At 48.2% G+C, this 137,969-nt stretch overlaps 10 protein-coding genes and 1 pseudogene across 19 annotated transcripts in view; 6 read left to right on the top strand and 5 right to left on the bottom strand.

Moving 5' to 3' along the window:
* LOC130857625 (probable G-protein coupled receptor 160) overlaps positions 1-1,626 on the top strand; it is a 9,585-nt pseudogene extending 7,959 nt beyond the window's left edge.
* A 15,177-nt stretch (positions 1,627-16,803) lies between these two features.
* On the top strand, positions 16,804-24,923 carry SFTPB (surfactant protein B). Its single transcript, XM_057741972.1, has 11 exons — positions 16,804-16,864; positions 17,209-17,339; positions 17,829-17,900; positions 18,251-18,376; positions 18,964-19,101; positions 19,269-19,358; positions 22,667-22,838; positions 22,995-23,155; positions 23,978-24,058; positions 24,612-24,696; positions 24,823-24,923. Exons 1-10 carry the CDS (start codon positions 16,804-16,806, stop codon positions 24,672-24,674), a joined length of 1,095 nt encoding a protein of 364 aa, XP_057597955.1. The 3' UTR covers positions 24,675-24,696; positions 24,823-24,923.
* Positions 24,924-35,745: 10,822 nt separating this feature from the next.
* On the bottom strand, positions 35,746-65,496 carry USP39 (ubiquitin specific peptidase 39). 3 transcript variants are annotated; one of them, XM_057742129.1, is made up of 13 exons: positions 65,177-65,494; positions 62,206-62,275; positions 60,698-60,792; positions 59,415-59,551; positions 58,042-58,194; positions 53,574-53,799; positions 51,927-52,004; positions 50,625-50,692; positions 49,717-49,905; positions 43,669-43,811; positions 38,982-39,117; positions 37,159-37,245; positions 35,746-36,254 (listed from the first exon to the last, which is right to left on the bottom strand). In XM_057742129.1, exons 1-13 carry the CDS (start codon positions 65,448-65,450, stop codon positions 36,207-36,209), a joined length of 1,704 nt encoding a protein of 567 aa, XP_057598112.1. In that variant the 5' UTR covers positions 65,451-65,494; the 3' UTR covers positions 35,746-36,206. The 3 variants fall into 3 exon arrangements, with proteins under 3 accessions (XP_057598112.1, XP_057598113.1, XP_057598114.1); XM_057742130.1 differs by lacking the exon at positions 59,415-59,551 and having other exon boundaries at positions 65,184-65,496; XM_057742131.1 differs by lacking the exons at positions 58,042-58,194; positions 59,415-59,551 and having other exon boundaries at positions 65,184-65,496.
* A 1,589-nt stretch (positions 65,497-67,085) lies between these two features.
* C7H2orf68 (chromosome 7 C2orf68 homolog) lies at positions 67,086-72,664 on the top strand. The gene is made up of 4 exons (XM_057743036.1): positions 67,086-67,313; positions 67,402-67,520; positions 68,437-68,588; positions 68,955-72,664. The coding sequence occupies exons 1-4, from the start codon at positions 67,207-67,209 to the stop codon at positions 69,075-69,077; spliced, it is 501 nt and encodes a 166-aa protein (XP_057599019.1). The 5' UTR covers positions 67,086-67,206; the 3' UTR covers positions 69,078-72,664.
* Positions 72,665-74,827: 2,163 nt separating this feature from the next.
* TMEM150A (transmembrane protein 150A) lies at positions 74,828-79,203 on the top strand. Of its 2 annotated transcripts, none has more exons than XM_057743104.1 (8): positions 74,828-75,123; positions 75,617-75,798; positions 76,249-76,296; positions 76,642-76,728; positions 77,480-77,595; positions 77,730-77,857; positions 78,033-78,210; positions 78,445-79,203. In XM_057743104.1, the coding sequence occupies exons 2-8, from the start codon at positions 75,734-75,736 to the stop codon at positions 78,684-78,686; spliced, it is 864 nt and encodes a 287-aa protein (XP_057599087.1). In that variant the 5' UTR covers positions 74,828-75,123; positions 75,617-75,733; the 3' UTR covers positions 78,687-79,203. The 2 variants fall into 2 exon arrangements, with proteins under 2 accessions (XP_057599087.1, XP_057599088.1); XM_057743105.1 differs by lacking the exon at positions 77,480-77,595 and adding an exon at positions 77,345-77,412 and having other exon boundaries at positions 74,835-75,123.
* Positions 79,204-79,873: 670 nt separating this feature from the next.
* RNF181 (ring finger protein 181) lies at positions 79,874-82,171 on the bottom strand. Of its 2 annotated transcripts, XM_057743106.1 has the most exons (5): positions 81,575-82,163; positions 80,826-80,956; positions 80,528-80,637; positions 80,270-80,344; positions 79,874-80,009 (listed from the first exon to the last, which is right to left on the bottom strand). In XM_057743106.1, the coding sequence occupies exons 1-5, from the start codon at positions 81,826-81,828 to the stop codon at positions 79,950-79,952; spliced, it is 630 nt and encodes a 209-aa protein (XP_057599089.1). In that variant the 5' UTR covers positions 81,829-82,163; the 3' UTR covers positions 79,874-79,949. The 2 variants fall into 2 exon arrangements, with proteins under 2 accessions (XP_057599089.1, XP_057599090.1); XM_057743107.1 differs by lacking the exon at positions 80,270-80,344 and having other exon boundaries at positions 81,575-82,171.
* Positions 82,172-83,668: 1,497 nt separating this feature from the next.
* Positions 83,669-91,496, bottom strand: VAMP5 (vesicle associated membrane protein 5). 2 transcript variants are annotated; one of them, XM_057743609.1, is made up of 3 exons: positions 91,278-91,496; positions 84,569-84,706; positions 83,669-84,106 (listed from the first exon to the last, which is right to left on the bottom strand). In XM_057743609.1, the coding sequence occupies exons 1-3, from the start codon at positions 91,278-91,280 to the stop codon at positions 83,897-83,899; spliced, it is 351 nt and encodes a 116-aa protein (XP_057599592.1). In that variant the 5' UTR covers positions 91,281-91,496; the 3' UTR covers positions 83,669-83,896. The 2 variants fall into 2 exon arrangements, with proteins under 2 accessions (XP_057599592.1, XP_057599593.1); XM_057743610.1 differs by lacking the exon at positions 91,278-91,496 and adding an exon at positions 84,934-85,219.
* A 1,963-nt stretch (positions 91,497-93,459) lies between these two features.
* Positions 93,460-96,939, bottom strand: VAMP8 (vesicle associated membrane protein 8). The gene is made up of 3 exons (XM_057743209.1): positions 96,659-96,939; positions 95,182-95,334; positions 93,460-93,903 (listed from the first exon to the last, which is right to left on the bottom strand). Exons 1-3 carry the CDS (start codon positions 96,659-96,661, stop codon positions 93,760-93,762), a joined length of 300 nt encoding a protein of 99 aa, XP_057599192.1. The 5' UTR covers positions 96,662-96,939; the 3' UTR covers positions 93,460-93,759.
* An 8,721-nt stretch (positions 96,940-105,660) lies between these two features.
* GGCX (gamma-glutamyl carboxylase) lies at positions 105,661-116,876 on the top strand. Of its 4 annotated transcripts, none has more exons than XM_057741052.1 (15): positions 105,678-105,853; positions 106,248-106,418; positions 107,558-107,716; positions 108,493-108,658; positions 110,425-110,503; positions 110,956-111,062; positions 111,917-112,080; positions 112,432-112,697; positions 112,845-112,976; positions 113,350-113,501; positions 113,940-114,109; positions 114,325-114,455; positions 114,754-114,901; positions 115,073-115,268; positions 115,669-116,876. In XM_057741052.1, exons 1-15 carry the CDS (start codon positions 105,811-105,813, stop codon positions 115,865-115,867), a joined length of 2,283 nt encoding a protein of 760 aa, XP_057597035.1. In that variant the 5' UTR covers positions 105,678-105,810; the 3' UTR covers positions 115,868-116,876. The 4 variants fall into 4 exon arrangements, 3 of the variants coding, with proteins under 3 accessions (XP_057597037.1, XP_057597035.1, XP_057597036.1); XM_057741053.1 differs by lacking the exon at positions 105,678-105,853 and adding an exon at positions 106,064-106,138; XR_009054622.1 differs by lacking the exons at positions 108,493-108,658; positions 111,917-112,080; positions 112,432-112,697; ... (5 more) ...; positions 115,073-115,268; positions 115,669-116,876 and having other exon boundaries at positions 105,661-105,853; positions 110,956-111,056.
* Positions 116,877-119,248: 2,372 nt separating this feature from the next.
* Positions 119,249-126,004, bottom strand: MAT2A (methionine adenosyltransferase 2A). Of its 2 annotated transcripts, XM_057741055.1 has the most exons (10): positions 125,797-126,002; positions 123,482-123,559; positions 123,265-123,387; positions 122,885-122,997; positions 122,654-122,797; positions 122,258-122,476; positions 121,849-122,031; positions 121,564-121,697; positions 120,829-120,884; positions 119,249-119,788 (listed from the first exon to the last, which is right to left on the bottom strand). In XM_057741055.1, the coding sequence occupies exons 1-10, from the start codon at positions 125,885-125,887 to the stop codon at positions 119,688-119,690; spliced, it is 1,242 nt and encodes a 413-aa protein (XP_057597038.1). In that variant the 5' UTR covers positions 125,888-126,002; the 3' UTR covers positions 119,249-119,687. The 2 variants fall into 2 exon arrangements, with proteins under 2 accessions (XP_057597038.1, XP_057597039.1); XM_057741056.1 differs by having other exon boundaries at positions 119,249-120,884; positions 125,797-126,004.
* An 11,486-nt stretch (positions 126,005-137,490) lies between these two features.
* LOC130856957 (oxysterol-binding protein-related protein 9-like) overlaps positions 137,491-137,969 on the top strand; it is a 2,000-nt gene continuing 1,521 nt past the window's right edge. Inside the window, exon 1 of the mRNA XM_057742071.1 lies at positions 137,491-137,969. This exon is cut by the window's right edge and continues 1,521 nt beyond it. Coding sequence (XP_057598054.1) covers positions 137,610-137,969 — 360 coding nt within the window. The 5' untranslated portion in view covers positions 137,491-137,609.

The following is a 137,969-nucleotide window of genomic DNA, read 5'->3' as shown; positions in this document are numbered from 1 at the left end:
ATAACTTATTTTCCTAAAGTACACTTTGCATACTAAAGATAGCACCTTAGAAATTATTTTGACTAATAAAATATCGCAATGTCATTCTCATTTTAAATTTCGTCAGAACTAAAAACTAATATGTAAAAAAATTCATCTCTTTATATAGTCACTTTTCCCACCACGAGCATAGCGTGACTTCCTGTTTTTCCGAGTCTTCTTTTACACCGCTTAAAAAAGTTTTAGGAAGAACTCAGGCGCGGGGGGGTGGACACCGAGCTCGAGCGGGTGGCCTGGGGAGGTGGCGGCAGAGCACGACCCCTGCATCCCCGCGGCCACCGCAGGGACTGACCGCCTGCAGAAGAAGGTGCAGCTGCAAGGAACCCCGCGCTCCGCTCGCTCTTCCCCCTACCCGCACACGTGACTGGGGACTTACGGGGCATTTTTGTATAACAAAATGAAATGCTGGGAACTGAAAGAAAGATCGTTAAAGGCACTAAAACTGAAATAAATAAGAAGATTATCAGTCAAGGAAGACCCAGAGAAAGCAGAGGGTGGAAAATGGCGTGAAACAGAGTTTTATTGTGATGTGTTTCAGGAAGCCACCTGAAACTTAACTAAAAAGTGACTGCTCTACAAAACAGAAACAAACAAGAAAAAACTGCTCTTTCTTTAGAGCGCTGCTCTATTCAGCTCCAGTTACATGAAACAAATCAGCTCCTCAACATTAACTGTCTGCTATTCTTGATTATACTTGAGAAAATATTATTAAATTAGCCTCACACTTAGAATAAGAAAGTACCCACCAAAACTGTATGGAGTCTTTTGCATTTCACTAGCCTTCATAGATCTTTTCCTTTGTGAGCATTTCCACTGTATCCTATTGCAGGGATTGTGTGCTTTTCCGCATTAAGTTTACTAACTCCTACATCTGCTTGTTTACTCAAGTTGTTTCCTTGATTTACAGCTTTTTGCAGTATCCAGTCTTCCTGATAGATCGCAGAAATTATTACTTGAGTTTCTCTAAAATGACCAAGTTTCCATTTATGTGTCAAAACATTTTTATTTCTTTACAGCATCTTAATTTGGATTTCAGTCCTTGCTTATGTTTTGGGAGATCCAACTATCTACTAAAACCTGAAGACACAGCATATTTACTCTTATCACTGTCCTTTCTAGGTCAGCATTCAGGGCTACTGCCTGTCATTTTCCAGGGTGATGATTTTATTTATGGCTTATAAGCTCTGGTCAGAAGTTATGACCCTTGTACAGGCTATTGAGGATAACTTCCTGTATGAGTGAGACTATACTCTATTTTCCCTTTTTATCCCCTTCTAAATATAATGTGAGCTCTAAAAATTACTATTGCCCAAGCTCATTATCTGTTTTCTTGGTACCTAGTTACCATCTGTGCTACTTCAAGTAATCATCCTTTTCCTTAAAGTACAGACTCCAGCATATTTGAAAAGGAACATTCCTTGGTTGTACTTTGTCAATAGTTTTCTTGCTGCTACAGTTGATTGGTTTAACTGTCACAAGCTTAATTTGAGACATTGCATTACTAGTGGTTCCATTTGTCGACTCGAAATGCTGCTTTGTCCACTTAAAATTCATAATCTTGAGCAAATTGAAAAGCCTACGTCAATAATAATTTTTTTGATATTTTAACAACTTAGTTTTAATATTAAAACTAATCCAAACTTAGAACTACAATAAGAATCATAGTTTTTAAATAATAATGATGACTCAGGGCATATAAAATGAACTGAGCTGAAGCTTTCCTTCCTAACTTTCATACCTTTCATAACGTATCTTTTGGGGCTATGATACTATTCATTATATAGTGTTTTCCTTTGGAAACAAAATAATTCCAAGAAAGTGTTTACACCTGTTCAGGAACATTGTATATTACAAATGTTCATTTGCTGTTAACACAAAAGTTAAATGAGTTAACTTTTGGCTATACTGATGCTTCCATTACCCAAAAAACTACTGGATGCAAACTGTTATGTAAATGTGAGATTCACTGCAAACTTAGGATGCGAACTTAAACATTTTAATCAAAAATTTTATCAGGGACCTACTGTACAGCACAAGGAACTATATTCAATATCTCATAATAACCTGTTATAGAAAAGAATCTGAAAAAGAATAGATATCTATGTATATGTATAACTGAATCACTTTGCTGTACACCCGAAATGTTGTAAATCAACTATACTTCAATTTTCTTAAGAAAATCTTTTTTAAACCTGTCAGCAGCAGCTTACCATTCAAAATATAAATGTGAGAGAGTAAAACAAGAGCCACCTTTGGGTAGTTATTGTGGTTAGACTCTCTCACCCTCTCTTTTTCCTTCCTTTTATCTGGAGAGATTGGAAAGTTACACCAATACTTCCCAGAATTCATTGCAGCTTGGGTCTGGATGTGAAACCATGTTTACAGTTAGATGCACTGCTATGGGATTTGGGAGGCTGACCCCAAGACCATCTTCTATTCCCTTCTGACTGTTTTGGCTGGCAAACAAGGTTATGAGAATATGAAATTTTGGGGCAGAAGTATTTCCAGTATCAAAAGTCTTCTTAAATTTGGCTTTCCAATCCCTGGAAAGCACCTCAGATGTGTGTTCTTGAACTCTGAACTTTAGAACTACCTTGAAGGACTTAACCCTGGTGGTGCAGTGGTTAAGAATCCGCCTGCCAATGAAGGGGACACCGGTTCGATTCCTGGTCTGGGAAGATCCCACCTGCCATGGAGCAACTAAGCCCGTGCACCACAACTACTGAGCCTGTGCTCTAGAGCCCACGAGCCACAACTACTGAGCCCACAAGCCACAACTACTGAGGCTGCATGTCGCAACTACTGAAGCCTCCGCGCCTAGAGCCCGTGCTGCGCAGCAGAGAACAAGAGAAGCCACCTCAAAGAGAAGCCACCTCAAAGAGAAGCCACCTCAAAGAGAAGCCACCTCAAAGAGAAGCCCGCGCACTGCAATGAAGAGTAGCTCCTGCTCTCCACAACTAGAGAAAGTCTGCTCACAGCAATGAAGACCCAACGCAGCCAAAAATAAACTAATTTATTCATTTATTTATTTATTAAAGAAGAAAAAAAGAACCACCTTGATATTGTCTTCAGAAACAACTATTGAGGGCAAGTTCTTCATTGTTCTAGGAGTATTCCTTGAGACCCAATTCAGAACCAGCTTCTTCAGTCCTACATACAGTTTTTTTTTTATATATTAGTTTTTTTTATTTTTATATCATCCATCTTATACTTTCATCTAAGTTCCATTGGCTCCTCTTTATATAATTTTTTTTTTCTACATACAGTTTTTAAGGACCAAATTCCCTGTTTTAAGTCCCCTCCCCTCAGAATACCTAGGATTTTCCTCTTTCCTGCATTGAACGCTGACTGAGCCAGCTCTCATAACCTCAGTAGTCCTCCCAGAAAAGAAAAGTGCATTGGATAGAATTGAATGGTGGTGGCTGATAGGAATAGGGTGTCCTCTATCACTTATCTTTGTCTCTGACTCTTTTTCTCTTTTTCTCTGTCATAAGACTGGTGTGACAGGGCCACCTATATTTTTTTTTCTCAACTTTTTTTCTTTTTATAAATGTGTAGGTGCATGTCTTGGGGATTTAAAAATTTCAAGGCTGTACTCATGCAAAGCATGCCTACATCTGGAATACTTGGGGATAGAAAGCGACTCCATGTTATCCAAATTCCTCAAGGGACAGAAAAAAATTGGAGACTGTTGAAATGCAGATTTGAAGTAATTTTTTTAAATATTATTTTGGGTTCTGGGATATTATTGTGAAAAATTAAAGCTGTGCAATGCTTAATTCAGGCAGGTACCACACATTAAGGGTAGACTGACACTGGGGGGTGGGTTCTAGGCATCCTGCTTTGTCAGCATACTCTTGAGCTTTTAGGTCTACTATGTCAGAAGTGTGGTTTCTTGTTTATCCTTTTTTTCCTTAGTTGGACTGTAATGTATGGTCTGTGAACCTGTGAATCTTTAAAGTATGATTCAGGTATTGTTGTACTCTTCACTGTGTAATAAAAAAGTTAAAAAAAAATGAAAGGAGAAGTGGGTGGGGGTCTAATTTACTCTGCCAAAGATGGGCTTCTCTGAACCTGCACTGTGTCCTCTGTATCTTCAGGGGACCCTTGAGAATGTGATACATACACACACACACACACACACACATGCACACACACACGCAAACATGGTTTTGTTCTCTTAACCCCGAGGTTTAAACTGTCAGGTCTGTGGTCAACAAGGATGTGGCTGAAGCTTTGAAGAGTAGGTCAGTGTCAGAGGTGGTAAGTTTTCTTAGGGGGACAAATTCTGATCCTTCCCACCACTTCCACTATCCAGCTGGAGCAGGCTGGGTGGATACTGCAGCCTCTCAGTGCCCTTTATTAATTTCTCTCCCTTTGGCTCCCAGAAGCCCCTGACCCATGGAGCATTTTCTTCAAGGACCCCCTTATACAGTAGGCTAAGAAATCACTTCTATTGTCCATGTCAGCCTGTGGCTATATTAGTTTTCTCTTGTTGCTGTAACAATCACCACAAACACAGTGGCTTCAACCAACACCCATTTAAACCCTTTGGGGAGCTCGGGGCTTTTTAGGGCATGAGCCACCCATTTCCTTGCATGGCCCTGCAATAAAATTTCTCTGCTCCAAACTCCGAAAACCAAACCAAACAAACAAAACAAAAAACACCCATTTAATTGTCTGACAGCTCTGTAGGTCAGAAGTCTGGGTGGGCTGAACTGGTCCTCTGCTGTGGTTTTCATGAGGTCAAAATCAAGGTGTTGGCTGGGTGGATTCTTATCTGGGAAGAATCCACTTCCGAGGTCACTCAACTCAAAGGTCATTCAGATCGTTGGCAGAATTCAGTTCCCCACGGTTGTAGGACTGAAGTTTCCTTTTCCTTGCTGGCTATCATCTGAGGGTCATTCTCAGCTTCTAGAGGCTGCTGGCCCTCCCTGGCTCTCTCCATCTTCAAAGCCAGCAGTAGCAGAATAAGCCTTTCTCATGCTTTGAGTCTGAAGCTCCCTCTGCCTCATCTTCCTATCTCTCACTCCACACACACACGCACATATATACACAGGTCATCCTGCCTGTTCTTTCTTCTTCTCTGCTTGGGTCCCCATTTCAGCAACTGCAGCTGGACAGCCCCTCCTTGCTTTATCATCCATGTGCTTATGATTACTTTTTTGAATTTTATTTATGAATTACATGAGGAAATTCTTCAGATCTTTTTAGTTATGAAATGTATCAGTATAAAGAAAACAAACATAAGCTTCCACTTTCCCACTATTCTATAGTCTCTCTCCTCAGAGGAAACTACTGTTAAAACTTTCTTGGACTTCCCTGGTGGTGCAGTGGTTAAGAATCTGCCTGCCAATGCAGGGAACATGGGTTTGAGCTCTGGTCTGGGAGAATCCCACATGCACGGAGCAACTAAGCCCGTGCACACAACTACTGAGCCTGCGCTCTGAGTCCATGTGCCACAAATACTGAAGCCTGCACCTAGAAGCCTATGCTCCACAACAAGAGAAGCCACTGCAACGAGAAGCCTGTGCACCGCAGTGAAGACCCAATGCAGCCAATAAATAAATTAATAAATGAATTTATTTTTAAAAAGAAGAAGAAGAATCCACCTGCCAGTGCAAGGGACATGGGTTCAATCCCTGGTCCAAGAAGATCCCACGTGCTGCAGAACAGCTAAGCCTGTGAGTCACAATTACTCAAGCCCATGTGCCCTAGAGCCCGCACGCCACACCTACTGAAGCCTGCAAGCTCTAGGGCCCCCATGCTGCAACTACTGAGCCCACGTGCTGCAACCACTGAAGCCCACTCGCCTAGAGCCTGTGCTCTGCAACAAGAGAAGCCATCGCAATGAGAAGCCTGAGCACCACAATGGAGAGTAGCCCCCACTCTCCACAACTAGAGAAAGCCTGTGCACAGCAACAAAGACCCAATGTAGCCAACAAATAAAAAATAATAAAAAATAAAATTTTTTTTCTTTTTCCATACAAGCATAATACTTACACATTTCTCCATTCTTAGTTATGAAATATAAAGCATATTCACAGATATGCACAAAACAAAATGGACAATTGTTTGTTAGGAAGCAAACGTGTGTCACCACCACCCAGGCCAAGAACTCTGCCAGCGCCTCAGAAGCATCCTTATTTCCAGCCCTCTCCCTGCAAAGTAATACCACCCTGACCTCAATGAAAATCATATCCTTGCCTTTCTCTATAGTTTTACCATCTGAGCACATACTCTTTAAACACTATAGCTCTGTTTTCTCTAGTTTTGAAATGCGTATAAACAGAATCACAGTGAATGGATTCTCTTGTGTCTGACTTCTTTTGATGAGCATTAAGGTGTGTGAGATTTACGCGTGCTGTTGTGTGTGTGAGGAGTTTGTTCCTTTCCATTGTTGAGCACTATTGCCTCGTGCGAATATTCCACACTTCACCCATTCTCTGTTGATGGGTGCATGAGTTGTTATCAGTTTTGATCTACAGATACACATTGATTTCCTTCCTTTTTCCCAACTTTATTGAGATTTAATTAAAGTACACTCGCCTGCATACATCTGAAGTATACACCTTTTATCAATTTTGACACGTATAACAAGTGAAACCATCACCACAGTTGAGAAAGTGAACATTTCCATCACCAACTTGTGTCCTTTTGGGTGGATGGATGGATGGATGGATGGATGGATGGATGGATGAATAGATGGACAGATGGACGGATGGATGGACGGACGGACGGATGGATGGACGGATGGATGGATGAATGGCAGGCAGGCAGACTGGAAGGAGCCTCACATGGCATAGTTTCCTCTCACCATCTTAGATGTACTTCCCTGAATATCTTCTAAAATGTTACAGCAACAGTTCATGCATAAGCTGACTCGAAGGGCCCATTCTGGTACCTGGGCAGCCTGTTGACACTGGAAGCTTGACTAGCTTGAGAAATTACAAGCCTGCCCTGCTTTGTGTCTTAGACAGAAGCTCCTGAACACACCACTCTGGCCAACTAAAGACAGATAAAATGGAGAGGACTGACTCTTGAACCTCTGCTGATTGTTGTTGATCAGAGCTGAGGACACACTCCTGACCACATGGCTACCACCAGCTGAGTCACACCTCAGAGTGCGATACAAAAGAGAGATTAGTAGTCTCTCAGGGACTCAGCAGACCTCATCTGAATTGCCTATGACCAGTTTCTCAAGTTCCCAGGCCTCAAGGGGGGCCCAGTCTTCACCCAAGCCCCCGCTCTCAGAATTTAATTCTCTTACACTGACATTGCTCCCTCATGTCCACTTTTTACTCACCTTCACATAACTTCTCGTAACCCTCCCATCCCAGCAGCACCCCTACGGGAGTCCCCTCCTTTGAGAAGCTCCCAAGTCACTGGCAACCTCCATCTCTGGCTTCTAAGGTTAAAGGATCCAGAGACCATCAAAATGGGGCTCTCACAGCCCACTCTGAGCCCTCACCTATCCCCCTTCTCCACCCTCACACCTACCAGCTCCATCCCAGAATCACCCAATGACTCTGGCTCCCCCTGCAGCTCACTCAGATGGTGGCTTCTGCCGCTGGGTGTCCTGGTACCTGACCCTCGCCACATCCACTGCCCTGCTACCACATGTGACAGGATTGGGAACACTGCTCTCACCCTTCTGGAATTTTATTCCACAGCCCAACCCTCCATGTTTTGGGATTCAGGCTTCTTACCATTGATTCACACCAGCCCTGCCTCATCACACAACCCCAAAATAGGGCAAAATCTATACTGACTTGAATCGCTTTCTAATAGCTTCTTGTTTGCTAGTATATTTGAGGAGAGAGGGAAGTTTTCCTTTCTTTTTTTTTTCAACGTTTTTTAAGTACAGAGACAATGAGTAATGATAAAACATAATTCTACCAAGAAATAGCATCAACCAATACCATCAACAAGTTGATATACTCCTTGTCTTTAGATTTTTTTTAAAACTATTACTGATTCAAGTTTCCCGAGGCACACTGACCTATAAGTAAATTTGAGAGAGTGAGTCCATCATAGGACTTCATACTTCCTACAAACTGCCCTCCAACTATCTCTGCAACTCAGTCACTTACTAGTCAGGCCAGCTGCAGTGTGGCCACGCTGGGTACCACCTCTTCCCGAGGGTACTTGGTGATAGGTGCTGTTCTCTCGGCACTGCCACCAGGGCCTGCTGGATGTGGCCATCTCTGCCCGGGGTGCAAAGCTGGGCTATGTCCCCTGGGCCCCCGGAGACCCCAAAGCACCAAGAGTTCTATCCTAAAGTGAGGAGAAGCCCTTGAACCATTCTGGTTTCTCAGTTTGTTAGGCCACGTGAAACAACATGTCTCTTTCAGTGATACTCTTTACTCATGGACATCCTGTCCCTGGGACTTGGACAAGGGTCCCTGGGGGCTGGGCTAGGGGCAGACCTGGCTGTTTTCAGACTTGTCCCAGCCCGGGATGCTGGGGCTCTGGTACAGACTCAAGCTCTGAGCTGCTTCCTTCCTTCCCGAGGAGGTGGACTCTCCCAGCAGATGCTCAAGCAGCCTCTGGACAGCCCCCCAACAAGTCCACAGGACCCACCCTGACCCAGAACCCCTGCCTCAGACCACATCCACTTCTCCAGCAAATACTAATGAAAATTATTTTTTAAAAAATTACTAATGAATGTCTACTCCATTCCAGGTGCCCTGCCAGGCACTAAGAATAGAAATATGAGTAAAATCGAACATGGGCCTGCCCTCATGGAGCTTACCTCCTACTGGGAGAGAAGAAAATATTCACACAACGAAGTGTGGATAGAAAGAAACAATAGTTAAGATGCGGGGAAGCCCAGATATTTGGTGCTGCAAGAAGTAACAGGAGGCTTTTTAAAAACCTGCCTGCCATGACGAAGCACCTTCCTCAATAGACCACAGCAACATCTACAGGTGCCTGGGACCAGGGGTGTGGAGAAACTGAACCCCCAGGGGGCCCACGTTCCGTGCATCAAAGGGGCCAAGGAAGGTGTGGCCTTCCCAGCACAGTGCCACCTCTGCACCTACTCGTCAGTGGTGGGATTGCATGTCCCGGCCACCGTGGGTGTGGATGGGGCCCTGCCAGGTCTGGACGTTGTATCTGAGCAGAGGTCGTGTGTCCCTTTTCAGGCCGGAGCGTTTGTCAGCCGGTAGGAGACCCTCGGGGTTCTCTTTTCCCCTGGCATGGTGAGCGACAATGTTGAAGATGGTGCTGTGTGTCAGCCTGCACCCCAGGGGGCTGTGATCAGCAAGCCCCTGGCTACCCACCTTGCACGTGAACTTGAACACGAAGCAAACCTCTGTGGTCTTAAACCACTAAGCCTTGGGGTTTAGTGGTCAGAATTTCCTGAAAATGAACCTTCTGATGTCTGAAGAAGTACAGTCTTCAATGTTTCCTCCCAGTATCTGCTGCCTTCCTTCTCTGTCAGTACCAAGACTTCGAGGGCCCTGTCCCCTCCTCACTTCAGCCATCTGCAGAAACAGAGCCTGCCTGTTGCCAACCAATCATTGTGTCCCGTTGGCCAGTCGAAGGAAAGAAAGGCTTCTTCTGACTACTACCAGAGCTACCAGAGGAGCCCCACTCTCTGCCTGGACAGTATAAGGTGAAACTGTGATGCCCCAGAAAGCAGAGGACAGGCACAGAGAGAAGCCACATCTTGGTGACATGATTGAGATTGTGGATCAAGCTGCGCCTGCAACGACTTGATTGATTTCTAGACTTCTCAGTTTCATGAACCAAAAATGTCCTTTCACGTATGTCGTTATTTTTAATAAATTTATTTATTTATTGGCTGTTTTGGGTCTTCGTTGCTGCACACGGGCTTTCTCTAGTTGTTGCGAGCCGGGGCTGCTCTTCATTGTGGTGTGCGGGATCCTCATTGTAGTGGCTTCTCTTGTTGCGGAGCACGGGCTCTAGGCATGTGGGCTTCAATAGTTGCGGCTCACGGGCTCTAGAGCACAGGCTCAATAGTTGTGGCGCACAGGCTTCGTTGCTCCGCGGCATGTGGAATCTTCCCAGAGTAGGGCTCAAACCTATGTCTCCTGCATCAGCAGGCAGATTCTTAACCACTGCGCCACCTAGGAAATCCTCATATAAGTCATTTTGAATCAAGTTCTATCTTGTTTGTTACATAAAAATACCTGATATGAGTATTTTCACACTCAGAAATTAATTCATTAACACAAAAGTAACAAAAATGTTCCCCAAAGTAAACCTCTTTTTTTGCTAGCTTTAAGAAAGCCTGTGATTTAGCAGAAATTAACACAAGATTGTGCATTAACTATACTTTGATTTAAAAAAAGGCAAGAAGATGCTAAAAAAAAGAAAAGGAAAACTTTAAAAAAAAAAAAAAAAGCCTGTGATTTTAGTTCCTCCTTTGCCCTCAGGTATTTCTGGCTTCTGGATATAAGAAAAGTGCCTTGTTGGGGGAGGTTCGCGTGTTAAGCTGTTAACTTCCTGAGCAGGATGGATCCATCAGAACCACTCGCTTCAGGAAGCGTGTTTGCGCACCCACTGTGGACAAAGCCACATCATGGGTGCTGTGAGAGCACAGATAGGAATTACATGGGATTCCTGCCCCAGGGCCCATGGTTCAATGAGAGAGACACAGACACCTGACTCCCTAAACAGCACCCACGAGGAGGGAACTCCCTGAAGGCAAGAACATGATTGAGTTTGTTCACTGCTGCATCTCCGGTGCCTAGAAGAGTGCCTGGCATATTGCCAATTACATATTCTTTTTTCTTAATTGAGTGAAATAAATGAATAAATAGAACCATTATTGCAAAGTCATCCCAACACAGGCTTAGAAATGGAATCAATGCCAGAGTAATAACTTGAACTTCCAGGGTCCCACCCTTCCAATTATTACAAGAATCTCATCCCTTACAAACTCCTCCACTCCCTATATCTCCAGGAGTTCCTGGGCTCATCCTGGTGTCCATGAAGGCAGTGAGCACTGTGGTCCCAGCTCCCAGATCATTAACTGTTATCTGCTCAAATGAATGAATGAGTGAAAGTTCTTTCCAAACTCTATAAGTTTTATTGCCCGCCCTCCCTCCTTCTCCCTCAAATAAACTCTTTCTTTTGCAAGAAAGTAAAACGTAAGAAAGGACAGTGCTGGGGAAGGTGGCATTTGCCTTGTCTTCCCCATGGTTTCTACCCCAAATCCAGAAGCTACATTCAAATACAGAGCAGGGGTGGGAGGGGGAAGGAAAGTCACAGGCCCTGATGAGTGGATCCCAGAGCAACATCAGGAAAATGCAGCCCAAAACCACAAAAGGAATTAATAGGAATTCTCCTCTTCACGTTCATCTCTCAAAGGGTGTAAAAGCGATTTTTTTAAATTTATTTATTTATTTATTTTATTTATTTATTGGCTGTGTTGGGTCTTCGTTGCTGCACACGGGCTTTCTCTAGTTGCTGCAAGCGGGGGCTACTCTTCATTGTGGTGCACAGGCTCCTCATTGTAGTGGCTTCTCTTGTTGTGCAGCACGGGCCCTAGGCGCGTGGGCTTCAATAGTTGCGGCACATGGGCTCAGTAGTTGTGGCTCACGGGCTCTAGAGCACACACTCAATAGTTGTGGCGCATGGGCTTAGTTGCTCCGTGGCATGTGGAATCTTCCCAGGGCAGGGCTCGAACCCATGTCCCCTGCATTGGCAGGTGGATTCTTTACCACTGTGCCACCTAGGAAGTCCTAAAAGCGATTTTAATAAGAGGGGTAGGATGGGGAGGGTGGGAGGGAGGCTCAAGAGGGAGGGAATGTGGGAATATATGTAAACATATAGCTGATTCATTTTGTTGTACTGCAGAGACCAACACAATACCACAAAGCAATTATACTGCAATAAAGATGTATTAAAAAAATCAGCATATTTTGTTGTACAGCAAAAACTGGCACAACAGTATAAGGCAATGATATTTCAATAAAGAGCTTAAAAAAATCAATACAAGAGAAAAGATTATTTAACCACACAAAACTGGGTAAAATATATTCAATCAATAAGCAGATACCTATAGTATTAAAATATATATATATATACACTTATATATACGTATATGTATACAACCTGTAAAAACACTTCGCTAATCCCGTTGGATCTCATTCCCCAGTTCTCTCAACTCCCACACTTTGGAGCCTCATGTTTCCCACAATCAAAAGAAAACCAGGGAAGTCCGGTGGTGAAGATTCCGCACTTCCACTACAGGGGGCACAGGTTCAATCCCCGGTTGGGGAACTAAGATCTTGCAGGCTGTGCAACCACACACACACACACAAAGAAAGAAAAACAAACTTTTTCTCACCCCTGGCTTGACTTAATTTCTCTCTCTCTCTTCTCTCCACCCGACCCCACTTCTTGTTAACTGTGGTAAAACATTAAATTTACTGTTTTAACAATCTTAAGTGTATAGTGCAGTGGCATTAAGTACATTCACGATATTGTATAACCATCACCACCATCCACCTCCAGCACTTTTTCATCTTACAAAACTGAAACTGTGTCCCCAGTAAATACTAACTCCCCACTTTTCCTCCCTGCAAGCCCCTGGCAACCACCGTGTTACTTTCTGTCTCTATGAATTTGACTACCCTAGGAACAGCGTATAAATAGAATCACACAGTATTTGTGCTTTTGTGTCTGACATCGCACTGAGCACCATGTTTGTAAGGTTCATCTATGTTGTAGTATATGTCAGGATTTCATTTCTTCTTTTCTTTTCTTTTTTTTTAATATTACCTTCCAGGCACACTTTCTTTCTTTTTTTTTTTTTAGTATTTGATTTGATTTTTTATTTTTGGCTGCATTGGGTCTTCATTGCTGCGCAAGGGCTTTCTCTAGTTGAGGCCAGTGGGGGCTACTCTTTGTTGTGGTGTGTGGACTGCTCATTGCGGTGGCTTCTCTCGTTGTGGAGCACAGACTCTAGGCACATGGGTTTCAGTAGTTGTGGCATGTGAGCTCAGTAGTTGTGGCTCACAGGCTCTAAAGCACAGGCTCAGTAGTTGTGGTGCACAGGCTTAGTTGCTCTGCGGCGTGTGGGATCTTCCTGGACCAGGGATTGAACCCATGTCCCCTGCATTGGCAGTCAGATTCTTAACCACTGTGCCACCAGGGAAGTCCCTAGAATTTCATTCCTTTCTTATGGCCACATAATATTCCACTGTATGGATATAGCACATTTTGTTTACCCATTCATCTGTTGATGGCACTTGGGTTTTTTCCACCTTTTAGCTAGTATGAGTAATGCTGCTATGAACGTGGGTGTTTGAGTATCTTGCAGTACCTGCTTTCTGTTCTCTTGGGCATATACGTAGGCATGGGCTTGCTGGGTCATAAGGTAATTCTATGTTCAACGTTTTGAAGAACGGTTTGCACAAACCACTTTCCACAGCACCTGCACCACTTTACATTGCCATCAGTAATGCACTAGGGTTCTAGTCTCTCTACATCCTCATCAGCTTGTTAGAGTTGACCTTCAGTATCTGCAGGGGATTGGTTCTAGGATCCACCACGGATACCAAAAATCTAAAGATGCTCAAGTCCCATAGCTTGCCCTCCATGTCGTGTAGGATCTGCAGTTGGTTGAATGCGTGGATGAGGATACTGCAGATACAGAGGCCCAGCTGTATTTTCTGTTTTTTAATAATAGCCATCTTCGGGAGTATAAAGTGCTCCAGGCCACTTTGTAGTAAGTAGTCCAAGACCCCCTTTGAAGGCACCATTAATTTGACTTTGGCTCTTCACACATTTGCTTCTTCCTGTCCCACTACCAGCTGACCCACCTCTTATCTCCCAGTTCAAAATCCAGTTGGCTCAGCCAGGCCAATGGATTGATTCAGGGGAAGTGGTCCAAGGGACTTCCCTTTCCAGGAGTGTGGTGAGGGCACTTTCTAGACAGGGCTGCTGGGGACGGGCAAGGGCAGACTGTGCGGTGTAGACTGCGGTGGGCTGTGGGCAGGGTGCTAGGCAGGCAGCATGAATTGTGTAACTTGGTCACAAGGAACTGGCCCTCAGAAATGTCATATTGTCCACACGCCAGGAGGGAAACCACTGCTTATTGACAAACTCAAGTTAATAAACTCCTCAGATCTTGAGGTGACTAATAACAGGATGTTTCTTTTCTTTTTTTTTCCTTCAGGATGATTCTTTTTTTTTAATTAATTAATTAATTTATTTATTTATTTATTGGCTGCATTGGGTCTTCATTGCTGCACACGGGCTTTCTCTAGTTGCGGCGAGCTTCAGTAGTTGCGGCGAGCTTCAGTAGTTGTGGCACATGGGCTCACTTGTGGCTCACAGGCTCCAGAGTGCAGGCTCAATAGTTGTGGCACATGGGCTCAGTTGCTCCACGGCAAGTGGGATCTTCCTGGAGCAGGGATCGAACCCATGTCCCCTGCATTGGCAGGCGGATGCTTAACCACTGAGCCACCTAAGAAGTCCCCAGGAGAATTCTTTATTCATTTACAGTGAGAAATAGATGGGTCAGGAGGACAGCTGGCTGTACAGCAGATCAGTGCAGGCTCTCTCAGTAGCCATGCCCCGTGAGAAGAGCCAAATTTTATTTTCTTTCTTTTCCTTTTTAAAAAAAAGGAAATAAATTTAAAGTTATAAAAATGTATTTATATTTATTCAAATATAATTAAATTAAAATAAAATTTTATCTTTTATTGAAGTATGGTTGATTTACAATGTTGTGTAAATTTCTGCTGTACAGCAAAGTGACTCAGTTATACATATATATATTCTTTTTCATATTCTTTTCCATTATGGTTTATCCCAGGATATTGAATATAGTTCCCTGTGCTATACAGTAGGACTTTGTTGTTTATCCATTCTATAGGTAATAGTTTGCATCTACTAACCCTAAGCTGCCAGTCCGTCCCTCCCCATCCCCCTAAGAAGCCAAATTTTAATCAGAGAATGTGGTGCTAGTGGCATCAGAAGAAAAGGAACCAGGGACCCATCCCAGGGACCATGAGGCGGACACCCTCACCCCTGCCCCAGGCCAGAGCAGCTTGGTCCAGGGCTGGCTTTTTGTGTTATCTTTATTTTATCCTCTTGGATGGCAGCTTTCAAGAGTGTGGCGACACCGACCCCTCTTCGAGGATTTGATGGGAGCCATGGACCCACGATCCAGGAAACCCCACAGAACACACAGTTTTGTGTTCAGTGCAGTGGATCTGAGACAATACCATGTGTCCAACTCCGTGTCCCCTTCCCCTGGGCACATGGGCACATGACGTTCCCCCCGCCTTCCCCGCGGTGAAGTGGGACAGTGTGACAGCATCCTGGCCCATGAACTGGAGGCAGAAATGGAGGCCACTCCCAGGCCTGACCCCCAAGTCCTCCCTCCCTGTCTCCCCCTCTTTCTCTCTGTGCCCTGCTGGCCAGATGCAGGGGAGGACCCCGAGCCCCAGGGGACGGCAGAGCAGGCAGCGGGAGGGGCCCGGGCTCCTGAGTGACCGTGTGGACCAGAGCCTCCCCTCCTGAACCAGCCTGCTCCGGCCTGTGAGAAGGAAGCAGGCGCGTGGGACGCTCCCGTGACAGCACTTAGACGCCCTGATCAACACCCCCAAAGGCAGCCACCCGCAGACCCCGCTCTGCGGGTGTGCCCAGCGTGGCTCCTTGGTTTAACACTCACTAAACTACAAGCACCTCCTGTCCCACCTTCTTGGGTGGAATGCGAGTCACGGGGTCCCCATCTTCGTCACATGTTTATACACGCTCTTGATCGACTCCCATGATGGCAGTTGTTTGTCATAGCAACGAGGGCATGAGGCCAACAGAAACTGCCCGAATCCTTCTGTGACCTTGAGGGAGTCACTGGGCCGTCCCAAGTGCAATGGTACTGATCCCCGTCCCGCCCGTGCTGGGAGGAGTGCCTGTGAGCCTCCACCGGAGAGGGCGCCCCAGGACTCAGCCACACTGGCCACCACAGTGGTGGCCACGAGCCAATGCCCGGCTCCCTGCTCTCGCCCCTCGTGTCTGCCCCTTGTGGGTGGTGAGCTTGTCCTTGGATGTGCGCTGCCCAGGGGGGCCTGACCAGGCAGCTGCAGAGGACAGTTTCTTCGTCTTGAACCACCGGCTGTGCCCCTAGTCTCAGACTTTTGGGGCACTTCGGTTTTTTCTTTGTTTCATGTAAATGTTCTTCTGACCAAGCCAGCCATGTTCTCATAGAGCCAGAGGAGTTTTCTGGAAGAAAGGATAAGGAGGGTGTGGGTGATAGGTGGCCTTGGAGGGTCTCCAGTTTGCCCCCCCAGTGCTTGCCCTGGGTCGAGAGCCAGGCAGGAAGCTCTTAAGAGCGATTGCTCAAGAGCAGAGAAGGCCTGAGAGGCCTGGGGTAGAGATGGGAGTGGAGGTGGGGTCACCCTGGCTGACTTGGTCCTGCCCCACTTACCCTTCCATAACCCAGAGAGATGGGACCAGAAGTGAAGGCTCAAGAGCCTCCTGGTTGGAGGGAGTCCAGGCCCACGGGAGGTTGGATGGGGTGGGGGTTGGGGGGGAAAGGGAGCAGGGAAGGGCATCGGGCAGGAGACGGGGGGTGGGGGGAGCAGGGTGGCGGGGTGGGGGACGCTGGCAGGAGTGTCACTGCTGGGAAGAGGCAGGGATCGAAGCTCCTGGAGGGCCCTCCAGGGCAAAGGCAAACACTGAGGTCACCCCTGCTCCCACAGAGCCCTGCCCCCACACCCCCACCCCCAGCTATAAGGGCCCCCACCCCAAGCAGGGAGTCCAGGCTGTGGAGGTGTCATGGCCAAGTCACACCTGCTGCTGTGGCTGCTGCTGCCCACACTCTGTGGTCCAGGCACCGGTGAGTCTCCCCAGCCTCTCCTCGCCTCCCTCCCACCGGGGGCCAAGTGTGGAGGGGGCATCACGACCTCCTCCACCACTTACTGAGCCCTGGCTCCATCCCAGGCGTCATCCTCAGTCTGTACATTATCCTCATTGTAAAGATGAGGGAGCTTTGACTCAGAGAGACTTCAGGGCTTGTCCAAGGTCGCACAGCTGGCAGGCACTAGAGCAGGTAGAACCCAGAGCTGTCTGACTCCAGCATGTTTAACAGCCATGCGTCCCAGGAAAATTGGGTTTGGGGGTTGGGTGAGGCCAGGGTGCCAGGTGTGGCTTGGATCCCAAGGTTGCTCTGGCCCCAAACAGCGGCTGTCCAGACCACCTCATCCCTGGCCTGTGCCCAGGGCCCCGAGTTCTGGTGCCAAAGCTTGGAGCAAGCATTGCAGTGCAGAGCCCTAGGGCACTGCCTGAAGGAAGTCTGGGGACGTGTGGAAGCTGTGAGTATCACCCAAGGATGAACCAAGACCAAAGGTCTTAGGATAGAGGGTTCAGGGTAGGCTCTGGATGGGCCTGAGGGATTGGAGCCCCTGTAGGGGATAGGATGGGATGGGATGGATGGAATGGGATAGAATGTGATGAATGGAGTGGGATGGGATGGGATGGGATGTGATGGATGGAGTGGGATGGGATGGGATGGGATGGGATGGGATGGGATGGGATGGGATGGGATGGGATGGGATGGATGGAATGGGATAGAATGTGATGGATGGAGTGGGATGGGATGGGATGGGATGGGATGGGATGGGATGGGATGGGATGGGATGGGATGGGATGGGATGCGATGGGATGGATTAGGATGGGGTGGAATGTGATGAGATGGGATTGTGGGCAGTTCCCTGTGTCTTGGAGCACCCTGTCAGCCTCAGCCACCTGAGCTGGGAGCGTGCCCCCCACTCATGTGCCCCACTGTGGGGCCCTCTCCCCAGGATAACCTGTGCCAGGAATGTGAGAACATCACCCGCATCCTCACCAAGATGGCCAAGGAGGCCATTTTCCAGGTAATGAAGCCCACCCCCTGGACGGAAGCTTGCAGATTAAGAGACAGGGAAGAGGTCAGCCCCTTAAAGGAGCCATCTCCAGCTTGGGGGTGATACCTCGGTTTGCCCCGGGGACTCCAGGCGCCTCCTGGCCGGGAGAGGACTCTGGAAGTGAGCTCAGCCAGAGACGGTCTTTCCTGGGGGGAACAGCCCTGGCTGTGCCCAGCTACGTGGCTCCCGCGCCCCCTGCCAGCCCCGGGGCCCGGGGTGAAGGCAGCCCGGCGGCTGGGCGGGGGCCCCGCCCGCAGGGGCTCAGGCAGGGCGGACCTCAGAGAGCCGGGCTGACGGGCCCTCTCCCACCCGCCTCCCAGGACACGACACGGACCCTCCTGGAGCAGGAGTGTGACGTCCTCCCCCTGAAACTGCTGGTGCCCCAGTGCCGCCACGTGCTGGACACCTACTTCCCGCAGGTCATCGACCGCTTGCAGAGCCTGATGGTGAGGCCCGGCCACCTTGCCTCCACCCTGCCTCGCACACAGCCCCCACGCCCGTCCTCACCCAGAATTACCCCCCACGACACCCCAGCCGCCCCCCGACACACACACGCTGCCCGCACCCGGTCCAGGACACTCGGTGCCCCTCAGCGGGCGCCCAGGTCACAGCCCCTCCCACTCGGCTGCACCCAGCGGGCCTGCACACCTGCAAACACCCCCACACACCCTCACACCCTTCATACACACACACTCGGGCACCCGCTCACACCACACGCCGTCTCACGCAAAACCCACACCGTCTACCCTCACACAACAAACACGGCCTCGTGTACGTACCCTCATTCTCACAAACGCCCGCGCTCACAGTCACACACCTTCCCGGACACGTGCCTCAGAGTCCCCACGTGACCCCCTCTCTGCCTTTGGTCTCCCCCCACCCGCACCACAGAGTCCCAAACCCCAGCCCCAAACCGGCCTGCTGCCCCGATTCCAGGCCAAAGACTGGCCGTGCCTGAGGCCTCCGAGCAGACTGAGCAGGAGTGGGGCCCCTCTCCCACCCGCTCACCCGCTCACCCTGCGCGGTGCCCTAGAACCCGAAGGCCGTCTGCGAGCTCGTGGGCCTGTGCAAGCCGGGGCAGGAGCCGGCGCCGCCAGGCCCTCTGCTGGACAAGCTGGCCCTCCCCGGGCTGCCTGGGGCCCCCCCGGTGAGGCCTGGGCCTCAGACACAGGTGAGGTGGAGATCCAGAGAGTGAGGGCCACAGCCAAGGCCTTGGGGCGGGGGGGGGGGCCGGGAAGGGGACCGGCAGCTCCGGGCAGGAGCAGCAGGAAGGCCTAGGGAGGCAGAGCCCGAAGGAGCCCCCCGCGCTGCGAGCGCCAGCGTGATTCTCTCCCCCAGGACCTCTTTGAGCAGCGGTTCCCCATCCCCCTCCCCTTCTGCTGGCTCTGCAGGACTCTGATCCAGCGGATCCAAGCCGTGATTCCCAAGGTGAGGCATCCGGGGCCACGGGGCCCCCCACAGCTCCACTGCCCCCCACCCCTCCTCATCTCCCTGCCGCGTGGTCCCCACCCAAGGGACCCTGGCGCTCAGGCTGGGCCTGGTAGGTACCAGGCTTGGAGCGTATGCGACAACTGTGGGCAATTCCCTGGCGGTCCAGCGGTTTGGACTCGGCGCTTTCACTGCCGAGGCCCAGGTTCAATCCCTGGTCAGGGAACGAAGATCCCGCAAGCCATGGGGAAAAAAACAAAAACACAAACAAAAGCAAAAACCACTGAGAAGCCCCCACTGTGCGCCAGGCACAATGCCAGGTATCACAGTACAGAAAAAAATCTCAGTTGTCTTTGTAGAAAACGTTCTTTCATTTTACAAAAGGAGAATTTCCACAGCTGGACGCTCCATCCCTGCCTGCTCCCAACTTGGGGTCTTCCAGACCTGTAGTGACCATCACCTGATGGCCCTACCCTAAAATGGGGCCCAAGAGGGGAGAGGCCCTGCCTGTCGGCCCTTCCAGATGAGGGCCCACACGGCCGCCTGGTCACTGAGGGGGTCCCACCCTCCTGAGTTTGCATTGTGGTGGAAGATATTTTTTCAGAGAGTGGTTAATTCGGAGCAGAGAATTAAAACAGATGAGTAGAGGGACAGTGACGGGGCGGGGGTATAGGATGGTTGGTCAGGAGGCGTCTCTGAGGAGGTGACACTTAAGCTGAGACCTGGAGGACGACAAGGGCTGATGGGCGAAGGGCCGATGGGCGAAGGGCCGATGGGCGAAGGGCCTCGAGCTTGGGCGGCCGTGTGGCCGCAGTGGGTGGGCCCGGGGAGTCGGGGAGAGAGCAGAGGGTAGCTGGGCGGGCCAGAGAGGAACACGGGAGCCAAGTGAAGGAACGCTGGGCCTTCTGCACACAGTTCACAGCTGTGGGAGGGCTTCAGGCAGGGGGAGGCCATGACCAGGTTTACACTTTAGCAAGATTGCTCTCCTGCTGTTTGCAGGGTGGGTCGGGCAGGTGGGAGAGAAGAATGAGAGCAAGGGGGTACTTAGGAGGTGACTGCAGAAATCACGTGGGGCTGGAGCCCAGGCGGGAGCTGGGGACGTGTCTGGGAGGTGGGCTCCGCAGGACACAGTGATGGGCAGGACCTGGGCAGTGAGGTCGAGAGAGGAATCAGCGATGCCTCTGTGGACTTTGGGCTTGAACAACGGGCTCTCTGGAACGCCCCCCGGCTGAGATGGGTCGATCTGAGAAGAAACAGGCCTGGGCGGAAAAATCAGGAGTTCTCTCCTGGCCGGGTTAAGTTCAAGACTCCTGGGCAACATGCAAGAGGAGGTGACAAGCAGGCAGCTGCCTCCCCAGCCAGGTCCAGAGACGTCAGTCTGAGAGGCGCGGCTACAGGCAAGATGCAAATCCAAGGGAGCAGCTGGGATCTTCCAGGGACGTGGTGCGGACCAGGTGGAGGAAAAGGCCCGGTCCGAGCAAAGCGAAACACCAGCAAAAGAGCGTGAGGAGGGACAGCCATGGAGGTGAGGACACCATGGCGTGAGGCCACGGAGGCTGGCACGAGAAAGCACTTCAGCAAGGAGGGAGCGGGCATCTGGGCCGAAAGCTGCCCAGGAATCGACAGCACGTGGGCGGGTGGGGTGCTGGTGACCTTGAGAACTGCTTTGGAGGAGTTATGGGGACTGAAGTGCAGCATTAAGTATCGACGACTCTTTCATGACGTTTTTGTGGGAAGGGGAAAGGAGATGGGTGAGATTTTTTTTAATATTTTCTTTTTTCTTTTTTTATTTTTTATTTAGCTGTGCTGGGTCTTAGTTATGGCATGTGGGATCTTTCAGTTGCGGCATGCAAACTCTTAGGTGTGGCATGTGGGATCTAGTTCCCTGACCAGGGATCGAACCCAGGCCCCCTGCATTGGGAGGACGGAGCCTTAGCCCCTGGACCACCCGGGAAGTCCCGGGGTGACAGAAGCTGCTTTAGCGTGTTCACATGCGGATAGACCAATGGGCAGGAGGGAATAGCAACGAGGCAGGACAGAGAAGGGGCTGCAGGGGGGAAGCACGTGTGCAGGTGGGGGCAGGATGGACCTCATACACAAGGAGATGGGCCAGGGAGCCCTCATCACAGCAGGAGGGGAGGACGAATGTGGGATCTGATGCAAGCAAACAGGTACATTTGGTGAAATGTGCCATTTGGAAGGTGTCACATCCCAGAGAAGCACTCGTCCCTCTGCCCTACTCCTTCCTCGGCCTTCCTGGTGCTGGGGAACAGCAGTGCTGCAGCAGGAGCAGGGCCCAGGCCAGTCTGTCACATGTAGGTTCTTTTCGGGGGTTTTTTTGGCGTGCGAGGGCTTCTCACTGCAGGGGCTTCTCTTGTTGCAGAGCACAAGCTCTAGGCGCACGGGCTTCAGCAGTTGCAGAACACGGGCTCAGTAGCTGTGGCTTGCAGGCTCTAGAGCACAGGCTCAGCAGTTGTGGCGCACGGGCTTCGTTGCTCCGCGGCATGTGGGATCTTCCCGGACCAGGGATGGAACCCGTGTCCCCTGCATTGGCAGGCAAACTCTTAACCACTGTACCACCAGGGAACTCCCTCTTTTGTTTTTTTAATTGAAGCATAGTTGATGTACAATATTATATGTTATGATATAGTGATTCACAATTTTGAAAGGATGTACTCCATTTATAGTTATTATAAAATATTGGCTATATTCCCTGTGATGTGCAGTATATCCTTGTAGCTTATTTCATGTCTGTAAGTTCTACACGCGAATTGGCTGAATGAATAAAGGAACGGAGGCATGAGCACGCCTGCCGCCTCCCTCCTTGCCCCTCAGCTGGGAGGTTGTGTTTGGAATCGAGGGTGGGGTGGGGGAAATTCCTGGCTTCCCCCAGGGGCTCCTGAAACCAGGGACACCTTGGCTTCGGGAGCCACAGAGAGGAGCTTGTCCACGTGTGGGGAAGCACAGCACACCCTGGGTCAGGAGGGAGAAGACTCGGGTCTGGTTCTGCCTCCACCCCAGGCTGCCATGTAGCCTTGGAGATGCTCACCTCTCTGGGCTAGCTCTGGAATTTCAGCAATTCCAGAGTCTTTGAAGACAGAGGTGGGCCGTGGCCTGGTTCTTGCACCAGCTCAGTAGCTCTGGAAAGTCCCCTGACCTCTCTGATGCTCAGCGTCCTTATCTGTAAATAGCATGATAATTCTCCCAGGGAACAAGGGCAGGTCTCCAAAGTACCTGGCTAGCGCTGGGCAGTGAGTAGGTCTTTCAAGGGAAGGTCCCACTCTGCCCTCTCTCGGCCCCTGCCCCAGGGTGTGCTGGCCAAGACTGTGGCCCAGGTGTGCCACGTGGTACCCCTGGCGGCGGGCGGTATCTGCCAGTGCCTAGCCGAGCGCTACCTCGTCATCCTGCTGGACCGCACGCTGCCCCAGCTGGTCTGCGGCCTCGTCCTCCGGTGCTCCAGCGAGGACGGTGCCGTCCCAGGTGAGCCGCAGCCCCAGCCCCTGCCCATCGCCCGCTCCCATCCCTCCTCCACCGCGGCCCCGCACGACCCTCTGCCTCCCCAGTCCCCTGCACTGTGCCAGCAAAGACAGGAACTGGATCCTCTGCAAGGCAGCCTTGACTGCTTTCTCTCTCCAGCCCTCACCACTCTGGGGTCCCTGCCAGGAGAATGGCTACCGCAAGACTCTGAGTGCCAGCTCTGCCTGTTTGTGGCCACCCAGGCAGGGAAGAGTAGGGAGCAGGCCATGCCACAGGCAATGCGCCAGGCTTGCCTGGGCTCCCGGCTGGACACGGAAAAGGTGAGGGGCACAGGACCCAGGGGCTGGTGGTGGTGGAGGGCTGGGACCAGGAAAGGCTTCCTAGCCCGAGACACATGGAGTGGGGTGCATCCTTGCCCTTAAGGAGCTCAGACGGACAGACGGGATGCGGGCCACACCACGGTGGCACTGTATCTTAAGGCAAAACCTGCTAAGGTCAGGAGTCATCTCTGGACAAAGGGCGTGGGCTCTAGAGGACCAGCAGGCCTCCCTCATGGACCGGGAGACCCGGTCATCTACCAGGAGATGAGTAATGCCAGGGCCGGCTGGTGCAGGAGAGGGCCTGGCCTCCTCTCCAGGGCCCCTGTCCTGTCCTAGCCCCAACCCTCCTCCCAATGTGACTCAGTGGGGACCAACCCACCCGCAGGAGAGGACTAGGCCGGAAGCCCTGGAGTCCCGGTACTCAGAGTGGGTAACTAGCCGCCTGACTCCCGTCCCAGGAGGCCGCTTTCCACGTGGTGCTCCCTACTACTCATCACTTCAGGTCTCCAAGACCAGATGAGCTGTAGGACACATCCCAGAACTGAAATTTAGGGGGAGGGGGAAAAGGGGCTGAGATTCTGTCCCTGTGCCTCCACCTCCGACATCCCTGGCTTTCCCGACAGAAACCCCCATTTCAGCCCACACTGGCTTGTTCAGAGTCTTTCAGCCAGAGCTGCTCAGTGGGGGCGGAAGGCTGGACCTACACTAGGTCCAGGAGGGCCCTGGAGGGATCCGCCTAAGTGGGGAGGCCCGGTCGGCAAAGCAGGAGAGCCCTGCCCCAGGCCTGGGTCCACCCCATCCCGTGTCTGTCTCCTTCCTCAGTGTAAGCAGTTCGTGGAACAGCGTGGGCCCCAGCTGCAGACCCTAGTGTCCGGGGGCGGGGATGCCCACACCGCCTGCCAGGTACGCCCATGCCTCCCAGCGGGTCCCAGGACTTTCCTCAGCTCCCAGAGCCCCCACCCTCTCCGGTCCATGGTCCTCAGAGGCCCCGTTCCCCTGGGTGCAGGGCCACGCCAGGAGCACAGGCCCATAACTGGGAGGTGCCCTCCCGTGTTTTCTTTGACTTCTCTGAGACTGCCTATAGAAAAGGCAGTCTCAGAGAAGTCAAGAAAAAGCCACAAAAGGATGAAAAAGCAGCGTGGGGAGAGAGGGGGTGGCTTTAAGGAGTGGGGTTGGATGTGCATTCTGGGCTGGGGGTTGCTCCTCTGGGCAGTGCGTGCTTGGAGGGGGTTACAAAGTGAGTGTCCTGGGGCCAGCATCCCGCCTCCTCCAGCTCTAAACCCAGAAGACCTGTGGCTCGGGGGGCGGCCCAAGGGGTCCACGAGGTCACACCAAGAGCTCCCACCAGGTGGCAGGTGGACTGAGAGCTGCCCCTTCCAAGAAGAGCTTCCCCGACATCCCCAGAGCTGGGAATGGGGGTGCAAGGCCCCCGGCCCTAATGCTGTCCCTGTGGCAGGCCCTGGGGACGTGTGCGACCCCGTTCAGTCCTCTCCAGTGTGTCCCCAGCCCCGACTTCTGATGAGAACTCAAAGCTGTGCCAGGTGAGTCCAGGCCCCCAGGTGAGGGGAGGAGGGGCAGGTCCCGCTCCCGTCAGGAGGGGAGCCCCTCTGTCCCTAAGCAGGGAAAGATGGCCACTGATTCTGGCTGCTCCAACCTTCTCCTCACAGGCCAAACGCGAGCCTCCTGAGGGCCCCTGGCAGCACCATCACCAGACGACCTCTCTCGAACCCGCTCACCCCTCTGCCCAGAATCTCTGCAGCACTCCGTGCCAGGCCCAGCTCCTGGCTCCCTTGCCCTGTCCCAGCCCTCAGGGGAGCTCCCACGCCTGCCTGAGGCGTCCCCCTCACAGCCCACCCTCTGGACTCACTGTTCGTCAGTAATGGATGTGTGTAGATCAAGGCCAGCCTTTCCTGAACCTCAGGGGAAACCAGACGTTGCTGCCCAGAGGTGCCCCTTAGGCGCCAGGAAGTCCTCCATCCCCTGTCTCCCCACTCCTGAGACACATCCGTCTCTCCCTCCCTGTTATTGGGTCAGAGGTAGCACCTTAGGACGGAGAGGTGGGTCCGATGCAGCCTCAGGTGCCTCCGGGTAGGGAAGTGCCCCTGAGAACAAACCTGGTCAACTTTACAATCCTGCCCAGGACAAGACCCCAACATAAAGGTCACTTCTTCATTTCTTCACTCATGTTTTAAAAATGTAGTGAGTGCCTGTGGCCAGGCCACAATCTAGGGGCCAGGGCTGGAGCTGTGAATACACCAGTGCCCTCCCGGAGCTCACGCCCCAGGGCCCACCTCTTCCAACTGCAGATCGGGGGAAGCCCGGCCTGCTCCCCAAACCTCTAGAATCACAAGCCCCTGTGGGAGGCGGTGAGGAGGAAGCGTCTGCCCCACCTCAGACCTTCTCCACAGGGACTAGTTTAACGTCACCCTTCCCAGCTGGTGGGACCTGGGTGTCAGGGAGCTGCCGGGGCTTTCCATCCCTGTTGAAACAGGAGGAGCAGTGGCTCGCACGGGCCTGGGCTCTGGGCCCCAACCCTGCCATCAGCTGGCCACGGGTCACCAGCCAAGACATGCCACCCCTCTCTGGCCCTCACTAGCCTTGGTTTCAAAGGGCGAGCAGGGTGAGGTGGTCTCCAGGACTCTCCAGCTCTCTATATGAGAGGGCCCCTCCTCCAGCTCCCTGCCCCGCCAACACGGAGAAGACTTCGCTCCCATGATCACCTTCCCCAGCTCCTTTTCTCCAAAGGCCCCGAGGCTGGTGGGCCACACGCCTACGCGCAACCTGTGCCTTCAGTGCTGGGTCAGCCTGGTCTGTCCTATCTCTAACCACAGCCTGAAACCAGAGCCACTTCCGTCCACTCTGGGTGTGAGGTGCGGCCAAGGCTGCATCTTCTGGAGGAGGTCTGCGGAAGGGGCTTCCGGCCTTGGGCCACCTTCACACCCCACACCAGCCAGCCTCGCTCTCACAGCACCCCCAGGGCTGGGCCCAGGGGACCTCGTCGTGGGTCCCCAGTCCCTCTCCAAGTCCTGGCTGCGAGAGGACAGCAGGGGAGAAGCTGGGCCCTGCCTCACTCCACCCTCCATGCTCACAAGATACCAGCTTTTGTAACTATTCTAACACCTTCACAAAAATCAAAATTCAGAAGAATAAAAAATGGGAACATAAAGTACCAGAAAAGATGGACATGAAATCCTTAAACTTTTTTTAAACATTGGGAAATCCCTGGCATGGTCAAAGGTGAGCACAGCAGTGCTCAAGCCTGGTGGAAGGTGACTGGGCACTTTCAATATCTGAACATTTTCGTGCTTAAGAGCTGTTGCTTTTGGTTACGATGTAAAAAGGGGTTTTCTCTTTATCTGTTTGTAAGGTTGAACTCCCAACGTTTGTTTGAAACAACGGGGTGACTCGATTCCAGCTGTGATGTGTCCTCAAAGCTCACGCGGGGCTGGGCACGCTGGGGATCGGTTCCCACGTAACGCAGTACCCGGAACAATGCTAGCCAAGTGCCATTCCCTGTCCTAAAAGGAAAGACACTGTCTTTTAAGATGCTGCAGAAGCCGCAGCCTCACTCTGAAGGCAGCTGGGCTGGGGGCCTGCCTCACTCTTTTTCGTGATGGAGAAATACACACCCCTATCACCTCTCCCTCCTGTAACTGTTTCCAGCCTGGTCCCCAACCTGTTACCCTCCCCCCTTCCAAACAGCCCACCCACTGTGATGAGGTGAGGTTGTTAGGGTACCCCAAACTCAAAATATAGCAAAAAAAAAAAAAAAAAAAAGTCAATTAGTCTTTAGCATTAAAGACCTGAATGCCTGGGAGTATCCCTTCACTTACAAAAGAACTTTATGTTTCCTATTATAAAAGAAATACATGTTTATTGTAGATAATTCAGAAATTGCAGACTAGAAAAGAGTGGAAATCACCCACAACCCTACCAGTCCCAGGAGAGAGCTATAGTGGATGTAGACTTTGACCCTGAACTACAGACTTTGTCAATCCATTTGCCCACACTTGACTCCACCCTGAATGGCTCCACCATTCAAGCACCAGGCAGGGGCTTCCCTGGTGGCTCAGAGGTTAAGATTCCGCCTGCCAGTGCAGGGTACATGGGTTTGATTCCTGGTCCAGGGGGAAGAGCCCACATGCCACAAAGCAACTAAGCCTGTGCACCACAACTACTGAACCTATGTGCCACAACTACTGATCCCATGTGCCACAACTACTGAAGCCCGCACGTCTAGAGCCCATGCTCTGTAACAAGAGAAGCCACCGCACTGAGAAGCCCGCACACCACAATGAAGAGTAGCCCTGCTCTCCACAACTAGAGAAAGCCCGTGCACAGCAATGAAGACCCAACACAGCCAATAAATAAATTAATTAATTAAAAAAAATTGTTCCCCTGGAATTAAAAACAAAAAAAGCACCAGGCAGAGCTTTACCTGATCTTGGGGTAGGGCTGGTCAACACAAACCCTTGGCCTCTGAATTTGAACTTTTAAGTAAATCTTTTTGTAAATCTATAGTAGACTTGAAAGCCATTATTGCCTTGAAAGCCATTATTTCAATTACAAGACCAAGGTCCCTGAGAGCAAAGAGTGTTTTAAATTTTGAAAAAAGCTTGGTTGGGACGCTGAAGAGCGACAGCCTGAAGGAGGGGAGGCGTTAACAGTTCATCCCAACGCAAGCGTGGGAATGAGCTCCTGATAGTGGAAGAGCAGGCTTCACTCAACAGGTCAGAAGTTGATCAGCTGTGGGAGGAGAGAAGTGGCTACAGCTGAGACTCGGGGGGGTGGGGGGCCTGAGACACGCCCAGCACCCTGCACCCCCAGAGGAAGGTGGGAAGGACAAGCCCCAGGAGGGGTCAGTGCCCCAGGGCAGTAGAGGGGCTGCTTCTTCAGTTGCCAGCGTGTGGCCTGAGAAGGACACATCAGAAAGAGTGAAGAGGATGATCCCAGGGAGGGGCCTGGGCAGACAGGCCTGGGGGCTGCCTCAGAGGGAGCCCCCCACATGATGCAGGAGAGCAAGCACACCCCACAGCCCAGAGGCCGTCAGGATGGGCTCTGGACAAGATGGCGGGCCCACGAGAGCCCACGGTTGGCGACAAAGCAGTGCCAGTTTTAAGGACCTTGAGAGGATTTGAAGTCAGACACGTGTGGCCAATACAAGGTAAAGATCAGGCAAGATGAGTGACGCCTGGGTGGAGATCTAAAGGGCCCGGGAGAGCCGTTGCCAACACCTCTCCTCGCGACAGGGTCATGTGTAAATCAGTCCCAGGGGTAAGGGAAGGAGGGTTCAGTGGTTAGTTCCCCAAGACGGGCTGGCTGCATATTAAACAAGAAGGGACTGATTTATTTTCAAATGGAAATATTAAGTATGAGGGGCTTACAAGCCAAAATGAGTCCAGTTATAGAGAAATAGTTATATTTATGTCCCCCAATTAATAAGTTTCAAATTCACAACACAATCATTATAACATTTATAACATATATAACATATTATTCCAAACCTTCCTCTACACATGTACAAAAACAGATATAACAGATTTACAAAAATGGGAATACCCTATACATGCCGCTTTGTAAACTGCTTTGTTCATTTAAAATAATCTTTCCTGGGGCTTCCTAGGTGGCGCAGTGGTTAAGAATCCACCTGCCAATGCAGAGGTCACGGGTTCGATCCCAGCTCCAGGAAGATCCCACATGCTGCGGAGCAACTAAGCCCGTGTGCCAAAAAAAAAAAAAAAAAAGTAAAAAAAAAATAAAATAATCTTTCCTATAAAATAGATAACCAACAAGGACCTACTGTATAGCACAGGGAACTGTACTCAATATCTCATAATAACCTATAATGGAAAAGAATCTAAAAAAGAATATTTATATATACATTAAATATATATATATAACCAAAGCACTTTTCTGTACACCTGAAACTAACACAACATTGTAAATCAACTATACATCAATCAACCAAGCAAGGAAAGTAAAAAATTTTTTAAATTTTTAAAAAAAACTTTCCACATCAATAAATATAGATACCTATCATCACTGCTAATTGCTGCATGCTTTTTTTTCTTGATACAAACTCTTTACTTTTTTTTTAAGATTGATTGATTGACTGATTGATTGATTTTGGCTGCACCTGGTCCTAGTTGCAGCACTCGGGATCTTCGTTGCAGCATGTGGGATCTTTCAGTTGCAGCATGCGGACTTCTTAGTTGCGGCATGCATGCAAAATCTGGTTCCCTGACCAGGGATCAAACCCAGGCCCCCTGCATTGGGAGCACGGAGTCTTACCCACTGACCACCAGGGAAGTCCCCAAACTCTTTACTCTTTAAAACAACTATTATCAACAATGTTGTGAAGATTAAAAATCCTGGCAATAACATCTCTGTTTACTAGTCTGATTATTTCCTTAGAATCAATTCCAAGACATGAAGTTTTGGGGACAAAAACCATGTACATCTTTATTTCTAACACAGTCTGTATTAACCAACTGACCCTCTGCCAGCCACGCCAACTTCTAACTCAATAGTAAACAAGTGCCTCTTTTTCACTCTCACTTACCCTGGATATTAGCAATCTTTCAAATCTTTGCTAAAGTATAAAATGACCTCCGATTATTCTAATTTGCATTTCTTTGTTTACCAAGTAAACTTTTTTAAACATGTTTATTGGCCATTTATATTTCATCTCGTGAAATGTACATCTGGGATTTTTGCCTGATTTTTCCACTGGGGTGTGCTTTTTATTGTCTTACCAGTAAAAATATATCAGGTATATTTATTTATTTACTGGCCTATATGTTGCAAATTTTCTCCAGCATAAGTCTTTCAAATTCAGGATGTGTTTTCCCCGTGTCTATCTTTTCCTTTGTGACATCCAGCTAAGAAAGCATGAATTTCACTTCTTTCCTCTCTGTGATTCAGACTGGCCAGAGCCTGAGGAAGCATATGCTGAACTCACAACTGTAAAGACACGTGGGCCAGGCCCCCAGCTCAAACAGCAGTGGTGGAAGCCAGCCACACGTCACCCACAAAGGACCTCAAACGACTGCACACAGGACATGACAGTCAGCTCTGAGCAGTGGTCCCCAAACTTTCAGGCAACTGCTCTATTGTCAACACCTTGGGAGGGTGTAAAGACAAAATCATCTGCGCAAAAGAAGGATGCAGAGGGACTTTGCTGGTGGCGCAGTGGTTAAGAATCCACCTGCCAATGCAGCGGACACGGGTTCGATCCCTGGTCTGGGAAGATCCTACATGCCACGGAGATACTAAGCCATGCGCCACAACTACTGAGCCTGTGCTCTAGAGCCTGAGAGCCACAACTACTGAAGCCTGCGCCTAGAGCCCGGAATCCACAATAAGAGAAGCCACTGCAATGAGAAGCCCCCACTCACCGTAACTAGGGAAAAGCCCACGTGCAGCAACCAAGACCCAACGCAGCCAATAAATGAAAAAATAAATTTATTTTAAAAATTAAAAAAAAAAGGATATAGAGAACACAGACTCAGCACTATGCCATTTGTTTAACGAACATTATTAGTCACTGACTCAAGTGTCAATCATTTCCCTAGGGCTAGGCACAAAAGAAACAGTCTGCCCTTTTGGAATTTAGTCTAGTTGAGAAGATAGACATTAATCACAAAATCACAGAAAAAACGGCACACTTCAGGTGCGGTAAGTGCCCTCAGTTAGAGCTATGCACGGGACTGACTGAGCAGACATGAGAGTCAGAGAGGTGAAAGGAGAGCGAGGTGAAAGGAAAGGGCACCCCAAGCAGAGGAAGCAGATGGCACAAAGACCTGGTGTCTTGCAGCATATTTGAGCAACAGAGTAAAAGCCAGCGAGTCTGGGAATCAGGATCAGGAGAAACATCCTGAGAGGTGAGACTAGAGAGGCTAAGGATTTCAGTCTTTACTCTAAGAGCCAATGAATGGTCTTAAGTGGGAGACCAGGGTGTGGGGGAGAAATGATATGGTTAGATTCGTGCCTTAAAAGATTACTCTGTCTGTGCCTCATATCACCTAATACACACACACACACACACACGCTGGCAGTACAATGTTTATAGGCTTTTTCGACTTTTGGAGACAACATATATCACATTTCAGAGTGCTACTCTGACCTATCTAGAGTCATTTACAGCTGTATAACTAGTTTCATGGAGACCACAACAAGAGAAGATTCTGCAGGAAGTTTAGGTTGCAGAACAGACGGCTCTACTACTTCAGCCTTATGATCCAGGAAATCCAATATTTCGAAGTGTCCATGGCAAACAGGAACGCTGTATGGAGCCTCCAGCAAGGACCAGTGGGAGAATCACAGTGCAGAACTCCAGGATTTTGGAGCTAGGCTATGCCCTCTTCTGCAAATACCTATTCTCCTTTTGAGAAACAGCTTCTGGCTAGGGCCCATGGCAGACAGAGCACCTAAAAATGGGACACCAGGTGACCATGCAGGCTGACCCTCCCCTCGTAAGCTGGCTGTCGTCTGACACCCTGCCACGCTGGGCACGTACAGTTGCAACCTACCATTAAACGGAACTAGCGTACGAGACCCAGCTCAGGCATCCAAAAGGCACGAGTTAACATGAGCAGATTCCTTTGCCGCAACTCCTGTGACATTGTCTCCTACAGTGTTCCTTCAGACCAGCTGACCAAGAAAGACAAAACTCCAGCTCAGTTTATACGTGGATTTGTGTAACAGGCTGGCACACCCAGCAAGTGGACAGCTGCAGCACCTCATCCCCACTCAGGCTGACACTGAAAGAAGTGAAGGAAAATCCTCTAGAGGCCATAACGTCAAGCAGTCTATTTGGTTGTTCACTGTTTGGAATGTGAGGTGGCCAGAGTACACATCTAGACTAATTCAAGGGCAGTTGCCAGTGATTGGACTGGATGGTCAGGGATTCAGAAGGAACAGGATTGTGACATTGGTGAAAAAGAGGTGTGGGGAAGAGGTATATATACGCGTGGACAACTTGAATAAGACTATACTATGAACATAGTTGTTCCATATGAACTCCCACCCAAGGGCCCCACTGCATTTCAGACCCTAATAGTCAGGGGTACACAAATGACATGCTCTGTGGATGTCCCCCGCACCTGCTCAATGAGCTCACAAGCCATGTGGCAGGGATGGAGGCGATGCACGGGCTCAACAACAGACTTCCCATGACCTGAGCAGCACTGCTGCTGAGTATCTAATTTGCCAATGCAGGGATTGACACTGAGTCCCCAGTGTGCCCACTATTCCTGTGGGGATTGGCCAGCCACCTGGTACCAGGCTGAGTACTATCTTCTATTATGGAAGGAGCAGAGATCCAACCTCAGAGGAATAGAAATGTGTTCTGGACATGGATGTGCCTTCCCTGCCCACGTTTCTCCCAGCACCACCATCCACGGACTCTCAGAATGCCTTATCCACCGTGACATTCCACACAGCATTGCCTCTGATCAAGGAATTCTCCACAGCAAAGCACGTGCAGCAATGGGCTCATGCCCATAGGATTAACTAGACTTACTGCATACACACACCATCACCTGGAAGGGGGTAGCCTAACTGAAAGGTGGAATAGCTTACGGAACCACAGTTACAGGGAACTCTCTGGTGGTGCAGTGGTTAAGACTCAGTGCTTTCACTGCTGAGGGCCTGAGTTCAATCCTTGATCAGAGAACTAAGATCTCGCAAGCTGTGCAGCACAGCCAATAAATAAGTAAATACATCTTCAAACGAACAAGCAGTTACAGTACCATCTGGTACTCTTGTTTCACAGGATATAGCACATTGTATGGAGCTCTCTCCCCTGTAGCCAAAATATATGGGTCTAGAAAACAGGTGGATGTCAGTGACTCCTCTATTACTCCTAATAGACTTCTCGCAGAATTTTTGCTTCCCATCCAAGCAATCTTAAGCCCCACTAGTTTGGAGATCTTAGTTCCCAAAGAAGGAATGCTTCCACCAGAGGACACAACAATGGTTCCACTAAAATGGAAGATGAGAAGACCACCTGGACACCTCGGGCTCCTTATGCTAGTGAACCAACAGGTGGGAGTGGGGGCGGTACAGTGGGGAAGTGTAACCTACTTGTCTGAGTGACTGATGCTGATGACCAAAGGGAAGCTGGGCTGCTTCTACACGATGGAGGAAAGATGGACTATATCCAATAGCACAGGTTAATAAAATACTACCGCAACCAAAAAAGGCTGGTAAGCACGGGATGATCAAGCACCCAGGGCCTCAGAGACTGAGGACTGGGGTCACTGTACCAGGTAATGGATCCTGGACAGCTGTGGTTTGAGCTAAGGGCAGAGTAAACACGGAGGGGCAGTGGAAGAAGCAAGCACAGGTATCAGTCACAGCATGGTGACCAGTCACAGAAATGAGGGCTCAGTAGCTTTGCTCATTTTCGATTTGCTTGTTAAGTGTACGTGATAATATACACAACTATCAGTGGATACCTGACTCTTGGGACTGCATCTCATTTTGAGAAATGTTGAAAACTTGTTCTCTTACAGGAAGGCAGCTATTTTTGTTAGGCATAGAGAGAGCTGTCTTCTCCGTTGTGGTGGTTGTTGCATGGGAGTTCATGTGAGTGCATAAGCAGTGGTCATCAGAGGGGTGCCCCTCAGCTCCAAATTCACCCCTTTTGCTTGCTCTGTGAAGGGACTGGCACCCTTTAGATTCTTCCTGCCAGCTGCCACTGAGGCTCTGTCAGAAGAGGGTGCTAGAGACACACCACAGGAAGACAGGGCTTTGCTTCCCAGTTCCCGTGCGCTCCCTTGAAGGCAACGTGTGCAGCTTCCTCAGCACCAGGCTCTTGCTGTGCTCGAAGGTTCTGCAGTGCCTGGCTCCTGCAGTGCACGGCAGGCAGCAGCTTCCCCAGGCACTTCCCTACTCCCCAGGCAGTTTGGTAGCAGAGTGAGAAGCCCTCCTGTAAACAGCTTTCCTTAGTACAGATTTCTGACAGGTTCCAGCGGGGCAGCTTTTCAGCGAGGTCTCGATTTCAGCCTTGGACACTCTATGTCACCCCTAGGGGTAGGAGCTGTTCCTTCTGCTATTCCTATATTCTCATATTACCAGCCAATTCCTCATTAGTCCAGTCCCATTACAGTTACTCATTCCTGAAGTCAAACTTCCCCTTATCAAATTTTTGTACAGTTTCTCTCTCCTGAATGGACCTGGATTAAGCTGGCACTAGCTTGGACTAGACAGTGGCAGAGAAGGAAAAGAAGTGGGGAGATTCAAGAGACACAAAGTAAAAGGCAGGACTTGGTAACGGGTTAGACAAGGGAAGCAGGGGCGGGGGGAGGATGACTCCTGGAAAACTAGCTTGCACGACTAGATGAATGCGGGAACCCTTCACCTACACAGACACTTCCAGAAAGGGGTAACGACGGAGGAGAAAACTCGCAAGCTCAGTTTTGAACAATGCAGAGCTTGAGTTGACTTTAAGACACCCAAAACGTATCAAGCAGGCAGCTGGCTCTAACATTCAAGAATTTAGAGGCGCCCAGGGTTGAGTGGAGTCATCTCCCTTAAACTGGTAAGTGAAGCCACAGGCATAGCTGAAATGGCGCGGAGAAGGCACACAGCGAGGAGGGTGGGCTGGCACTGGGCCCTGAGGAGTGCCCACTCTTCACGACTGGAGGGAGGAAGCTGAGCCTGCGGAGGAGCGTGGAGGCTGTGAGAGGCGGAGGGCGGCAAGGGCAGCGTCCGCAGGCTCTGTGTCCGCGTATCCAGCCAACCTCGGGTTGAAAATATTGAGGGGAAAAAATTCCAGAAGGTTCCAAAAAGCAAACCTTGAATCTGCCACATGCCTGGCAACTATCTACAGAGCGCTGACACTGTATGAGGCTTTGTAAGTAACCTGGAGGCGATGTAAAGCGTCCTCGAGGACGTGCATAGGTTACACACAAGCACTACGCCATCCTATCTAAGGGACTTGAGCCTCCTCAGAATTTGGTGTCCACGGGGGTCCTGGAACCAACCGCCCGGGGATACCGAGGGGCGACTGTATCGTGCCCCAGAAGCAAAGGGCAGCAGCCAGAGCGGCATGGCTCCTACCTGCCGTTAAGAGAACTTGCTGCAGCTGACTGCCTGCCACCAACGGCTGCAGCTTCAGGTCCCCCACGTCTCCAGGTCTGCCACAGTGCCCAGGCCAAGGCCACACTTCCTCCAGGCAGCTCCTGCTCAGCGAGCTTGCCGAAAACCACTTCTACTTAACGCTTCCGTGCTCCAGGCTCCCCACTGGCCTGGCTGAGACGTTCTCAGAATTGCACTGCCGTCTGATGCTCTTCCTACCTCCTTCCCTCCCTCTTCCCTCACATAGCCGCGCACCGCAGGCTGAAGCCGCCCACCTCCAGACTTCTAGTTAAGCCCAATAATAATTTATCTCTTTTAGTCAGATATTTTGTTACTTCAAGATAAACGCCATCCTAGACCAACACGCCACCCACAGGCCGACAAGAAGAGACACGCGTGAAGTCCATCAGATAGACTAGCGGGTAGACAGTTTGTGACGATTTCTTTTTTTTTAAATCCTCCTCTCAGGCAGTAGCCTGAGGGAAGGATATGAAACAAGAGGCTGGTTTAAAAACAGGAAAACGTTTAATCCATCCCAAAACACACATCAAGAAATGAAGAGAACCACAGGAAAACTATCTACCTATGATGGGAAAAGGGTGTCACTGGCTTCAAGCTCTAATTCCTATGATCCTGAGGCTTTGACGCTTAGAAGAAAACGATCCCGTCCTTCGGCTAACTCCCAGTTATTCAAAAATAAATCACAAACATCTGTAAGAGAGTTCTGGCCTGCTGGGAGGGAGCTGGACAGGAAGGAGGAAGGGGCAGCCATCTACCATAAATTGATCAAAAGCCAGCTGAGGGACAGCACACAGCCATCCTAGGCGGACGGACCCCTGATGCTCTGGCGTGAACCAGAACACATAAAGCCTGGGCTGGCTCAGGAGCTGTGCCGTCAGCCTGCGCTCAGAGTTCTTATTGACGTCTTCAGCCAAAGCCCTTGGGAGCAAAGCTCTGGATGCCTCCTTCAAGCCCCCTGCTGGTTGGTTTCATCATTATCTCGCCTCTTCCAAATCTGTAAGACATGAACACAGCAGATATTTAGGAGCCGGTGTTCAATCCACAAATATCTACCAAGTACCTAAATCTGCACTGGGAAACCGACAAACTATCACCCCACTTGTATATTTGCGAAGTCCCCTGAAACGAACTCACAATCTTTCAGAAAATGCCCTTTCATTCAATTTTCACTTTTCTACCCATCCTTCTCTTCCCATTCCAAACTCCTTTTCTAAAAAAGGACTCACAGTCAGGCCTGTAACTTTAGAGAAAGTCACCAAGGTCACCAAGAAAGAGTTATCTCTGGAATGAGCAGTGTCTCCCGCCTTTTTTACAAAGCTATAGAATCTTCTTGGCTTCAGTCTTCCTTCTTTGCAGGCACTAGGACAGTTAGAAAACGAAGACAGAGATATTCTGTTCCATGAGCTCCCAACCCAGTACGGAGGACAGTTAAATGTGTAAGTACAGCTGGTGCTCCGTAAGGACAGAAGACGGTGCTATGAGGTCACAAAGAGCGCTGACTTTGCCCAGGGCACTGGGGAAAGCTTCAGAGACTACTCCTAGCTGGCAGCCCGCATGACTCCGGGCTCTTCCTCCTTGCAACCAGACCACACACTTGGAAAACTAACCTGGCTCACCGTAAACAGAACCTCCTTGCTCACTCACAACTCTTCCATGCTTCCCTGCCCTTCTCTTCCCTGAAGATCACTCCTGGGCTTTCAGAGCCATAGAATCTGGCCCCACCTCACTCCCCCGTGCCTGTCAAAAGGCACCCAACCTAACTCAACCCCACTCCCCACCTTCCATGTCAAAAGGCACCCAACCTAATTCAACCCCACTCCCCCACCTCGCCCACATCATTCCTCTCACCGACCCCCAACCCGTCTCCTCCCCGCTCATCGAGTCTGCAGCCAACCCACCTGGATGTAAGCCTCCGACAGTGTGATCATCTGGGGAAGGATGTCAGTCACCTGGAGGTCCTGTAATTCATACCACTTGCCTGTCCCCTGCAAAGAGTGCAAAGGGCTGGGTTAGGCTGCTCCCCAAAACCAAAAAGGCATAAGAGGGAAGGGCTCACAGCCAAAAGCTAGAAAAATCAGAACAGCCACTAGATCATCCCCCGCAAGAGCTGCACGTCAGAGGGTGCGTGGCCTCTGCCAGGCATCATCCAATTTAACGAGCTCTTAGGTGTCGATCTTGGCAAAGTCAATTCCTGCTGAGGACTCCTTGAAGCACAACGGTGTCTCAAGCACTGCAGGTCTTTTAAGAAGAATCTAGGACGGCAAAGGGAAAGAAGAGGAAGGCCCCTACTCCTCACCTAAGATGTCTCCCTGCTGCTCAGAAGTGACGGAGCAGACACACTCACGTAGGAGGGGCAGTGTTAACCAAAAGCGGACTTCCCACCCCCCACCTCAGAGGGCACAGCAAGAGTTGCACAAGAAAAAGTGTTCTTGGTGGACACTGTCCATCATACTAGCCTGTTTCCTTTGGCCTAAAACACCAGTGCTGCAAATATAACAAAATCTACCTCACGTCATGCTTCCATAAACAAGGGGGAAAGAAGTTTCTGGGTTAAGGCAGAGGCACCTCTGGAAGCTCACCCGCCTCACCCATCCAAACGTCTAAGAAATGCCAAAGACAGATATATCCCACATACTCTGGACATTCCAGTCGCTCAGAACAGGAAACACAACAAGAGCTCAGGACCACATAATCAAGTCCCTATTCCTGGTGCGGGGACTGGTTAAGAACACAAGGAAACCAAGTATCTAGGTTCAAATGCGAATTCTACTGACTCAGATAAATTACTCAAACTCTGAGCCTAGGTTCCTCACTTGTAAAAAGATAGTGTTAACACCTGTCCTGGAATGTGTTTTAAGGATATAAACAAGGTGAACATACATGAGCACATGGCGTACTGTCTAGCACACGCCAAAGCCCTGATAGACACAAACTAGTTATTATTAAATCCACAGCCCCAGAAGACTAATCAAATTAGAACAATCCGTGCTGGTAATCTGTGTGATACCACATATATCTTAAGCACATGTTCCGCCCATTTTCAGTAAATTCACAAAATTTTTTTAGCTGAAAGGGAACTTCTACACCAGTGCTTTGTAAACTTTAATTTCATACCAATCAGAGGGTCTTATTAACACGCAGACTGTGATTCAGGAGGTTTGGGAGGGGTCTGAGATTCTGCGATTTCTGACGAGTTCTCATATGATGTCAGTGCCACTGGGCCAAGGATTCCCCTTTAGGCAGTAAGGCTCTTGTCTAGGACAGTGCTTCTCGATCTGGGCTGCACACTGGACATCTCCTGGGATCTTTAAAACATCAAGATGCTTGGTTCCCACTTCCAGATAATCTAATGCAGTCTTAACTCTGACATTTTGGGCCAGAAAATTCTTCGTTGTGGGGGCTACCTGTGCACTGTAAGACATGCAGCAGGATCCCTGGCCCCTGCCCCAGCTGAAAACCAAGAGGCACAAACTACGCTATTCTCACGGAACTGGCCTGGGGGGCCCAGGCGTCAGGAGTCTAAAATCCTCCCCGAGGGGAGTCCCACGTGCAGCCAAAATTGAGAACTGTTGCCTTAAACTCACCACTGACAGCTCTATTACTTGCAGCATCCCAAAGTCAAGGACAAGAAAGAGCGAACTGAAAGGAGCCGCCCTCTGAAATGCCAGCGGAGCACCGCCGGCTCCTGCCACTGTGCAGGTGAGGAGTCAGCCCCACTCACGTGATGAAGCACGTGGATCCGGTAGGAGCCCTCCGAGGGCTTGCCGTCGTGTACGATGTTGGCGATGAGGTCGTAGGTGGTATTCTTGTGCACTGCCTGTACTTCTTCAGACAGGTACTCTCTCAGATCCACATTTCTGATGATGATGGAAATAAAGTGAAGATGAGACAAAGGCTACAAGGTTAGTCCTGCAGAGGTTACCTGTCCTACCCAACTGGACCATGAAGCTGTGGAACCCTATTTCAGGACCCTGGATCTAGGTGGGCTTGAAGAGCCATGGGAGCCCAGGTTTGGGGAAATCTACATAATCTGCCATGAAAATGAGTTAACCTAGACAGACTAGCTCTATGGGAAAAGCACATTTTAAAGGCATGCCTAGGGACTTGCCTGGTGGCACAGTGGTTAAGAATCCACCTGCTAATACAGGGGACATGGGTTCATCCAGGAAGATTCCACATTCTACAGAGCAAGCAACCCTTCCGCCACTGTGCTCTAGAGCCCGAGAGTCACAACTACTGAGGCCACATGCCACAACTACTGAAGCCTGTGCACTCTAGGGCCCATGCTCCGCAACAAGAGAAGCCACCGCAATGAGAAGCCCGCACAATGCAACGAAGAGTAGTCCCCGCTCCCTGCAACTAGAGAAAGCCCGCACACGGCAACAAAGACCCAACACAGCCAAAAAATATATATATATTTTTTTAAATAAATAAATAAAAATAATAAAAGCATGCCTAGGGACTTCCCTGGTGGTCCAGTGGGTAAGCCTTCATGTTTCCAATGCAGGGGGCCTGGGTTCGATCCCTGGTGGGGGAACCAGATCCCACATGCATGCTACAACTAAGAAGTCCGCATGCCACAATGAAGATCCCATGTGCTGAAACTAAGACCTGGCTCAGCCAAAATTAATTAATTAATTAATTTAATTAATATTTTTTAAAAACTTAAAAAAAAAAACACCAAAAAGCATGCCCAATAGTCAAAAGTGCAGGGCCTGGAGTCATTCAGATCTGATCTGGAATCGGGGCTCTGCCCTCTCCCAGCTGTGTTTGAGTTTAAGCAGGTGCCGTAACCTAGGGCTCTATATGAGAATAAGAGTCACCTTCTCCTCAGAGATGAGAACATGTGTAACTGCCTCACCGCCTGCCCTATCTGGGAATCACCTCCAGCTGCAGTGTCAAGGGGACACCTGGTCTCTGGCCTTCGGCTCTGGAAGTCTGATCACATGATCCATGTAGGTTGTCACTGTATATAATCACTGTAACAATTTCAACATGGCAAACCAGGCAATCAATCAGATTTTTTTTTTTTTTTTTATTTTCTGGAACCTTGCTTCTTTGATTGGTTTTCTTTTAGTCAAATAATCAGAATGGTTACAAGTAACAGAAATGCACCCTAGGTAGCTTAAGCACAAAGGGGGAATTTATTCAAGGGTTTCAGACTAGGAAATGCAGCCGAAACCAGGCACTGGAGAAGCAGCCAGATCTGAGAGCTGGCGGCCCTCTTCTCCGCTCTGATAACTGCTATACTCTTTTCCCACTCGGCTTCCTCTCCTTTATGGAACCCATGGTGCCTACCCCACAGCTTCCAAATTTCTCGGTTCTGGTTTCCAAAAGAAACTACCGACTAGGTGCCTGCCACTGGGACTTAGAAACATCAAATTTATTTTTAATACCTGAACATTCATTTTTTTAAATATAGGGAAGCCTTCTTGATGTACTTAGAATAAAACCTGCTTTTGTGTTTTATTTGTTGAATTCTGTCAGTTGAAGTATAAATGTGTACCAGTTATTTCAAAGTCAGGAGCTATAATAAATGCTTACTGTGAAGAGTACAATGACACTTACTAAGATCTTTCAAATAGCTAAAGAGGGAAAGAGACAATTAACATGAATATTAAGAGAATGCTAACTATATTATTTTCAGGAAAAATATAACCTTCTGTAGCCTACAAATACTTATAAAATTTTAAATACAAGGTAGAATAAGAGAGATTATATCCTATTTCTAACCTCCGTAGAACTGTCTGATGTGCTACCACTCATAACACAAAACATAGTCATGTCGTCTCTGGAAGGGCTTACAATAAATGCTAATAGCAGTCACATCCAGTGGTCACTTCTAGACACGTGTCTCCAAAAAGTTTTCAATGTAAATGACGTATTAATAATCAGGCAACTCTGCTCTAACTATATCATGTAGCTTTCTATGTGTTAGTGATAGCTATTGATTTCTACAGACTGACAGTGTCCCATACAGATTAAAGTCATTGTTTTTTGATGGGTTTTTTTGTTTTGTTTTGTTTTGTTTTGGGGCCATGCCACGCAGCCTGCGGGATGTTTGTTCCCTGACCAGGGACTGAACCCAGGCCCCCGCAGTGAAAGGACCAAGTCCTAACCACTGGACTGCCAGGGAATTCCCTAAACAGTCATTGTTAAAAGAAAATTTAGATGAGTCCGAGGAAACCCATGTGATCTTTACACAGCCAAAATGCCTGCCGGTTGCCAAGAACTGACTTCTTGTGTTGTCTTCTCCGAACAACAGCTGTTCGGACTTTTCTGAACAAGTCCTAGAGAAACCTTCAGAAGTATTTATAGTCAAGTTTTCATGACCGAACCAAAACTGTGTAAGTGGCGAAAGGGAACGAATACTTGTTAAATCATTTTGTTTTAGAAAACAGTCAATGGAGCAAACCATACTCATCCCCCAATCAGAGCAGTCCAATTTCGAGACCACCCACCTAACTAGCTGGAAGTGAAACTTGAAACCTGTGCTCCAGAAACCCTATCTCCAAATGAGCAGAGGGTCCCTAATCACCGCAAGTCTGATCACTCTCTAGTAAAAAGAAGTGTTATTAATAAAACAGAAGAATTAGGTCTGATAAAGGGACCGTTTCAAGAAGCGGGGACACTGGCTAATCTAGAACCATATTAGTCTAAAAGGAATGACAGTGCATAAAGTAATTCAAGTGCAGGTTTCCAGAATCACTCACACAGTTTAATGTTCTCTAAAAAGTTGACTGGTTGACAAGTAATCTTTCTCAACTTCTCCAAAGCTTTCTGGACAAACTACTGAAGTGACAGTTACCAAAAGTCCAAATGCAACTGGTGGCAAAATAAACATTCCATGCCCAATATAAAAGAAACTGCCGGAGTTAGGAAACTTCTGTGGTGACTGAGCAGGAACTACCATCAACACACAGTCCTTCCTCTGGACCCGCCCTAGAGCCAAGGGCACTCCTTCCTTCCAGGAACAGACTGGTGACTTGTGGCAATTCACAAAAGCCCAGTTCTGAACTAAAACCCTGATACACAGACTCGCAAAGAAAGCACCTCTGTGGTCCTACTCAAGTGAGCAGAGAGCTGGCCTTCATGTCCCCTGATCTCATTCTGTCACAGAAACAAGATACTAGAGAAGAACAGGATGAAAAAGTACGTGAACAGAGAAAAAGTTCTCCTGTAATGCTAACTGCAAAGGTTTTCTCTCCTCATCCCCCACTGTTCTCAGAGTCCTGGGGATGATGGAACCAGAAATAATAAAATGCTACACCTGGAAGGACCCCCAGGGCTCATCTAAACCAAGCCTCTCATTTAATCCAGGAGAGAATATGCAAATGACCTGCCCAAGGCCACACGGCTAGGACAGCACAGAACTCAGACTTCTTTCATCTTAGCTGCTACCCTCCACATGGAATTAAGAAGTGGTTCTATTTTCAAAGGAGAACACTGGCAGTCCTGGTACAGTCTGGGCAACTGGAAAATGCAGGGGACAGAGCAGGGAAAACAAGAGAAGGAGATGACCATTTGCCCATTACAGCCCCCAAACTACTTTCTGAGGTGGAAAAAGACCAACACTCCTGAGCTAAACAGCATGGTAATCCCATCATCCATCCACCCAAATCCTTCTCAGTAAGAAACCACCTTAGGGCTCTGCTCTTACCTTATCTAAACGCCCACACACAGACCCACATTTCTTCCTGCCAACCCTGCCACCAGGCTTCCCCGTGTTCTCAGAGAGATCCGCTTCAGAGTGTGAAAAAACATGTCTCTTGAGAACTGAAAACCAACTGTCTACCCTCAAAAGGGTCCTGCAGGAGCCTTCTGCGACTCCTCCAAGTTTCCCGTGAGAACACTCATAAATGTCTGCAAAAAGACAACTGCATGGTCATTAAAAATAAGACTACACATCAAAATGTATAACTTCCTCATCAATAGGGAGGAACTGAACACATTCCACACTTTATCCTTCAGGGAAGAAATATGATAGTCGGGCCCCAAGGCAGCAAGACAAATCTAGACTCATCCCCATTGTCCATGCTTTCCTAACTACAGCATACAAGCTGCAATGACCAGCAAAGAGATGGACAGACTAACAGATTAACTTCAAAGCCAGGAGAATCCCTACCTGTCCTACCCTACCTTTACCAACTGTTTTTCCCTTTCCTGAAAGACTACAATTCCCAGCAAGCAACAGGAGAGAAGATGAAAGGGGAATTGCCCCCAGGTAAACATCCACCTTTGAGGCCCCTTAAAATATCTGTATCCTTGCAATAAAATCCTTAACTTATATAGTGTAGGTAGGTTCCTTGCAATCTCCAACTAAGTCCAAAATTAAGAGTGGCACAAAGATATAAGAAGAAATTCAAGCTCATGCCCCCTAAGAGGAAGTGAAGGAGGGCAACACTCACGTAATAGGGAAGTTGACAATAGTTGGATTCTTCTCCACAAAGAAATTGTTCTTAGTGAATCTCTTAATACAAAAGATTAGATACGGAGGCAGCTTGGTGAGCTGGAAGCGCTTCAGAAAATTCTCTTTGTAAGTCTTATATTCCTAGAGAGAGAAAAGAAAATTATCAAATTAGAGCGAGGACATGAGTTTTGTTTTGCCTTGGTTTGGGTTTTTTAATATAATTTTGCCTTACCCTTAGAATTCGGAAGACACCTGACCCCAGAAACCACCCACAAGGCTGAGGAACAGCTGTTTGGCTACCGCTAAAAACCTCAACTGTGGGCTGCATTTCAGCCAGCACACGAGCATACTGCTGAACTCTAACCATAGTAACGTGAATATCCGTTTCTATAAGGAAAACGAAAATGTCAAGTGAAAAAGAGGATTTGTTAAAAGCTCAGATTTTAAAAACCATGAAAGTCCCACTTAATTCAAAATAAAGAAGAGCTTCCTGACCATCAGACACATGCATCGTGGAACAGGCACTTGTGAGGCAGCAAGGAGCCCTTCATCACTGAGGGTTTTCCAGCAGAGCTGTCAACTGACATCCCACGTTCCTTCCTCCTCAAAGGCCTCGAGACCCGTGGGTCCTGTGCAATGTGTTGGGCAACACTTCCTGAGGCTCACTCAGCACGTGTGAGGGGATGGCTGCTGGGGACCCAGGACAGCCTTAACAGCTAGTGAATATATATTTACTTTTCCTTAATTCAGACACAATTTAGTACAGTGAAAACCAAGAGACGGGCATGAAAGACGAATCACAATCACAGAGGAAACACCAATGAGACCATCGCCCTCTGGGGCCTCACATCACAAGAAAAGACAACTACAGATCAATATTTCTATGAATATGGGTGCAAAAATCCTCGACAAAATACTAGCAAACCCATTCCAACATAAACATCAACAAAGAATTACACGCCAATTATACATGACCAAGTATGATTTATCCAGGAATACAAAGGTGGTTTAACATCCAAAAATCAGTTACGGTAATATACCACATCATAATAATAATAAAATAATAAATAAGGCAATAAACAGCAATAATCAAAAACCATATAATCATCTCATTAAACACAAAAAAGCATTTCACAAAATCCAACACCCTATGATGAGAAAAACACTCAATAAACTAGAGATAGAAGGGAACTTTCTCAACCTGATAAAGGGTATCTACGAAAAATCCACAGCTAACACCATACTTACTAGTGAAAGCATAGATGCTCTCCCTTACCATCAGATACGACAAGGATGTCTGCATTTGCCACTTCTATTCAGCACTGTCCTAGAGATTCTAGCCAGAGCAATTAGGCAATAAAACTTAAATAAATAAGAAGCATCCTGACTGGAAAGGAAGAAGTAAAACTATCTTTGTTTGCAGATGACATGATCTTGTATATGGAAAATCCTAAGAAATCCACTTAAGTTCGGCAGGGTTGCAGGCTACAAAATCAATATACAAAAAGCAATTGTGGGGGGCGGGGGTGAAGGGGAAATCTGGGATAAAGTGAGAGAATAGCACAGACATATATATACTACCAACTGTAAAATAGATAGCCAGTGGGAAGTTGCTGTATAACAAAGGGAGATCAACTCGATGATGGGTGACGCTTTAGAGGGCCGGGACAGGGAGGGTGGGGGGGGGAGTCGAGGAGGGAGGGAATATGGGGATATGTGTATAAATACAGCTGATTGACTTTGGTGTACCTCAAAAACTGGTATAAGAGTGTAAAGCAATTATATTCCAATAAAAAAATTAAAAAAAAAAAGATTTATCTCAGAACCTTCTTTAATTATCGGGTCCAGGTTAGATGACCTTCTTATATTACTTTATCTGGGTACTTATCTCATAGATCAGTATTGTGTCTTCCACTAGAATATTAGCTCATGGGAAAAAAAATCTATCCTCCATACTTAGACATTCATAAAAAAATAAAAATCAATTGTATTTCTATACACATGCAATTAACAATCCAAAACTAAAGAGAACAACTCCATTTACAATAGCATCAAAAAGAATAAAATATTTAGGAATAAACTTTAAAGAAGTTCAAAACTATAAAACACTGTTGAAAGAAATTAAAGATAAATAGAAAAACATTCCATGTTTATGAATCAGAACACTTCTATTATTAAGAAGGCAGTAATTCCCAAACTAATTTACAGGTTCAACACAATCCCTGTCAGAATACCAGCTAGCTTCTTTGCAGAAATCCACAAGTTGATCCTCAAATTTGTATTTGTAAGGAATTTGTAAGAAACCCAAAATAGCCAGAACAATCCTGAAAAAGAACAAAGTTGGAGGATTCACAGTTTTTGATTACAAAAGTTAACTACAAAGCAATAATAACCAAAACTGTGGTCTTGACATATACATCAATGGAACAGAATTAAGAGTCCAGAAATAAATGCATACGTCTATGGTCAAATGATTTTTCAACAAGGTGCTAACACCATACAGTGAGAAAAGAACAGTCTTTTCAACAAACAGTGCTAGGACAACCAGACAGTCATAAACAAAAGAATAAAGCTGGATCTTGTACTTTACACCACATCCTAAAATTTACCTAAAATGAATTAAAGACCTGAAATGTTTCACTTTTGCAAAACTACAAAAGTCTTAGAAGAAAATACAGGAGAAAATCCTCATGACCTGGGATTTAACAATGGATTCTTAACATGTGACAACAAAAGCATACATTATAAAAGAAAAACTAGACAGTATTTCATCAAAATTAAAACTTCAGGCTTCCTAGGTGGCGCAGTGGTTAATAATCTGCCTGCCAATGCAGAGGACAGGGGTTCGATCCCTGCTCCAGGAAGATCCCACATGCCGCAGAGCAACTAAGCCCGTGAACCACAACTATTGAGCCTGTGCTTTAGAGCCCGTGAGCCACACTGCTGAGCCCATGTGCTGCAACTACTGAAGCCCACGCGCCTAGAGCCCGTGCCCCGCAACAAGAGAAGCCATGGCAATGAGGAGCCCGCGCACCACAACGAAGAGTAGCCCCCACTCACCACAACTAAAGAAAGCCTGTGCACAGCAAAAAAGATCCAACAAAACCAATAAAATAAATAAATAAATTTTTTAAAAAATTAAAACTTCTATGCCTCAAATGATACTATCAAGAGGGTGAAAATGCAGTCCACAGAATGGGAGAAAATATTTGCAAATCATACATTTGATAAGGGACTGGTATCTAAATTATATACAGAACTCTTACAACTCAATAATAATAGATAAATAACCTCATTTTTAAAATGCACAAAGGATCTAACTAAACATTAAGTAAACATTTCTCCAAAGATGATATACAAATGCCCAATGAGCACATGAAAAAATGTTTAACATCATTAGTCACCAGGGAAATAAAAATCAAAACCATAATGAGATACCACTTCACACCTACTAGATGCCTATAATACAGGTGAACAATAACAAACGCTGGTGAAGATGTAGAGAAACTGGAACACTCACTCACTGGTGGTGGGAAGAGAACAGAGTGCAGCCACTTTGGAAAACAGCCTGGCAGTTCTTCAAATGGCTAAACCTAAGAGTTACTATATGACTCAGCAATTCCACTCCCCAATATCCACCCAAGAGAAATGAACACATCCACACAAAAACTTGTAGACTAGTATTTATAGCAGCATTATTCATAACAGCCGAAAGGTGAAAACAACTCTAAGTGTCCATCAACTGATGAATGAGTAAACAAAATGTGGTGTATTCATACAATGGGATATTATTTAGCTGCAAAAAGGAAGGAAGTACTGATACATGCTACAACACGGATGAACCCTGAAAGCACTACACTAAGCGAGAGAAGCAAATCACAAAAGACCACATGTTTATGAAACATTCAGAACAGGCAAATCTGTAGAGGCAGAAAGTAGATTAGTAGTTATCTAGGGTTGGGGGAGAGACAAGAGGCTTGGAATGATAAGTAAAGGGCAATAAAAAAACATCGATGATGAAAATGTTCTAAAGCTGACTCTGGTGGTGGTTGCAAAGATCTATGTAGATAGTAAAAAACCACTGAATTCTAAACTTTAAATAGGTTAATTGTATAGTACTGTGAGCTACATCTCAATAAAACTGTTACTTTTATTTTGTGTGTGGTGTGTTTGTAATTCATTCTTTGTACCATTCTTTTTTTTTAATTTTTATTTATGTATTTATTCATTTATTTATTGGCTACGTTAGGTCTTCATTGTGGCACGCGGACTTTAGCTGCGGAGAGTGGGGGCTACTCTTTGTGATAGTGTCTGGGCTTCTCATTGCAGTGGCTTCTCTTGCTACGGAGCATGGGCTCTAGGTGCAGGGACCTCAGTAGCTGTGGCTCGACGTCTCTAGAGTGCAGGCTCAGTAGTCGTGACACACAGGCTCAGTTGCTCCGAGGCATGTGGGATCTTCGCAGCATGTGGGATCTTCCCGGCCCAGGGCTCGAACCAGTGTCCCCTGCACTGGCAGGCGGGTTCTTAACCACTGCACCACCAGGGAAGCCCCAAAACTGTTACTTTTAAAAAACTAAGTTCCCTTGCCACATGATGAGTAACCCAAGAGCATTGAAGAAATAAAAACTTTCCACCCTTCCAGGTAAATTTCTGATCATCTAAGGGTGTAAGTAATATTGAAAAAAATGTCTTTTTGGTAATATGAAGTAAGTCATCTCTGTGTGATTTGAAATAAGATACCGTTAACACAGCAAAAAAAAATTTTTTTTAATCAAGTAAGTGCCAAGAGATTTCACTGCCCACATCTGTGTCTATGAACAAGTTAACATCAAAAAGCACTATTTTTAATTATCTCAGAGTAGTGAAGGATGGACAGGTTTAACACCTAAATGATGTCACAGCCTAACTTGAAAAGGTTTCTCTAGAATGTATGAGAAAACACGGGGTGGGGAGGGGATTTCACCCTGGACATCAGTACCACATTAGCACAGCAAGGTTTTAGCTAAATTGACATTACAATAGCACTATTAACCAATTTCATTGGTTTTGAAGTTTTTTTTGTATAAAAGTTTGTTATAATTTAATACTTGCTTAAAAGCTATAGGTATAAAAAAGCTTATAACAACATTGATGTTTATACTAACTTAAGTAATATCAACAATAAATTTAAATCAATACTGAGGGTTCACAGGAATCTTAATATTACTTAAATTTGAACAAACAGTAATAATAGGGGCCATGTGGCATAGCTGAAAAAGTCAGACAAAAAAAATCTAAGTTTAGATCCCCACCTCTATCATTTAAAACTAATATAAAATAAAACCAAATAAACTAAACTGATCTAGAGGAGCCCTAAGGTCTCTGGCCTTCCCAAAATGAAATGAGCCTAAGAAACAGGCTAGACGTTTTAGGTTACCTATCTGTGTGTGTGTGCATGTGTGAGTGTGTGCGTGTATGAGAGACAGAGAGAGAAGGGAATAGGACTGGGGGGCAGAAATAGGCATTTACTATCTGAAAACCAAAGAACATTAGCTAAAAAAGAGAGCAGAAAGGGTTTGGAATTAGGCATCAAGTTTAAAAAAAAACAAACACAAAGTTAAAAAGTTTAAAAGAACCAGAAAGGATTAAATTTGTTCAGGATGAAGAAGGGAATTAACCCAAAAAACAGTTAACTCAGCAGATAAAAAGAAACTTTTAACTTGATGAAGAGCAATGGTAGAGTAAGAATGAATGTTTTCATTTTATGTGTATTTTAGTTCTGTTTTTTTCCCACTTTAATACTGATGTCATGTTTTTTAAAAGATGGGAGTTTTTGTGCCTTTGTGAGTTTCTACTATTCTAAACATCCCCTCCTTTCTCCATACCACCCAGAGGCACTGTAACTCAAGAGTTGGGGGTGAAACAGCAGGAAGTCTGGGAGGCTCAATAAACACAATACACTTTAAAATAAATGCATTACACACACGTGGCGATTTCCAAGTATAAAAAGAAAAATGTCAAAGAGAGAGAAAGGGGTATCAGCAGGGCAGGTGTGCAAATGGGCTACCTTCTCAGTGATGCCGTTGAACTTGGCCAGGATGTTGAAGAGTGGCACCTGGGGGATAATGAGCTGCTCCTTCTCGTCCTTGTAGAGGGGGGCGGTAGGAAGGTCCAGCGTCAGGTACATAAACGTGGACTCCACCATCGTCTCTTGGTACTCGTCATTATGGAGCAGCTGCTCTTTTTCTTCTGCTGGCTAGAAATGAGGGAGAAGGAAAGGGAGGAAAGGAGTGTGAGCAGAGTGGAGAACACCCCAGCTGGAAAGAAACAATGTTTCTGTTACATTTTCTTCATTTAATACTGAAGTGAACCAAGAGGGTGCCCAAGAGACTTGCACAACCTGTTCAGATTAACACCAAAACCCGGCTTCCATCTTCAGAGAGAATTTATTTAAATGCCAGACTATTTTAAAAGCTTTTCCATGATCTAGAAAGCTTATCTGAGCTTTCTGAAAAAAACACGCTAGCACCACCCAGTGGTCAGAACACTGAAATCAGTCATTCCTCGTCATCTATACTTGGTTCCACCACCCGCCCTGGATACCAAAACCCACGGATGCTTAAATCCCATAGTCTGCCCTCCACAACCACGGATGCCACAACCAACTGCTAAACCTAAATGTAGTAGTTTTATGTATTGAACAAAATCCACGTATAAGTGAACCAGTGCAGTTCAAACCATGTTAAAAGGTCAACTAAAAGACAGCAGTTCTTCATATTTTTATGAATTTCCAACACTACCTCCTGAACTTCAGCACACTGGTGTAACTGGAACCTAAGGGAAGTGCCACTTGGCAGGTGTACTGTAGAACCTCTTCCTGGAGCAAAAGACTGCACCAGTTATTTAAGCAACTCTTTGTAACCCTAAATTCCCTCAGGCAATATAAATCAGTCCAAGGCTCTTTAAGCCACTCACCAAATCAGGATGAGGAAGCTTTTTAGTGAAGATCCTCATGGAGCCCTGGAAAACATCCGTCACAATAGCTGTACAAACAGAAACCAAAATGCAAATTCCGTCAGTTTGGAAAGCATTTCCAAAATACAGTCCTAACTCCTAAATTTCTGAAATAAACCAGCATCTTCCAGCATAAGACCTAAAGCTCTCACTAAACACAGAAGAACCTTTGCAACATATACCACCAAATTATACTTTCATAAATATTTGTGTCTATCTTCTCCCCAAGACAGATGGGGTGCACAGGCTGAAGATAACTGAAGAGGTGTTCGGGCTATCTGATGGGAAAAGCACCAGGCCACAATCCCACATCAAGAAACCAACACCAACAGAACACAGAAAGAAAACTGCATTAGGTCTCCAAAATTACTCACCTGGTTCAGCAGTCTCTAAGCTAAGAGTTAGCAATATTTTAGGCATTCATGAAAAATGTCAAACTTCTGCTAAGCCAACCTGGAATGCTAAGAGACACAGGGACTCAGGGTCTGAGAATCTCTAGGGGGGCCAGGCTCATCTCTCCAAGTACAGGCTCAGAACGAGGAACTAGCTTTTAGTTTGTTCTAAGGCAGGCAATCCACCCACGAAGTCCTCACTCTGGCACCACTACCATGTCTACAACATGCTGCCCAGCCTCTCAGTTTGAAACAGTCGGGATATCTAGAGCACAATTATACCCATCACCACTTATTAAAGATGCCACTACATGCAACCATATTCTAATAAAGAACAATGGAGAGGAAACCATTCAGGAACAAGATTTAGCCCATGTAGTACGGAGACGCTACCCTAACGCAAAAACATACACAGGTAAGAAGAAAAGAATACGGGGACTTCCCTGGTGGCGCAGTCGTTAAGAATCCGCCTGCCAATGCAAGGGACATGGGTTCAGGCCCTGGTCCAGGAAGATCCCACATGCTGTGGAGCAACCAAGCCCATGAGCCACAACTACTGAGCTCACGTGCCACAACTACTGAGCCCACGCACCACAACTACTGAAGCCTGTGCGCCTAGGGCCCGTGCTCCACAACAAAAGAAGCCACTGCAATGAGAACCCTGCACATTACAAAGAAGAGTAGCCCCCACTCACCACAACTAGAGAAAGCCCACATGCAACAACAAAGCCCCAATGCAGCCTTGCCAAAGAAATAAAAAAATTTTAAAATAATTTTTTAAAAAAGGAAAGAAAACGATGGGAAGTTGCAAAGTATTTTTAAAAGGAAACAAACAAAAAAGTGCTCCCTTTAACAAAATAATATGACTTACTCTTTTTTTTCTTCTTTGTGCCCCCCAGAGCTGAGTGTAGAGCATTCAAAAACCAGGACAGAAAGTCAACTCCATCCCCTGGAAAAGAAGGAAAGCTGGGATGTCAAAGCAGGGAGACAGAGGACTTCCCTGGTGGCGCAGTGGATAGGACTCTGCACTCCCAATGCAGGGGGCCTGGGTTCAATCCCTGGTCAGGGAACTAGATCCCACACTTATGCCACAACTAAGGAGCCAGTGAGCCTCAACTAAGGACCCCACCTGCCACAACTAAGACCCAGTACAACCAATAAATAAATAAATATTTTTTAAAAAAGGCTGGGACACAGTACAATAGTCCAAACCACAGTCTGGTTGGCATGATTCCACATTCCAGGTTTTCCTCCTTCTTCTCCGGCCAGGCCATCCCGTCCCCTGGGCATCCTCCTCTACCTGGCCACTACACACGGGCTCTCCTGAAGGACAAGCTCTTCGTCTTCTGATCTGTACTCTCCCCCTAGGTTCTCTGGTTCAACCAGAACCTTCAGTTATCATCGCTATGCCAAACCTGAGTCTCATCACCCATCAAAAGCCATTACTGGGAGTTCCCTGCTGGTCTAGTGGTTGGGATTGCAGGCTTCCACGGCCATGGCCCGGGTTCAATCCCTGGTCGGGTAACTGAGATTCCACAAGTCATGTGGCACAGCCAAAATATTTAAAAAATAATAAATAAAAATTAAAAAACAAAAAAGCCATTACTAAACTTTCCTTCTAAGTCACTCCTCAGCCAGAATGTTTTTAAAACAAAAATGTGACACCATACCTTTACTTAAAAGCCTCCGCTGACTCCCCACCATTACACGGATATAATCCAGGCTCCTTACAGTGACACATAACCCAACAACACAGCCCACCTCGGCAACGCATCGCTGGATCCAAGGGGCCAGCCACGTGCAGTCCTCTCTCTGTGCCAGGCACCGCCACGCTCCTGGCCAGTGTCCTTTCTGCCTGGAATGCCCACCCTCACCCTGTCTCCCTGCTGCCTAAAATTCAGGTGCCCCTTCCTTCACTCTGACCCCCGGCCCACCTCCCCTGTATCTGACAGAGGTCCTTGCTCTGTGCTCCCTCCCACAGCCTGCTGTGCTTCTATCCCAGCACTTAACACCCTCTAATCATCTTTCTACATAATTATCTTCCCCACTAAAATAGGAACCCCTGGAAGAAAAAAACTGTGTTTCTTATCCCTGAAGCATTAAAACCTACTACTGGATGCTAGAGAATATCACATCAGATCCAGACACTAAGAGCTACTCATGAGGCAATAACGAACTGAGTTTGACGGGATAAAAATAGAATATTCTAGTCTGCAACATGACAAAATGAGAAGCAAAAGTGGCAGGCGCTTAATACAGATTGGTGCCTTTCCCAGCCTCCTGATTTTCCCGAGTCGTACAGTTTAGTTCACCAAATCAGACGGACTTTCTATCCAGATGAAATCACCTGGGACCCTGGGCAGGGCAGGCTGACGAAGGACGAATGAGGACATGACCGTGCTATGCACTGGACACTTGCTCCGGCTACTGTGAGTTCCCTGCAGGGTGGAAGTAAATGTGCTCATCGAACTAGTTGTGTTGCCCTGAAGTCAGAAAACATGAATTACTCCTTCCTTACCTTGCTTGGTGATCTGAAAAGTCTTCTTGCTACAAAGGACAACAGCCTGAAGCATCTCATGGGGAGAGACATGCGCCTTGAAATTTCGAGGGTTCCAGAGCTTTCTCATCAGCTCTCCGAAACGCTGGACCAACAAGAACATGATATCCCCAGGAGGACGCTTGATGTTCTTATAATTGTCTTCTTCCAGGAAGTAGTTCCGGAGAGGAGGTACGTTAGAAAGAGCCTGGAAAACAAACACTCCAATTAACCCACAGCCCTTCTGCAGGACCCCTGGGAACCCGGCTCATTCACCTAAAGTTCTTCTAATAGAACTGTGCCTGTGATGTCTTAAAGAATCAGAAGTAAATGGACTCCTAGAGAATCCCCCCAGAGTTCACATTAGAGAAACATCCTTTATAGTGAATTTCATAGAAAATCCAGTTCTGCAGACACTCCGCTGACATGGATATGACAAAGGATTTTTAAAATAAAGGTATTGGGGGCTTCCTAGGTGGCGCAGTGGTTAAGAATCTGCCTGACAATGCAGAGGTCACGGGTTTGATCCCAGCTCCAGGAAGATCCCACATGCCATGGAGCAACTAAGCCCGTGTGCCAAAAATAAATAAATAAATAAATAAAATAAAATAAAATAAAATAAAGGTATTCAAACCCCTATCTTCTGACCAACTTATTTAATAATTCCATTGTTTAAGTAGCCTGTGACTGTTTGGATTCACAAGGAATTGAAGGCTAGAAACCCAAATACTTTTTCTCCACCACGCATTTGGCAGCAGCAGAGATGACTATCTGGAAATAACTATCTGGAGACCATAGTTCTCCCATCTCTCAACTGGACATTAAAACAATATGAAAGTCACCTTAGTAAAATCTGGTGTCTTCCCCAAATGTGGTACTGAGACGGTGGGGATAAAACGATACAATTGTATAAAAATGAATATACTCTGTTATAATGGAAAATAGGCAAAAGGTTTAAGAGAACAAAAATTAATTTTACCTCATTAAGCAAAAAGATAAAGACTAGCTATGGGGGCTTCCCTGGTGGCGCGGTGGTTAACAATCCACCTGCCAATCCAGGGAACACAGATTTGAGCCCTGGTCCGGGAAGATTCCACATGCCGCGAGCAACTGAGCCCGTGTGCCACAACTACTGAGCCTGCGCTCTAGAGCCCAAAAGCCACAACTACTGAAGCTCATGTGCCTAAAGCCCATGCTCTGCAACAAGAGAAGCCACCGCAATGAGAAGCCTTCGCACCACAACAAAGAGTAGCCCCTACTCTCTGCAACTAAAGAAAGCCCACATGCAGCAATGAAGACCCAACACAACCAATAAATAAATAAATAAAAAATATTAAAAAAAAAAAAAAAGACCAGCCATGTTAGTTCAGGAAGAAACACATGCTTATTAGTGTGAGTTATAACACTAGGAATGAGACCACAGAACAGACCCTAAATAAATGCATAGTCTCCCCACAGGTCCTTCCTGATGGGTTCATGAATCCTCATCCGCGCTGCACTTACCATAAGCACAACCTTCTTTGACAAGGCAATCCCTTTAGCACGGAGGCTAGAAGGATGCTGCTAAACACAATAAACCCAGGCGTCTCTGGGGAAGACAACTCAGGATGCAACTCAGGATAATGACAGAGGTGGTAAGGAAAGCCCCCAAAGCCCGGCTCAGCTGAAGAAACATGGATTTCTTGCTTAGAGTTCCTCTCAAAGGGGAAGCGTGTGGATAGTTTATCCTAATTCTCAGTTATCCATGCCGTGGAGAGAGGTTACCCTCTGGCTTCAGCAACAATACAAATAGTAGGTGCCCGCAGAGAGAAGTTATTCAACCTCCAGATGGAATACTTGGTCCACTCAATCCCATTTTAATGGAAACGTCACAAAGCATTTGCTCATCTGCTTATTTGTATAAACGTACGTCCATGTGCTATCCACTGCGCTACAGAGCTGAGTGATCTACTTATTTGTATAAATAAAGAGAACTTCCTATAGGAAGTAAAACCCATCACAAAGCCAAAACTAACAGCCCTGACCCATATTCCAATCCTATCTGTCCATCCTGTAACAGTCTTCATAAAACCACAAGAAGCTGTAAGAGGAAGTCGGCAAAGTCTCTTTCCACCTAAGAATTTGACCTTTCCAGGGACCAGGCATGACACCAATGGCAAACACCAAAACTCACATATATACTTTTATAATTTTTTACCCAATTCTTTACGCAAAAATACCATAAACAAAGTTCAAAGACTTAAAGACTAAAGAAGAACTAGAACGAAATATGTGCAACATATGCAACAGAAAAAGACTAACATATATAGATATACATATTATTATGTATCTATAGATATACATATATATATATGTATATACACACACACACATACATACACATACTTTTAATGCTCAATAAAATGGACCACTAATAGAAAAATGAGCACAAGGCCCAAATCATGAAAAAAGAAATTAACTTTAAAAGTGAATTTTTTAAAAGTAAGTTAAAATGGAGATACCTATCAAAATGGAAAGTTTTTGTCAATGGTAATAGTGACAATGCAAGATGAAGAATACCCTTTTGGGAACCCTCTTACAATGTTGGTAGGAATGTAAATTGGTGTGCCACTATGAAGAACAGTATGCAGGTTCCTTAAGAAACTAAAAACAGTGACTACCATGTGACCCAGCAATCCCACTCCTGGGCATATATCCAGAGATAAATATAATTCGAAAAGATACATGCACCCCAATATTCATAGAAGCACTATTTACAATAGCCAAGACATGGAAACAACCAAAATGTCGACTGACAGACAAATGGATAAAGGAGATGTGATACACAACACACACACACACACACACACACACACACACACAATGGAATATTACTCAGCCATAAAAAAGAATGAAATAATGCCACTTGCAGCAACATGGATGGACCTAGAGATGATCATATGAAGTGAAGTAAGCCAGAAAGAGAAAGACAAATACCACGTGATATCATGTATATGTGGAATCTAAAACACAACAAAAATGAACTTATCTATGAAACAGAAATGGACTCAATGACATAGAAAACAAACTATGGTTACCAAAGAGGAAAGGGGGTGGGGGAGGGATAAATTAGGAGTCTGGAATTAGCAGATACAAACTACTACATATAAATTAGATAAACAAGTCCTACTGAATAGCACAGGGAACTACATTGAATATCCTATAATAAACCACAATGGAAAAGAATATGAAAAAGAATATTTACATATATCCGAATCACTTTGCTATATGCCAAGAACCAACACAACACTATATATCAACTATACTTCAATTTAAAAAAAAAGAACACCCTTTTGTGTTGCTGATGGGTCTGCAAATTGCTACAAACCCCTACAGCCTGGAATCGAGGCCCAAGGTGCATTAATACAAGAAGAAGAGAAGGTTAAATAAACTCAATTCAACACAATGGACTGACATGTAATCATTAAGGATGCTGCACAAGAATACTGATCGATTTCATATGTTTTTAAGTTAAAACATATACAAAGGTACATATATACTATGTTACTTTATAGATTAAAAAAAAAGTATTTTTAAAGCCTACGAAAGGAATATAACAAAATGTAAGTGTCACGAAAAGTGTAAGATTATACATACACAGAAGGATACTCACTGCAACACTGGAGACAGAAAAAAAAATGTGAGACAGGTGAAATTTTAGATATCAATTGGGGAATAACAAAATAAACCATAACATTACCACATGACAGAATATCATGTGTATATACGGGTTTAGAATAAAGTTCTGGAGGTCTCTATACTGTTAACTACCCCAGGACAGAGTACTAAGGAAAGAAAAAATGAAGCTTTCCTTTTGTATTTTCTATATCTCCCTTCCTCCTCCAATAAGGGCTTGTTTATAGTTTTTTTAAACAATTTTTTTGAGTGAAGTAGAATGACTGTTAATTTTCTTACTTACACTTACCAACATTTTCTAATTTTTCTACAATATGCACATATTACTCATGCAATTTTTTAAAAAGCAAAACTTAATTGCAACTGCCTTTCTGCCTTTCCCATTTCAGGACTTACACACGGGCAGGACAGAGACATTGGAGAGCCAACACAATGAATATCTACACCATTAAAAAAAAAAAGCATCACCTAGCATACGTGTCTCTTATTTGGTATTGCAGGCCACACGCAGACTCTATCCCTCACTCCCTGGAAGCTCCGGAGGTTGGAACAGGCCCACCACTTGGCAGCAGCCCCTCAAGCAGACACAGGAGTGTTCTGCTTGCTGCAGAGCAAATACGCAAGAAAAATCCTTGGCAAGACTCGGGGTCTGAGGACCACCTGACTGCACTCCTGCAGAAGGTAGTAGTTTCTTGGCGACCTTCACAGCGTTCCCGGGTTGCCCCCCTCACGGTTCCCGGGCTGCCCCGCCCCTTGGTTCCCATCTCCATCCTACCTGAAGGACAGCGTTGGCATAGTCGTTGGCCTTTATGTTATTCAGGCCCACGATACCTGGCAGGTAAGTGGTGCCATCATACGCGCGGGACAGCTTGGCTTGCTTGTCCAGGTTTGCGATCTGCTGCTTCGTGAAAGTGGGCTTCAACACATACTGCAAAGCAAAAGAAACTCCTAGGCTGTCTTAGGGCCGTCTACAGAGTTCACAATATATGTCCACAACACCAATTTCTGCCAAAAGCAAAAACCCCTTTGGTCATGAACATCTCACCACCCACCCAAAGGGCTCCCAACAGTAGGTCTAAGGATGGAGGTAATGTAGACTGGGCCCGCTCTACACGACTCAGCTACAGGCGATCTGTGTTTAACCTAAAAACCGCTAAATCCCCTGCCTTAACTCAGAATGCAGGTCCGGTCAACTCCATGACAAACAATGGTTAGAAGCTGAAGGACACTCAAGTCTGCAGGAGGCAGGAGTCTGAGTCCCAGGTGGGACCTCACACAGAGCCAGCACACCGGCCGGTGCAGGAGCAGGAGTGTCACGTCCCCTCCCTCGGTGAGGGACTGAGATCCCATGACTCCCTGTGGCTGGAGGGGCAGGATCAGAACCTTCCCAGTCCTAGAGCTATGAGGGCCATCATGTCACAGGCTGGTCAGAGGTCACCACTAACTCAGTTTGAAAGCTTGAATTCCTTTCAGTTTCTCTGTTTGTAAATACTGTCCATAACCACTTTAATTTCAATTTTAACAGGCCTATAAAACTTATGGAAGTGGCACAAATAGTGTTTTAAACACTCTGAGCACCAAGCTTTCCTTAATAAACAGAGCACTCAATGCTACTGAATATGCAACCACTTGCTGAAAAGGAAAATAATAATCAACAGCTCCAACAGTAATCAAAGCCCAAGAGGATTTTCCATGCTCCCCACTTAAGTACAGTGACTCTCGGCGCAGGTCACAAACCAGAGCCCACAGATGGACTTGCTGGCCATTCTGGCGGCATCATGTCAAAAGTAGCTGGGAGCTGGTATACCTCTTGGTATCTGTTGTCCTACACCAGGCCCAATTCACATCCTACTCCAAAGTATGGAAGGATAATTTATTTCACAAAAATGCTTTCACCCCAACTAGAAAGTAGCCATATTTCTTCAGTCCGAACTACAAGCAGAAATGAAACCTAGGCTGCAGACCACGGGCCACAATTACAAACTGTGGCCCCCTGTGCAGTCTCCCTGGTTCCTCCCAAAGGGAAAGGAGCCTCTCCAAGCCCAAGGGATGGAGACTCTTCCCTGACCTCAGGTGGGGCAGATCCCCAGGAGTCCTTGGATGGCTCCCAGGATAACTAGTTCCAAACCAACCCTCTTGAAAACGCACCGTGATATCCTCCAGCGAGGAATCAATGATCTCATAGTTGTCTGGGAGGCAGTAAAACTTGAGGGTGTGGAGGTTGAGGAAGACATGGTGACTAAACTGAACACTGTGAATGTAGGCATGAGACTTCAAACCCCGGCCTGCAGGGAAGAATGAAAGGCTGTGACAGAAGGGCAGACTCCAGAACCGCACAAATCAGGTGTGACTTTCATTATTTTGTACCAGAACATGTTAACACCACAAAAACAAAGTACTAGACCATCCATGAAATGAATCTCCCACATGAACTCTTCTCATCACAAAAGTTAGCCAGAAAAAAAGAGCACATTATTTCATTCCTAGATGGCATAAGACATAGGGAACTAATGTCATATACGTGAATATAGAAAATGTGTGGGTGTTTGTGTGTGTGCGTGTAAGTGTGTGTATGTATATGTGTGTGCATACATGAGCTGGTTTCATGTATTATCAGAAACTAGGACTATCTATGTATATATTATATATAGTACATGTACACACACACAGATTTGCACATACACACGTGTACATATCTGTGATGATTCATCATCTCTCAGTTCTGATTTTTCAGCCACTCACATTCAGGACAATCCTGTACCTGCGTACCTTTGTTCATGCTGCCACTCCTTTCTGGAATATCTTACCCTTCACCCGTTCAAATTCTGTATGTCCTGCCAGTACAAGTTCCACCTCCCCCTCCTCCATGAACCTGACACAAACATTCCAGCTAATGATCTTTGCATATTTCAACTCCTGTTGTCCTTATTAATACTCAGTGCCACATGGTCCAGACCGTAATCTTTACGGTCTTAAGAGAGTTTGCTGACTGTTTTGTGTGTTAACCTTGACTATTTATAAGATCCTTATATTTCTCTGGAATCCTCCCCTATACTGTGTACAAAGCATCTGCTTGGTCTGAATGAACTGAAATAATAATTTCCAGAAAAGAACAGAATCAAAATGTCCTTAGAGCAAAAGGAGTCTCAGAAAAAGATGTAAGTATAGAAAGCATCAGAGATTCAGAAACCCAGAGTCTCTAAGACTTCCCCCAGAGTCTCTCACATGCCTAATTCTCTCTTCCTTTCACATGTGTTCAGGTTCTGACCAATCAGAGAACCTCCTGCAGATTTTCTAAGACTATTCCAACTTCCTGGGAACAAAGATAGGGCTTATCAGACAGGACTCCGAAGAGCAGCTTACTTTCTTAAAAACAAAAACAAAACAGACCTGTGGCTAGTGCTGAAAATGTAATGCAAACATTTACTTACCCTGAAAGTACTTGCCACACACCAGACAGGCATACGCATTGATATGCGAGAGGGAGATGGAACACAGTTTCTCAAAGTCAAAGTCCAGCACACTCCTAAGAGAACCGAAACGAAACATAAACAATTCACGGGGATGGTTGCCTAGGTGAGCCCTGAGTGAGGTGGTGTTACTGGCTCCATGTTCTGCAGAGTCAGCCTTCAGAGAACAGCTCACCAATCACACACAAATTGTGGGGGACACCAGCTCTTCCTCGCCTAGACATTTAACACAGCAGCCCCCCCAGCCCCAAAACACCGATGACCCTCTTTTGAATATTCACAACCACTTGAGAATCTTCCATTACTTTCTCTGGAGGAAAAGCTACAAGTAGGACTAAAGTAACAGGGCCCCAATAGCATTCCAAATTAAAAGACATAAAAGGAAGGACATAAAAAGAATGAATAAACTTTCACAAAAGAAAATTTTATTTTTGTCCATGAAAATAAGAGGGCAGCCTGAAGAACCTTAGGGGAATACCTACAAACAGATCTCTCTATTCAAGTGCAAAGTAATGGTATATGAGTACTAGGTGGGTTAAGTGATAAAAAAAACTTTCCTCCACTGAATTCGCAGGTGGCAAGGGGATTCCTTCCCAATCATTAACTCTAATTAATTGGTAATGGTCCCAAGAAAGCTGCACTGTCCATTAAAGGGGACATTAGCCACACACAGCTATTGGTGTTTAAATGTAAAATAATCAAAATTAAGTAAAACTTAAAATTCTGTTCCTCAAGCCCCATTTCAAGTGCTCAACCGCCACAAGGGCTTGTGCCTACCACAATGGACAGCCCTTAAAGAGCAATTACACTGTTGCAAAAAAGTCTCTTAGAAAGTTCTGCCCTTGAGCAGGGGTCCCCAACCCCACGCATCCAGGCCACACAGCAGGAGGTGAGTGAGCGGGGACTGCATCTGCTGCTCCCCATCACATGCATTACCGCCTGAACCATTACCCCCCCTCCCACCCCCCCTCCATCCCCCTCCCCTCCACCAATCCATGGAAAAATTGTACAGCAGAAGCAAAGAACCATTCTAAAATATAAAATACATCTGGGATATCTAGGATCGCACAATACCAGGATGGGGTAACCACCTCTGCTTTAGGACATAATTTTGTCTCTTTCCTCTGCTGAATCCCAGGCACCTAGAGCAGTACCTAGCGCATAGTGAGTGCTCAATAAATATTGAAATTTGCTGTTGTCACTGACACCAAATATCCCTTTATTTCCTCATACAAATTCAAAATGAGCTAAAAGCTCTTTGTGCATGTACCCACCTATAACAACACACCCTCTGACACTTCACATTGAAGGGCAAAGATTAAAACACAAGGCAAGAAGCACAATTTTCTGGGCAGAAAACTTTAGAAGAGATAAAGTTTTTAAGAGTATCCTTTAACATACAGTCCAAAGAACTTTCTGCATAGACTCCATTGTTCTTTTGCTGCCCTAGGCATCCCTGTGCTACCGACCTGTTAATGGTATCCAGGTAGGGGCAGTGGCGGCTCCTCCGGTCCTCGGAATCCACGCGGCCATTCTTTGCTGAAAGGAAAATCATCGAAAGCTCTGAAAATGGGAAACCTATACTCAGGGTCAACTACCAGCACAAACAAACACAGAAATGGGAAAAATTAATCAGGATGAGTTCCTGAACAGGTAGCCTGACAACACCCACAAAAGCCCACTTAATGCAACAGGCCGTAAACTGAGAGAATATACTTGAAACGCATACAACCAACAGAGCAACTGCTGCAATTACATAAAGAAATCTCGTACAGAGCTCTTAAAAAAAGACAACTCAATAGAAAATAAGGAAGAAAACCCACAGACATATGAAAAAATACTGGGAATTCCCTGCGGTCCAGTGGTTAGGACGCCACGCTTCCACTGCAGGGGGTCCGGGTTCGTTCCTGGTCAGGGAACTAAGATCCTACACAAAGCTGCCCAGTGCAGCCAAAAACAATAAATAAATGAATAAAGATGCTCAACCTCACCAATAATCAAGAAAATGCAAAATTCCTAGCACAATGGTATACCACTTCACACCTACCAGAGAGAAAAAAAATAAGATCAGGCAACTGCAAGTGTTGGCAAATACAAAGAACAATGAGAAGGCTGGGAGTGTAAACTGTTACAACCTCTTAGAAAACAGTACAGCAAGATCAGAGCTGAAAATACACAAACCCTTTGACCCAGCTGCCTCTCTTCTACTTATATTATGCTAGAGAACTTCTGCACTTGTGCATCAGGAACGCTTTATTAAAAAATATTTATAGCAGCAATATTTGAAAGAGAACAAACTGGAAACAACCCAAATGTCTACCACATACAAAAATGGGAGAAATACCTTTTGGTATATCCTCAACAGAGCACTATGTTGCCATGAACATCTAACCAGATGAACCTCAACAATATAGCTAGCAAAAACAAAAAAAAGGGCAAAACAAAAAACTACATATAGTATGATTCCATTTATAACAAACACAAAACAAAATACAGTTCTCCTTAGGGATGTATATATGAGGTAAAACTATAAATAATAAAATAACAAAAGTAGAAATGATTATAAAAAAATTCAGTGATTACCCAAGCAAGCAAAGAAGGCAGATGCAACTGGGAAGGGGCCTATGTGAGCATCTAAGGTACTGGATAAGTATCACTTCTTAAACTGAACAGTGTCGGGAGGCAATTTTCCAAGGGTCTCTAGTGTTTCTACATTTATTGTGACCAGAGGCACTGACTACCTCCAGACTATCTTGTCAAAGATGTTTGTATAGTGAAATCTGTTTGTATAGCTTTGGGACAAGGAGACGGTGTGTCCCTACAGAGCAAAGGGGAGGCAAGCTCACAGCCCATTACAGAAGATTCAGGTTCTCTAAGGTCAGAGTTCTTGTTCTGTGAGGCCACCCACCGTGTGTGGGGGTTCTCATCGTGCTGCACTATGGGAAGTGACTCAGGGAAGAGACAACAATGCTATATTCTGGCTACTGTTATCGCTGCAAGAAGCTGTCTCAGGCCCTATAGTTCCATGTCTTTCATCAGCATCCAGGAAACCGTGGCAGGCTAATCTGGTAGCGTACAAATAGGGTAAAATCTCAGACCCTTCAGAATTCTTGACAAATGATAGATTTAAGGATATGTATTATCCACACTCATGTTTAAACTATACATGTGCATGACATTTAGTACCCATGATCTACTTAGTACCAATCATCTTAGTACCAATGATCTATTTGATGATAAAAATAAAGGGGGGGGGGGTGGAGACAGTAACCTCAACTGGGATCCTAGTGTGTCCCAGAGAAAACAATCTCCTTACCATAACTATGCAAAATATCTAAGAAACGATTCCTTTTCCAAAGAAAGGGAAACGTAAGGCTGACACAATATTCAAGTAAAGAAAATCAAAGAATACCCTGAAATTATTAACTAGATTATTCAAAGAACATTTATCAAGCACGTTCCATGAGCAAGATGCTATTCTGGACCCTGTGCCTAACACAAAAATATGTCAAACACAGGACACTGAGCAACAAATTTAAGAGTTAACATAAGCATATAATTTTACACAGCCAACTAGGCACAGAAACAGAATCACAGTGTTGCAGAACGAGGACCCCTGCTCCCGCAATGAATGCTGCCTCGAACATGTAGCCTGCTGATATGTCCACCTGCTAACTCACCAGAAAACAAGTATACAGGAACATGTTCAAATCAGAAGTTCCAAGTTAAGAGAAGAAAAAGATGTAAGCGAGGTAAACAGAAAAAGCTTCAGAAGTGATGGAAACCTATCTAACGATCAGTAAGATGTCAACAACTTGGGGAGAAGTGTACACACTACAGAGTACATGGCTTGGCCAAGAGATATCCAGAAATTACCAGAAGAAACAGAACGAGTATAGCAGCAAGAGATAGAGGACACAGTCATGGATGGGGACTGACAAACTCACTGGCTTGTTAGGCCTCTCAAAGGTCATGAGTTCCAGGACTCTTTCCATTAACTTAGAGAGGAACAGACACTTGAAAATCACTTTCCCAAGCCACAGTGACTCAAGTCTCAGAGGCAAGGCTAGAATCCACATCTCCTGGCTGCTACAGCCCTGGATAAGAGGGCAGTGTGGTCCAAGCGCACGGCGTTCAGGCTGTCCACTCAGAAATTACAGCAGGACTCATTCTTCAGATGTTTTGTAAAAACTAAAGGAGGGAACACCTGTAAAACAATTAGCACAGCGCCTCGACCGCGTTAGGCATCCGATAAAGTAACGCTACTGTTCTTATCACTATTGTTAGAAATATTATAGCTACGATTACTATCAAGACTAGTACTATCCTCATTAAAAAGCAGTCGGGTCACGAGGGAAGTGTGACTTCCCGGCGGGGAAAGAAGGTTGGAAAGAGAAAAAAAAGAACGCGAGAGTGGAGCCCGCGCCCGGCCTCGCGCACCTCGCACCTCCCGCTCAGGCTCCGAGTCCTCGTCGGCCTCGCGCTCCCGCTTCACCCGCACCGCCGGGACCACGGGCGCCGGGGCCTCGCGCACACTCGCCGGCTCGACCTCTCGCTTCACACGCACCGGGCTGCCCCGGAAGCTCGGGGCCTCCGTCTCCCGCTCTCGATCTCGCTCCCGTTTGACGCGAGCCGAGCTGCTCCGCGACTCGGATTCGCGCTTCCCGCGGGTGGAACCGCGAGACTCCCGCTTGGACCGGCCGGACATCGCCATCACCCGCCGGAGTCACCGGGCGCAGACTCCAGGGAGGACCGAGTGCGCGGCAAGCGGCCAATCAGAAGCGGCGCTGTTAAGGAGCGCAAGGCTCTCTACGAGTCGCCGACGGGGACAAATCACACCGCAGAGACCTTCTGGGAAGTACTGCGCTTCTTGTGGTTTCTTTGCGACTTGCGTGCGCGCCGGAGACCAATAGCAGGGCCTACTGCCACTTTACCCATCACTGCCAGCTTAAAGGGGCAGGAACCTTTCACGGGCTGCGGAATTTCTGGATAAAAGAAGCTGTCTTTGGGCCCCAGGAGTCTTCAAGATACTTTGTATCCTGAAACCACAATTGGGAGGTCGTCTGCACAGTCTCCGCGCCTCGGAGACCGACTCCCCTGCATAGAACTAGGCGACATTTCCCAGTCATCCCCTTCATGGAGCAATCCGCCGCTCTCATTCCACATTTCGAGGATTGTTCTTGGTATCACAGAAAAATGCGGACGACGAGCAGCGGAAGAGTAATGAGTCTAATAAAGCTCAAGCTTCAGGGCCTGTGACTTTCACGACCCCTTCCACAACCCTGAACTACTTTGTACTGTGTGAACTGTTGTGTGGTTGACACACAACAAAATGCACGTTTAAAGCGTGCAATTCGCTGAGTACTGATGGAGGTATGCATGCACTCTGAAACCACACTACGATCAAGATAAGGAACCTAACCACCATTCACCAAGAGTGTTCTCCTGCCCCGACCATTGATCTGCTTCCTGTCGCTGCAGATCAGTGTCATTTTCTAGAGTCATATCAGTGGACGCATACAGCGAGTCCTCTTTTTATCCCTGGCCTCCTTTACTCGGCGTATGTGTTTTGCGATTCATCCACGTCGTTGAGTGTATAACTCGTTTCTTTTGATCGCTCAGCGGCATTCACTGTCCCTGTTCTAACCACGAATTCCTAGTTTTGTCTCTTTTTAAAGAGGATTCAAAAGTGACATAGGTTCAGACGCCTGAAAGGCCCTGGGTCCTCCCACGCGGAGAGTTAAGGCACGGTCGGGTGGGCGCCGAGACGAACTGGGCGGCGGGAAAGTCCGCAGAGCTGTGGCGCTGTGCGGCCTGGGGCCCCGGGCGGGCCGGGGACTGGGGTGCGCGGCCGGGGCCCCGCTGTCTGCCCTGCCCGGGCACTCGCCTCCTCACGATCTCTTTGGAGGTAGGTGATCTTAGTGCCCCCACTTACAAATGAGTAAACGGATTCACAGCGGGGTTCAACATTCAGTCAATATCACGCAGCTGGTGATGGAGTTTCACAGCATCCCAGCACAGGAAAAAGGACGGGAAGGCTCCACACCGAAAGCTACGTGGCATGATGGCTGATTTGTGTTTTTTTTTTCTTTTATTTTTTAAATTTTATTTCATTCACTTATTTTTTTTCCTTTGTGTTTTTCTGAATTTTCTAATGTACCAGCAGTGAGCCTCAGTCATGGTTTCCTACTGATCATCTCACAGCGAAAGGAAACACGCCCCTCCGCCCCGCCCCGCGCCGTCCCCCGGGAGTGGAAGTTGCGCGTGCTCCATATCCCCCGCTCCGCCCCGCTTGCGCCAGGAACTCCGTGCGCCGGGACGCTCGGCCCCGCCCGCCCTTTCCCGACTGACGTCAGGGCGCGGGGCCGGAAGTCGAGCAAGGGGCGGCAAGGAGTTCTAGGGGCGGGAGGGAGGCCGTTGGGGTCGTTGAGGCGGCGGCGGTGGGGCGGATCCGCGCATAGGGGCTCCAGATGGAAGCGGCGCGGGGTCCCGGGCCGAGGCTCTACTGCAAGCCTGGCGGGCGGCTGGACATGAGCCACGGCTTCGTGCACCACATCCGACGGAACCAGCTCGCCCGGTACCGTCCCGCCCCGCGCCACCGCTGCCAGCCCCGGCCTGGCCTGGCCTGGCCCGGCCGTCCCTGACTCCCGCTCGGCTCCCCGCAGGGACGACTATGACAAGAAGGTGAAGCAGGCGGCCAAGGAGAAGGCGAGGAGGCGTCACACGCCCGCGCCCACTCGGCCCCGAAAGCCCGACTTGCAGGTGTACCTGCCGCGACACCGAGGTGAGGCCGCCTGCCTCCTCGAGACTGCGCGCTCTTCTGGCCGTGAGCCCTCCGCCTCAGCGCCCCCTTCTTTGCTATATGGGAAAAAATTAGTACTTATCCCCCAAGGTTCAGTTCATCTCGTCCCTTCCTGGAACGTCTATCTCGACGCTCCCCAATCGCCGCCCAGTGATTCTCCCGGCAGAACAGGGAGGGCTCAAGGCCCCCAGTTAAGCATCACTATTACTGGACATACCTGAGAGTCGGCAAGAAGTTGTCTGCCGCTTTGCCCCCACCATACTGTTGATATATTTTCGTATTCCCCCGCCTAACAGAGAAAAAGTTTGGCACAGCTCTAGGCGACCAGGACGTAATTGTGGAATGAAACCCAAACCCAGTTAATAGCCTTTTCTCCCTCCCCCCCCCGCCCCGCTTCCTTGCGATCGAGAGATTACAATAGTTAACATGGGATGCTTAGTTTGTTGAGCTTCTCTTAGAGTGTTTTTGGAGGTTATGTGCATTCATTCGTTTAGCTTTCAGAGAACCCCGTAAGATGGAAACTATTATTTCTGTTTCACAGTCAGGGAAACGGGCACAGAGAGGTTTAGTAACTTGCCTGAGATATCAGAGAAGGAAATGGCAGAGCCAGGATTTGAACCCAGGCAAGAGCCCTGTCCACCTCTCCACTGTCTTCCAACCCTGTAGAAAAATGTGCATTGTGTAGCTACTGTGTGGTAGGACTAGGCTGGCCCTGGGGCAGGCATACAAAGGTGAATGAAATTCCTGATAGGCGGCACATTTCACACAGACACACACACACGTATGTTCTGGGTCCACAAGAAGATTGGGGCTTGACAGTATATTTTCCTGTATCATCTCTGGGCAGGGGTTCCAGCAGCTTTCCTCTCTTCCCTCTCACTCTGGTTCATCCTTCCAGATGGCTCTACCCACCCAAGCAACGCAGACTGTGAGGAGTCCGGTGAAAGCAGCAGTAGTGGTGGCTCTGAGCCAGAGCCCCCTGGCCATCAGCTCTTCTGCTTAGAATATGAGGCGGACAGCGGAGACATCACCTCAGTTATCGTGTATCAGGTACGCCTGGTGGAAACAGCTGCAGCCTGACGGTCCTGGGCTGTGATAGAAATCACTGCCAGACCCGGAGCCACTGTTCTCCTCAGGGCCAGTGGGAAGTGTCTTTTCCACACGGGAGCACAGACTGCTGGGCGATGCTTTTGAGCACAAGTCACTCCTTTCACATAGTGATTCCCAGCGGGCGACAGGGAGGGCTCATGGCCCCCAGTTGAGAGTCACTGTGACAGGGGACGCCTGGGAAATGACAGGCACTGGCAAGAAATTGTGAGTCAAACAGAGTTTTGTGAGAGTGTTGTCTAGGGACAGGGCAGGTTGCCTTTCCAGAAGAGGCCCGGCCCTCAGCTTCCTGCCTCTTCCACCACGTAGGATGATGATCCAGGAAGGGTGAGCGAGGAGGTGTCGGCACACACGCCTCTGGAACCGCCCATGCGCGAGGCCCTCAAGCTGCGCATCCAGGAGGAGATTGCAAAGCGCCAGAGCCGACACTGACATCGCTGTGCAGGGAGCTGCCCCTAGTTTGGGGGTGCCAGGACCAGTCTGAGCTGATCTCGAGACCCCCCCCACGCCCCAGCACTGCCACATCCACAGGAAAAGGGTGTCATAGGGACTGTGCCTGGCCACCTTCCTTGTAGCCATTCTTTCTTGTACATTGGCCCATTTGACCAGCCTCATATTCTGGGATTTTTTGAGAATTTTGTTTGGTTAGCTTGGTGTTCTGGAAGCAAAGACTCCAGGGAGAGCTGAGGTTTATGAAACCTTGTGCCAACGTGCCGCTTTCTCACCAGGTGCTTCTGCTCACTTCCATCCATGTTTTCCTAGATCACCTTTTCAGGTCTGTTTCTTTGTTCTTTTTTTTGTTCATCTTTCTGTCTCCCAGTCCATCAGTTCTACCCCACCCCCAACCTCCCAGTGTGACTGCGCACCTACAGCTGCTCAGAACTTTGGAGGTGGGGTTTCTGGGGTCTGCCTTTCTGACATGCTCTCCCAGTAATTCTGGTACCAGACAAGGGAGATCTTCTTCTTTGACACCTACTTGCAGGCATGTCTCCCTCCCCTTCCATGGCTTTTGCAGGTTTCTCCCATGCTCCACCACTTCACACGGTCTAGATAAGGAGACCTAGAAAGATGATGCTGGAACTAAACTGCAAGGATTTCTCACAGCAAAACCTGCCTGGGTTAGGACTAGAGAATTCCAGCTTCCAACCTCATTCCTAGCTGTGAACAGACCATCCTCTGCTCAGGCTAAAGGGGAATTATTGAAACAAGCCTGAAACTGTGTTTTCAAATGTGATTTAACAGTCTTGAATGTACATACCAAGGGAAATTCAACATTAGCAATAATTACCTGTTTGGAGCCCTAGTTGGGAGAAAGGGGGGAAAAAGGCCTGAAAAGTGCCCTAGAGGGAACAAACCGAGCCTCTTTCATCTGCCCTTCCTCTGCTCTGTGCTTTCTCCTTTCCTACCTCCCAAGAGTATATAAAACTCCCAAGAGATCCTGAGAATAAAGATCCCAGGAATATCACTGCTTTCACCTAAGTGAACATTTTTCGTAACGCAGGGTTGGGCTCCGGTCTGAGAAATCCACAAGCGATCCCATGCACTGCAGTTCCAAGCCACCTCAGTGTCCGGCAAATGGGCCTAACCTCAGTGACTTGAAGTATGGGCTTTAAGTGAGCCTGTGAGCACTGAGACTTCTTCAAACAGAATCCCCCCTGCCCCAGAGGTTTCTCATCAGGGTCTCAAGATCAGTCTGGCTGGTCCCTCTCAGCAGCTTTTCTCTTAAAGGACACCCAAGGGCACTTTTGGTCCATGCCCTACACCCCTGAAAATCCACCAGCTCTGAAATGGGGCAAGGCAGCTACTTCAACTACATTAAAATCCAGCAAGTCGCAGCTCGCTGGGAAGGTGAGTGAAGTGGATACATTAGAAGGGCCTGGTTGTGAAGGCAGCCAGGGACCAGCATGCTCCTGGCCCCCAGAGCTGGCCCAAGGTTAAATGCCTTAAACTTGCCAGTCCTGGGCTCAGTTCTGCTTTCAAAAGAGAAAGTCTGTCCTCATTCAGCCAGGCTGGAAGTGCCTTTTGACTTTTAAGATAACCTACCCTCCAGAGCCTCCTGGGCCAAGGAGACTACGCCATACTCTATCCCCAGTCTTCCTGCAGCTCAAAGCACCAGTCATTTTAGTCTTCCAGGTCTTCAGCCGATCTTCTGACTTGGATGTAGAAATTCACTGGAACTCTTAGGCTTCCTGGGAATACTTTTGAGGTTCATCTTCTCACAGCTGGACAGCCCGTCTCCTGGATCTATAATAGAATTTAGAAACAAGTCCAGAAGAGGAGGTTGGGGCATGGCACCTGAAATTGTAGCCTGCATTCCTGTTTTGTGAGAGTTGTGTACCTGTTCTGTCCTGTTGTGTGTTTATTGTGTAATCCTCACTCTCAGGTAAGAGACTGATGGGAACATCTTGCTTGTAAACTCTTCCTTGAGGCACTTTGCTTTTATCAAGTGCATATAAAATATTTTCCACTGAAGAAAACATTCTAATTCTTAGCTGATTTATGCCGCACGACTATATAAAGCACTAAGCCTGGTACTTAAATGAGGCATGGTCCTTCAGAGCAGGCCTATCGGTGGCAGCGGTGCCATCCTCCAGGCATGCCTGAAGTGCTTCTCTGGTGATGGTCCTCAGCCAAGTGACCGCCTTACAGCTCTGCTCCTGCTTCTGCCACACCTCACCCCATCCAAGATAGTCCTAGCCAGTGCATTTACCGGACTTGCCGCTTCGATGGTTTTCAGCTGTTTTCAAATACCGGTGCTTCGCCATCAGGGAGCATGTCGCAGAGCATTTCCCAGAGGCACTAGCGATGTCCCAGAGAGGACTGGCTGGCGCTGCTTGGTGCAGTGGCAGCAGCATTAGCCCAGCTGGGGCGCTTGGGCAGACTGCCTCAGAATCAACACGCGTTTGACTAGTTAACGTTCTCGGCCGCCTAGAAAAAAGGTCTGGTAAACTCATAGGCGTAGCTAATGTTCATCCAAAATGAAGTGTTCTTCACTTGCTGAGGCTAAGCCTTGGATTTTAAGGCTTTGTGTTTCCTGGGCCACAGTGGGTGATTACTAACAGAAGGAAGCTGGGGTTTGCAGGGCTTTGGGGCTGTGGGAGAGTTAACACTAAAGCTTGAGTTAGAGCCAGTTGGCAAGTATGGAAGTCTTTGAAGAATGTAATGCAAGAAGGGAAAAGGCGAATGTAAAGCTTTTTGTACTGAGTGAGCGTGGGAGCCCAGCCAGCCAGTAGGACCAACGTGGGCAACACAAATGCTTCTCCCTGGGACTTCCCTGCTGGTCCAGTGGTTAAGGCTGCGCGCTTCCACTGCAGGGGGTGTGGGTTCCATCCCTGGTTGGGGAACTAAGATCCCACGTGCCACAGCCAAAAAAAAAAAAGCTTCTCCCTGTGGACGAGCCTCTGAAAGGGATATCCCATCTCCATTGTTCCACTGCGAGGGGCGCTGCCATCTAGAGATCAGCCCTCGAAACTGGAAGAAACTCTTTGGGGTGGTGGGTATCCAGTTTGCTGTGCATCTGGCAGGATCTGTGGATGGTAAAGTAGAGATCCCCAGCCAGTTCACAAATGTACATGAAGCATTTGCAAATAGAAGGAAAAATGATAGATTACTTTCCTACCTCTGAGCCATCTTTGTGGGGAGAAGCACCATGGAATGTTGACAATTATCTGAACCATTTTAAGCTCCCTCCTTGAATTCCTGTCCTGTCCCTGAGGAGTCAAATGACCAAGAAGCCACAGGCACCCACCCCAGATTTCCCCAGGAGGTGGAGTGATGCCAGAAGGGAAAAGTGAAAGGCTCCTCTGCCTTCTCAGAGCCATCAGAATGAGACTGGTTGGACTGGTTGTGTCATGTTAAATGTCTAAAAAGCCATACATTCTTGTGTTTTTTCATTTCCAATGTTTCTGCTGTGTGGATGAATAAAGTGACGTGTGCAAATTATTTGAAAGTCCTGGAAGGAAGGTACTTTTTAAATACAGTATTCTTTTTAACCAATAAACTTATATTTTTATAGCACTGTTTTTGCCAAGAGTTGTGAAATCACTTGTGTACATAGGGAAGTGAAGATTACATGCTGCCCTACAGTCATTCAGCAGCACAGAATCAGCACTTGAATCTCATCTCTTGTTCTGACTATTTTAAGAACTGTCCTGGTTGGAGCATAACAAGTAGACTCACATGGCACGAGAGCTGGAAGAGCCTTTTAAAGACATCTGGTCCTACTTTTTACCTGACATGCAACTCCTCCCTACCAGCTACCCATGAAGAGCCCTTCTGTCTTGGGCTAATTCTCTATTTTAGGGACTCCTCAGATTGTCCTGTTAAGCCAAAATCTCCCTCCTTGTCAAGGCTCTGGAATGCTTGCCTAATCCCCAGTTTAGGATATAACAGCCAGTTTAGAAGCTGAGTAGCCCTGTCAGGCCTTCCCGTGATCATGGTTGGAGAGGAACTCAGACGCAGCTCAATGGGATAGTTAGTGTTGATTAAGAATCGTGAAGCTTCCAAAGAGATCGGAAAAGCTTGAGAGTTCACAGCACTGTTGGGCAGATGAGAAAAAGGTGCCTGCTCCTAGGAATCACCCCTGGGCATTCTCAGTAAATTAGGAAGAGGCACTCCTTTGTTCTGAGGCACAGAGCATAGCCAGCAGAAGGTGGACTGGACTTTATACCCCCTGGTCTTCAGCCAGATATTCTGGTAGAGTGATGGCTCTGCACCGCCATATTCTTGTCCCTGATTTAACTACTTGGTGCTGATGCCATTTGGAAGAGGGCCCTCCAACAGGTTTCCTGTTGCCATTTTTACCTTCCACTAGGTCCAAAAAGGTTTCTCCTTCCTCAAGCCGTTGTCCAGTTAGCTTATCTGCTCCATTTTCCCCACAGTACAGGGCCCTGTTTCTGTCTATTACCTTTGCCTCACCAGTGCTGCTGAACTTAAGCTCCCTGGTTCCCTCAGCCTGGACTCGTGCTCACTCCAGGTAAAAGGTCTCGGCTCCAGGGTTTTCTCACAAGGGCTCCAACAGATGCTGGGCTGCCTTTTAGAGTGCCAGGCACACTTCCGGTGTGCGAAAGGAAGATTTCCTGCCCTTTTAATCATGAAAAGAATGTCCAGGAGTGCACCCTTGGCCTGTTAAGTGTGGACAAGGAAAGAAAGTTGCCTGCCATAAGAGTAAACAGAGGATGTGGCTGTGAAGCCAGCAGCCACTGCAGCCACCCCCAGCTGTGCGCCCTGAGGGGAATCGGGGTGGAGAAAAGCACGATATTGGCCCTAGATAGTTAAGGTGCATATCAAAGGAATGATTCCAATGGGCCAGACGCACACCTGTTCCCATACATAGGAAAGCGCTAAATTCATTAACTTGAGTTGTCTGGTTACTGGTCTTTAATTAACAGTAAGCTTTTGATGTTCCAAATACCTGGTTTTTGGAAAAAGTCCCATCCTGGCTTCTCCCTTGCTTCTCTGGAGCAATCCCTCAGAGCTATCTGAGAGGCTGCCTCCAGGGCTTGAGTCCTCAGAAAGACCGCTGAATAAAATAGAATTCTCAACTTTCAGGGTATGCATTTTTTTCAGTCAAAGTGACTTTTCATAAAGCTGTTGGGTAATTTATCCTTGTACCATCCTATTTATTTTTTCCCAGATTGCTCTGGGCCTGCTGCCTTCCTCCTCTTTGCCTCCCAACACCTGGCCCATGTGTGTCTACTTAGAATGGATATTGTTTCAAGTGAGTGCTCAGCAGTCAGGAAACATGTTTTGGACACTGACTTCTGGACAGTACTCTGTGTACTTGTACCCTTGAAAATAAAATGTATCTGATGAAAGTAGCCCTCCTCCAGGGTTTGCTGAGCCCAGGAAAGCAAAAGCCAAGTCCAGGGCGCTAGAATTTCCTAAGGAACAGCCAAGGCTTTGTGCTCGCTTCTCTGCAGACCCGCCTCGCCTTTGAAAACGGCAGGCACGGGGCGCCACACTGAGGGAGGCTGCTCGAAATCACTGTCGGCCAGTCCAGGCTGCAAAATGTACCCAGAGGCGGAGGGAGGCTTCCTCCAGCCACGTGCGCGATGACAGTCACAGGTGCAGCTGGCAGGCGGTGCAGACCCCGGAGCTGCCCGCCTCTCAAAGCGTCCCCCGCAGGAGGAGGGCAGACGGGGTTACCCTTTTGGCATCTTGCTGTCAGAGCCTCCCCTCGGGTCCCACGCCACCGCCCTCGGCGTCCAGGTCCCCCGATGTCGGGGCACCGCCCACCCGTCCAGCGTGACGCGGGCGCGGGGGCTCGGGAGTTGTAGTTCCCGACCGGGCGCGGGCGCCGGGACCCGGGCGGCGAGGACTCCACGTCCCGGCGGGCGGCGCGGCTCGGCCTGGGCGCCGGGGGCGGGGCTGCCCGGCCCTTTAAACCATTCAGGGCCGCTCCGAGGGCCGCAGCCGGGGACGGCGCCACGCGGGGGCCGAGCGGGACTCAGCGGCGGCGGCGGGGCGCTCAGGGGAGGTGAGTACCGGACCCCTTCCTCCCCAGGACCTCCAGGGATCGCCTGCAGAGGCACGGGTCCCGGGGGCGCGCGGGCCGTGGACTACGGGCGCCCACGCGGGCGGGCGGGGGCCGGGCTGAGCTTCCCGCGTGAACCCGCCCCTTCCCCGCGGCGCCGGTGGTCAGGTGGCCGCCTGCGCCCGGCCGCCCCTCCACCCAGCCCCGGACCCCCTCCCTGGCTTTCCTTGGCGTGGCCCCTGGACTGTCCTGACTGCAGCCCGTCTCCCAGCCCGGGACTCTCAGGCCAGGGAGGGTGGCTCCTTTTCCCGCGGCGTCTCTGAACATCTAGGGGGAACGCGGAGGCCCCCGGTGGATGCCGAAGGGTGTCCACGTTGCGGCGGGGGCTCAGCCCGAAGCGGGAGCCCTGCATCTGGTGTTAACCGACTTCCTCTCCCCCGCGCCGGCTTTGGCCAGTCCACTAGACCCTGGACTTTAACCTGTCTCTTTCCACCAGGCCCAGGGCAGCTGATGGTTTTGGCGAAGTACCTTAAGGTAGCTGGGCCCACCCCCTCTTCCCCACCTACCTCTTGTCCTCCCCCCCACACCACCACCACCCTGGCTCCCCTCCCTCATGACCGCCTGGATCCTCCTTCCTGTCAGCCTGTCAGCATTCTCCATCACTGGCCTATGGACTGTGTGAGTAAAGAGGGGGACGGGGGGAAGGAAACTAGGGGACAAAATGGACCCAGGCTGAGGAGGGACAGGGCCCAGCCAGGACCCAACAGGAGTTGGGTGACACATACAAAGTTCCTTGTCCTGTTGCAGGCTCCCGGTGGTACCCAGGGTCACTCTGGCTGTCTCCAAAGCCTGGCCCGGTGCCTGGACACACAGCCCCTTGGGACCAGCTGGCACTACTGCTGTCTGGCAGGGGGGCCCTGACAGACACACTTCTAGCCAGGGCAACTTCCAGAGGTCCTCTACTTTGGGGCCAGGCTGTGGGTTCTAGAGTAGCGTCAAGACGCAGGGCTACCCCAACTTGAGTCCCCAGAACGGCCAGTGAGGCTGAACGGGGGCAGAATCCAAGGAAAAGTCAGTGGGGGAAGGCTGGGCGCGTGGTGGGGCGGAGTGACAGCTGTGCTCCCGCAGGTATGCCATGGCCGTGATGAACCACCACGTGTGCCCCGTGGAGAACTGGTATGGCGCACTCTGCAGACAGCCTCACTCTAAAGCTCCCTTCATCTCTGTTCCCTCTTGGGCCGGGGCTGCCTCAAGCCAGATGGAGACACTGGGCCTCACTGCTCTTCTCTGACACTGGCAGCGCCTGCCCCTCCCCAGGCATGGCTTTGTGCCCACCTACCTGCTTCCCACTATCATTCACCTCTTCGGCTTCTGTCTCGGGGTGGGGGGGCCCTGGGAAGTGGGCTCTTCTGCCCCTGCCAAGGGAGGTCCGGGAGGGTGGTCTCTGAGAGGCCTGAGGCTAGAGGCCAAGGGCCTGGAGGAACCTCTTTCCCCCAGGCTACTCTCTGTCCTGCCTGCCAGGTCCTACAACGAATCCTGTTCTCCTGACCCCACTGAGCAAGGGGGCCCCAAGACCTGCTGCACCCTGGATGACATCCCCCTCATCAGGTAAGGCCTAGAAACCGGGCAGGTCACTGAGACCCAAGGCCCTGCTAGACTCCCAACTAAGCCCCTCAAACAAAGGCCTGTCCCTGGGTCTCAGAGCACTTAATTACAATACTACTTACCAATTATTACCTGCCAGACTCTGCTGAATGCTTTACGTGCTTCATAGCATGTAATTCTAGCACTGAGGCAGCTACTGCTTTCACCATTTTATAGGCAAGGAAACTGAGACTGAGCTATGTCTTCCATCCAGGTCCCTTAGCTAGTAAGTGGAGGCATCTGGATTAAGTTCAAGCTCTCTGATTGCCCAGCCCAAGTTCTGGCTTAAGGGAAGCCAGACCAGCTGCAGGCCTTGACATTCTCAGGTAGTCCCAGGAGCCTCGGGGTCTGCTGAGCAATCCTGGCCACTCCCTACCCCGGCAAGCACACGAGCCCTGCCTTGGGGGGTGGTGTGGCCAGCCTCGGACCCATTGTTCGTGAGGGACACTGGCCCTTCTCATCGCTGGGGCTTGCCTGTAAGGAACAGGCGTAGATAAGGCAAGAGAGAGCAGGTGGGCCAGAGCTGGGGCCTTCTGGCGCTCCTGCCCCCTCTCACTGTGTCCTCGCCCCCTCCTCTCAGCAAGTGTGGCACTTACCCCCCAGAGAGCTGCCTCTTCAGCCTCATTGGCAACGTGGGTGCTTTCATGGGTGAGTTGTGCCCTCGGCCCCCCCACCACCCAACTCAGTCCAGCCCACCCTCACTTCTTCTCCCCAGAAAGGCCCAGGAAGCCCTGGCCTCACAGGGCCCACCCCACCAAGGGCTAAGGCCACCAGGGCCACTTCTCTTCCGTTCCTTGAAGGCCCAAGGCCGACTCCCACAGAGCCACCCTGGTACGGCATCCCACCTGCCCATCTGTTCCCTTCCAGCCCTCGGAGTATCTGGGGGAAGCTGGCGGGCTCGCTGGGCTGGGTCAGGGCCAGAGGAAGGCGCCAGAGCCGGCCCTGCCTGTGCTCTCCTCCCCCAGTGGCCCTGATCTGCCTGCTGCGCTACGGGCAGCTCCTGGAGCAGAGCCGTCATTCCTGGGTCAACACGACAACACTGATCACAGGCTGCACCAACGCCGCGGGCCTGGTGGTGGTGGGCAACTTCCAGGTGCGCCCGCCCGCCCACCTCCTGAACCTCCCCCAGTGGGGCCAGGCCGTCTGTAGGGGCCCTCAGTTTCCCGAGGGTTGACCCAAGATGCAGGGTCTGTCCCGCAAGGTTGGGGGTGGGAGGGGGGTGGAGGGGTGGGGCTGCCTCACCGATGAGCCCCTCTCTCCGGGCCCAGGTGGATCACGCGAAGTCTCTGCACTACGTGGGAACCGGCGTGGCCTTCAGTGCCGGGCTGCTCTTTGTCTGCCTGCACTGTGCCCTCTCCTACCATGGGGCCACTGGGCCCCAGGACCTGGCGGTGGCCTACCTGCGGATTGTGCTGGCAGCCATCGCCTTTGTGTCTCTCATCTTCAGTATCCTTCCGGGCCGGAGAGGGCGGCCAGGAACTCCTGCTGTAGCCCAGGCCCTCTCCCACCCAGGATGCGGGGTGGGGGCGGACACCCCTGCCCCGTGTGCTCTTCTGCCCCCCTCTCCCGGGAGGTGAGGCCTGGTCCTCTGCCCCAGCCTAGCCATACATCTGGGGAGGCAGAAAGGGTGTCGCCAGGCTCCCGCCCATCCTATGGAACGTTTCCTTAGCCCCATCCCAGGTGGGGTCTTCTTCATCCACGAGAGCTCTCAGCTGCAGCACGGGGCAGCCCTGTGCGAGTGGGTGTTCGTCATCGACATCCTTATCTTCTACGGCACCTTCAGCTACGAGTTCGGGGCGGTCTCCTCGGAGACGCTGGTGGCCGCGCTGCAGACCACCCCTGGTCGGGCCTGCAAGTCCTCCGGGAGCAGCAGCACCTCCACGCACCTCAACTGTGCTCCCGAGAGCGTCGCCATGATCTGAGTCTGGGGAGGGTGGCTGGCCCGGCCTCTGCAGCTCCCCACACCCTATCTCCTTTGCATTTATTTTGTACCAAAAATGATTTTGCGAAAGTATTCTGTCGGGACAGAGGCTCCCTCGCTCCTGGAGGAGAGGCCATCCCACACCCCCCTCTGCCACAGAGGGGCTGCACACAGCCCGCTCCCCACACCGCAGTGTTATTTTTAGGGTTTAAAGGTCACGTAGCCTCATTCAGCCAGCCAGCCCTTCAGGTGCCTTCTACTCCCCCAGTGCCAAGGCCAGACCACTGGGGTTTCCTGCTGCAGGAATTGGGGGCTGGGAACAGCAAGAGGAATAGCAGTCTAGGGGAGGGGGTGAGCGCTCCTTAGTCTGTGGGAAGGCCCACTTTGGGGCCCACTGAGCTGCACTGGGATTCTTCACTCTGCCCCTTTCTTTAGGGCAAATAACACAGCAGAACCACGTGGGTATTTTAGTATTTTTTTTTTTTTTTATATATCTATTAAAAGAATCCTAATTTGCATGTTTGTAGTCTGTTCTGGAGAGTCGGAGAGGGGCTGATCCAGGACGGCTTTCCCTAGGCAAAGACGGGAGAAAGCGGCTGCCGCAGGGAGCCTCCTGAGTGCCCACTGCTCTTTGAGAGCAGGGCGGCCAAGAACAAAGGATGCCAAGTGCTACTCAAATACCCCTCAAGGGCTCGAAGCGCTTTCTGGGCCTTTAAACAGTCTAAAGAGCGGACGTGGTCATTTCATACTTCCTACCCTGCTCACAGTCTGGCCTGAGGTTTGATTCCATGCTAAGGGACACAAGGAAGGGGGGCGGCGGTACAGAGAACAAATTGAAAATGTTAGAGGCAGTCTTTGCAGTGGAGCTAAAGAAAGCTCCCGGGATTCTCAGGTTGACGGAGAGATGTGGGCTAGCTTTTCTTTACTATTTTTAAGTAACTACTGGGTGCCAGACACTGACGCGTTTTCCTTTCCAGCCGCGGACACTTAGGCCCAAGCCCTGGCTGGTCCGGTTGGTGGCCAAGTTCTTGACCTGGGCCCTACTGCCCTTGGGCCAGCAGGCTTGGCAGGGAGGCATACGCAGCCCAGTACCTTCTGCGGTTCAGGACCACCTTCCCCCATAGCAGTAGGGACCTAGTGGAGGGTACTGAGCCCCAGCCTGGGCCTATGAGCAATGCAGCCGCAGGATGCGTAAAGAAACCTTTAATGAGAATTCGAGGCGCGAGAGGAAGATGCTGTGGACTGGTGTGCGGTCCCCGCTGCCTCAAGTGTACATGGCTCCGTGGAGGTTCTCAAGTCGGTGCTTCTGCTGCTGCTTGCGAGCCTGAAGGAAAGAGGGCACACTGGGCAGGGGCCACACCCGAAGGCCTGTGGGTGAAGGGTTAGGGCAGCCATCGTGGGGCTGGCTCAGTGTTCTCAGGCCCCTGGCATCTGCGTTGCCAAGGCTCTTGTCCCTCACCAAAGTGACTGGGAAGCCCACCAGGGCCAGGGAGCACGAGGCCTACTCAGGCCTGCTGAGGCAGGGAATGAGAACGGCAAGGACAGGGGTTCAGGGAGCCCCGTTCCCACCCCTCCCGTCCCTACCTTATCTCGTTTGTGCTCCTCATAGGTGTCATCATCGGTGGGCAGCTCGTGGCGGCACAGGGGGCAGGAATTCGTCTGGGAAAAGCAGTGCACTATACCAGCCCCAGTCTGGTCTTGATAAGCTAAAACCTGTCCCCAGCTCCCAGTTCCCACCCCTACCCATCTCCCATCTCTGATCCCCTCCGGAGTCCATAAACAGAAAGAGGCTTGAGAACGGGGCCCAGGGCAGAGTGAGGGCTGGGAGAAAGGAAGCAGTACCTTGCTCAGCCACGGCAGGATGCAGTTGGAATGGAAGAGGTGACGGCAAGGCATCTCAATGGCAGTCTCCTCCTCCTCAAATTCCAAAAGACACACGGGGCACTTGAGCTCTTGAGGAGGGAGTGCTAATCAGGAGAGCTGCTACAGGCCCTACCTCCCAGCTCCCACTCCGGAAGGACACTTCTTGCCCCAACCTGGCCTGGAAAACGGAAGGGCCAGACGGTAGCCTGGCTTCCAGAGTGGGTGGGTATGGCGGATCTGCCCCCAAAGAATTAGTGGAAAGAATTAGTGTTCTCACCAGCCTGAGAGCCCCTAATGACTGTCCTGGGGAGGTTCTCAACTGCAGTCTTGGCAGCAGGTGGAGGCAAGTGGTGATCCCAATCTACTACCAACCCCAAGTCTTCAAAGTCCATCCTATTGAAAAGGGACCTGGGAAGACGGATGCGAGATCAGAACCAAAGAAAACCATACTTTGCCCCCACAATCCACAAGACGTTAACAGATAAATACTCTGCCCAGCCAGTAGTACTAATAGTACTACCCCTCAGTAGTGCTCACTAGATAAAAAGCACAGTGGGAAATGGCTTACAGCTGCCATCAGACAACCCCAAGCTCGCAGGCTGTTTATTCCCACTTTACACATGAGGCAACAGCTCAGAGAAGTTACTCAGGCCACGCAGGAATGACCTGGCAAAGCCAGATTCCAAGTGGCAGTGTGGCTTCCTTAGCTCGGAGTTCCTAAGGAATTTACCTACTCACAGCCACACGGCCCCTGCCCCGCCCCCATAAGCCTCCTACTCCGGCACCTCCTAGAGCCCGCTGCCCTCCCGCCCCGACTCCCCCCACTCTCCAGCTCGCCTTTTCCAGAACCCCCTTGCCCGGGCCCGTCCACGGACGATCCAAATTATCGGCTTCCCCCCGAATCCGAATGCGGAACTAACTGTCCAGGCTATTTATCCGTCTTCCCCAGAATCTGCTGCCCCAGAAAATCCGCCTCAGCCCAGAAGCCTGCTGCATGGGCCCTACCTCCCCGCCCCGCGCACCCACCTTGCGAGCTCCAGCAGCATGTTGGTTCGGGCATCCTGCTCGGGGTTCAATGGCTCGCAGTCGTGTTCATCGAAATAAGACGCCATGGCAGCGGGCCTGCTGTGTGACACAGCCCTCAGTCCCAGCTGGACCTCAGCCTCGCGGCGCTGTCCAATAAGCTGGCCAGTTGAAGGAGGGCGACCAATCAGAGTATCCGAAAGGCGGGAACAGTGGCTCTTTAGCGTCTTAGAAAGCGGAAGTATTAATTTTATCATCTCTCATTGGCTCGCATTAGCCAGATAACCAAAGGCTAAATGTGAATGGCAGGGGCCGGGGCTGGTCAGAAAACATTCATCTTGGAGCCCCTGCCTGGGGTAGGTTTCTGGTAGTGACGTGAGATTCGCGTCCCTAGAGCCCTGAAAAGCCAAGTGTCCGGGCTGTAGGGGTCCTCCATCCGCTCTGCGGCTCAGAAGGTCTCGGCAGGGCAGACGTTAGAGGCCTCTCAAAGAGAGGGAGGAGCTGGCCCAGGGCTCAGGGTCTTGCGAGCCTAGGGAAGCCTCGAGTCAGGGTGGTTCCCGCTGCTCTGCCGCGTCCTCGCTGGGCACTTCTGCACCCGCCGCGCTCCAGTTGATTCAGGTCTTGGCGCTTGACTCCTCCCCGACTCCCGCAAAACAAACAAACATTTCCTGCTCATTTCTTCTGTGTAATCACGATAATAAAGGGTGGGGCAACCTCCCCAACGGAGAGGAGGAAGATCCCTGCAGGGGAATCTGGGGCCTTACTAGCTCATGGAACTGTGTGACCTTTAGCCCATTGCTCAGCTTCTCCCCTAGCTTCTGTAAAGCTAGTGGCTTGAATTAAATAAGTGGTTTGCATCCCTGGCTACCCATGAATCTCCTGGAGAGAGAAGGAGAGGAAGGGTTGCAGCTTTAGGGAAAAAAACAAAAACCGTGTCTGATACTGATCTAGGCCTGGGTGTGGTATTTTTATAAGTTCTACAGGTAATTCTGATCTGAGGCAGGGTAGAGAACTACTGCACTAAATGATTTGGATGATAGCGAGCATTAATTTGGCATCTAGAACCATTACATTGATATTGTACACTGGGCATAAATACTCCCCACAATTATCCTGGGAGCTAGTATCATTATCCCTTTTTACATTTGTAAAACCCAAGTCCAAATTCCCAGGGCCTCTAAGTGGTGTTGCAAACCTAAGTGCAGGACCGGGTGCTTCCCTCCATCTTTCCTAGGAAAGGCAGATGGGGGGCCTAGCGGAAGTGACACACTCTGTGCGGGTACAGCTCCTCACAACTCGAGGGTTTGCTCTTGTTTCTCTGTCACAGCTCCCACTCCACCTAACAGGGAACTGCTTTTGTTACACACTTGACCCTGAATTCCCCTTCCCACCTACACTTGAGTCTGAGAGGCAGTTAAGTAGCTCAGGCAGCAGCTGCCCTGCTTCCCAGGTCTTAGTAGGGCCTTTCCTTATTCCCCGCCCTTTACCCAATGATCTTTTCCTGGCACTTGAAGGCACCACCTTCCTGGCCTGTGTGGTCCTGCAGCTTTGAAAAGCCTGACTTCTTTCCCACCGGGCAAACTCCAGGCCATCCTTTGTGACTCCGCATTACAGCACCATAGAAGGAAGCCCTTCCCCTTCTCCTGCCACCTGCCCCACCTGTGATCAGGTGTAAAGCTTGAGGAAGGACGTTGGGGGAGAATTGGAGAGATGCTCAAGGGGGAAAAGTCTCTCTGAAGGTGAGAGCCTTGTGATACAAAGATCTTGGAAGTACTTTCCTTTGTCATCCCATCTGGAGTCCCAAGGGTCCTCTGAACACCCCAAGACTCAGAAAAATAACATTTCATTCTCCGGGAAACAGACATGGAGGGCACTGGTTGAAAGATCTGGTTTGGGGGCTGTTGTGTCTTTACACCTGCACCCCAGAAGGATCTGTCTGTAGGGTTGGATCAAGTCGGGAAGGGAGAAGAAGGGCCACCTCCCAGGGCTGGAGTCCTTTGGGACTTTCTGTTTTCCAAGCAGCCCCAGGGGTGGAGGCAGAGCAGGAGGAGCCAATCTGAAGACCTTCAAACACACACACATACACCAGCTTTTAACCAAACAGCAGCTTTTACTAAGCTCCAGGTGGGGCTGGCCTGGCATGGCCAGTGCAGCAGGTTGCCCTCAAGGACCAGTCTCTGGTGTGATAGGAAATAACAAAGGTGCACACGTCGGGGCTGCCCTTCCACGCCCACTGGGGTGGCTCAGATGGGAACAAACTCTAGGGTTCTCTGAAGACCAGAACCGGCCGGTGCGGCTCTTCGGCCTCTTCCAGGCCCAGCTGGGTCATTCCCCAGGCCCCGAGGCAGCACCTGCGCCCTGGGCCTGTGGGGCACTGCTGCCCGTGCTGCTCTGTGGGAGAAAGACGACCAGCAACACGATCAGGAGGATGAGCAGGCCACCGCCCACGGCCAGCCCCAAGTAGATCCGGCAGCGGACGTTCTCCCAGCGCTTCTTCTGGGCCAGAGTCTTGGTTGTCTTGCTGAAGGCCGAGCTCTGTGGACACCCGGGACACAGGGTGGGAGTTAGTGTTCTCCCCAGAGCCCTGGACCAGCTCCTTCCAATCCCTCCCCAGCAAGGCCTCGTCTCCTCCCGCAGCCTTCCCATCCTGTCAGCTCCCTTCTTCCTGGGACTCCCCCAGCCTGACTCCTGGTCTCAGACACTGGTGTAGCCCTTGACTCATAGCCCTATGGGCTCACGCCCAGTTAACAATGCCAGTCTTCAACCTTTAGGAAGATCCACAGCTTCAAATCCAGGCCTTCGTACCTCATGAGGCCTCCTCACTCATTGCACAGCTAGGCTAGAGGTGCCTCAAGAAACCCCCAGTCCCTACACTGGCCCTTGAGGAAGCCTCAGGCCCCACCGACAGCTGGGAGAGCCTGAGCACAGCCTGAGAGCTCCCCCTGAGGGCCACTCCTGGCCTCCCCCTCCCCCTCCCTGCTTCCCCAGGCCTCACACCATGTCCAGGAGTTGGTCTGAACGCTGCTCCAGCTCCGCCAGCTTCCCGTCACGCTCCAGGACCTTGTCGAAGTTGTTGAGCATGATTTCTGTCACCTCATCCGCCTGCCGCTGGCACCGCTCCAACTCGTTCCCTGCCTGGGCACCAAGCCCAAGGTCAGGGCTACATGAGGCCCCCACCTGGTCCTGAGACCTAGAGGCCTCCTTGCTCCCATCATATGCGCACACACGTAGGTGCGTGTGTGTGTGCGTGCGTGCACACAGTGTATGAGGAAGGGGAACAGCATCTTGCATGTAAGGGAAGGATGTGCGGAGGGAAGGATGTGCGGAGGGAAGGGCTGGCCTCTTGGGTGTGTTTGGCTCACCTGTGGCTCCTCCCTTTGCCCATCAAGTCAGGTCCTCGGTCCGCCTTGACTTCCAACATCTCAGCCACCTCTAAGGCGGCCCAGGATGGGACCTTCCCAGGACCCACCCTCCCACAAAGCAGACACTTGTCTCACCTGCTCTAGGATGGCCTCAACCCAATGTGCACCTGCCCTGTGACTTCCCACTGGCCTAAGGAGGCAGCAAAGAACAGTGAACCAAGCTACTTGGCCAGAGCCAGACAGGGAGGAGACCCAGCCCACAGAGCTAGAGAGGTAATTTTGGACCACCACACAATACAGCCTCTGCCTAACCACCCCCGCTCACCCTCCCCCACCCTCCCCACCACACACAGTCAGACACAAACTGAGATCAATCTCCCTCCACTCCCTCCCCAGCTTCTGACTGGTCAGGCCAGTTCTGCCTCCTGGCCTGATTCTGCTCCCACATCAATGCTCAGAGTTGATTCCTTCTCTGCCTGGGGAGCCTCGGCCTTCCTGGCCCCTGGCCTGCAGCTTTCCAGCTAGCTAGGATCTTCACTGGGATCCAATTCACACAGAGGAGACCAGCTCTTGGATTTCTCAGCCTAGGCAGCAGCCTCACCTGACAAAAGAACTCAGCTCAGGGACTTCCCTGGTGGCGCTAGTGGTCAAGAATCTGCCTGCCAATGCAGGTGACACGGGTTCGGGCCATGGTCCAGGAAGATCCCACCTGCCCCAGAGCAACTAAACCCGTGAGCCACAACTACTGAGCCCTTGTGCCACAACTACTGAAGCCTGCATGCCTAGAGCCTGTGCTCCGCAACAAGAGAAGCCACAGCAATGAGAAGCCCGTGCACCACAACGAAGAGTATCCCCTGCTCTCTGCAACTATAGAAAGCCCACGCGCAGCAACAACACCCAACACAGCCAATACATACATACATACATACATAAATTTATTTAAAAAAAAAAGAATCTGCGTTCCAATGCAAGGGATGCAGGTTCGACAAAATATATATATATATATATGCATACATATATATATATATAAAAAAGAACTTAGCTTATTTCAGAGGCCTGGGAAGGGAGATGCAGGGTCCAAGCTGCGGGAGAGGCCAGGAAGGGTCACAAGCAAGAAACAAACTGGGCTTTGGATACATGCAACTGGGAGAGACCCAGGGCAGGAGGCCCTGGTAAGAGCTCGAGGTCCAGGGACATGTCGGGTGATGAACCCCAGTGGGTTAACGAACCACAGTAACTCCTGTCAGAGCCCAACCCTGTTCTCATCTCCTCCCCACAGAGCATGGGCCAAGCTCCCTTTCCTGCTAGACTATATCGCCCACTGTCTGCAGTAGACATTTTGGCACTTGACTGAATTCCACTTAAAACCAGAGAAAGGGAAGGGATCTGGTGGTCACAGAGGGCCACCTCCTACTCAGGCAAGAATCCCCATTCAGGATCCTCGCAGCTGCCTTGCACATAACCTCCAAGCATTCCCAGTATATGAGTCCTATCTCCCCAACTGGACCACAAGCTCCCTGGGGGAGGGCAGTGGCCAGTGCCCTGCCCTTGTCTGCCACCAGCCTGGAGGCCAGCACAGTGTGGACCATCGCAAGGACTCAATGAGTGAGCCAGCTGCATTATAACGTACCCAAATGCAACTGTGATTCTCAAGTTCGTTATCCCACTGTGTTTATTTAACCCAGCAGGAGTTTCGAGGGGCAGGCATCTGAAACCCAAGTAGGTCAATATTTACTCATGAGCTGGAAAAGCAACCCATTTCGAGAGGGGCTGGCAAACCACAACTGAGGGGTACACGCGTGGGCTGGGGGAAGCAGTAGCTGCGGAACAAGGAAGTATCATGGAGAAAGCAGGGAAGTTGTACTCATCTCTACCTTTTCCTGAGTCAACCACCACCGCCACTAGTATTACGACTCTATTATTCAACAAGTCTCCATTACTTGGAGTCTCTCACATTCAAACAGGCATCCCCACATTCAAATAGTCCAAGGCAAAAACCTGGGAATGGACCGAGATTCAAAAATGAGAATCACTGCTAGAGATTCGTGGGACTTTGCATATCATTTTTTCTACGCTAAAAGCTACAGCTGTTGTTATCTTATTCTCCAACATGGGGTGATGTTGGGTCACATTCTTCAGGAGACCTGGCTGTGTCTCCCACTGCAAGCCGCAGCCTCCTTCCCCCACTGCGAAGCCAGGCCTGTCCAGAGCCAAGACGGGCCCAGGCCTGAGGCTCAAGTCTCTGGCCCTCCTTGGCCCCCCTCAGCCAGAGGAAAAAGCACACTGTATGCACGGGTCTCTGCTGGCACAGCGATTAAAATAAAGAACTGCAGGGTGTGAAAGGAGGTAAGCCATCGGAGGGCGGCCACGTGGCCTCCTGCCACATAGAGCTCAGCATAGTGCCTGGTACACCGCGGATGCGTGGAAAATATTTTCTGAATGAGTTGGGCCTGTTTTTGAAAAGATCGCTATAGGCTGGGGGAAAGAGATGTAAATGATACAATTAGAGAAGAGCAAGGAGTTTACACAGTGAGATACAAATAGCCAGGGTGGAGCCGCCCACAGACAGATGATTCCTGAGAAGGAAGACAGACTGGCTAGGGGACGGGGTGGAGCCCAGACACTCCCGCCTCAGGTGGACAGAGACACACTCCAGATAGTGATGGACCTGACACAGGGTAAGGATGGAGGGGCGGGGTGAGACCTGAGAAAGCAGTAAAAGTCAAGAAGAGGAAGCTCCCTTGGAGGGACAGATGGATCAAGAGCTAGTGTAGCAGAGAGATCACCTGGATGATTGGTGATGACCTAGAGGGGTGGGATAGGGAGGATGGGAAGGAAGCTCAAGAGGGAGGGGATATGGAGATATATGTATAAATACAGCTGATTCACTCTGTCCTACAGCAGAAACTGGCACAACAGTGTAAAGCAATTATACTTTAAGAGTGTAGGTTTCTGAGCCTGGAGGGGCTTCAGGAGAATTTCTTTGTTGCTGGTAGACTGGCATGAACGAAAGTGAGATAACTCAGGCCAGACGCCACCAGAAGGCATGAAGAAATGCCATCAGCAAGGGCATGTGGACATGTCCCCAGGCTTGGGGCGAGGAGGGCAAGAGAGGAGGGCAAGAGAGGAAGGGCGGGTGAGAGAGGAAGGGAGGGTGAGAGGCACTTCCGAGGTTAGGTGGGGGCAGCGTTGTTGGCAGACAGAGGGTGGTAATTACACAGGAAACTGACGGACCGTTACCCTGTGTACAGAATATCCCTCCTTCAATTCTCAAACCTCTGCTCACTTTTTCCAGGCCAAATACAGCCGGTTCCTCTGAAAACAAAGCTCTCAAAAACCTCCCTGTCCAAACTCTCCTGTCTCCCCTTTTTCCTGGTTAGTGCCTACGGAGAGTCTATCCCAGCTGTCACTGTTGTCATCTTCAGAGGGACCCGGTGACGTAGTGTATGAACTCCTTCCTGGGTCGGCACGCACCTGAGCTTAGAGCCTCAGAGCCGCACTCTGCATTACAGCTCTGGGCTCCTTCAAATCCTGCCTCTACCACTCACCAGCTGAGTGACTAAAGACTGGGGACATGATTTTTCTGACCCCTCCGCTTCTTCATCTATAAATGGTGACGATAATATCTCCCATAACATTTGCTAAGGCAAGTGGCATATTATTAAGTGCTTAGCACAATTCCTGACACATACTAACTGCTCAATAAATAATAGCTATTATTATTGCCGTAGCCCAAGTTTCCCTAGGTTTTTTTTTAGCTGTCAAATCCCAGGAACCATACAATTCCTGTGGTCAATAAAACTTCTTAAATATTTCTACAAAATACACAGCCAAGCAAGCTCTTCCCTATTACCACCTCCTGCACTTAATCGCTTCTAACCTAAATACAGAACTCGACATGAGCCTTTGATAACCTGTATCTAGTTTATTTCCATCAGGCTGCTGTAGGCTGTTGAGAAGGTTTTACATCTTGACAATGATAACAACTCCCACTCAATGAGGGCATACTCTGAGCTAAGCACCGTGCTACTAGCTATTTGTTCACTCTATCTCATTTAAGCCTCACAACAATTCACTAAGGAAAGTACCTTTATCCCAGTTTTATAAGAAACCGAGGCTCAGAGGGGTTAAGTCCCCCATCCAAGGTCACAGAGCCAGTGAGTAGAAGATCTGGGAGTTGAACCAACTTAGACTCCAAGGATCACATTCTTTACCCCTGTGTTAAATTGTATGCAGGTAAAGGGAGGTCAAATACTTTAGCTGCCTGGCGAAAGACTCACCAAGTTTGATGCTGCCAACTCAACTTGTGTGCATATAAGAGAGGCCCGTGGCTCAAAACCCAAATTCTTTGCACAGCGCATGAGCAAGGACCATCTACAGGATGAATAAATTCATTACCCGTTCAATTTCTACATTTCCCATCACTATTTTGTTCCTCCTCTGTCTCCTATACCAGTTACCATGACTGGCACAAAGGAAATGCCCAAGAAACACTTGTTAACTGGATGAATCAGAAAAGAGGAGAGGGACTTCCCTGGTGGCACAGTGGTTAAGAATCCGCCTGCCAATGCAGGGGACACTAGTGCAATTCCTGGTCCAGGAAGAGCCCACGTGCCGTGGAGCAACTAAGTCCATGCGCCACAACTACTGTGCTTGGGCTAAAGCCCATGTGCCACAACTACTGAAGCCTGCACGCCTAGAGCAACAAGAGAAGCCACCGCATGAGAAGCCCGCACACCGCAACGAAGAATAGTGCCCGCCCCCCCCCCCCCCCCCCCACCCCGCAGCAAGGAAGACCCAATGCAGAGAGGAGAAAAGAAGGGAAAAGTAGAAGGACCAGGTAGGGAAGGTGGATGGGAAGAAAGAAGGGAAAGTGCTGGGGGTGGACAAAGGCACAGGAATAAGAGAAAAAACGGAGGGAGGGGGCTGGGAGATAAATGGGAGAAATCCCCACGCTCGGATCCACTCATCATTTGCCTCAGATGAACCTGTGAGAGTCCCAGAGTTTCCCAGCATCTCCCAATAAATTATCCCGGTATTTGCCTTCATTTCAGGAGTTTCCTCTTCTCACTAAGTGCTAAGAGCCAGCTGCAAGCCCACCCTAACCCTGCCTGATTCCTTGCCCTGCACGTTGGGAAGTGGGCTCTGGGCTCCGTCCCATTTTCCAGGCCTCCCTCAGTTTCCTGGCCTGGCCTTAGAGCTCAGCGCTACCTTCCTGCCCCACTTCCTCTTCCTGCCTCCAGTTCCCTGGAGATGAGGCCATCCAGGCATCTCGACCCCCAGCCAGGCCACATCTATCACATCTCTGCTGGCTTCTCCATGGCAGAATCTTTTTTTTTTTTTCCGGCTGTGCCATGGGGGATCTTAGTTCCCTGACCAAGGATCAAACCTGTGCCCCCTGCCTTGGGAGGAAGGGCAGAGTCTTAACCACTGGACCGCCAGGAAAGTCCCTCCATGGCAGAATCTTAAAACAAGGCTGCTTCTTGCCAGGCACAACTTTCCAGGAGTTCCAGGGGAGGGGAGAAGCAACTGGCACCACCTGCTCCTGACACCTTTGCTTTGGAAATGGCAAGTGGGGACAGAGGCCAGAGTCTATAGCAGGAGCAGCACATGACTCAACTCAAGAATGTGTCCCTAGGTAGGGCTTAGAAGGGAGTCAGGCTATGCCACACTCTCATAAACGTCAGTGGAACTTTTAAAGTAAACATCTTCCTTTCTCTTTCCCCAAGGGAAGGAGTTTGCCCTCTGACAACAGGTCACAGGGCTGGCATGGCCTCTACCACCCCATCTGCTCAGGTTTCCAACCCCTGGGCCAGGCTTGGCTCCTCACAGCTCCAGGAAGGCTGAAGAGGTCATCATATTACCCACCACTTCTCAGGAGCGGGTTCTGAGTGCGAGGCAGGTCTCTGCATTGTATTTCCTTTAACCTCCTAAGGACCCGGCAAGGCAGGTATTGCTGACCCCACTTCACGATGCGGAAAAAGAGGCTCAGGGAGGTTAAGTGACGTGCCCGGGGTCACAGAGCGGGTAAGTGGCCACCACCAGGATCTCTGCCCGGTGTCTGACTCCAAAGCGGGTGCTCGTAACCGCTTGGCTCCGGGCAAGTGGGAAGCCGGAGTCCCGCTCCCCCGGCGCGGGGCAGCCGGGACCGGGGCACGCCGCACTTGCCCTCCGAGATGCGTGAGGCGAACGGAGGGTCCGGCCCCGGTCCTGCTCCCGGCCGCCGTCACCTCGCTGGGGGACCGGCGCGGGTCCCGAAGGACGCTCCCGCCCTTGGGTTTCGGACTCCCGCCTGGCACCCCCTACGCTCGCCCTCTGCCCGCCGCCCCGCCTCGGGCCCTCACCATCGCCGCTGCCGCCGTCTCGCCGCTCCGGCTCCTCTGCCCGAGCGGCCGCAGTGCCAGGGACCCGGGAGGAAGCGGAGGGCGGGGCGGGGCCTGCCCGGCGGGGGCGGGGGGCGCGCCTTCGCTGAGCGGCGACCGAGACCAAGTCAAATCGAAAGTGGCCGGCGATGGCTCCCAGGATCCGAGTACGGCGCTTCTCCGCGGGCCGCAGGCTCCCGGCTCGGGGTGACTCCCCGGCCTCGTGAAGTGGGGGCTCCGCCCAGTCAGCCTGGTGCCAGGTCTACACCGCGGGAGCCCGGTCTATGAAATGGTCACAGTGGAGTGGGCGCAGGGACTCGTCTCTGGAACTGCATCCGAGACGAGGCGGATCAGGTTTCCCTGGGGAGGCATCATTTATTCATTCAGCAAGCACCTGTAGCAGCGCCCTTGTCCCGCGCTGTGCCAGGCGCTGGAGAGGCAGTGAAGAGCCCGGCAGGGTCTTTGCCACCTTGGTGAGTGCAACTCATCCATAACCAAACATCGACCACGAGAAAGTTTGGAAACTAAATAAGATTTATTCACAATAATTATCACGAGTGCATTACTTGCCACTGCACTGTACATTTTCAAACGGTCAATTGTATGTTTTTGTGAATTTCACCTCAAAAGAGAAAACAGACCCCTGTGGAGAAGGTACTAGCTCTAGCTTTTTCTTTATTTCCCCTTCACCACGTGGGCAAGTGCAGCCCACCCTGATGTGACCCCCTTCCTCGGGTGGAGGATGAGGGAGGCTGCTGTGTCTGACTGTCCAGAGTCTTCCTGAGCTGAATCTATCCATCCTCCGCCTCCCCTTTCACTTCTGCAGGAAAGCCACCAGACACCTGTGCTCTACCCCACCCCATACCACCCCAACATCTCAAATGTGGCCCCTCTGGGGGAAGGGGGTTGGGGGCTTCCCTCTCCCAGGTTGAGCCCCTGTGAGCACAGACCCCACACCCTGGACGATCCGAGTCCCAATCACTCTAGTTGCTTGAACCTCGAATCCAGGAGTGGACTGAGAAGAGAGAGGATGGACATGGTCATGACAAAGACTGCCCCAAGGGTCTCTCCTGTGCTTTCCTCCCTTCCTAGTTTTCAGAGCATGATTCTATTATTTATTTATTTATTTATTTGTTTGTTTATTTATATTTATTTACTTGGGCCGTGTTGCGAGGCATGTGGGGATCCTGGCTCCCCCCGCTAGGGATCAGACCGAGACCCCCTGCAGTGGAAGTGCAGAGTCTTAACCACTGGACTCCACGGAAGTCCCCAGAGCATGATTCTAGAACCTGACTTGCCAGTACTAGTCCCCAGTCCAGTCTCCCAACCCCACCCCTTCCGGACTCCCTCCCCAAAACAGGTTCTTTTCAGTTCTAGAAAGTCTATGGGGGAAATAGGAACAGAGATGACATGACCCCTTCCCCCAAACCAAGACGCACTGGGCACTGGAAAGAGTGACAACGATGGTGGAACCTGGTGGGGAGGAGGGAGGCCCAAAGACAGAGAGGTCCATTGTCCATGGAGGAGAAGGAAGGCCATAGGCCCTGTCCTGTGACACTGACTGTGCCCAGCCACGGGACACGGGTGAGAGATGCTCACCCCCTGAAAACAGCTGAGACCCAGAGGCCCTGCGAAGTTCCAGAAGGGCAGGGCAGACAAGAGACAAATAGAACTTGCAGAACCACAAGAGAAGGAAAAGCGGTTCAGTTCCTCCAGCCCCCTCACTCTAGACTACAAACAGGGCCACGGAAGAGAAGTGGCACGGATGGGAGGGGAGAGAGGCCCTTAACCAGATTCCTAAATGCCCTGCCCAGGTAGGCGTCACGTCTCGGCTAACACTTCCAGCAGAAAAGTAATAAAGGAAATGGCGAGACCCAGAGAGGACGCGTAGGAGTCTTACATAGCACCCTACAATGCTGTGAAGGTTTTGAATTTTCCATATGCCAAGACCTCCAGAAAATTCCTGTTCTTGAGACCAGTGACAACGATGGAACAAGGGGAGATAAAGGAAGACAGGGAGTTTCTTTCTTCTCCAAATATAAGCTCTCCACCCCTCCAACAGCTAGGGCTTCCAATGGGAGAATCTCTCCCCGAGGGCGTCCTGGGGAGAAAAGAAATGGATGGGCCAAAGGCCAAATGAAAGGGCGAGAGGACCTCACGCACATGGGGATACTGAAAGGTCTTTATTGCCCACTGGCCACCGTCAGTTCCATCAGTTTCCCAGCCATGTGCTGGGCCCTCTGGGTCTCTCCACCCAGCTCTGAGGACCCCTGAAACACAGCCACCGTCCAGCTCTCTCCTTCCGGGGGACCAAGGTGCTCCCTGGGGCAGACAGGGGGCCTCAGAGCGGGGGGTGGGAGGACCGAGCAGCATTCCCTGTGGAGAAGGACAGGAGAGAGGGCCCCTCTTGGCACCCACTGTGGAAGGTTGCCCCCGAAGAAGAGGGCAGGGTGGGAGGGGTTCCCTAAGTCGGGATGGCACCCGTGGCAAAGAGCACGATGAAGAGGATGATAATGAAAACGATCACGCAGATCAGAACGATCATCTTCACATTCCTCCACCAGAACTTCCGCGCCACCTTCTGCGACGTGGTCTTGAAGTGCTCGGACTGTTGGGGATAAGACAGGGTCACCCGGTGCCTCCTCCCGCTGGAACGAGCGTGCACACGGAGACCGCGCGCCTTACATCTAAACACTCCAGTGTGAAGTTGGGGTAACAGACTACGAAATAAAAAAGGTTCCGTCCTCCTACCTGGACAAATGTACCTTCACAAGCATCTGGTGAACCTATGCAAATTCAGAATTCTCGGGTCCCCTCTGGTCCCCTGCCTGCCCCCTTCTCTTCTCACCCCTGTACTGCCATGCACACTGAGGAGCCTCTGACACGTGCTCCCACCCAGGGCTGTGACACTGGCAGGACAACCTGCCCTTGGGAGGGCAGACACTGCAGCTGAGGGGTGCAGGCTCCGGGGGCGGGGGACACATCTCTCTGGTTCCGTGACTCCTGGCCCTATGACTGCTGAAGCTGGAGGAGGGGCCAGGCCAGTGCACGGGTTGGAACTGAGGGAAAAAGCTCTTCCTCTGCCAACCTGAGTTGCAGAAATTGTTTCCCTGGGCCATGCTCCCCAAATTGGGCTGTGGAAAGAAACACGAAGTCCCAGGGAGTCAAATGAGCTCTACCCAAGATTACACATGGGACTCAGAAAGCCACGGCCAGTCTCTCCCCATGGACATGGAATCTTAGGCTCCAGGCCTCTGTTGAACTTTAACTCCCTCCCTGAGCAGCTGGCTTCAGCCTCTGGCTGCAGAGAGAAAAGAATGAGATCTAGCAAGATGTGTGGGAGATACTATTCTAGCCTTCAGCTAGCACAGGACCCTGGGATCAAAGACTTTTACGGCTCTTCCCAGCTTCTTTTTAAAGCTGGCTCAGCAAGACTCCTAACAGTTTTTCCATCCTCTGCCTAATAGCTCCTGGGGAAGGCCAAAGGCCCTACGAGGATATTCTGGAGCCAATATTTTTGTCCTGGGGAGGCCAGGTCCAAATGGTTGTCAAGGGCAGCCTTCAAAGGGAAAGTCAATTTCATAGGAGAGAAGCATAAGAAACCACAGGCTGACTGAGCCTTCTGTCTGTCTCAGGAAATGTCTCCATGGGTCCACCCCCACGTCCCCAGCCCCAGTGCTTGAACCCGTTCCCTGGACCCCAGTACCAATCAGTGGAGGAGGGCAGAATCAGAAGTGGGGACTCAGCTCACATCAATTCCCAACGCGGGTAAAAAGGCAGACTTCCCTCCTGTTCATTCTGCCACCAAGACCACCAATCCCCAAGCCCCCAATAATCCTCTTTCCCCCTCTTCCTCTGGCCCCTCGTGGGCTCCCCATCATCTCACTGTGGCTTCCAGATCCTCTGTCTTGTTGCGGAGATGATCCAAGTTTTCTCCCCGGGCCAGGATCCGCTCCACGTTTTGGGTCATAATATTCTTGACCCCCTCCACTTCACTCCGCAGGTTCCGCACACGGTCATCTCCACCACTGGCCTCCTCCTGGGCAGCCACACAGGGGTTCATTAGGCCGAGTGCTGGAGGGACGGAGCCTCAGCCTCAGAGGCCAGAGGAGGGGGAGGGCTAAGGTGGCCTTTAGCTTTTTGTAATGCTTGAACTGTTTGCAATGAGAACGTTTCCCTGTAGTACTCGTGTAATCAGAAACAAATGTATTCTTAAGCCCCAGATGGTGAGAGTCATGCTAGGAGACAGACCGGATCCAACTTCTTTGTGGGTTCTCGGGGCGCCTGGGAGAACAAGAAGCACACCACCAAACCCCTCTCTACTGCTTCCTTGTTCCTCAGAGAGGGTCAGAGGGGACAGCTGAGCCAGCACCCCACAGTGCACAGCCCCATCCGCATCTATGAATTCCCAGATCCCCGCGGGTCCTCATCAGAAACGCCTGTGCCAGCTCCCAGACCACCCTCCTCTAGCCTAACCCTCCCTCTCTCCCAGACAGCTGGAGCGCGGCTCCGGCCTGCTGGGCAGTCTGATGGCTGTGACCCAGGGCCAGGGCAACCAGGCTCCAAGCCCCTCACGAGGCCCCACGAGAGAGAGCCGTTGGGCCGCAAACTTCTGCTTTTCCCACCACCAAGAACCACGCGCACGCACCACGCCACTGCCTGCTTAATTCAGCAAGTATAAAATACAAACAGCAGCCTGGATGCTGGGGGAAATGGAGGGCAAGTCCTCCTTGGCCGATGCCTCATCTCCAGTCTTTACCATAAGGTTTTTGAACAGGGAGGGAAAAATACTGTTAAGCTCCTCCCTCCCTGACCCACTAGACTTCCAGGCACAAGCCAGGAATGTGGGTCCAAACTAGATTATCACAGAAAACCAACTCCTGACTCTTTTACAAACCCTCAGCTCTCTTCCTCATATTTATGGAGAAGGGACAGGCTCCTTGGACTCAGCAGAGAGACAGATTCTTTGGGTTTCTGTACAGGGATAAAGTGAAAGGCAGCGGGGGATTCCTGCCGCTGGGCTGGAATCTGCCTTGGGAACAGCAGAGGCACGGCCCAGGAATGTCACAACACCCTCGGGCCGGCCGGCTGGAGGAGGAGGTAAATTAGGATCCCCCACCCCCACCGAAGCCCCACTCCAGGCCAGCTTGGGGGTCAGGGGAGGGAGTGAGCAGAGAAGGAGCAGGAACACCCGCCCAGGCAGCTCAGACCTCTTTGCAGCCAAGCTGTCAAAGAAGAGAGGTCATAGTCAGCGCTGGCCCAGCCCTCGGACTTCGCCACCAGCTTTTCTTTGCTGATCCCCGGCCCCCAGCCCCCCTGCCTGGTCGTGAAATCAGCCCCGTCTGAGTTTCCAGCTCTCTCACCATGTTTCCGAGCAGCTCGGGCCTGTCGGCGGCAGAACTCTCGCCTAGTCTGTTTCCTCCCGGGCGGCCGTCGGTTCACTTCCTGCTTGTCCAACTTTCAGCCCGCCCCCACCCACTTCGCATCCCAAGCGTCTGCGGCCACACCTCGCGCAGGTTCCCCAGGTAGGCTCGCACCCTCCGCTGCCCTCCCAAGTCTCCACCTAAACCAGGGCTTAGGCTTAAAGCGACAGGGCTCCCCTGGCACCACATTTCTTCTAAGTTGTCAGGAACAAGAAAAGAAAGATCAAGCAGCCCTCCTAGGTTTCCCGATGTAGAAAGGGCAGCAGTCTCCTTTTTTTATTTTTTATTTTTTATTTTTATTATTATCTTTTGACTGTACCTCATGGCATAGGGGATCTTAGTTCCCTGACCAGGGATCGAACTGCCCCCCCCACCCCCAATGGCATCTTAACCACTGGACTGACAGGGAAGTCCCCTGTCTCATTTTCTTATGTCTTGAGTATCTGACCCCCAATTCTTAGAGACTGAAATCAACCCTAAGCACCCTGCCGGACCTTGTTCACATGGAAACAGAACGCAGATATGAACATTTCTTGCTGGACAACCCTTGTTCCCATGTCTGTTTGAGTGCAGAAAGCATTGAAACCCCCAAAGTCTGGGATGCTGTGATCCTGGGCTCTGGTGTCAACAAGCTGCGGACCCTGAGTGAACCTCTTCACCTGTCTAGGTTTTGCAGGTGCTGAGGTGTAAAAAGATAACACATGCCACGTGCCTAGCACAGTGCCTGGGACGAAGGGCTGCCCACTGCTCAAATCAGGAACTGATGGCTCACCCGCCTTCCTTTCCTTCCAGAGTTCAACAATCCTGCATGTCCCTTCCGGGGTCACCATGCAGGTTGGGGAGCCCCATCAAAAACAGTCAGATGACTGCCCTATGGACCAGAGATGGCGCCCAGGGCAAAGAATTTTTCCACCAGTTTGGCTTCAGGCCAGAGAAAATCCACTCTTCCCAGATGATGTTTATCAAGATAGAACAATACTAGAGACGCGCGAAAGGGAACAGGCATTCCTGTCCCATCCCAGAAGAAGTGAACAGTTCCAAGAGGGAAATGTCAGCTTCTCTGACAAAAAGGTTTCTCACGCCTTTTTAAAAGAGTCTAATAAATTTTGGACCTCCGTAGCATTTGGAGACCCTTTTTTCTAATTTATAATGAGATCTTATTCCCAATTAGATAAGATTATTATCCTTTGCAGACCAGAATTTTGGTGGACAGTATCAGCCTGCCTTCACAGAGAATGTGGCTGCCCCACTCCTCACCAAGCTTAGAAAGCTGACAATGAATTCAAGTAGAGGTGGGCCAGAATCCTTGATCTATACTTTCATTGTCCAATATAGTAGCCGCTGACCACAGTGGCTGTTGAACATTTGAAATGTGGCTAGTCTAAACTGAAGTGAGATTAAAACACATCAGATTGCAAAGACTTATTATGAAAGACTGTAAATATCTCTTTATTAACTGTATATATATTGGTGACATGTTGAAATAATGTTTTGGATCTTTTTTTTTCCTTTTTTAAAAATTTGTAACATGCTTTATTTTATTTATTCATTTTTTTGGCCACGTGGCATGTGGGATCTTAGTTCCCCAACCAGGGACTGAACCTGGGCCCCCTGCATTGGGAGCACGGAGTCCTAACCACTAGACTGCCAGGGAATTCCCAAGTGCTTTATTTCTTTTATTTTTTTTCAGTTTTCCAATTTGTATGTCTTTTATTTCTTTTCCAAGTGCTTTTTTTATTGAGTTATAGTTGATGTACAATATTACATAAGTTACAAGTCTACGATATAGTGATTCATGATTTTTAAAGGTTATATCCCATTTATAGTTATTATAAAATATTGGCTATATTCCCTGTGTTGTATAATATATCCTTTTAGCTTATTTTAACATACTAGCTTGTACATCTTAATTCCCTACCCCTAAATTGCCAACCCCCTCTCCCCACTGGTAACCACTAGTTTGTCCTCTATATCTGTGCGTCTGCTTCTTTTCTGTTATATTCAGTAGTTTGTTGTAACTTTTAGATTCCACATGTAAGTGATATCATATCATATTTGTCTTCCTCTGTCTGACTTATTTCACTAAGCATAATAGCCTTGAGTCCATTCATGTTGTTACAAAAGGCAAAATTTCATTCTCTTTTATGGCTAATTAATATTCTATTGTATATATATATATATATATGCGCCACATCTTTATCCATTCGTCTGTTGATAGGCACTTAGGACATATTGAGTTAAATAAAAAATATTGATGAAATTAATTTCACCTGTTTCTCTTTTAATTTGGCTAATAGAAAATTGTAATTACCAACGTGGCTCAAACTATACTTCTATTACACACACTGATCTGTACCTTAATATTTATGTGACGTTGGACCAATTTATGTAACATACCTAAGCCTCAGTTACCTCCATTGTCTGTGCCTGGTACTTAAGAAACCCTCAGTAAATGGTGGCTTTTGTGATTGCTGTTACTAAGAATTCCAGATGCTGAGTGAATTGGTGGGTTAAGGGAACAGGAGGGATGCCAAGAAACAAAGGGCCAGAGTGGGACGTTTGAGGGGAGCAGAAGGAAATGGCGGAGGATTCCCCAGGGCGGGAATGCGAGTTACGACGGTTGAGGAGTTACTGAGGTCGGGTACACGACTCCAGGCCTTCAACATACTGAATATAGAGCCGTCCCTGAGGCTGCTGACCCTTGGCTTAGACCCAGCAACCATCAGGGAGATTCTGAAGTGCCCACAGTTGGGCCTATGACCTGTTCATCCTCATCTTGACCATACAGAATTGCTCCAGGCTTGGCCTCACCTGTACCAACATTACAATGTTACCCTTTGTCAGAAGACCGTCTACTGTGGCCCAGTTTCAGTCCCCGGTTGGGGAACTGAGATCCCACAAGCCACATGGTATGGCCAAAAAAAAAAGGAAGAAGAAGAAAAGAAGACCATCTGGCTAACACCCTCACAAAGTGAGACATTCAGTAAGGCACCAAACCATACTCTATGAGCGGAAATGGTGCTATGGGCAGGGAACAAGAAGAGAACAAAAGTCACTGATTCCTCTATAGTCAAGGAAGACTCTATCCCAGGAAAAGGGCAGTGCTAGTCACGTCATAAGGAAAAGATGCTACGTGGTAGGAGTTGCACCAGAGAAGCAATTGGGAGGTGATGAAGAGTGTTCTCAGTCCCTGTGTGATCAGATTTGTGATCAGAAGATTTGGGCATCAGCTCTCCTGCCCCCTGGCTGTGGAGTCTTAGGCAAGCCACTTCCCTCTCTGGCAGCTTTGGTTTCCTCATCTGCAAAATGGGAATAAAAATAAACGCTATTTTGTGGGGTTATTATTAGGATCAAATGATATGGGCATATATTTCTATATTTCTGTTAAAGCACATTACAAATGAAAAGGGAGACTAATAGAACAAATGGAATGAGAAAATAGGGGAAGAGGAATATGAACAGCCTGCAAAGCAACCAGGTAAACCTTGGGGTACGCTGGCATATATCCCAGTCTCATTTATGGCCCAAATCCCAGGGCAGTGACTCCAGTACCTCTCAAGGAAAATTGGCTAGTGAACAAGGAAGCACATTCAGGAGGCTCTATTGGAATTGCTCCCTGAAAGAGCATGCCAAGGCCTCTATCTCCAAAGCCCTCTTTATAGACTGTTACACCACTGGCCACCCCATCTGTGACACAGCCACCCCCATCTCTCCCAATGTGCTCTCTTCCTTTCTTCCGGAAGATTCTGCCCTTGGCCATCTTCTGACTCCGCACTCTCTCCTAGAGCAATAGTTCTCTGTGGGGTTGATTTTGCCCTCCAGGGGATGTTTGACAATGTCTGGAGATACTTTTGGTTGACACAACTGATGGGGGAGGTGTGCTACTGGCATCTAGTGAGCAGAGGCCAAGGATGCTCAACTTCCTATAATGCCAAGGACAGCCCCCACCCCCACCCCCACCCCCGCCCACAATGACAAAGAGTATAGAGACCAAATGTCAATACTGCCAAGGCTGAGAAACCCTGCTCTCCCTTGGGAAGTGCAATCGATGCCTTTACAGTTTCAACAGCCATTTATGGACCATCCCCAAATCTGTGCCTCTCTCTCAGTTGCCACTGCTGGCTCTCCAATGCCCTGGACAATCCACAGACACATTCGACAGCCAGACCAAACCCTTTATCTTTTTCCCATGTTCCTCCTCCTAGATAGTGCTCCCATTCTACCAGTGTCCCACGTTAGCAACCCCTAAGCCATCCTACACACACAATGGGACATCACTAAGTCTTGGTCATGTCTCTCAAGTCCACCCCCTCCTTTCCATACCAGCTCCTGCTTCCTAGGTAACACCAGCAGGATCTCTTCTCTGGACAATTCCATCCACCTCCAAACTGACCTTTCTTTTCTCATCCATTCCACCTGGGGTTGCTTGTTATCTTCCCAAAACACCGATTTGAGTATGCTGCACCCTGCCCCCAGGGTAAAGCCCAAACTCCTTAGGTTGGCATTCCAAGATTGTTCTCAACCTGCTTTTTGAAGCTTATCTCTCATGAGACTCACCTCCCAGCCCCCCAGTCATACTAAATTACCTGCCCTTCCCAAAACAAACCAACCCCTTTTATATCTTTGCTCAACTGGACTCATCTCCTGATGAGTGAATATCCTGCTTCATTCATCACTGCCTATGGAAAGTCTATTCATATTTAAGACATTGCTTCCTGAAGTCTTCCAGATTTCCCCACTAAAGTTAACTTCTTCCTCTTTTTTTTTAAAAAAAATTATTTATTTGCTGTGTTGGGTCTTGCTGTGTGTGGGATTTCTCTAGTTGTGGCAATGGGGTGCTACTCTTCACTGCGATGCGAGGGCTTCTCATTGCGGTGGCTTCTTTTGTTATGGAGCACAGGCTCTAGGTGCACGGGCTTCAGTAGATGAAGCACAGGCTTCAGTAGTTGTGGCTCGCAGGCTTTAGAGTGCAGGCTCAGTAGTTGCAGCACACGGGCTTAGTTGCTCTGTGGCATGTGGGATCTTCCCAGACAAGGGCTCGAACCCGTGTCCCCTATTGGCAGGTGGATTCTTAACCACTGAGCTACCAGGAAAGTCCAACTTCTTCCTCTTCTGATCGCCATCACAATGTATCTTTTATAGAACCTGTAATATGCTTTGCCATTAACTGCATACACCTTTGACTCCTCTGAGACTCTTAAGTTCTGTGAAGGCAGGGGCAGTGTCTCTACTTTGGTACCCCTCGTAGAAAATAACATATATCCTTCACGTAGTAGGCACTCACTAAATGTTTAGGGTATTGAATAGAGAGATCTGAAAGTGGGCTTCTTTCTCCACAGTGCAGATAGAAAGATAATTTTTATTAGAAAAGAACCGTGAAGAAATTCCTTTTGTAAATTTTGGACTATTTTGTGGATAAATGAATGTTAAATTATACAGGTCTCTGTATATTGGTCCTGAAAGGATAAACTGGAAATCAACGCCTTAAACAAAGCAAGTTAAAATTATGGGATGCAGAGGTGAAGATTTAGCACAGCTCATTTTACTAGCTGTATTTCTCTTACACAGAATGCTCTCAGTTCACCCAAGACTATTGAGAACTTTTGATTTCCTTCTCTCCTCTCAAAATTGTACTCATCATTTAAGGCCGACGTTTTCAAAAAAATTTTCCTGATTTCTCCAGTTGTAACTCATGTCTTTCTCAATGCTCCCATAGCAGTGTGAACCTCATTTAATATTTATGACTTCCTACATTCTATTATTATTTTATTATTTCTATATATTTTTATACTTTGATAGAACAGAGGCCACAACTTAATCATTTCTGTTTCCTCCTCTGTAACTTGTCCAGTTCTTGGCACATAACAGACCATCAACACTGAACTTAATGGAATCATCTAATTTTGAGTGATCGTAAAAGAGCTAGCCCAACCTTCCCAATCCACACTGTATTCATTTGGACTGGGATTTGACAGTGGATTAAGAGGTCCATCCCCGGGGCTTCCCTGGTGGTGCAGTCGTTAATAATCTGCCTGCCAATGCAGGGGCCACAGGTCCAATCCCTAGGCCGAGAGGATCCCACATGCCGTGGATCAACTAAGCCCACGTGCCACAGCTGCTGAGCCTGAGCTCTGGAGCCCGCAAGCCACAACTACAGGCTCAGGAGTTGTGGCACATGGGCTTAGTCGCTCTGCGGCATGTGGAATCATCCCAGACCAGGGATCGAGCCCATGTCCCCTGAACTGGCAGGAGGATTCTTAACCACTGCACCACCTGGGAAGTCCAGGGTTCAGTCTTTATATTATGCATTCTATGGGTTTTGACAAATATATAACGACATGAATTCACCATGACACCACTACAGTATCATACAGAATAGTTTCACTTCTCTAAAAATTCTCTGTGGGGCTTCCCTGGTGGTGCTGTTGTTAAGAATCCACCTGCCAATGCAGGGGACGCAGGTTCAAACCCTGATCTGGGAAGATCCCGCATGCCACAGAGCAATTAAGCCCGTGCACCACAGCTACTGAAGCCCACGAGCCTAGGGCCCGTGCTCCGCAACAAGAGAAGCCACTGCATTGAGAAGCCTGAGCACCACAACGAAGAGTAGCCCCTGCTCGCCACAACTAGAGAGAGCTCGTGGTGCAACAAAGACCAAACACAATACATAAATAAATAAACAAATAAACAAATAATTTTTAAAAATTTAAAATAAAATAAAAATCCTCTGTGCTTCATTTATTTTTCTCTCCCTTCCTCCTCTCAGTCCCTGGCACCACCAATCTTTTTGCTGTCTCCACAGTTTTGCCTTTTTCCAAGTTATCACACAGCACGTAGCCATTTCAGATTGATTTCTTTCACTTAGCAATATGCACTTAAGGTTCCTCCATGTCTTTTGTGTCTTGATACCTCATTTCATTTCATCACTGAAAATTTCATCATATGGGTGGGCTAGTTTGTTTTACCCATTCACCTATTGAAGGACATTTTGGTTGCTTTGAAGTTTGGGCAATTATAAATAATGCTGCTATACATTCACATGCAGGTTTTGTGTGGGCATAAGTTTTCAACTTATTTGGGTAAATACCAAGGAGCACGATTGCTGGATCATATGATAAGAGTATGTGGAGTCTTGGAAGAAATCGCGAAACTGTCTTCTAACGTGGCTGTACCATTTTGCATTCCCACCAGCAATGCAAGCAAAGTTTCAGTTGCATCCTCACCAGCATTTGTTGTTGTTAGAGCCTTAGATTTCAACTATTCTAATAGTATCTCACTGTTGCTTTATTGTATTGTATTGTATTGTATTGTATTTTTTGACTGCACCACCCGGTTTGCATTGATCTTAGTTCCCCAACCAGGGACTAAACCTGGGCCACGGAAGCAAAAGTGCCTAGTCCTAAACACCGGACTGCTAGGGAATTCCCAAATTTGCAATTTCCTAATAAAATAAGATATGGAGCATCTTTGTTTTTGTCTTTTTTTTCTTTAAACAAAGTATCATTTTACTTGACAGGACATTGGGCACACTATGGTTATTCGAACTGGTGCATTTAGCAAACATTTTCTCAACAATGAAAGGAGCCTGTTTGTTCAAGGAAACCAATAGATGGTATTTGTTGCCAATGTTAAATTTGAGCTTTCAAGTGAAAATTAAAATTTAAAAAGTTTGTATCTGCCACTGTGAGCCTGGCAGCTTCCCAACGTTTAAGAGACTGATTTAAAACAGCTGTGTAACTCAGTGAACCAATGTTTTCCAAATGACCATGCGAATGATTTTACAAAATCATGCGTGGGTAAAAGGTCCATTCAAAGTGCAAAATATACCAATGATTTTAATGCATTAGAGCATAAAGTTCATTATATGGTTTCCAATTCCACATCTGACTAACCTTCAGAAAACAACCACTTGTAAGTTTAAATGTGGTATCAAAGAATATCCACAATTATCTAAACAGGCTATTAAAATGCTTCTCTTTTTTTCCAACTAAGTATCTGTAAGGCCAGGTTTCCTTCATATACTTCAATCAACACTATTTCATAATGGAATGTAGGAACAGAGAGTCCAGCTTTCTTAAATTAAGCTAAACATTAAAGAGATTTGCATATATTCTCATGTATTTTTTTGGTGTGGAAAATATGCTTTTTTAAAAAAATGTTATTTATGTAAACATGTAATGGGTTTATTTTTTTTTCTTTTAGTGAATCAATACGTATTTTAAACATTCCTCAGTGTGTTTCCAATATGGTAAATACGGGAAAATATAACCCATTATAAATAAAAGCTCTTTAGGATTCTCAATAATGTGTGCAGCAGTGTAAAAGGGTTCTGAGACTAAAAACTGTGAGAACCCCTACTCTAAGATGCCTTCCTCTGATCCTGCTGGTCAATCCCAGTGCAGGGAATTAGATGTGACAGTGCTGTTCAAGACTCACCTCTCTATAAGAATTTTCCTGATCGACTACTCTATTCACTGCCCCTACTTCTGCATACCCTCTGCAGTTATGTTGTTCCGGTTTCTCCTGCTCCTTTCAAACCTCTGGCTCACGGCAGGTACCGGAAGAGAATAAAGGAACTTGCACACAGTTTCTAGACAGAGGCAGCCTTTCCAGGTGCGTCCTAATTCGGCGGGAACCTTTCTGGGAAGAGTCTGACATTTGCGCCCGCGCTGCTCACATCGGGAGAGGCCTAATGCGGGCGGGGAGGGACCCAGGGAAGTTGAGGGCGCTCCGAGTCTTCTTAGGTTGAAAGCGCAGAGAGGGCTCGGGAGGCCTCTGGGAAAAGATTGGTCTTTCGGCGGAAGAGCGTGAAGCCCTATGACACCTTCGCTCCTCCTCAGTCACCGGGAACTGAGGGGCCTGGCCACGCCCCCTCGCGGCCGCGTCGCCCCGCCCAAGCCTCCTCGCTCCGCCCTCTGCCCCCAAGCAGGGAGCCCGGCGCGGCCGACTAGGGCTCTTCACGACAGTCCCGGCGCTTTCCGGCCGGCCTGGCGGGTGCTGATGTGTCGGGGAGGCGGGGCTTAGGGGAGCCTCCCCTCGAGACGCCCCCTAGTTGGACGCTGTAGCCGGGGCGGTCTCACGTCCCCGAGGCCATGGCGGTGTCTGCTCGGTCCGCGCGGTCCCCGCCCGACTCAGGTAGGCTCAGAGCCCCGCCTTGTGGCGGATAGAGAGGGGCGCGGGTTTCGGAGGGGTAGGGGCGGGAGGACTGCCCTGGGGGACCTGGGGAAGGGAGCGTCCGATGGGAAGGGGCTTATGGAGAGAGATTGCAGTCTTCGGCTTTGGGTCTGGTGATGACATTCAGGCCTCTTTGCGGTTAGGGGGCTGTAGTCTGAGAAAGGTTCTGGGGCATTGGGGGATCCTGGAGGAGGGGCTGCACTGCAGGGATGTTTCGGATAGTCAGAGATCAGTGAGAGAATCCAGGTAGGCAAAGTCCTGGGGCTATGATATCTGTGATTTGAGGAGGAGCCAGTTTTAAAGCGTCTCCATTCCTGTACGCACACACACAACTTTCTCCATTTATTGGTTGCAGATAAAGTACAGAAAGACAAGGCTGGACAGACCTCAGGGCGCCGTCAGGGCAGCCGAATGAGGAAACTCTTGGGTTTTGAGTGGACAGATGTGTCCAGCTGGGGGAGGCTGGTGACCCTGCTGAACAGACCAGCGGATCCTGCAAGCCTGGCGGTCTTCCGTTTTCTCTTTGGTAAGTCCAGTTTCTGGGAGAGGCCAGCGTGGTTGGGGGTGGGAAGATGACAATCGTCCCTGGTCCGTTTCTTGGTTACTTACTTGCTTCGTGGACTTACCTTCCTTTTCCTAGGAGCTGAAGTTACTGATATCCTGGAAGAGGTCTTTGTGACCCAGTTTTTTCTCCTCCAAATTACGGTTTGGAGACCAGAAATGCTTTGATCTGAGGGTGTAAGAAATATAGAGGCAGAGGAACAGGAACCCGTTTTATTTGTGGCATGAAGTTGTCTAGTAACTATGCAAAGCCCTAGACCTCAGAGAAACAGCAGGGGTGGCAGGGCAGACATTTAGGCTGTGACTCCCTGATCCGGATCTTTCTCGTTCATAGGCCACAGCATGTGTTTGGAATGGGCTACAGCTGTGGTGAGGTGTTACTCCCCTTAACCCAGTGGTTCTCAATTGGGCGAGATTTTGCTCTCCAGGGGACATTTGGCACTGTCTGTTGACATTTATATTTGTCACATCTTGGAGGTAGGGGGGGAAGGGCACTAGGTTGTTACTGGCATCTACACAGAAGCCAGGGATGCTGCTGCGTGACCTATGAACCACAGGATAGCCCCCCCACCCCCAGCAAAAAATTAACCAGGCCAAACTGAATAGTCCTGGGATTGAGAAATCCTGCCTTAACTGGAGATGGCTTCCTGGCCCGAGTAGCCCTTCTGTTTACCCCAGTGTGCTGACCAAATACTGCTGAGCCTGGTGGGCCAGGAAGTAAAAGAGGTCGAGGAGCACCACCCCAGAGCACTGTCTGTAGCCAATAGGGCAGACCTGTACAAATATGACTATCAGAACCTGAACAGCTTTGATAGCATTTTGTATGCTTCTCTCATTTAATTTTCTCGGAAACCCTGCAAAATATTTGAGCCCCCTTTCACAAATGGGGAATTGGCTCAGTGAGGTGCAGTGGCTGTCTGAGATCACGCAACTGGCAGAATGCCTAGCACAGAGTAGGCACTCAGTGATTATTGTTGAATGAATTCTTTCCCGGATTAGGAAAGAAGTCTGACCCTGGAGCTGGGTGTGTTCGACTATATTCCCGTGTGTTCCACAACTCCCTCTGCTTAGGCCTAACGGCCCCCTCCCGCTCTGCCTCCTCAGGGCTGATGATGCTGCTGGACATTCCCCAGGAGCGGGGGCTCAGCTCCCTGGACCGAAGATACCTGGACGGGCTGGAGGTGTGCCGCTTCCCCTTGCTGGACGGCCTGCAGCCACTGCCACTGGACTGGATGTATCTGGTCTACACCATCATGTTTCTGGGTGAGGGAAACTATAGGAGAGATGCGAGTAGTGACTGGCCTACCTAAAACCCAGAAAGACAAAGCATGCTGGTGAATTACCGAGGTCTTGAGGTTCTTATTTCACTTCCTCTGTGACTTATAATTTCATCCTGCTGAACTGTGTGTCATCTGAGCTGTGACCCCATAACTCCCTTTGAAATATTGAAATAACATTTAATTGAAATTAATTTTTACCTGGTTATAAAATGTCTGATGACTTTCCTAATCCCACCCACAGCCTGTCTCAGGGGAGCTGGGCCTGTGGTGACCCTTTGACCTCTTTTTTTTTTTAAACTTAAAAAAAAATTTTTTTTTTAAACTTAAAAAAAAATTTTTTTTTTAAACTTAAAAAAAAATTTTTTTTTTAAACTTAAAAAAAAATTTTTTTTTTAATTTTATTTATTTATTTCTTTATTGGCTGAGTTGGGTCTTTGTTGCTGAGCACAGGCTTTCTGTAGTTGTGGGGAGCGGGGGCTACTCTTTGTTGCGGTGCATGCCCTTCTCATTGCAGTGGCTTCTCTTGATGTGGAGCACAGGCTCTAGGTGTGTGGGCTTCAGTAGTTGTGGCACATGGGCTCTAGAGCAGAGGCTCAGTAGTTGCGGTGCATGGGCTTATTTGCTCCACAGGCATGTGGGATCTTCCCGGACCAGGGATCAAACCCGTGCCCCCTGCATTGGCAGACAGATTCTTAACCACTGCGCCACCAGGGAAGCCTGACCCTTTGACCTCTTAATCCTCTCCCCCACAAATCCCAGGGGCACTGGGCATGATGCTGGGCCTGTGCTACCGGATGAGCTGTGTGTTATTCCTGCTGCCATACTGGTATGTGTTTCTCCTGGACAAGACGTCGTGGAACAACCACTCCTATCTCTATGGTTTATTGGCCTTTCAGCTGACGTTCATGGATGCAAACCACTACTGGTATGAGCCTGGGGAGAAAGAGGGAGGGGTTGGTTGCGTCAGGATGGTTATCAGAGATAGGGGCCCAGTGAGGTCCTAGAATTTGTCCCAGCAAGCATATTTTCAGTCATGCCTGGCAGAGTGTGGTTACAAGGTAACACGTTGATTTGAATGCATTGGGGAGGGGGAGGTCGGTGAGCCTGGGGCTCTTGGGGTGACAAAAAGCAAAATGGCTGCATTCCCACCCCTTCACTCTTTCCCTATCTCCCCAGGTGCCTTGATCTGTCCACTTCCTGTAATCCTCTTAGAAGAAGAGAAGACTAAAGCCAGACATAGCTGTTTTCAGATACTTCAAGGGTGGTCATGTGGAAGAGGGAGCAGACTTTCTCTATGTGAGCCCAGAGGGGCAGAGTTAGAGCCAAAAGTAGAAGTTGCTGTGGGGCAGAGTCATGTCAGAAGGAGAGGGCCCACCAGGGCTGCTCAGCAGTGCTGTCCTGGGAGGAGATAACCCTCCCCCACCTCTGGCTTAGGTGACAGTCTCTCAGGGGAGGTGGAGAAGGAATTTGGAGACAGGGTGGCAGGGCAGATGACCTTTAAGGATTCTCCCATTATTAAGTGAAAAGCAAGTATGAGCTGTTAGTACCATGGGTATAGGGAAAAAAAAACCTCAACCGTTGGATTTGTTAGTGATTTATCAGTCAGTAATTAAATTTCATGCATCAGTACACACATGCAGATACCCCTTTTGTAAACCTTTACATTCATTCAGAGTGGCCAGCTCTCATCACAAAAAATTAAGAAGTACTTAAAATTTCATGTTTATGCCTTTTACACAATTTGAAAAAAACACCCATCACTTACTGAAGGCTTTCCACATACCAGGCATTGTGCTAAACACTTTTAATTTTTCCACGTTGTAACCCCATGAGGTCCATTGTGCTGTTCCCGTTTTATAGACGAAGAAACCAAGGCTTGAAGAAATAAAGGATTTGCCTAAGGTCACATAGCAGCTAAGAGCCATAAATGAGACTCCAGCTCTCCTGAACTATAGACTCCCATGCTCTTGACCACAAGTGTCAGCTGCCTCTTTCCTGGCTTCTCTGCTCATTCTGTGTCTTCTTGAAAACCTGCTTTGCTTCTGCCTCCCTACATCTAATCTTAGTAACCTGTTTTTATCAGTTTTCAGCCTAGGTGAGCTGTGAGCAGGTACTCTCTGGCACTAGATCCTAGCATCCAGGTCTATGAAATGTCAGTTTGTCTAGGAAATTGGAATTTTTAAAAAAATGCACTATATATTCATACACCTTTAGCTTTTCAAACATTCCCTCAAATTTGTTCTTTTTCAAATTCAGTCATACTCTAGCATTGTAGTCTTTTTCCTGGTTTGTTTTATTAGGACAAACTAATTTGCTAACTAACAAATGGTAAAGACTGAACTTTGTTTTGGTTGTAACTCACTAGTAGTATTTCTGTTAGGACTGAGAGTAATCATTGTTACAGTGTGCTCATATAATTCTAAAGGGCCTCAGAATAGCCCTGAGGACCAGAGAAGATGTGGGAGATGTCCTGGGAGAGATCATCACATTGAAAAAGCAAGGTGGGGGCTTCCTAGGTGGCGCAGTGGTTTAGAATCCGCCTGCCAATGCAGAGAACACGGGTTCGATCCCTGCTCTAGGAAGATCCCACATGCCGCGGAGCAACTAAGCCCGTGTGCCAAAAAAAAAAAGCAAGGTGGAAGGAGGACTGGACTGAGAAGCTCTCCTCCATCCTTCTCCCGCTCACTGCAGGTCTGTGGACGGCCTGCTGAACACCCGGAAGCGCAACGCCCATGTGCCCCTGTGGAACTATGCTGTGCTGCGAGGCCAGGTACAGGATTTCAGGAGAGAGGGAGGTGTTCTCCACAGCCATTGTCAGCACGGCCGTCCCACTGCCAGCCTGCACTCTGCTCTGCCTCCCTGGATCTTGTTTTTTTCCCCTTTTGCTGGAAAGCTGGGCTGTCTCTCCTGTTGTTTCGAATCCCCTAATCTCCGAGTTCTCTTGCATTGTCATAGAAGGAGTAGAGCTTTGTTCCCGCTAGATTAGAATCCTCGTGAGGAAATCATAATGTGACTTTCCTTGGTGCCTAATACTGTGCCTGGCATGGGTGGGATGTCAGAAGATATTTGTCGGCTGAATGAATATCTGAGATGAGTGAAAAAAAAAGAATGGATCTCGTCTCCCTTGGGCCCTGAACTGAGCTCAGAACTGATTTGTGACTGTCTGTAGAGGACAAGGTTCTGACTTTGTTTGAACATCCGTTTCGCATTTTGTGTTTACAGATCTTCATTGTGTACTTCATTGCGGGTGTGAAAAAGCTGGACGCAGACTGGATGGAGGGCTACTCCATGGAATACCTGTCCCGGCACTGGCTTTTCAGTCCCTTCAAGTGAGCGGCAGGGCAGCGGCCTCGTGCGGCCTGGGTGCAGAGTGCGGGCTCACCTCCCTCAGGTCGTGGTCACGGCTGCTGTTCCCACTTTGCCTTAATTTGCCACGTGTTTCCCTCTGTCCACTCATCTCCCTATTCAGCAGAAGGCAGAGTCGATGATATCAAAAAGTCTAGGCCTGGCTGCCCCTGGGAGGTTTGCAGTGTGATCAGAAACGAAGGGAAAAGAAATAAAGGAAAGGGCCAGCGCTAGGTGACTTGGTGAGTGAGGCAGTGCCCCCAGCAGTTGCTGTGGTGGTGCCTCTGTCTTCAGGTTGCCACCCCAGCCTCTTGCTGGGATCCCTCAGCTGGTGTGCCGAGAAGATGGACAGTCAGCGCCCCTGCTCCAACAAAACCATTGTTCCCAACTCTTTCCAAAATAGAGCTGCTCCTCTCTGACGTCTCTCTTCCTCCCATTTCTCCTTTCCTCTTCTTTTACTTTGTTCTTTTCCCTCTTCCCTGTCATCTCCCGGTTCCTGAAGTTTGACAGCATTATTAGTGAAGTGTTCCCCCTTTAAAATTTCTTCTCAAGTATAACCTCCATGAAGAGCCTGCCCCCCCACAACACACACACGTCTCAAATTTTGCCCTCAGAGATGCACCCTTGCTTATTACATAGGGTGTGTTGGAAAAAATTGGACACCTGAAGTGTGTGGAAATGAAAAGGGGTTGGAAAGCCCTACCAGAGGATGTCTTTGTGCGGAGTTCTTCTGCCCACCTGCTGGGGTGATCCTGCGGCAACGACAGGGTAGCAGAGGTGCATCTGTGTGGGTTTGCCGAGAGTGCTGGTGCCTGACCTTTGACCCCGGCATCCGCAGGCTCTTACTGTCCGAGGAGATGACTAGTCTGCTGGTGGTGCACTGGTGCGGACTGCTGCTCGACCTCTCAGCCGGTTTCCTGCTCTTCTTTGACGCCTCAAGATCCATCGCCTTCCTCTTCGTGTCCTACTTCCACTGCATGAATTCCCAGCTCTTCAGCATTGGTCAGTTCCTGTAGTCGTGTGGGAAGTAGGAAACCCCAGGTGTGCAGGGGAGGGATGAGCCAGCAGTGTGTGTGGCAGTGGGCGATGGTGACGGGGACGGGAGCTAAGCTGAGCCGGATGCGGGCTCTGTGAGATGGAAACAGACAGGCGGCCTGGGGCTTCGGGGCTCAGCTAGTACTAGTATGCTGTGTAGTAAGTTTCTCTGGGGAGTAATAGCCTCGAGTTGAGGACTTCTTTCAGATCATGAGTGGAGTACCTGGGAGAGGCTGCCTGGGGGACGGGGACTGAGGGGATTACCCACGCGTCCCCAGCCAAACTCCTGAAGCGCTGGTCCTCTCCCTGCTTGTCTAGGTATGTTCCCCTACGTCATGCTGGCCAGCAGCCCTCTCTTCTGCTCTCCCGAGTGGCCTCGGAGGCTGGTGGCTCACTGCCCGAAACGGCTGCAAGAACTGCTACCTCTCAGGACTGCCCCTCAGCCCAGTGCCTCCTGCGTGTATAAGAGGAGCCGGGCCAGAGGTGGCCAGAAGCCAGGGCTACGCCATCAGCTGGGCGCTGCCTTCACCCTGCTCTACCTCCTGGAGCAGCTCTTCCTGCCCTATTCCCATTTCCTCACCCAGGTACGTGTGGGCTGGGGGTGAGTGTGAATAGTGGCAGAGGTGACAGCCATTGGGAGAGAATGGAGCTGGTCTTGTGGACCTCTCTTGGTAGAGGGTGGTGTTAGCGCACGGACCATCGAGCTGAATCCCGCTGCCCGGCCTCCTCAGGGCTATAACAACTGGACAAACGGGCTGTACGGCTATTCCTGGGACATGATGGTGCACTCCCGCTCCCACCAGCACGTGAAGATCACCTACCGTGATGGCCGCACCGGCGAGCTGGGCTACCTTAACCCTGGGGTGAGATGCCTGGTGCTGACAACTTACTCACGTTCAGAGCCCCCCTTGAGCTTTGGGGTCTGGTTTGGTCCTAAACACAATTATAAAATAACACACATTTGGGTCCACGCTGCCCTTTCTCTGGTGCCATGTGAAATCTTCTTTTGTGGGGGTCGAAATAGGGCAGTGTCATTCACTTCCCTGAATTGAGATGAAATTTAGGAAAGCTGAGTACCACTAGCCCAGTGATGAAAAAATTCTCCCACAAAGTTTTTTGGGTTTTTCTGTTTGTTTTTCTGTCGAAACTGGCAGTGGCCCTGTGCCGCTGGCAGGGCACGACCTGCCCGGGAGCTTGGTAACGATGAGGTGGGACTAATGTGGGGGTTTGGGGCAGGTGTTCACACAGAGCCGGCGCTGGAAGGATCACGCGGACATGTTGAAGCAATATGCCACTTGCCTGAGCCGCCTGCTTCCCAAGTACAATGTCACTGAGCCCCAGATCTACTTTGATATTTGGGTCTCCATCAATGACCGCTTCCAGCAGAGGTGGGCAAGGGGAGCAGAGAAGGGGGAAAAATGAAGCCCAGCTCTTTTTGCCGAGATGAGTAGCCCATGCTCCCCAGTGCTGTCTTGCTTGAGAGGCTGTCCTCTGGTGCATGTCCCTGTTGACCTGGTTGTGGGCATAGCTGCTTGCCTCCAGCAGGGGGCACCATCGTCCTGAAGAAAAGGTAACTCACTTATTCTCTTAGAAGCTGTTAACACAACTCTCCTCAGGTGGCCACTAACCCCCTTTCTGCCCAGTGTTCCAGAATCTCTTTCCCCTTCTCTCTGTCCTAAACTGGCAATACCATGCTGATGTAGGCCATTTCTTCTTTCTGGAACACCTGTTTCCTCTATCTGGGAACAGTGATGAAAAGAACAGAACTGGAAATTTTGGTGTGTAGGTGGCGGTGGCCTCCTTACAACATGGTTTTCTTTCCTAAGGATCTTTGACCCTCGTGTGGACATCGTGCAGGCTGCCTGGTCCCCCTTCCGGCGTACACCTTGGGTGCAGCCGCTGCTGATGGACCTGTCTCCCTGGAGAACCAAATTACAGGAAATCAAGAGCAGCCTGGACAACCACACCGAAGTGGTCTTCATCGCAGATTTCCCTGGTATGGAGGAAAGCAAGGAGGCTTTGCTGCCTCCCTCCTGGCGTCCTTGGCCAGGGACATGGCGGGTGATGGGGCGGGGAGGGTGCACTTCTGGTGGGAGGAAGGATTTTGAAACCCGAGATGGGGGGTGTTGGTGATGGTGTGGTTTCTCTGTTCCGGCTGGGAGTGCGTTCACTCCACTGTGGGCTGGGATGGGGAACTCTTGACCTTGGCAGGCCTGCACCTGGAGAACTTCGTGAGCGAGGACTTGGGCAACACTAGTATCCAGCTGCTGCAGGGGGAGGTGACCGTGGAGCTGGTGGCAGAACAGAAGAACCAGACTCTTAAGGAGGGAGAAAAAATGCAGGTATTTTGCTTGAATTAACAATGGTAGACAAGTTTAGATGAGTGGAGTTGCTTTATTATAGACTCAAAATGCTTTAACGTAACAATAACGCAGTGGGAGCTCAAAAAACAAGGGCCCGGGGGCGGTGAATAGCCTCATTCAAGGTTCTAGGGGTCAGTTCCTTTGGGCTCCAAAACACAAGAAAAAAGATGTCTGGGTGGGGTGGGGTGGGGGGTGGGCGGTGTGTGGTGTCTGGAGGCCATAGGCTGGGTAGGGAAGGGCTAGAGGGTGAAAGAGATCCATTTCTTCCTCCGGTCAGTTGCCTGCTGGTGAGTACCATAAGGTGTATACGATGTCACCCAGTCCTTCCTGCTATATGTACATCTATGTCAACACTACAGAGGTTGCACTGGAGCAAGACCTGGCGTATCTGCAAGAATTGAAGGAGAAGGTGGAGAATGGAAGTGGTGAGTATATGAAGATTTGGGCTGAGATAGCCCACTTTACAAGAAGTCAGGGTTGTGAGTGAGAATCTAGCCGTTAAAGAATGAACTTGTATCTAGCTGGGGAAAGAGGAGTTCTAGAAGAGAGAATGCGTGCTCTCTCAGTGATTGCTCTTTTTGCCCTCTTCCGGGCAGAAACAGGGCCTCTGCCTCCAGAGCTGCAGCCTCTGCTGGAAGGGGAAGTCAGAGGGGGCCCTGAGCCAACACCGCTGGTTCAGACCTTTCTTAGACGCCAGCAGAGGCTCCAGGAGATTGAACGCCGACGAAATGCCCTTTTCCATGAGCGACTCCTACGCTTCTTGCTGCGAAAGCTCTATATCTTTCGCCGCAGGTAAGTTTTACCCACAACCATACATGTCTTTGCTATCAGATGTTTGCAGGCTGGGTAACTTTTCTCTGGTGAAGGTAACAGCGGGACTCTTTCCCAGGAAAGGACAATCTAGTGCTAAATTTCTCCCTTTTCCCCTCTCCCTGATTGAATGATGTGTCTGATGGCCGCTGTCTTATCTGCAGCCTCCCCGTGGGTTACTCCTACCCCCCCCCCGGAATCCTCTACCAGACTGTGTAAGGAGTGGGGTGACCTTCCACCTGGGATGTGGGGGTACCTGGGGGGAGATTCTTATGTATGCCTGGGTGAGAGGGGGTAGGACCAGGTGTCCCCTGAGGGCTTTGGCAGGCATGCCTATGTTGAAACAGGAGTTTGGACTGCTGGCTTTTCCCCTCTTTTTCAGCTTTTTGATGACCTGTATCTCACTTAGAAATCTGGTATTAGGCCGCCCTTCCCTGGAGCAGCTGGCCCAAGAGGTGACTTACGCAAACTTGCGACCCTTTGAGCCAGTTGGAGAGCCGAGTCCTGCAAACACAGATTCTAACCCTTCACATCCTGGTCTTTCGGAGCCAGATTCTGACCCTGTCCACTCAGAGCTCTGAGGGAGGCCAGGTGTTGGGTACGGATGTGGGAGCAGCAGTCCCAGGACCATGACCTATGCAGTGGACATTTGAACAAATTACTTCAGATTTTTTTTACCCTTTTCTTCCTTATCCATAGCTCTAATAAATTCGAAGATGATAGATTAGAGGAACCAAGGAAATACAGCAAGGATAAGATTTATCAATCCAAGGGTGAGGGGCTTGGGGAGGGGGGTTAAAAAACAATGTGCAAATGTCTTTCTAGGATAACAAGGTGAGAACCAGGTTTAAGGTGAGCAGCTCCTTGGTGAAAGAGATGTTATGTTCTATGATGAACAGAACCGCTGGCTGCTGTCAGGTGTTCGCCATGTGGTGGGCACTGTGTGAAGCACCGGCCAGCACTACTACACTTAGTCCTTAGCAGCCATAAGCCCTGTTTTACGGTTGGGGAAACTGAGGCCGAGAGGTACTATAATTTGCTCAGAGACATATACCTAATAAGGATGGACCAATGGTTTGAACCTCAAGTCTGACTTAAGGTCCTGCACTCTGCTTCTTGTAATTTTCAGAATCACTAACAATAATTCTGAAATAACGTAGTTTAAAACTTGTCTACTTATGAAGTACGATTAGGATAGTGATCAGGTTTTAAATGCACAGAGTAATTTTCTCTTCACTGCTATTTTGGTTCCTTCTTTTTTCCTATAGTTATACAGCCAGTACGTTTTTCACTAGCAGTTACGAGCATAGTTCGAATAGCACAAAGTTAAACTAATAATGAAATGTAGATGATTAGTAGTGGTATTTACCTAAAAGTAAGCTTAGTAATTAGCATTATTCTAGCCTTTAATGAGCAGGAGGTGATGTAAAGTAAGATTTAAGCAAACTTAGTGAGAGATTCGGGAATGTTTACAGTCCCTTTGTAGACTTTGGATGTGGAAGGTTTGGATGTAATTCAGGCAGATCCTCAATTCTGTGAAAATTCAAAGGCCTGGCACTGGGCTAGGAAGCGAGTGTTCATCGAGTAATTAAAAACAAACAAACAAACAAACAAAAACCAGGCCCCGCTTGGCACCTCATGGTCTTGAGGCAGAGACGAGCAGTAGTCTGGCAGTCCCAGTAACTTTGATAAAGGATCGCATCTGTTTTCAGGCTTCTCTTCTCTTCCCGTGCTCCACTCTACCCAGTCTCAGGGATCCTTCCTAGGCAGCTGCCTTTTCACTGTTCACACTTGGGATGTTCACCCCATGGTTTCCAGTGATGCTGCTGCTTCGATTTCTTTCCTGTGCCCTGGACGTGTGTATCTAACTAGCTTCACTGGGATATCCCATGGAGTTTTCAACCTGTCATAAACAACTTGCATTCATCGCCAACTCAGATCTGCTTCTCCTACGTTAGTCAGTGGCAACTGGTTTTTGTTTGTTTGTTTTTAACCAAGCCGTCTGAATCATCAGCCTTGACTCTGCCCTTTTCCTCACACTTCTTAAGATTTCAAGTCCCATCAATTCTACCTCTTACTTCTTGGACCTATTGAATTCATCTCTACCACTTCTGTTCTTTCAGCCTTTATACTGGAATCTAGTTAGGGATAGACCAGAGCAGGGCTGCCATGTAGCTGTGCAGGTTGGGCCTGAATAAAGGCACCCAACTGAGACCAAGTGGAGCCTGGCAATAAGTCCCTCTGATAGAAGGCATCTTGGGGGCTAGTGATGGCTGTGCCACGGCGTCTTGCTAAGAACAATATGGGAAGAAACACTGGTTTTCAGTCCTTTTGCAGATCTCTCAGCTTCGTGATACACCTTGGTGCTACGTTCCTTCCCCACAACTGCTGCCATCACCCCCTTCTCTTTTTCACTTGGTGAAAAAAAAAATAGTTCTTCATTTTGGAAGAAAACTGCTGCAAAAGTATTTTTCTTAATACAGGCAAAGCTGCTGCTCTCCAACTGTTAGTGTACCACCTGTCTCATTTCCCAAATGAAAATTCTGGGGTGGGATGAAGAAAGCCGCTAGTCTACTGGTAAAGCTGTTCACTGGAGAAAGTCTGGGTAATTCAGGTTTCAATGTCCTTTTAGGCAGAAGGCTTTGCATCCTAGCCCCAGCATTTAGGTCTTTTGCCCCTGACCAGTATCATCCCCCTCAAAGCTTAGAAAAGTAAGTATGCCTTTAAACTTACACATGAAATATCTGACATCCCTTTACATTTATGCTTTCAATTCTCAGCTGTAATCACCTTCACCCCTTGTTGTTTGATGCCTTTGCTTTTACCCTCCACAAGCTGGATAATCCCCACCTCTACCCCAGGGCTAGGCAGAGAACAAGCCACCTTTAAGGTCACTCTTTAGTCTGCAAGCTCCTTAAGAGCAGGGTTCATCCTAGTAAATATTGAACTGAACCTTAAGGCAGTTATTTCCCTGGTGCTACTTCACCAGCCTACGAGGACTTATCCCCATGCTCATTTGGCCAACATGGTTATCTTTAGGTAGCTAAGCATTGTCACCTAAAAGCTTTTTGAAACTTACTCTGGATTTTTTCAATGTCATGCAGAGTTGCAGTTCTTAAGTTTCAGAGCAGGTAAGAAGTTTATACTCTAAGATTTAACCTTGCCTTCCCTCCCAAACATGCTTCTCAACTTTTAAGCCTCCAGGCAAACAGGTGTAAGCAAGCATTCCTTGGGCCTCATGTTTGCAACAGTAAAGCACAGTAAAGCATTTTAACCACTCGATTTCATATATGCTGGTGTGAACATGTGCCAAGTAGCTCCCAAGCTCAAGGAAGGATGGCCCAAGCTCTGGTTGGTGAACCTTCTATACAACTGCCACAAACTTAGACTAAGCCTTTGGGAACTTTTAGTATCCTTCATTGTACTTTTATGCTTAAATTTCATTTTAGCTCATTCACTGTGTAAGACAGATTGGAAACTGGTCCCTCTCTACTATTTAAAAAACCCTTTTCAAACTGTAGTATGTACTGAACATGTAACTTGCAGCCTTTAACACCTTAAGGCATTAAATAAACTCAGTTTTTACATTTCCAAAAAGATGAAAATTGGTTTGTTTTCAAGAGTGAACATGATTACTCCTTCCATATCACACTCATGTTAATGGTTTTTACGCTCCTAACCTTAATTTAAAACATTGCTGATGATATAGAAGTGGCTGCTGTAATAAGGAGATGTGAATTTTGGCCACTGCATTGGCCAAAAAAGGCGGTGCTCGACAAACTGAGATCAAACCTTAAACTTTTTTAGTGTGAGAGAGATGATTTAGAAACCTTCTAAATGCCTGCAGTCAGGGTTGAAGTGATTTCCCTAAACCATGGGTGAGATTACAATTACTCAAGTGCCAAAAAGAATGTTCAATTCACATTCATACTAAAACACTTTAAAAGAATAATGGACACAGGTTAAGGTAGAACCTAGCATTTTATTTAGATCTTCATTAAACTGTTGGAATTGAGAACCAGACATACGTAATAAACCTCCAAAAATAGATCCTGAAAGGCACTTTCTGCTTAGGGCAAGCAGTCATGGAATAAGCATGTAAACAAGCTGGCTTCTCTGTACCACACCAGCCAAGTCAGCTTTCTCCATGGCCAGCTGCACCAGCTCTGCCCTCCCTTCTGTTAACACCAGCCAGAACCCCTGTAGGTCTAACCCAAGGTTTTTCTGTAGGACACCTTGGCCTACCTGGGAATGCTGGAAACATGTTAAAGGAATCATGGTGTTGAGGAAAAAAAAAAAAAAAAAAAAAAAAAAAACTTTTAAAAGCTGCCATCTGAGGTGATGGCTTCTCTGTACTTACGCCATACCCCAGAATACAATAAATAAGCAATTAGAAAATGTTCAAGTATGAAGGGATTTCCTCCTCCCCGCCAAAAGCACTGCTCTCTGAAGGAAGCTGGTTTCTCTGTAGCTACACCAGCTGTTCAGAAAGCTCATTGGACCTGGTTTTGAAAACAAAACAAAGTTAAAACCCTGGGAGGAGTTATTGTGCAGTGTGGAGTACTCAGTCTTTCTTATAAAGAAAAAAAAAAGTTATCTGGTACCAAAGTGTGCAACCTACAGACCCTCAGGTACTGCCCTGTGACTTCTCTGTATGACATCACAAGGGTGCCAAGTGCCTGTTTTTCTAGAGCTAGGAGTTGGTGGTTTGGCTAGTGCTGAAACCATGCATAGGATTGGTTTACTAAATAAAAACCTTATTACGTACGTCCTCCAAAAGATAGCTGAAAAGTGGAGAGATTTTGATTTGGTGCTGTTTAAGAGATGGCAATTAAGAGCATAAGCACCAGGGAGATGGTTTAATGGTAACTGCCTTTTTTTTTTTTTCTTATGTCAGGCTAGAGCTCCAACTGGAACTTGCGTTACATGCAAGAATGATTGGATAGGGAACACTCCCTGACAAAGAGCTACATAATTAGAAATGGATCAAGTTATAGGGAGGATAAGGGGAGGCTTCACATCCATAATAGAGCTCAAGACATTACAAATTCATGCTGACAGGGCTGTGGCATTGCCAGACAGAGGCTATAATGGAACTACAAGTACTTTACGTGCACATTACAAGGACATTTTCAGCATTTGGTGGGAAAGTCAATGCAATTAGGGTTTTAGAAGGTTGGGTGATAGGGCACAAAGGTTCAATTTCAAAGCATTATTCACTACAGTGCTGTTGGTTTGTTTCTAGGCAGTTACATGGATCACCTATGCTCACTAAATTCATTATAATGGTGAACAAAACACCTAGGGACAGGAGAGCAAGCCCGACTTACAGTCCCCCACACAAGCTAAAATTCATGTCATTGACTAGAGTGACTGCAACTGATCAGGAGCTGAAAGAGGACAGGAAAATTTAGGAAGAAGGGCCCTTTCCCTCAGAGCTTGAAGGCTTCTCTGTAGCCTACGCCAACAAGTCTGGGGAAAAAAGGCTAACACTTTCAATATTTAAGCTTTTTGGGCACTTCCCATGGGAAGCTGTCCCTACCAAAGTGGCCATAGGCTGCAGTCCTCTGATAAATTGGCTTCTTCAGATCCAGATCCCTGGAATATACAAGTCCGTAACTTAATATGTAGCATTCAATTAAAATAAAGCAAAACAATCAGCAAGACTCATTTTCAAGACTTCTGGCAAATGAGTTCAGTTCTCTGGGGTATGCTAGGAAAGAAGTTTGTGGCAAAAGTGTTTGTTACTTCCCTGGTGTCCAAACTCCTTGCACAGTCCTTATTAGTAACTATAGTTCTTGTTTTTCCGTCCCTGGCTCAACAAATATGAAAATTTGTCATTATTCTGAGAAATTTCAAGTGTCAAAAGCTCATCTAAAATCATGGAATACTTACCAAGGTCCCAGGCCCACACCCTACCATGGTTATTTTCTTTATAACAGCCACGTACATCCCATTTATCTGTACTAAAATTCTTTAAAGTAAACATCCCATAGGTTAACAGGAGCACGAAGCCTGTACCAAATGTGGAGCACTTTCTAGGGTGGTTAATCTAAGCCATGGAGCACTGTAATTTTAGATTTTTCCTAATAGTTTATACCCCTTTACTGAAGGCAATTTAAAAGAAGATAGCAACACATTCTAGGAATTACAATGTTCCCCCACTCGAGTCTTCCTTCACACCTTCACTTTCTCAGATCTGAATATATCAAGTAAATATACACACATACCCACACCCTCAATGTTTTTCACTAGCAATAGGCTTTACCATCTTTACCTGACAATGACCCCAGGGCGGAGGTCAAAATTCTTCTTCACAATCTCTAATAGCTCTCTCTCACTCTTCTGAGAGGTGCCATAATGGAAAATGGAGATAGACAATGGATGAGATACTCCAATAGCATAAGAGACCTAAAAAATTTAAATGTCATAAGAGTCAGTGATCAAAAGACTCACATAATTGTGTAATACATTGGTATATAAAAAAAGGTAAGTAGATAACTGCTAAATGCCCTCCCACTTACATGCCTTTTAGTCAACCCAGTTATATAAAAGTATATACCTGAACAAGAACCCTTCTGCACAGACCTCCTTTAACAAGGGATTTTGCTACCCAACGAGCAGCATAAGCAGCTGAACGGTCCACCTTGGTATAATCCTTTCCTGAAAAAGCACCTCCTCCATGAGCTCCCCAACCACCGTAAGTGTCCACAATGATTTTCCGGCCAGTCAAACCAGCATCTCCCTGAAATTACAGGATTTAAGTTACTTTATGCCTAATCCCTTCCAGTGGTTCTAGATCAGGCTTGTTAAATGGTCATTCAATATCACTTGGCAAATAGCCTCAGAAGATTCACACGTAGGCTTCAAAAAACCTAAGAAAATAGTGTAAGTAGCCAGTAACCATTTTTGCAAGTAACCATGACAGGAGATCCCAAAAAGCAAATTAATTTGACATAGTAAGACCTTACCTGAGGCCCACCAATAACAAATCTGCCACTTGGCTGTAGATGATAGATTGTATCCTCATCAAGATACTTTGCAGGCACAACTGCTTTGATGACTTTCTCCTTCAGGGCATCCCTCATCTCATCAAGACAAACTTCTTCATCATGCTGAACAGATATAACAATTGTGTGGACTCTGATGGGAAGCACCGCACCTCGATCCTGCATATACTGCACAGTCACCTTGAAAGAGAAACAGAGCATCATAACATCAGTCTATTAAACACCTTTGTTCATGGTTCTCCACCTACATTATAATACAGAAAAGAAACACTATTCTTTTCTTAGCTTTAATCAAACAACCTTACTGATGTCCTGTGCCAATGCAATGTGTGTAGCTTTATGATGCTCATTACTTACTTGAGTTTTAGAATCTGGGCGTAACCAAGGCAAAGTGCCATTCCGGCGGAGTTCAGCCAGTTTGGCATTGAGCTTGTGTGCTAAGACAATGGTTAAAGGCATACATTCCTCAGTTTCATCAGTGGCATAACCAAACATCAAACCCTATAAAAGGAAAAGTCACCAATGCAATCAATTCAAGCTTCAGAATTTAATGTTAGAAGAAATGCAAATAGATGTCTACCAAGATACCTGGTCTCCTGCACCAATGTCTTCCTCATTCCGATCAAGATGAACACCTTGAGCAATATCTGGTGACTGCTGCTCCAAGGCCACTAGCACATTACAAGTCTTGTAGTCAAACCCTATAAACAAAACATTTTGTTTTAAAGGGCCATACTAATACTTTGTATTTACAACAATTATCTGGAATTCTAAATGCTGCTAAAGAAATCAAATATAACTAAAACTCAGTACTTTTAGAGATAGAGAAAAGAATCGGACTGGAACAAAGAGTAAAAGTACACAGAGCAGAATTAAATACTCACAGGAATACTCTAGAAGATACAACTAGAGGACTGAAGAAAATATCTGAAAAAATAAGGTTAGAAAGCCAACTCATTAAAACACACCTTTGGAAGAATCATCATATCCAATGTGTTTAATGGTTTCACGAACCACTTTCTGGTAGTCAACAGCAGCTCTGGACGTAATTTCCCCAGCAAGAAGGATCATTCCAGTTTTAGCAACAGTTTCTAATAAAAGAGAGGTCACACTCAAACATCACTTTTATTAAGTAATTCTCATGCTACCTTTTCATCAGGTGATAAAGCAGTGTTCTGAACCTACCACAAGCTACTTTGGCATCAGGGTCTTGCTGAAGGTGGGCATCAAGGACAGCATCACTTATCTGGTCACAAATCTTATCTAGGAGAAAAAAAATTTCTGGCTCAATTTCTTTAGCTTACTGATAATGTAAGTATGTCATGCCCCTTTCCTGATAACTACAGCTGTGAGGATATTTGTGAGTGCTTTCTTTTAAAAATTGTGGTGGAAATTCCCTGGCAGGCCAGTGGTTAGGACTTCACGCTTCCACTGCAGGGGGCACAGGTTTGACTGCTGGTCAGGGAACTAAGATCCTGCAGGCTGCTTGGCAGGGCACCCCCCCTCCCCTCCCCAAACTGTGGCAAACCTTATAGACATAAAATTTACCAATTTAACCATTTTTAAGTGTACATTTTCCAAGTATGGAGATCTTAACTGCTATACTTAACTACTAAGTAAAGCACTGCTTTTGCAGAAACCATTGCCCACAGAATAAATGCTGGATATAGTGCTACATGTTTCCTAACTTGACACCTTGGTCTTCATATAGCTGTACCACAAGACCAATTCGGACAAGCCAGCAGAACACCCAGCATGTTTAATACATTTAAACTCATTGCTGTATATGCACTTTACACCTTTACAAGGACTTCCTTAAAGAAGTATTTCCCATCTTTAAAGTATGTGACATTTTGAAAAATCAAGTTCCCAGGCAAAACCAATTTCTATTGTTAAATAGAATAGCCACACCATGGAGACTGGTCAAGTGAAAGTAGAAAGAAAAAGTGGTTTATCTTCCATCCAAAAGCAAAGCAAAGAACATTTAGCTTTACAACATTAATTTTCAAAGACAACAATACTTACATTTTATCCCCCCAAATTTAAAATTTTTATTATAAATCTAACCAATCAGAAAGATTAACTGTTTGTCAATTTCTCCCTGATCCTAAGGAACGCCAATTAGAGCAATGAGAAATAATGTCACTTAAAGAGTTAAATGATGAAAGCAACGACACTTCACGAACAAAGGGAATAAATCAGAATTTGATTTTGTGTTAACAGTAGTCCAGGAACAAGAACTAAATAGACTGGAAAATCTCCAAAATATTCTGAATCCTTGTTGATCGTCCCCTCACTGTACTGCCCCTCACTGTAAAAATTAGAACAGACCCCCCCCCCATATCACTTTCCTAAGTGTTCTATAACCATCCAAAAAAATAAATAAAAACCTTCAGCAAAATGTGTCAGGTCAGAGGCCCAGGACAATGTAAACATTTACAAATGCTTTAAACTAATAAAAGGTAGGTCAAATGCACACGTTAAGTTCTCAGCACTGGGGGAAAACCAACAAAACCATCCACATCACACCTGACCTTCACTCATCAGGATCTCGGGATTTATCCTCTAACAGTAGGTTGCCCGTGGGACTTCATCACAGGCACAGTAGGTTTACTAGAGAGAAATGCATCCTTACTCCATCAAACGAGAGATACCTGTCACTCTGGTCATCCTAAGGGTCTGGATCAGTGTCGTAAAATAACGATCTTTACTAGGTGAGGTTTTCAGGCTGAGATCGAAAATTCCTTGAAATAGCTTCACTCGCTCACGTGAAAATTGATCCCCGTGATGGCGGACCGGTGGACAAAGCCCGGAGAAGGACACATGGAGGAAAACCCTGCCCAATGGTCAGCCCCAACGCCATGGCGCCTTACACTTAATTCATGCTTCCTATGCTTTTCACGCACGATCCAAATAAGGCAGGCCTCCTCCGACACGCGCTATATTTAGTTGGAGGCTGTCACCTTGACGCGAGGCCATATACCGGCTAAGGGCATGTCATAGTCTTCGGCGTGGCCAAGGAATGAACGGGGAGCGCGGACGCCCCGAGGCCCGGGCCCCGCTCCGCACACCAGCCGGATCCCTCGCCCAGAAGCCACATGCGGCGAACACGTGGTTGCGGCTGCAATGCGGGGCGCGCGCTCCCGCGGGCCGGACGCGAGCACGCGGGGCGCGCCGCCCACTCGAGGCGGCTCGGCCCACCGGGCGGGGAGGAGGAAATAGTGCCCTCCCCGGCTGGAGCACGAACGACCGCGGCCCCCGCCCTCCCCGATTTCTGGAATCTTCCGCATGCCGGGGCGCGCGGCCGGATGGGAGGGAAGGGGGGGCGGCGGCCACGCGCTCGGCACCGGCGGCGCCACGAGGAAGGCGCGCGGCCGCCACTCTTCCCACCGCCGGCCGGGAGAGGGCCATCGGGGTGGGCACCGCGGCCAGCCGGTGGCGCCGGCCAGGCCCAGCCCTGCGCCCCGCCCCTCGCTCCGCTCCAGGCCCCGTCCGCTCACCTGGGTGGCCTTCCCCCACAGACTCGGAGGTGAAGAGGAACGTGCCCTCCTCGATGAACGCGTCATGGAAGCCGTTGAGCTGCCCGTTCATGATGGTGGCGGTGAGTGAGAGCGGCGCTGAGGAGAAAAGGGAGCGGCGAGGCGGCGACTGCGAGATGCGCGAGCAAAAAGACCGCGTTCTACTCAGCTCGGGCGGGCGGCGCGGAACGAACGAAGCGGCGGGTGGCGCGGCCCACTATTTATAGACGGCGCCCGCGCGCGCCCGGCCCGGGCCCCGCCCCTCGGCGCCGCGCGCCAATGCGCCACTCGCGCGGGGACGGGGGGAGGGGAAGGGGCGGTGCGCCGAGGGGAGCTCGGGCCGAACCACTCTGCCAGGCAGGGGGAGGAGCGGAGGCGACGCGCCTCTCCTGCGAATACTCGCCATCTTAAGCCCTGATAATGAGGGGCGAAGGGAAAGGCGGTACGCTGGGTCGTTGTGCGCTTCCGTGTTCCACGTGGGAGGAAGACAGACAAGGGCTTTATGAGCCCGCTCCCCCGTGCTATGACATGGCACCTCTCTTCCGACCGTTGGCCCGAGGATCTGGCGGCGAGGTCGCGTCCCCCAGCGGTGGCCGCGGGAATCGGCGGGGGTTTTGTCTTCTGGCTCTGCCCGAGGGTCTTTCCGGCTGGCCGGCCTGGGGATGCCCGGGTGACAGGGAGCCAGGGGCCCACAGCCACGTGAAAGTGGCCATCTTGGCTGGTCAGCGTGGTCCTTCGCACGGCCCTGTGCATCCCCGCCCTGCGCGCTGCCGGCGGCTGGCAGTCCTGCGGGGAGCCGTCTAGTTGCTAGCAATTTCTTGGTTAATGGTTCTGTGGTGAAAATGGCCGAAAAGCGGAATAATGGGAGTTCTGCCATCGATTTCAACGATTGCCGTCCCCCTTCTGCCCCCAGCACGAGAGTTTCTGAGAGAGGCCCTTACCCTTTGCTGACCCTACGGTGGAGGCCGCGCTCGGCCCATAAGGCTACAGCCTTTTCTCCAAGAAAGGAGGCTGCTCACAAGGCTGACCTTGCCCTTGCTTTTACTGCCTTGGAGGGGGAAAAAAGTTGAAGTTCAGAGTGTCATTTAAGTCTTCTGTTCAAGAGACTGTTGAATATTGGGCGCGCGGGGTGGGGGGGGGGGGGGTGGCGCGTGTTTCGCCCTTGTGTGTGATTCAGCAGATCTCCTGACAAGGTGAAATGGTCCGTTTCCTGAAGCTTTCACTTTAAAATGTCCACCTGCGTTTGTGCCAGTTTTGCCCATTAAAGGAATTATAGGGAGAGAAGGAAGAAGAACAAAACCGAACTTGAGCCAACGAGGAGCAGGGAGTTGGGGACCGATTTCATGGCTCCCCGTTTGGAAGGAGCCCACAAGTGGCGGGTGGGCCGGTGTCACTTCCTCCCTCCCTGGGGCTGCAGACTCGGTGCGGGGCCGGGGCGGGGGGTAGGGGGGGACTGCTGCTGTCGCCGTGGCCCCGAGCGCATGAACATCGGGTTTAATGATGTTATTAGGGAACCGCCTGCTCCTAGGATAGGATGCAGGTTACCCTGGGGAGATGAATGAGACCACTTGCAGCAGCCTCCAGCTGCTTACCGCTCAGGGAATTAGGTGAATTCGGAAGAACAATCCTCTCCGCGGCTTAAGGGAGGCAAGGTGGGTTTGCTGATTGGGAAACAATGGAAGCACTTGGGCTGTACTTGGGGCTTTGACAAAGAACGTTAAAAAAAAGGGCTCATATCTAGGTTTTATGACCACATTCATGGCCCCTCGAAGCAGGGAGCAAGAAAAGGCTAAAACACAAAAGAGACAATATAGATGTCGTTTTTATTTGTTTCTACTTTTCAAACTAACTTAATGGAAAAATGACTGTGTAAGACTTTCATCATTTCTTATTTGTTTTAGAGTATTTGACTTTTTTTTTTTTTAAAGCAGAATGCCAATTTGTTAACTTACAATGTGTAATAAAATTCCCAATGGAAACAAATTGCATGTGTAGGCTGGTTAGTGCATTATCTTCCAGCAGAAAAATCTATAGGGTGAGCTGGATTATAATTAGAAAGTTATTTGATGGATATGAAGTCAGAACAAGGAGATTAAATTCAATGATTAGGTCATTAAACCCTGATACCCCTATGCTACTTCACAGTTCCTGCCAAGATTAGAATCAGCTGTTCATACTTGCTTCTTACTCGTTCTTAGCATATGTAATTTAATGGTTAAAAGAGTAGAGGTTTGGGAGTCAACCTCTGCCACTTACTAACAGTGTTGAGCAAACAACTTACCCTCTCTCCACATCAGGGTCCTCAGTTTGTAAAATTGGGATAATAATCATACTGTCATAGGATTGCATCAAAGATTAAACAAAATCATGCAAGGAAAGTCTTTAGTACACTATCTGGCACATAATAGCTGTAAAAAGTAACCCTAACAGGCTTCCAGTTGCTGTTAGGATAAAAACCAAAATCTCTGCAAACCCTTAAAGGCCTCAGTGTGATTTGGCTGCTACTTCTTTAAACTCATCTTGTGCCACTTTCTCCTTTTTGTCTTCCACTTTGGATTTCTTTTGACTATTAACAAATTTCTTGATTGATTACGCTCAAAACAAAGCAGAGCACATTTTCATTGATTTACATTTTTCGCATCGCCTCTTCCTCCCACAAATATTTATGAGCATTTCTGTCAAGCAGACCCAGGATTGGTGCCATGACCGTCCTGGTCTCTGCCCACCCAGAGCTCTAAATGAGTGGAGATGCCTGGCTGGCTAATTCCTCCACATCCTTCCCACCCCAGCTCAGCTGCCACTTCCTGGATATAGCCTTCAGCTGCCTCTTTCTGGATGAAATCTTCACCTAAACAGATTTCTCACAGGGTCCTATGTTTTCTTACATGGCACTCAGTGCTCTTCAAAATTACAGATTTGGTGATTATTTGATGAATGTCTCCCAATTAGATTCATAAGCTCTATGACAATAAGAAGGTGGTCTGTTTTGTTCAGGCTTTGTTGTGGAGAGCCTGACACACAGAAGGTGCTTAAGAATATTTGTTGGAGGAGAGGGAAAGAGAAGAGAGGGAGAAAGGGAAAGAGACACGAGAAAAGGATGAGTACATATAAGGGATTGCACAAAGAAGTGGGGAAATGAGAAACCCTGGGGATCATGTAAAATCAGCAAAAAGAGCCACCGCTTTTAGTCACCAGCATTACAATTAATAACCCTGAGAGCTCTTTACTAACAGGGAAGCTCATCGCCATCCTGTTCTGAGAGGAATGAGATATCTGATTCCATACATTAGTGCCCTAAGATTAAAATAAACTAGGAGTTATTGGTTTATTTCATATTTAACATGAATGAGATTTGTTGAATGTGAAATGTTGTAAGACACATAGGAAAAATCTAATTGCCTAAAGGCTCCAGATCTCAACCCCAAGAACATTAATGTGGCAGTAGTTCCATGAAAGAGGCAAGGTTAGGACTGGATAAACTGGTGTGCGACTGAGACATCCAGGTCTTATCCATCTGCCGGTCAAGGAGAGAGTACCAGTAAGTAAGAGAAAGCATTTACAGTGCAAGAAGCTGTTGATTTGGCAGGAGAACAGAGAGAGATGAACTAGGTATATCGAAAAGCAATAGTGAAGGTGTGGAGATGTTGAGAAAAGAGCTTCTAAGCTTTCCAGACTACTTCTATGTGATGGCAGGCCAAGAAGAAAGAAATCTAGGCCAGATGTCTCAAAAATTGTGCCAGTTCCTATTTAAGGGCCAAAGTTCAGACATGGCCTCATAAGGAAACCAGCTCTAGTGGGTTTTGAAACAAGTTCTATGTGAATCCCCTCAGTGTTAGGCTTCTTGTAATCTGTTTTTGTTTCTCTGTTTTTCCTCTCCTGATAATCAAATCTTTTGACAATCCCAGTAGGTAGTGAGGGATGGAAGAATGCATAGGGTACAATGAAGACAACACTGAAGCAGACAATAATATAATGATGACAGCATCTATAATCTATTGTGACAGGCGCTGTCCTAACATCTATGCCTCACCACAATTCCAATGAGGGAGATACTATTTCTCTTCCCCTTTTATACATGAAGAAACTAACATGTAATTTGCCCAGGTCACACACCAAATCAGTAGTGGACTTGAGCCTGGCTCTGAGCTCTAAATTCATGTTCCTTGTTACAAGTCAAAGGATAGATACTTCACACTACCTGAGGTAATTAACCATTTGATTTGCATCCTTCCATATCTTTTTCTATGAACTCGTGCACGCGCACACACACGCACACACACACACATTTTACCTGAAACATGGATTTTTCTCTTAACAATTTTTCATGGCCATTTCTCCACAACACTATGAAGAGATAGAAATCGTTTCATTTTCTCTCTCTCTCTCTTTTTTTTTTAATATTTATTTATTTATTTGGCTGCACCGGGTCTTAGTTGAGGCGTGCAGGCTCTCTAGTTATGGCACGTGGGCTCCAGAGTGCACAGGCTCAGTAGTTGAGGCGCACAGGTTTAGATCCCAGCGGCATGTGGGATCTTAGTTCCCCGATCAGGGATCAATCCTGAGTCCCCTGCATTAGAAGGGGGATTCTTAACCACTGGACCACCAGGGAAGTCTCTATTTTTTTTCTCTTTTAAAAAAACTCCAGTACAATAAACATAACATTTACCGTTTTAAAGTATACGGTCCTGTGGCATTAAGAACACTCACATTGTTCTGCAAAATTATTTTTTTTAATAACAGTAAAATATACTATATTGTGACTCCACCATATAGTTCATTCAGCTGTTGCCTTAATGGTTGACATTCAAGCTGTTACCCTACACACAATGCTAATGAAGATAACATCTTTGTACATATACTTTTATGAAGCTGTGTTTTTGTTTTCTGTGGAACAGATGTCTCAAAGTGGGATTACTGAGACAAAGGATATATACCTTTTTACATGTTAGTAGTTACAGCCAGATTACTTTCCAAATGGCTGTCAAAACGCACATTCCTACCAGTAGGGTATGAGAATATCTAGAAGCCACAAAGGAAAAAACTGATAGACTTAACTACATAAAAATGAAAAATTACTGTACAAGTAAAATCCAAAGACAGCAATAGAAGAAAACATTTACAACACCTATGGCGGACAAAGGGGTAGTACCAATTGATGGAAAATGACAAACAGCCCATGAAAACTAGGAAAAAAGACTGTGAGTAATTCACCCAGGAGGAAATGCAAATATATGAAAAGTTGCCTAACCTCATTGATAGGGAAATGAATTAATTCATTTGTGTAGTGAGTTTGGGAAAAACAAGACTCATGGAGGAGGGGAGGGTGGAAGGAGGAATCTAAATAACAGGAAGCTCCGTCTCTAGCTCCCCCATTAGTTTGGCCTTAGTGGAGCTTTTGTTTTTCTGATGATAGATCCTTATGTGGTTTTTGATTGTTTGTTGTTTTGGGGGCATTTAGCTCAGAAAGAATTAAAGACATTTAGTAAAATTGCTCTAACAAAATCCCTTCACTAACTATGATTTATATAAACAAGTTTACTCAGTGCTTATACTTCTAAAAATGAAAAATTAGATTAGTAATGAACTCTCGAGCAGTAAGTAATATTCTTTCATGGATTTTCAACTAGTATACGTACACACATGTATGTTTATATGTTTTTCTTTTTGATTGATAATTATAAAAAGTTAGAATATATTTATTTTGATCCATTGTGTACTGATTATTATATTAATAAATCAAGCAAAAGGAAATTTTGCTAACTCTTAGAGACACATTTTCTAATATATGTATTTCAATTTATATGCATATTTTGGTATAGAATAGGTGATGGGGTGATCAATAAAAGACTTTTAAGAGAAAATATAAAATATATTACACTAGCATAAACTTCTGCTGGGGAAGTAGATTGGAGTTCACAGAGAAAAAGAAATAATACAAATTTTTGCGCTATTAAAGAAAAATTTGTTCATGTATTTTAATTTTTATTTATTTATTGTTCATTATGTCTGTCTTTATTTTTTGGCTATGCCATGTGGCTTGTGGGATCTTAGTTCCCTGACCAAGGATCAAACCCAGGCCCTTGGTAGTGAAAGTGCGGAGTCCTAACCACTGGACTGCCAAGGAATTCCCTGTTCTTTTTTTTAAATTATTATTTATTTATTTTATAAATGCATTTATTTATTTATTGGCTGTGTTGGGTCTTCGTTGCTGCGTGTGGGGTTTCTCTAGTTGCAGTGAGCAGGGGCTACTCTTCATTGGGTGCGTGGGCTTCCCATTGTGGTGACTTCTCTTGTGGCTCACGGGCTCTAGAGCGCAGGCTTAGTAGTTGTGGCACACGGGCTTAGTAGTTCTGCGGCATGTGGGATCTTCCCAGACCAGGGATTGAACCCATGTCCCCTGCATTGGCAGGTGGATTCTTAACCACTGCACCACCAGGGAAGTCCCTGTTTGTTATTTTTAAATGAATGATTGTGAATATTAACTCTCTCTATGGTATTTAGATTCCACTGGATCTATTTAAGAATGATGGCTTATTATATTTTGAATGCCAGTATTTACAATATGCTGAAAGTTACAACCTTTCAAGCATTACTTAATGGTGAAAAACTTTACATGTCTACTTAAGAATATGCTTGTAGCATATAATTTTTAAAAATTATTTTTGGTGTTAAAAAGCCACAGAAATTTGAAGAACATCTACCTAGATCCATTTCAGAAGAAAGTATTCCAATAATTCACCCTCAGATTGTTTAGAAATAGATTTCTCCACAACATTGTAAATCAACTATACTGCAATTAAGAAAAGAAAAGAAAGTTCTCTAAGTTTATGTAAAAGTGATTGTAAAAGCAGAAACTTCATGTGAGTCAGGTCCAGGTTGCTTGTGAAATATCGGAAGTGTGATCACTTTCCAGTCCAAAATAGTGTGTAGATGCTATTAATCAGATATTTTGCAGGGTTTCTCTGACCTTGGTGACAGTAACATTTTGTGCTGATAATTTTTTGTTGTAGGGAGCTATTCTGTGCACTATAGGACATGTAGCAGTTTCCCTGGCCTTTACCCACTAGATGCCAATAGCTCCCCCCCCCCCGCCCCGCTCCAGGTTATGACAATTGAAAATTGGCTCCCCAGTTGAGAACCACTAAGCAATTGGAAACATTGCAGGATTATGGTTAACACTGAAGTTCAAAAGTCAAGGTCCAGGACTTTCCTGGTGGTCCAGTGGTTAAGAATCTGCCTCCCAATGCAGGGGACACAGGTTTGATCCCTGGTCAGGGAACTAAGATCCCACATGCTACAGGGCAACTAAGCCTGCGCACTCTAGAGTCCGCGTGTCTCAAGTGCTGAGCATGCGAGCTGCAACTACTGCGCCCATGCGCTCTGGAGCCCGCGTGCCACAACTAGAGAGAAGCCTGCATGCTGCAATGAGAATTCCCACATGCTGCAACAAAGATCCCGCGTGCCACAACTAAGACCCGACACAGGCAAAAAAAAGAAAGAAAAGAAAAAGTCAGGGTTCAAATTGTCTGTGACCTCTCTGGAAGGCAGCCTTGCTTTTGTTCTCTGAGGATTGGGATGAACTTGTAAATCCCTAAAAGTCTTCCCCGATGAAGCCCACAGCCCTGCAGGGTGTAAGGCCCCTGTCTGTGGATTGCTATAGATTTGAGTCTCTGGGAATAGCCTGATAGGGAGTAGACCCACTTGGCTGGGCTTTTGGACCCTGGATGTGGGAATGACACAGGCGAGGAGGGGTGGTGAAGCAGATTGGAGGCTGGCCACTGCCCTCACTGCCTAGAGGTGAAGCTATAGGTGGTGTGGAGATGGCCTTCCAACCTGAGATCCAAGAATACCAGCTGACCACACATATCTCATCCAATTGAGTCTGAACACCATCCAGGTACTCAGGAAGCATGTGTGGCCATGACTGTGTGTCTGTGGCACTTCACCTTTACTCTAGGGGCAAGACATTGTGGGGGATGCCACTATCTGCTCTCCTTGCAGGTGGCCCTGGACCTGGACAGGAAGTGGCCCTTGCTGGATAAGTCCCTGCTCAATAAAAGTGCTCAAAACCTGCAAATTCACTACCAGAGCCGCAGTGAAATGCTAGCTCCCTGCAGCTTAATGGTTCGTAACGCTTTTTGTAGGTCTGCAGAAAGCTGGGGATCTCTCGCTAGGAACATGCAGCACGTACACTCACACACAGATAATTCTATTTATAATTTCTGAAGCTCAACCATATACTGCAAGTTAAGAATCCTTTATAGCATCTCATGAATTTAAATTCACATTCCCTAGTATCCTGCAGTCCCACCTCTAGCAACCTATTCTGAAGAAATATTAGCATCTGATGTGTAAATATGTTGTGTGTGTTTGTATGAGCACTTTTTATAGTAGCAAAAATATAGAAAGAGCTTAAATGGATACTAGCAGGGAAATTGAAAAATTGTTCATTCATTCATTCACAATTGGAATACTATGCAGCTATTAAAAAGAATGAGGTAGAACTATATGTACAGATTGAAAATAGGTTTGTGATATTCTTTTTTTAAATATTTATTTATTTATCTGGCTATGCCAGGTCTTCATTATGACACATGGAATCTTTTTTTTTTTTCAGTATTTTATTTATTTTTTCATTTAGTCTGCACTGGGCCTTAGTTGTGGCACGTGGGATCTTCCTTGCAGCATGCGGGATCTTTTAGTTGCCACATGTGGACCTCTGAGTTGCAGCGTGCGAACTCTTTGTAGCTGCATGCATGTGGGATCTAGTTCCCTGACCAGGGATCAAGCCTGGGCCCCCTGCATTGAGAACTTGGAGTCTTACCCACTGGACCACCAGAGAAGTCCCTGTGATAGTCTTCTGTATAAAAAAAAAATGTTGAAACAATATAGATTATCATCTTGTCTTTGTAAAAATTATTACACATGTGTTAAGTACAAATATGTGTGTGTATATATATATAAAATATGTTTGTGTTCATAGAATAAATACGGGAAGTCTAAGCACCACATTTTATAGCAGCTACTTCTGTGGGGTGAGATGTGCCCTTTTCCTGTATTTACTCTTGTGTTATTTGAAATTTTAAAAATTTGCAAGAATTATTTCTGTAAGTTAAAAAAAAATTAACAGCAATAACAAAAGTGAGTTACCTCTAGGGTGCAGAGTGTGGTGGAGGAACCCTCTTCAGTCTAGTCAGGCCCCCAGGTAGAGTAGGCATTTTCTATGGCCCAGCTCCCATGGGAAGCTCCCAAATACCAGACAACCTGCTTCTGAGGTGTCAGCACCACTGCAGAGCCCTCTGTGAAAAGGACCCCTCCCCTCATCCTCCATTAATTGATTCTTTGAAGTCATTTGTCCCTAGGGAGACCACTGAATTTTAATTTTTTTAAATACACAAACTTTACAAAATAGACTGTCCAAAATAGACTGCTCTCTCTTCTTTTTGCTCTCCCTCTTCCCCTCCCCCACCCCCTTTCTCTCTCCCTCTCTCTCACACACACACCCTGGGTACTGCCCACAGTCCCAGCCTAGGTTACAGTGTTCTGGGATATCCTATTCCAGAGATATTGCCTTAGGCATTCCTTTGGATTGAGAACTGAGATTTTTTTTACTTGGAGATTAGACTAAATTCATGGTTTCTGGACTCCAGCTGGGCCATGAGAAGCAACTCTCACAAACTACCCTGTGGGTAGCCTTGCAGACGTGGCCTGGTGTGTACAGACTCTGCCCTCTCCTTGGACTCCTGCCCATGCCAAGCTCACTGCTGCCACCAATGACACTGCCAGGCTCTGCCCCCTCCCCTTGGCCTCCTGCTATGCTTCCACCCTGACATTCCCTCAGACACACTTGGGAGCACATAAAGTGGAGGGAGTGGGTGTTGAAGACTCTTGTATAACACTCAGCTTTTGCTCTTGTTCTAAGCAACCAAATCACCAAAGTTTCTAATAGTAAGTGGACCCCATGTAGGTTTTCCTCTTGGGAACTGCACATGAATACAGTATCCCTTCCTCTTTACAGTTATTTTTTAGGCTTGTTTTTTATATATATTAATGAAAGTTTGGAGAAGTAGGATTGAGAGTCCAGGAATAAACCCATACATCTATCATCAATTGATTTTCAACAAAGATACCAAGATCATTAAGGGGGAAAGAATAGTTTTTTCAACAAATGGTGCTGGGACAACTGGATAGCCACATGCAAAAGAATGAAATTGGGCCCTTACCTCACACCATATACAAAAATTAACTCAAAATGGATCAAAGATCTATAGGTAAGAGTTAAACCTACACAACTCCTAAAAGAAAATATAGCAGTAAATCTATGTGGTCTTGGATACGGTTTCTTAGATACAACACCAAAAACACAAGCGACCAAAGTAAAATAAAGTAGTAAAGTAGTAAATTAAAAACTTTTGTGCATTAAAAGAAACTGTCAATAAAGTGAAAAGAAAACTCACAAAGTGGGAGAAAATATTTACAAATCATGTATCTGACAGGATATACAAAGAACTCTTACAACTCAACAATAAAAGAAACAAGAAATCTATTTTTTAAATGGGCGAAGAATTTGAATAGACATTTCTCCAAAGAAGATCACAAATGTCCAATATGCACATGAAAATATGGTCTAAATCATTAGTCATTAGAGAAATGCAAATGAAAACAATGAGAGACCACCTCACGCCCACTAGCATGGCTATAATACAAGGGACAGATTATAACAAGTATTGAGAAGGATGTGGAGAAATTGGAACACTCATACATTTCTGGTGAAAATGTAAAATGATGCAGGTGCTATGGAAAACAGTTTGGTAGTTTCTCAAAAAGTTAAACATAGAATGATCATATGACCCAGCAATTCCACTCCTAGATATGTACTCAAGAGAGTTGAAACACATGTTCACACAGGAACTTGTACACAAATGTTCATAGCAGTTTCTCCATAATAGCCAAAAGGTAGAAGCAAACCAAATGTCTATCAATAATAAACAGAATGTGGCATATTCATACAATGGAATATTATTTGACCATAAAAAGGAATGAAATACTGATACATACTTCAGTGTGGACAAACCTTGAAAACATGCTAAATGAAAGAAGCCAGTCACAGAGGATCACATACTGTGATTTTATTTACATGAAATGTTCAGAATGGGAAAATCTATAATAAGTCAAAAAGATTAATGGTGTCCAGGGGCTGAGCGGAAAAGGGAATGGAAGTGATTTGCTAATAGATATGGGGCTTCTTTTTGGGGTGATGGTTGCATAAGATGTAGGGAGTGGTCAGCCTTTTTGGGCCAAGTACCAGTGGACAGCAAGCTCCAGGAGTAGATCCTTACCTAAACTTTCAGGGACCACTCAGTCTTCTTTAGTTGAGGCTCCTATTTGGGCAAAGTTGAAATTCCTGGAGTTCTATCAATCTATTAATCCCTGGGAGAGACAGGGGTTCACACACCCAGACTCATAAACTAACCACCAAATAGGCAGAGGATATGAACAATCTACCAAAAACACAAATAGCTAATAGACGTGTAATAGACATGTATTCAACCTCACAAAACAATGAGAAATGCATCACAAAACAATGAGATTCCATTTGTCATCCATCAGTTAGGCAAACAAAAGTTTGGTAATGCCCAGTGTTCACAAGATTATGGAGAGGGGGGACCGGCTGAACCTGACCAGACAGACTACACCGCAGCCCCGTGATCCGGAGGAATCGGGAGAAGAGGGGGTGCTTGGAAGCGGCCCTCGGCTCCCTCCCCTGGAGGCGCAGAGGGCGGGGGCCTTGGCTAATGGCTTTCTTGCTGGCCACTTGCGGAGGTTTGGATTCAGGATTTGTTCCTAGTGTCCAAGACTTTGATAAGAAACTTACAGAGGCTGATGCTTACCTACAAATCTTGATAGAACAGTTAAAGCTTTTTGATGACAAACTTCAAAACTGCAAAGATGATGAACAAAGGAAGAAAATTGAAACTCTCAAAGAGACAACAAATAGCATGGTAGAATCAATTAAACACTGCATTGTGTTGCTGCAGATCGCTAAAAGTACTATTAATCCTGTAGATGCAATATATCAACCTAGTCCCTTGGAACCTGTGATCAACACAATGCCTTCCCAGACTGTCTTACCTCCAGAACCTGCTCAGTTGTGT

This window comes from Hippopotamus amphibius, chromosome 7 (genome assembly GCF_030028045.1).
Source record: "Hippopotamus amphibius kiboko isolate mHipAmp2 chromosome 7, mHipAmp2.hap2, whole genome shotgun sequence".
NCBI classification, from domain to species: Eukaryota; Metazoa; Chordata; class Mammalia; order Artiodactyla; family Hippopotamidae; genus Hippopotamus; species Hippopotamus amphibius.
The sequence above is the reverse complement of the archived record's forward strand: the minus strand, read 5'-3'. Positions and strand labels throughout refer to the sequence as shown.

What these genes read in the sequence shown, in the direction of transcription:
- MAT2A (XM_057741055.1), bottom strand. Translation starts at nt 125,887, where the DNA reads ATGAACGGGCAGCTCAACGGCTTCCATGACGCGTTCATCGAGGAGGGC. An exon ending in TGTGGGGGAAGGCCACCCAG is followed by an intron (nt 123,560 to 125,796) that starts GTGAGCGGACGG and finishes TTTTTCTCCTAG; the next exon opens with ATAAGATTTGTGACCAGATA. An exon ending in GCAGAAGGGTTCTTGTTCAG is followed by an intron (nt 121,698 to 121,848) that starts GTATATACTTTT and finishes TAAATTTTTTAG; the next exon opens with GTCTCTTATGCTATTGGAGT.
- C7H2orf68 (XM_057743036.1), top strand. Translation starts at nt 67,207, where the DNA reads ATGGAAGCGGCGCGGGGTCCCGGGCCGAGGCTCTACTGCAAGCCTGGC. An exon ending in CGACGGAACCAGCTCGCCCG is followed by an intron (nt 67,314 to 67,401) that starts GTACCGTCCCGC and finishes GGCTCCCCGCAG; the next exon opens with GGACGACTATGACAAGAAGG. An exon ending in GTACCTGCCGCGACACCGAG is followed by an intron (nt 67,521 to 68,436) that starts GTGAGGCCGCCT and finishes TCATCCTTCCAG; the next exon opens with ATGGCTCTACCCACCCAAGC.
- VAMP5 (XM_057743609.1), bottom strand. An exon ending in CAGACCAACTCCTGGACATG is followed by an intron (nt 84,107 to 84,568) that starts GTGTGAGGCCTG and finishes GGGTGTCCACAG; the next exon opens with AGCTCGGCCTTCAGCAAGAC.
- RNF181 (XM_057743106.1), bottom strand. Translation starts at nt 81,828, where the DNA reads ATGATAAAATTAATACTTCCGCTTTCTAAGACGCTAAAGAGCCACTGT. An exon ending in ATGCTGCTGGAGCTCGCAAG is followed by an intron (nt 80,957 to 81,574) that starts GTGGGTGCGCGG and finishes CCGTCTTCCCAG; the next exon opens with GTCCCTTTTCAATAGGATGG. An exon ending in CATTAGGGGCTCTCAGGCTG is followed by an intron (nt 80,638 to 80,825) that starts GTGAGAACACTA and finishes TCCCTCCTCAAG; the next exon opens with AGCTCAAGTGCCCCGTGTGT.
- USP39 (XM_057742129.1), bottom strand. Translation starts at nt 65,450, where the DNA reads ATGGCGATGTCCGGCCGGTCCAAGCGGGAGTCTCGCGGTTCCACCCGC. An exon ending in GTGTGGCAAGTACTTTCAGG is followed by an intron (nt 59,552 to 60,697) that starts GTAAGTAAATGT and finishes TCTTCCCTGCAG; the next exon opens with GCCGGGGTTTGAAGTCTCAT. An exon ending in TGTCGGAGGCTTACATCCAG is followed by an intron (nt 36,255 to 37,158) that starts GTGGGTTGGCTG and finishes CATGTCTTACAG; the next exon opens with ATTTGGAAGAGGCGAGATAA.
- GGCX (XM_057741052.1), top strand. Translation starts at nt 105,811, where the DNA reads ATGGCGGTGTCTGCTCGGTCCGCGCGGTCCCCGCCCGACTCAG. An exon ending in TGGGCTACCTTAACCCTGGG is followed by an intron (nt 112,977 to 113,349) that starts GTGAGATGCCTG and finishes GGTTTGGGGCAG; the next exon opens with GTGTTCACACAGAGCCGGCG. An exon ending in AGGAGGGAGAAAAAATGCAG is followed by an intron (nt 114,456 to 114,753) that starts GTATTTTGCTTG and finishes TCCTCCGGTCAG; the next exon opens with TTGCCTGCTGGTGAGTACCA.
- SFTPB (XM_057741972.1), top strand. Translation starts at nt 16,804, where the DNA reads ATGGCCAAGTCACACCTGCTGCTGTGGCTGCTGCTGCCCACACTCTGT. An exon ending in CCAAGGAGGCCATTTTCCAG is followed by an intron (nt 17,901 to 18,250) that starts GTAATGAAGCCC and finishes CCCGCCTCCCAG; the next exon opens with GACACGACACGGACCCTCCT. An exon ending in ATGCCCACACCGCCTGCCAG is followed by an intron (nt 24,059 to 24,611) that starts GTACGCCCATGC and finishes TCCCTGTGGCAG; the next exon opens with GCCCTGGGGACGTGTGCGAC.
- VAMP8 (XM_057743209.1), bottom strand. An exon ending in CAGAGGATCTGGAAGCCACA is followed by an intron (nt 93,904 to 95,181) that starts GTGAGATGATGG and finishes TATCCCCAACAG; the next exon opens with TCCGAGCACTTCAAGACCAC.
- TMEM150A (XM_057743104.1), top strand. Translation starts at nt 75,734, where the DNA reads ATGACCGCCTGGATCCTCCTTCCTGTCAGCCTGTCAGCATTCTCCATC. An exon ending in ATCACTGGCCTATGGACTGT is followed by an intron (nt 75,799 to 76,248) that starts GTGAGTAAAGAG and finishes GTGCTCCCGCAG; the next exon opens with GTATGCCATGGCCGTGATGA. An exon ending in GTGTGCCCCGTGGAGAACTG is followed by an intron (nt 76,297 to 76,641) that starts GTATGGCGCACT and finishes CCTGCCTGCCAG; the next exon opens with GTCCTACAACGAATCCTGTT.